The sequence below is a fragment of the Erythrolamprus reginae genome, chromosome 2 (genome assembly GCF_031021105.1).
Source record: "Erythrolamprus reginae isolate rEryReg1 chromosome 2, rEryReg1.hap1, whole genome shotgun sequence".
NCBI lineage: Eukaryota > Metazoa > Chordata > Lepidosauria > Squamata > Dipsadidae > Erythrolamprus > Erythrolamprus reginae.
The window spans coordinates 12,187,478-12,328,862 of record NC_091951.1 but is presented as its reverse complement, the minus strand read 5'-3'; the positions used below and the strand labels follow the sequence as shown (position 1 = coordinate 12,328,862).

The window sequence follows — 141,385 nt, the reverse complement described above, 5'->3', positions numbered from 1 at the left end:
GGGAGGTTAGTGATGGGGGCTTTCTTTCCCTTGAATTCTAGGGAGGAAAAGGGAGTATCATTGCCTCTTTCAAAGTCCCTGCAGGAAGGGGGCAGCTCTGTCTATCGTTAGGACTCCTGAAACCATCTTCCTGTCTGTTTTTAGGCCTTCACACACGGCAACTGCTGTGTGGCTGTGAGCTCCGGAGAGATGGGAGCAAAGGAGGGTTTCGGCAGTATGGCTACGAAGGGAGGACCTTCATCACCTTTGACAAAGAGACCCTCACTTGGGTGGCTCCTGAACCCCAGGCCTAGATCAGTCAAAGGAAATGGGATGCTATTCCAGGATTGAATCAAAGATATAAGGCCTACCTGGAGGAAACCTGCATTGAGTGGCTGGAGAAGTACCTGTCCTATGGGAAGGAGACACTGCTGAGGACAGGTGATAATCTGAATGCAGACTGGACTTTCCTCCTTTAAGGCCAGATCTCTTGTACACATTCAACCCCTTTGAGTCCCTGGTCTACAGACGGTTTGCCCTGGTGGGAATCCTCGACACCACCACCACCACCCCGCTTTCAGCCTCTCTCTAGGACATGGGAAGCCCTGATTGGTTCTCACTACCAGGCAGCCATTCAGTAGACCAGGAAATGCATCCTCTGCCTGGCAGATGACTGGGTGGGTCAGGCAGGAAAAGCACTTAAGGGCGTCCTGTTCACTACCAACAATGAGCCAATCATTTGGGGCTATTCAATGAAACCCCCATTAGCCAAATTGCAGTAGAGAGTAGTGGTCACTCTTAATTTCCCCCATTAACCCTGCTTCTCCCCACATCCCATGGCATAGGGGGCTCCCTCCCTGCCTTGCACCTAATGGTGCACCTCCCACTCCCATCACTAGAGGGCTCTACTTCTACCATTAAAAAGACACTATAATCTAGAACAGTGTTTCCCAACCGGTGTGCCGCGGCACACTGGTGTGCCGCGAGACATGGTCAAGTGTGCCGCGAGGCGGAGGCCAGCAAAGGTTGTTTTAAAAGTCGGCCCCCTCGCGCGCATGGCTTCTCCTCGCTAATAGCGGCGGGCAATAGCCAGGGGAGGGGCGGCTTCTGCAAGTGGGAGCTCCAAGGCTGAGGCTTCCACTTGTGGCTGTCCCCGCCCGATCCGTCCTTCTCTCCGGCTTTCTTGGGGCGCGGCTCCTCCCACAGCTGTGGCTGCAGCGGCACTGGCGATCCGTCCGCTAGCCGCTCCGAGCGCTGTGGGAACGCCCACCCCTCTCACAGTCCCGCTCGGTCTTCTCGGCCACCTACATGCTGCGGGAAGCCCGGGAAAACCAAGCAGAGCCCCAGGCCAGGCAGAAGAATGCCGCTGCCTTGCTATCCCGCTTCTCTCTGGCCATGCGGTTGCAGAAGCAAGCTCTCCCCCCTCACACGCACACTTTCGGCTGGGCAGGGGGCGAAGCCGACCCCCTGGCTGCTGGCGAAGGAGGTTCGCTCGAGCCTCAGAAAGGAGGTGGATTCAGGCAAAGAGCCTGGCGCAACGGGCACAGCGTTGGAAAGCGAGCGGGCGGTGGGGGCGCTTCGCTTCTGCCTTCCTGAGGCGCTTTTTTTGGGCTCCGCGTCCGGCGAGTTTCTGCCTTGCCTTGCCTACTTAACGCGGCGGGAGAGATGCTAATTCCCATCCCAAACAGTCCGTCTTTTCCCTCAGGAGTGGGTGGGCGTTTTGTCCCTGGCAGCATCAGAAGGACAACAGATGACTAATCCCGCCAGAGAACAAGAGAGAGAAAGCATGAGAGAGAAAGAAAATAAGAGAGAGAACGAGAGAGAGCAAAAGAGAGAGAGAGAGGTGCTTCTTGAAGCATATGGTAAAAAGCACCCAAATAATAAGAACCCCCCCCAGCCCACACCTGTTTTTGAAAAGAATAAAAGAGGAAAAAAACCCAGCCCTCAACTGGTTTTGGAAATGGTTCGAGTGTGTATACACACACACGCATAAAGAGGGGAGAGAGACAGGGATGGAAAAAGAGGAGAAGTGAGAGGGAGAAGGAATGAGGGGAAAAGGGAGGAAGAGAGAGAAATGAGAAACATGAGAGAGAAAAGGGGGAAAGACAGGAGAAGTACCCAGAAATGAGAGAGCGGTATAAATTTGAGGAGGGATGATTGATGATTGACTGTATTTATAAGAGGATGTTACATGGGATTGTATATATGAGGGGGTTATGTATGTATGTATGTATGTATGTATGTATGTATGTATGTATTTATTTATTTATTTATTTATTTATTTATTTATTTATTTATTAGATTTGTGTCATTTTGGTTGGTGGTGTGCCCCAGGATTTTGTAAATGTAAAAAATGTGCCGCGGCTCAAAAAAGGTTGAAAATCACTGATCTAGAACACCCCTCTCCCCTGGGGGTCCTTGAACTCTCCACAATTACCTGCATGAGATTAGGATCAATGGGGCAATCCCCTCCCCCACTAAATATTGCCAACAACTATTCCCTGTCTGGGGAGGATCCTCTCTCTCTTCCATTGGCATCAATCTCTCTCTGTCTTCCCCCCTTTTGAGAGACAAAATCTCTTTTCCAAATTCATCAGTATGAGATTCCCCTTGATCTCTCTTCACCTTAAAATTGGAGTTGTGTCCCTTGGAAAAAGGCCTGGAGCAGCCTCAGATTCAGGAGAGCAGGATGCATGAAGTAGGGAGATTACACATCTCAATCAGGGCAAATCAATAGATGCAATCTGACTTCTGTAAAGCCTTCGACTCAATGGTTCATGACAAATTACTTCTAAAACTCAAATCCTATAGCATCTTAGGATCCCTCCATATTTGGATAACTGCATTCCTATCAAACAGACAACAAGTTGTCAAAATAGAAAGTGCCATATCTAATACTGTTCCAGTTAAGAACGGCGTACCCCAAGGCATCATACTTGGACCAACACTCTATATAAATGACCTTTATGATCACATTACAAACAACTTGGTTTTCTTTGCTGATAATATAAAACTTTTCAACACCACCGATAATACAGCTACTCTCCAGAAAGACCTTGACTTTGTGTCTGAATGGTCAAACATCTGGCAACTCCAAATCTGAACCTACACATTGGCAAAAAGAATCAGAACACCAAATACAAGCTGATTAAACAAGACCTTACAGACAACCCTCACTATGTAAATGATCTTGGAAAACTCAAATCAAATGACCTAAGTGCCAAAGCCCACTGCAACAAAATCAAAAAGGCGTCAAGAGTTGTTAACTTAATCCTATGTACCTTCTGCTCCAGTAATTTCACACTAATTTCAATTACAATCAGAGCATACAAAACTTTCGCCAGACCAATCCTTGAATACAGTTCATCTGTCTGGAACCAACATCGCATTTTGGACATAAACACTCTAGAAAATGCCAGAGATACTTTATCAGAAGAGACCTCCACTCCTCTACTCGCAACAGAATACCTTACGAAACTAGACTTACAATCCTAGCTTTAGAAAGCTTAGAACTACATCGCCTTAAACATGATCTAATCATAGCCCATAAAATCATCTGCTACAACATCCTTCCTGTCAATGACTACTTCAGCTTCAACCACAACAACACACGAGCACACAACAGATGCAAACTTAAAGTAAATCGCTCTCTAACTCGACTGCAGGAAATACGACTTTAGTAACTGAGTAGTTGATGCATGAAAGTCACTACCAGACTCTGTAGTATCATCACTTAACCCCCAAAGCTTTACCCTTAGACTGTACACTGTTGACCTCTCCCGATTCATAAGAGGTCAGTAAGGGGTGTGCATAAATGGAGGAGGCAATAATAAATCTTGAGTTGCAAAGGTCCGCTTTCTTACTAAGTTTCCAAAACGTTACTGAAACAAATGATGAAGACCTACCACAAATTATGGTGGAGATCCTGGCTACCATTACCAATAAGACAACACATGAAATGATCCAACAGATAGATGAGATCAACAGTTACGCAAGGAGGAACCGACTTCCCAGAGAAGTACACATTAGGTTTATCAGGGATGTGTATAAGTGCACCAGCGCGCCTTCCATCCCGTCCTAATGTTTCTTTTTTTACTAGTATCATGTATATAAATATTATTATATATTTGTATACCAGCAATATGTACTTGACAAAACAAACAAACAAATAAAATAGAATCTTCTATGTTGTACCATCTCCACTCTCCCTCCCCTGAAGGGAGCAGCCCAACATCAGTCAGAGTTCAAAGCAGTCAGAGAGGAATTTCCTTGGACCCTCAATTTGCTGCCAGATGTTTTTCAGGCTGAGTCCCTGGGAAGGACTCAAAATCAGGAGTTCTTGTGGCTGAGCGTTTTCCAGATTTGGAGCATTTCCCAAAACCCCTTGAGATGCTTCAGGTGTGGAAAAAAGAAACTTTGATCCATCTGTATCCTCATGCTGACTCTGCCTTCTGGCTTTGTGTGATATACATACAAATTTTAAAAAATTATTTCCGATGCCTTTTAGCCAAAGTAGTTTGGTCCAAACACTCTCCATGTATTTGTCAGTCTTTGATTGTGTGCACGAGAGAAAGGGAGGGAGGGGACTGGAGTCAGAAAGAGCTGAGCTTCTCCACCTATAAGCCAAGAGAGAGACTTTCTCACCCTCTTTTTCTTTCCTTCTTTTCCAGCAAGTGACAAAGGATCCAGCAGTTCAGACCAGGGTAAGTGGGAGGGAGCAGCAGCTGCTGCTGCATGAGCTATTTGCTCTGCAGAGGAGAAGGAAACTCTCCCTGTTGGTTTCAAGCAGGGGAGGCAACCCAGAGTCTGAACGGTGGAGCTTTGGCCCCCATTGGAGAAAAGGGGCCCCAATTCACGGAGGGGAAATTAGAACTTTGCCATCTTCGGTCTAACCTAAGGATAGTACATAAAACCATCTGCTTCAATCTCCTTCCTGACAATGAATACTTCAGCTTCAACCAAAGCACATAATAGATACAAAATATGGTATACTGCTCCAAACTTTATTGCAGAAAATACGACTTCAGTCACAGAATTCTCAGTGCCTGGAAAGAACTACTGTGGTTTCTTCCCCAAAACTTTAACTGTCTACTGTCGACCTCACCCCATTCCTGAGAGGTCTTTACCAACGTGCCTACCATCTCTGTCCTAATATTCCATTTTATTTGTATACATTTTGTTCTGCCTGACTGGGCTCAGGCAATGCATAACAGTCCAAGGAAAAGAAATCAAACACACATGTGCTCTGCTAATCAGCAAACATGTATTAGATAAAGAAAAAAGGGTTACTGAAAAACAGTTCTTAGTGTCCGAAAACAATGATAGTGCAAGGCTTACTTCAGCCGCATACAAAAACACAGGAAAAAACAAACAAAGACAACCTGGAATGAGCCAAGACGCTTCAGGAGTCCTTTTGAATCTTTGGAGCAAACAGCAAGTCCCAGAGTTTTCACCTCCCACTTGTCTGAAAAAGCTGGGTTGAAAACTCCAACGGCACGGAACAGAAACTTCAGAGCAGGAACCACAAAATAAAACAGATAAGCAGCCACAGTTTGCCTTGGCCTTTGTTCCCTTTTATCCCTTTAGCCCTCATTAAGGGAACCACACCCAGCCCTCAGTATAAGAACCACACCCAGCCCAGGTGCTACTATGATGACTTGTAATACTCCTTAAAGCGATCCCTTCTTTGCATAGCTCTTCGGCTATGCAGATCAATATATTGATCTGCAGAAGAACCCAGAGATGAAAGATTGTCTGAGGGACTGCATGCCAAATCTCCTGGGCTGTCTGCTGAATCCTGCGTACCAGTGGCCTCGTCCTCCTGGCTGTCTGCCACATCTTCCTGGCTGTCTGCCACATCTTCCTGGCTGTCAGCCAGGCTTTCGCATTCACTTTGTGCCGCGTCTCTCCCATCTGTGGGAGCAACGGCTGGCCCAGACCCAAAAGCAACACATTTTATGTATTTATGTAAAATTATGTTTATAATTTTATCTGTTTTCCAATATATGCTTGATGAAAATATATTTTTTTTAAAAAAAGGAAAGAGGGAAACCAGTAGCAATGCCATGACCCCTGATGATTAGAGACGTTTCTGGTGGCATAGCTGAGACCTGCCTGACTCTGGAAGTGGTTGTGTTGGGGAGATTCCCTCAGAGATGTGCTCAGCTAGGTTTAGGGTTTGACCCCAGTCAATAGGCCAGGCAGAATTGGTGGGGTTATAGCAGTCCCTTGAGAATCTCTTCTGGCACTCAGGATGCTCCCACTCCACATTTCTGGCTGTGAATCCCTGATTCTGACTCTGGTCTGACATGATGGGCTTGGTGCTACTGTACCAGCCTCTCTGCTGCATGGCCACCTCCCTGCCTCAGCTGCTGGCGGTCATCTCTGGGTTGGCATGGAGTTGCCCAGGATGATGGTCCTGGGAGACTTCAACCGGCCATCCCTGGGTTTGGCCTCAGAAGCAACCCAGGAGTTCATGGCCTCCATGGTGTCTGTGGGTCTCTCTCAAATCATCTTGAGTCCGACTCGAGACCGCAGTCACCTGCTGGACATGATCTTATTGTCGGAGCAATGGCAGCATGATCTGATGGGGGAATCTGGTTTTTATTTATTGATTTAAATGTTCTACATGGCAGTTTATTGAATTTTACTGTGAGCTGCCGAGAGTCACCTTAATGAGATATTTGGGTTGGAAGCTTAATAAATAAATAAATAAATAGAAAGCTTTATGTCCTCTGAGAACTTTGTGAAGATGAAGAGGATTTATATATATATATATGTGTGTGTGTGTGTGTGTGTGTGTGTGTGTTTATTTATTTATTTATTATTAGATTTGTATGCCGCTCTTCTCCACAGACTCGGGGCAGCTCACAACAACAATAAAACAGTATACAATAAACAAACTTAATATTTAAAAAATATCTAGAAACCCATTATTTGAAAAAACATACAACATAAGCCTACCATACATAACACTATATAAGCCTGGGGGATATGTCTCAATTTCCCCATGCCTGACGGGAGAGGTGGGTTTTAAGAAGTGAATGGTGAAAACAGAGATTTGTCCTCCTCGCAGGACAAGACATTGATTCATTCTGTGTCTTTCTCTCTAATCCAGGGATCAGCCAGTCCATTTAGCAGCCTCCTTGCAGGTTAGTTGACTGGTGGGGGCCGTGGGGGGATGAGAGGGAGGAAGGGAGGGGAGGGCTTTGGAGTCCAAGGACCAAGTGAGGATGAAGATACTTTGGAAATCCCTCTTCTCTCTCCTATTCATCTCAAACACTGGAAGGTAAGGAATATGAGGGAGAGGGGAGAGGTCTCCTGGCAAACTACTTTGGACAGAACCGGTGCATAATGTGTTTGTAATATGTTCTGAAGCGTTTGCCAGGGAATTGTTTCCACCGCCATTGGCTCAGCTAGTGATTCAGCTGTGTGGACGACTTTGTGGCCTCAATAGCTAAGGAACAAGGGTTGCTTACTGTTGTTGGTTACACCCTATAAGTCATTCGCCCCTAGGAAGCATCTGAAATGAGTCATGTAGGACCCCCAGTTCTCTTTTGCTGGGTTGAATGGAGTTGGTGGGTGGAAGGCTGACATGGCTTGCTTGGCAATTTGAATTTGCTGTGTAGAAATGGCCATCATCATGTTTCTCGCTGGGCTGGATCTTCGGTGCTGAATGGAGGTCTCTTCAGTATCCCACCTTCGTCACCAATGTTAAGTTCTAGTACTGAAGAGACTTGGAGACAGTAGTAACTAACAGCTCTTTATTGTAGAAGTCATAGATCCAGCAAAGGAACCAGCTGGGACGTTCTCTCTTTAAATAGAGGGCTGCCGGCTGGTTCAACCAATCAAACCTCAATACATAACCCCCCTTGACCCAACTAACCCTTGGATACTTTCTCCCTCCTCTTTGCAGTGGACACACCCAGCATAAAGACAGATGAAGCAACAAAGAGTTAAAATCAATAGATTAGGGAAGATTATCACTGAGTTCAATAGTAGAAGACATTTAAAATTAGGGATAATATATAGATTAGGGAAATATATAGATTAGGGAAGATTATGACACTGCATTTATTATTATTATTATTTATTAGATTTGTATGCTGCCCCTCTCTGAAGCAGTGGAAGCAGTGAAAACAATTAGAATAGGGAAGATTATTGCACTGATATGACAGTGACACATAGATTAGGGAGGATTATTACGCTGGGTTTGGCAGAGGGGCCTATAGATTAGGGAAGATTAACACACTAAGAACGGCAGGGGGAAATATCTCGATTAGGGAAGAATATTAATATTTTGTTAGGAAGTTAGGAATGGAGGAGAATTATGTGTTTATAAGCGTGGGATCGAAAGGATTCAACTTGTGTTTAGTAGATATTTCTTATTTATTTGCATCCTGACGAAGATATTGAACATGTCCAACGCACCTTCCTCCTCCTATTTTCACAGCAACAGCAACAACCCTGTGAGGTGAGCTCGGCTGAGAGAGAGTGACTAGGCCCAGCTGTCTTTCATGGCTGATGCGGGATGTGAACTCACAGTCGCTTTTTAAGTTGGTGCCTTAACTACTAGATCAAAGTGCCTTGTATAGCTTGTAATATACTGTATATTAGCTATTTTTATAAAAAGAAACTGGACTAATCAATAAAACTCAAAGACAAAAGTTTTCATTTTTTTTCTGTCTCAACAACAATATGCAGAAATAGTTTCCAAGTAGAAATAAAGTTGGATGTATGCTTTGTATTATTGTTGTTGTTGTTCTTATCAAACAACACAGAAAGCCAGATCACTATGCTGGATTTCGTATTTCATCACCAGTTGGATCAGTCTGGCCTTGTAGGAGAAGAGTTTGGGGGCAGGCAGACCCTCCCCCCCCCACAGAGCCCCACTGCCTCTCCCCCAAATTCCTTCCCTTGCAGTGCCTTGCCTTGCAGGGAAACTCACCTGGGAGGGGGCTGCTCAATGGCCTGGTTGCTTCCTGCATTGGGGAGAAAGACACAGAGTGAGTCTCTGCTTTGTCTGGATCCTCTGAGGAGAAGAAATCTCTCCCTTCGCCCTTCGACCTCTGCAGCTTCACAAACTTCTCACAGACTTTTTATTCATTCATTATTCAACTCCTATGCCACCCCTCTCACCCAGGACTGGGTGAGGACTGGGTGAGCACCGAGGACTGCGTGATGTAGCGGTGAAGTATACCGATCCCAGTAAAGCAGCCTTTTGCAATTGATGGAGATTTTGTCAATTCTGATGGTTTTCAAATGCCCGCTGAGATCCATTGGCACTGTGCCCAGCATGCCAATGGCCACTGGGACCACTTTCACTGGCTTATACCAGAGTGGTTGCAGCTCGATTTTCAGATCTTCGTATTTCACCAATTTCTCTAGCTGATTCTCCACAATTCTGCTGTCTCCTGGGATTGCAATTTCGATGATCCATACTTTCTTTTTCTCCATAATCAGGATGTATAGTGTATTATGTTTCAAAATTCGGTCAGTCTGAAGTCAGACATCCCACAGTAGTTTTGCTTACTCATTTTCAACCACTTTTTCGGGCTTATGGTCCCACCAGTTATTTGCCTCTGATAGATGGTAGTTCTGGCACAAGTTCCAATGGATCATCTCTGCCACAGCATCATCCACTGGAATTTGTGCTAGAACTACCATTATTATTATTATTATTATTATTATTATTATTATTATTATTATTATTATTAATTGTTTGTGGGCAGGCTGTGATTTCTGCACTGCACCCTTGATACAAGTGCAGGAAAAATGATTCTTTTTTCAATAAGCATCATTTTTTAAAAAAATAAAGAACACATTATATTATAAGACTGTGTTCAAGAAAACTAAAAAACAAGAATGTTTGTTAGGAAATGGAAGGGTGAGGCCAGGTTTCGTAACGTTTGAAGAAATCTTCAGCCAGTTAGGTTGGCCGACCTTCTTCTGACTGTTGCTGGGGGTTTTGACTTTTAAGCCATGCCCGGTGACAGGATCGTCAAGCCACTCCTATACAGTCAAATGATCATAAAGCCACACCCACACAATAAGCCACTCCCACAGCGTGGTAGTCAAATTTTTTGCAGCCCTTCCCTGCAGGAGATGTGAGATACATTTGGCCTTGTTCCTCCTGAGAGAAGGGATGGATGGGGCCCTTTGCGGGAGAGGCTCTGCCAAATATTCTCTGCATTTCCTGCCCTTACTGGCTGCTGAAAACCTCTGCCGTTGACAGGAAACTAGGCAACAACAAATGGTTCCTTGCTTCCTTTCACACACACACACACACACACACACACACACACACACACACCTCTATCTTCCTTCCCCTCACTGCAAGGATTTGAATGTATGGCTCTGAATAGCCCCACAGTTTGTTTGTTTGTTTGTTTGTTTGTTTGTTTGTTCGTTCAATTTTTATGCGGCTTACAACATGTTAGCAATAGCACTTTTTAAACAGAGCCAGCCTATTGCCCCCACAATCCGGGTCCTCATTTTACCCACCTCGGAAGGATGGAAGGCTGAGTTAACCTTGAGCTGGTGATGAGATTTGAACCGCTGACCTTCAGATCTACAAGTCAGCTTCAGTGGCCTGCAGTACAGCACTCTACCTGCTGCGCCACCCCGGCTCAGTGTTCACCAACCCATTTCCTTGCAGGTAAGGCAAAGATCTCTCTTTGCTCCATGGACACAACCAAGAAGCTTTCTTGACCATGAGGCAGGAATGGCCAATTGCACCTTCTTTCAGGCTGGTTTTGTAGGGCCACCCTGGAGAAATAATAAACGGCCTGACCCAGTTTGTATTTTTGGATTTTAAAAGTCTTGAAGGGAACGTGCTAATTCAGGTTGTAGCCAGGGAGAGTCTTGACCACCTGAAGCAAATGAGTTGAGGGTTCTTTCGCATTTAGCTCCCATTAAAAACACCTTTCTATCTAGATATACAGAGCTACGCAGTAGGACTTGTCAAGATACCAGAATTTATAGTGTGGCAATTTAGGAACCAGTGCAGAGAAATTTTTATTTATTTATTTAATTTGTCCAATACACAATACACATTGAAGATAAGAGACAAGTAGTAATATATATAAAGAAAAGGATAGAAGAAAAGATATAAAAATAGAGGAGAAGATATATGAAAGGAAGAAAAGATAAAGGAGAGACAATTGGACAGGGGACGGAAGGCACACTAGTGCACTTATGCACGCCCCTTACTGACCTCTTAGGAACCTGGAGAGGTCAATCGTGGATAGTCTAAGGGAAAAATGTTGGGGGTTAGGGGTTGACACTACTGAGTCAGGTAATGAGTTCCACGCTTCGATAACTTGATTGCTGAAGTCATATTTTTTACAGTCAGGTTTGGAGCGGTTAATATTAAGTTTGAATCTGTTGCGTGCTCTTGTATTGTTGCGATTGAAGCTGAAGTAGTCGTTGACAGGTAGAACGTTGCAGCATACGATCTTGTGGGCAATACTTAGATCGTGTTTTAGGCAACGTAGTTCTAAGCTTTCTAGACCTAGGATTGATAGTCTGCTTTCGTAGGGTATTCTGTTTCGAGTGGAGGAGTGAAGGGCTCTTCTGGTGAAGTATCTTTGGACATTTTCGAGGGTGTTGATGTCTGAGATGTGGTATGGGTTCCAGACAGATGAACTGTATTCAAGGATGGGTCTGGCAAAAGGTTTGTAGGCTCTGGTGAGTAGTGTGTGTACTTCAGACAAATGGGTATCTGACAGCTTAAAAACCTCTAGTGTTGGAGCATTCACAACCTCCAGAGGCAAGCTGTTCCACTGATTAATTGTTCTAATTGTCAGGAAATTTCTCCTTAGTTCTAAGTTGCTTCTCTCCTTGATTAATTTCCACCCATTGCTTCTTGTTTTACTCTCAGGTGCTTTGGAGAACAGTTTGACTCCCTCTTCTTTGTGGCAACCCTTGAGATATTGGAACACTACTATCATGTCTCCCCTAGTCCTTCTTTTCATTAAACTACTCATTATTATTATTATTTATTATTTATTGGATTTGTATGCCGCCCCTCTCCGCAGACTCGGGGCGGCTAACAACAGAATAAAAACAGCATGTAAATCCAATACATATTGGGGAAAAATTGAAACTATACTAGAACAAATTACTTCTCAGACTATCCATGCGAAACCCGAACTATTTCTACTAGGAATCACAAGACAAAATTTTAGTAAAGAAAACAGATATATTATAATCCATATTATTACAGCCGCACGGATCTTATATGCACAATTTTGGAAGCAAGAAAAAAACCCAACTACCCTATCACTCTTGATTAAAATAATGGAATGCACAGAAATGTCCAAACTAACAATGGAACTGCAAAACAAGGATGAGACAGATTTCTACAAAGCTTGGGATAAATGGTACCTCTGGTTAAAAAAAAGGAATTATCTAAAAATTATCCATCAAGAAAAATATCCAACAAAAACAACTTGAAAAAATAGCAATTTACATCACAAATCATAATATCAAATTGAAACAACAAACTGTAAACATCGATCGACACGAACTCAAACTATACAAAGAAAATAAACCCCTAAATCAATTATACATATTGGCACTAAAAACTACATACAAAACATATCGATAAAGCCTTAGGGTAAAACACACCAACTACGAGCTCAAACTACAGGCCGCAAATCATGAAAGACCCAGCTCTAACGCTGGTTTTCGCTTCTCTATCCCCCCCTCCTTCTTCTCCCTATCCCCCTTCCTTCTATATCTACTTCCCCCCCTTCACAACCCCCTTCTCCCACTCCCCAATTACTACATAAGTAGAGTGTAAATGCTAAAATGTACAATATGTATATCTCTTTTGTCTTTCTGTATTTGGTTTTTATTGTATATATTTAATAAATTTATTTTCTGTAAATCCAATACAAAACAGCTAAAAAACCCTTAATTCTAAAACCAAACATACATACAAACAAACATACCATGCATAAATTGTAAAGGCCTAGGGGGAAAGAATATCTCAGTTCCCCCATGCCTGACGGCAGAGTTGGGTTTTTAGGAGCTTGCGAAAGGCTAGGAGGGTGGGGGCAGTTCTAATCTCCGGGGGGAGTTGGTTCCAGAGGGTCGGGGCCGCCACAGAGAAGGCTCTTCCCCTGTGCCCCGCCAAACGACATTGTTTTGTTGACGGGACCCGGAGAAGGCCCACTCTGTGGGACCTAACAAGTCGCTGGGATTCGTGCGGCAGAAGGCTGTCTCGTAGATACCCTGGTCCGGTGCCATGAAGGGCTTTATAGGTGATAACCAACACTTTGAGTTGTGACCGGAAATTGATCGGCAACCAATGCGGACTGCGGAGTGTTGGTGTGACATGGGCATATTTGGGAAAGCCCATGATTGCTCTCACAGCTGCATTCTGCACGATCTGAAGTTTCCGAACACTTTTCAGAGGTAGCCCCATGTAGAGAGCGTTACAGTAGTCGAGCCTCGAGGTGAATAACTCATACCCAGTTCCTGCAACTGTTCTTCATATGTTTTAGCTTCCAGTCCCCTAATCATCTTTGTTGCTCTTCTCTGCACTTTCGCTAGAGTCTCAACCTCCTTTTTGCATTGTGGCGACCAAAACTGGATGCAGGATTCCAAGTGTTACCAAGGCCTTATAAAGTGGTATTAACCCTTCACATTGTAAAGGAAGGGAAGTTCAGGCAAGGCTCAATTTAGGGTCACTTGTTTGGCAACTGCTCCAAATTATGGCTGCACTGAAAACACTGACTGGTCCTTGCGCCTACAACCATTACAAAGTCCCCACTGTCATATCATTGTGATTCAGGTGCTTGGCAACTGTCACACACTTGTAATGGTTTTCCCGCTGTCACATGAGTGCCCTTTGTATTGTTATTGCTTTTGATTCCGTACTTGCTATTTTATTATGACTGTATGTCACCCAGAGTCCGGAGGGAGTTGGGCAACTTAAAAATTTAATAAATTAAATTAAATTAAACTTGTGGTTTTCCCTTCCAGCTTTTGTATAATTTTGTTCATAAAAAGAATGGAAGGGTAGTAGTAAAAGCTTTGAGTAAATAATATGGAATAAGGAAAAATGAATATAATAATTAAGAATGTGTTTATTTGTATTGAATTGTATGATACTCCAATACCATTCACATGATGATATGTATAAACTATTACAAAATTTAAAAACTTGATTTTTAAAAAAATATGTTTTGGTCATTGCCTAGCAACAGAGTAAATGTTCTAATGAGTGACAATTGGCTGCAGCCTACATAAGAGTTTCAAGTTTCAAGTTTTATTGGATTTATATGCCGCCCCTCTCCGAAAACGCGGGGCGGCTAACAACAATCATACACAGTATACAATAATAATCCAATACAAAAAGCGAATTAAAAACCCCTTAATATAAAAAACCAAACATACATACATACAAACATACCATACATACAATTGTAACAGCCTAGGGGGAGAAGAAATCTTAATTCCCCCATGCCTGGCGGCAGAGGTGGGTTTTAAGTAGCTTACGAAAGGCAAGGAGGGTGGGGGCAATTCTAATCTCTGGGGGGAGTTGGTTCCAGAGGGCCGTGGCCGCCACAGAGAAGGCTCTTCCCCTAGGTCCCGCCAAGCGGCATTGTTTAGTTGACGGGACCCGGAGAAGACCCACTCTGTGGGACCTAACTGGTCGCTGGGATTCGTGTGGCAGAAGGCGGTCCCTGAGATAATCTCGTCCGGTGCCATGAAGGGCTTTATAGGTCATAACCAACATTTTGAATTGTGACCGGAAACTGATCGGCAACCAATGCAGACTGCGGAGTGTTGGTGCGACATGGGCATATTTAGGGAAGCCCATGACTGCTCTCGCAGCTGCATTCTGCACAATATGAAGTTTCCGAACACTTTTCAAAGGTAGCCCCATGTAGAGAACGTTACAGTAGTCGAGCCTCGAGGTGATGAGGGCACGAGTGACTGTGAGCAGTGACTCACAGAGGTTGGGTTGGCTCTGTTTTTTTCTGCTGGAAGCAAAATTTATGCTCAGGTGTGTATATAATTTACTCCTGAACCATAGACCCTTGGACTTGATAACAACAACTGGCCCTTGGACCTAATTTGAATGATTCTTGTAAGCTTCTCTCTGAAAAACAGGTTTTGCAGGCAAAGCTTTGCTACGTTTCTATTCCCTAAAAATAAAACTAACATAATGTGTGGTCCTCTGTGGAACTACATTGACACGGAGGGAAGTAAGCTGTGGGATGCCCCATGTTTTAGGTCCAGTATTCTTCGGTATCTTCATAAATGACTTAGATAAGGGAATAGAAGGAGAATGAAACCCCTCTTAGCAGCAGCGACTGCGAAAGAGACCTCGGAGTCTTGGTGGACAATCAACTAAACATGAGCCAACAATGTGCAGCAGCAGCTAAAAAAGCCAACACAATCCTAAGCTGCATCAACAGGGGAATACACTCCAAGACCAGGGAAGTCTTAATACCACTCTACTACGCCCTGGTCCGACCACACCTGGAGTACTGTATTCAGTTCTGGTCACCACACTTCAAAAGAGACATTGAAACTCTGGAGAAGGTGCAAAAAAGAGCAACCAAGATGATTAAGGGATTGGAAACCAAGACTTACGAAGAGAGACTGAGGGAACTGGGCATGGGTAGCCTAGAGAAAAGGAGGGCCAGAGCGGACATGATAGCAGTCTACAAGTATACAAGGGGTTGCCACAGAGAGGAGGGGATCACTTTATTCTTCAGGGCACCAGAGGACGAGGGCACCAGAGGACGAGGAACAATGGCTGGAAGCTGACCAAGGAGAGATTCAACATGGAGATAAGGAGTCTTCGGAGAGGGGCGGCATACAAATCCAAATAATAAATAAATAAATAAATAAATAAATAAATAAATAAATAAATAAATAAATAAATAAATAAACTTCCTGACGGTCAGAGCGATCAACCAATGGAGCAACCTACCAGTGGACGTTGTGAACTCCAACACTCTGGACATTTTTAAGAGAAGATTGAACTGCCACTTGACTGATGTACTATAGGGTTCCTGCTTGGGCAGGGGGTTGAACTCGATGGCCTTCATGGTCCCTTTCAACTCTAACAATCAATCAATCAATCAATTTTGCAGATGACACTCAGCTGGTAGGAGTAGCCAACATCCCAGGAGAGAAGCTCAGGAGCAAAAGGATCTTGAGAGTCACGAACTTTCATCCTTATCTAACAAAATGAAATTCAAGGTAGATAAAAATAAGGTTTTATACTTAGGCAATTAAAACCGAGAGCATAGGTACAGACTAGGTGAAACTTGATTTAATGCCAGTAACTGTGATAGGGATCTTGGAGTTCCAGTGGACAAGCACTTAAATATGAACCAAAAGGCCAATGCACTAATAGAGGAGTAGAATAAAATTGTGTGAACTTCTAGTATCGCTTTATAAAGATTTAGTGAGACCACAGTTGGAAAGAAAACAGTTCTCTCAAAGGAGAGAAGCCACCTAGAACTAAGTAGAAATTGACTAACTATGAAAGCAACCAGCCAATGGAACAGCTTGCCAAAAATGCCAACATAGTTCTAGAGAGCAGCTGCCAAAAAAGCCACAGTTCTAGACTACATTAACAGAGGGATAGAATCAAGACCATGTGAAGTGTTAATATCACTTTATAATGCATTGGTAAGGCCACACTTGGAATCCTACATTCAGTTTTGGTCAGCACAATGTTAAAAGGATGTTAAGATTCTAGAAAGAGTGCAGAGAAGAACAACAAAGATGATTAGGGGACTGGAGGCTAAAACATGTGAAGAATGACTGCAGGAACTGGATAATGGCTAGTTTAATGAAAAGAGGGACCAGGGGTGAGATGATAGCAGTGTTCCAATATCCCAGGGGTTGCCACAAAGAAGAGGGAGTCAACCTATTCTCCAAAACACCTGAGGGTAGAACAAGAAGCAATGGGTGGAAATCAAAAAAGGAAAGAAGCAATTTAGGAAAAGTTTCTTGACAGTGAGAACAATTAATCAGTGGAACAATTTGCCACCTGAATTTGTGAATGCTTAAAGAATATGTTGGATAACCATTTGTCTGAAGTAATGTAGGACTTTCTGCCCAAACAGGGGGTTGGACTAGAAGACCTCTAAGGTTTTTCCAACTCTGTTATTGTTGTAGAATAACAGGAAGTGGGTAATTAATTTGGTAAGATGACACCCCATACACCTTCATTTTGAAGATTACACAGGAGCCTTTTCATCCAGAGGGAAGATCTGACCTGGAACATAGAATTCTTGGGCTGGAAGGGACCTCGGAGGTTTTCTAGTCTAACTCTCGGCTCAAGGAAGGGGAGACCTTATACCACCCCAATCAAATGGTTGTCTAGTCCAGTTTTGAACATCTCCAGTGATGGAGCACCAACCAACTCCAGGAAGGAAGCTATTCCGTGCATATTGTATATAGTTATATTTTTAACAGTTTTTAGTGTTTTTAAATTGTTATTAACTGTCATTTTATACTATTATTAATTTAATTGATTTTTAACGTTATTAGGGTTCTAAGTAATGGATGATTGGGATAAATTTGCTTGTGGTTACGAATCGAATGACTGGTACGATTGGATGGGCGAGGGCGGGGGCGGGGGGGGATATGGTATGGATGAGTGTATCGATAGTAGTGTGAATGATATGTCTGGCCCACCTGACGCCCGGGAGACAGGAGAGGGAGGGGCACCGATCTCTGGGGTGGCAGGGGGTCGGAATATCCCTGTGTTGTTGGGGAGAGGCAGATATGGCGGGGGCCACAGAGTTAGCCGTTCCAGGGGAACGAGGGACCGTTGCTTAATAACGGTCCCCTGTTCTGGCTCTGTGAGCCCAATCTTGGGTACTGGTGATGAGTGTAACTCTGGCCCTGGGCTCAGGTTGCTGCTGTTGAATGCCAGGTCGGTGGTTAATAAAGCTCTCCTCATCCGGGATCTGATCCTGGATGAGGAGGCCGACCTGGCATGTATTACTGAAACCTGGCTGGGCCCGGAGGGAGGTGTTCCTCTCTCTGAAATTTGCCCAGCCGGGTTTCAGATATGGCATCAACCGCGACCCCAGGGGAGGGGGGGAGGAGTGGCTATTGTAGCCAGGGAGAGCCTTTGCCTGCGTAGACTCATTGCTCCGGAAATAGCGGGTTGCGAGTCTCTCTTGATGAAGTTGGACTTAGGAGTTCAGGTGGGCTTATTTCTCACGTACCTGCCTCCCAGCTGCGTGTCAAAAGCCCTGCCTGTGCTACTCGAGGAGGTAGCCGGGTTGGCGGTAGAGTTCCCCAGACTTATTGTCTTGGGGGACTTCAATCTGCCGTCACTCGGCGAAACCTCTGGGTTGGCACAGGAGTTCATGGCCACCATGACAGCCGTGGACCTGACTCAAGTAGTTCAGGGTCCGACTCACGAGGGAGGGCACGCACCTGACATGGTATTCCTCTCCGAGCAATTGAGTAATGGTCTGAGACTAAGGGGCTTAGAAGTGTTGCCTTTGTCATGGTCAGACCATTTTCTACTACGGCTTGACTTCCTGGCTCCAATCCTCCCCCGCAGGGAGGCGGAACCAATGAAGATGTTCCGCCCCAGGCGCCTGATGGACCCAGAGGGCTTTCAGACGGCGCTTGGGGTTATTCCAGAGGCACTCGTCCACAGTTCGGCGGAGTCTCTCGCGGAGGCCTGGAACAGGGCTGCAGCGGGGGCTCTTGACCGGATTGCGCCTTTGCGACCTCTCCATGGCGCTAGACCCCGTAGAGCCCCATGGTTCAACGAGGAGCTCCGGGAGTTGAAACGCCAAAAGAGACGTCTAGAGAAGCGATGGAGGAAGAGTAGGTCTGAATCCGATCGAACACTTGTAAGAGCTTTTATTAAGACTTACAAAGTGGCGCTCAAGGCGGCAAGATGCGCGTACCATGCCGCCTTGATTGCATCAGCGGAATCCCGCCCGGCCGCTCTGTTTAGGGTGACCCGCTCCCTTCTCAACCATGGGGGAGTTGGGGAGCCCTTACAGAGTAGTGCCGAGGATTTTAACACGTTTTTCGCTGATAAAGTCGCTCGGATCCGGGCCGATCTCGACTCCAATTGTGTAACAGAGTCGACTGACAACGAGTCAGTCGAGGTGACTGGGGCACGTACTTGTCCACCTGTCTGGGAAGAGTTTGATCTGGTGACACCTGATGAAGTGGACAAGGCCATCGGAGCTGTGAGTTCCGCCACCTGTTTACTGGATCCGTGTCCCTCCTGGTTGGTTTCGGCCAGCAGGGAGGTGACACGGAGCTGGGCCCAGGAGATTACCAACGCTTCCTTGGGGAGGGGAGTTTTTCCATCACTCTATAAAGAAGCGCTTGTGCGCCCCCTCCTCAAGAAGCCCTCTCTGGACCCAGCCGTACTTAACAACTATCGTCCAGTCTCCAACCTTCCCTTTATGGGGAAGGTTGTCGAGAAGGTGGTGGCACTCCAGCTCCAGCGGTCCTTGGAAGAAGCCGATTATCTAGGTCCCCAACAGTCGGGTTTCAGGGCCGGTTACAGCACGGAAACCGCTTTGGTCGCGTTGATGGATGATCTCTGGCGGGCCCGGGACAGGGGTTTATCCTCTGTCCTGGTGCTCCTTGACCTCTCAGCGGCTTTCGATACCATCGACCATGGTATCCTTCTGCACCGGCTGGAGGGGTTGGGAGTGGGAGGCACTGTCCTTCAGTGGTTCTCCTCCTACCTCTCTGGCCGGTCGCAGTCGGTGTTAGTGGGGGGCCAGAGGTCGACTCCTAGGTTTCTCCCTTGTGGGGTGCCTCAGGGGTCGGTCCTCTCCCCCCTGCTATTCAACATCTACATGAAACCGCTGGGCGAGATCATCCAAGGACATGGGGTGAGGTATCATCAATATGCGGATGATACCCAGCTTTACATCTCCACCCCATGCCCAGTCAACGAAGCGGTGGAAGTGATGTGCCGGTGCCTGGAGGCTGTTGGGGCCTGGATGGGTGTCAACAGACTCAAGCTCAACCCGGATAAGACGGAGTGGCTGTGGGTTCTGCCTCCCAAGGACAATTCCATCTGTCCGTCCATCACCCTGGGGGGGGAATTATTGACCCCCTCAGAGAGGGTCCGCAACTTGGGCGTCCTCCTCGATCCACAGCTCACATTAGAACAACATCTTTCAGCTGTGGCGAGGGGGGCGTTTGCCCAGGTTCGCCTGGTGCACCAGTTGCGGCCCTATCTGGACCGGGACTCATTGCTCACAGTCACTCATGCCCTCATCACCTCGAGATTCGACTACTGTAATGCTCTCTACATGGGGCTACCTTTGAAAAGTGTTCGGAAACTTCAGATCGTGCAAAATGCAGCTGCGAGAGCAGTCATGGGCCTACCTAGGTATGCCCATGTTTCACCATCACTCCGCAGTCTGCATTGGTTGCCGATCAATTTCCGGTCACAATTCAAAGTGTTGGTTATGACCTTTAAAGCCCTTCATGGCATCGGACCAGAATATCTCCGAGACCGCCTCCTGCCGCACGAATCCCAGCGACCGATTAGGTCCCACAGAGTGGGCCTTCTCCGGGTCCCGTCAACTAAACAATGTCGGTTGGCGGGCCCCAGGGGAAGAGCCTTCTCTGTGGCGGCCCCGGCCCTCTGGAACCAACTCCCCCCGGAGATTAGAATTGCCCCTACTCTTCCTGCCTTCCGTAAACTCCTTAAAACCCACCTTTGCCGGCAGGCATGGGGGAACTGAAACATCTCCCCCGGGCACGTTTAATTTATGCATGGTATGTCTGTGTGTGTGACTGTTAGCATATGGGGTTTTTTAAATATTTAAATATTTTAAATCTGTCGGATTGCTTATGATTTGTTTTTTACATGTTGTGAGCCGCCCCGAGTCTTCGGAGAGGGGCGGCATACAAATCTAAGTAATAAATAAATAAATAAAATTAATGGTTTTCAGAGTCGCTTCACTGCGCCTCTCCCTCCCCTCCCAGCGCCAAATAATCCTGCCGCTTTTCTCAGCCCCGCAGTTCTGCCCCCTCAGCCCCCCCCCCCCATAAGCGTAATCCCTGGAAGATTTCCTGATTGAACTTTCGCTTTCCCCCCACCTCCCCCCACCTGTGCGCCCCATGACATTTGCCAAGGAAATACTGTATAACGAGACGGGAATACTTTTTTTCTATTGGTTAAGCTTGGGCCAATCGCCAGCCGGCTCTGGATTGTTGAACTGCGGATCAACAGGAGCGCCCTTTTGTTTTTCTGTGCCACTTCCGCAAATCTGGGCGCAGGTTGTGAATCGCCGTCAGGATGGCTCTGCGCTCTGCGCCCGTCTTACTCCTGGTGTGGGTGGCAGTGGCTTTCCGGGGGAGCAGCTTCGGTGAGTCCCTTTGAGGGCGTCGGGGATTCCGCCCCCTTTTTCTTCCCCTCCCGGAAGGGTTAAAGGGAATCTTGATTCGGTCCTCTTTCTAGTCCGTTCCCCTTTCCCATCTGGATCCTTTCGGAACGGCCCTTAAAGGCTGATTGGACTCTGTTGCCTCCCATCCCATCCCAGCGGCTTTGGGAGCGGGACAACGGTCGCCCCTCCAGGGGCCAGGCAAGTCTACCTGGGCGACCCCAAGCGCAGTGGAGGTTGCCGGAAAGCAGCGTTTGCAGGAGATCCCTGGCTGCCTTCACCCAGCCCCTCCGCCTGGGTCGCCTTTCCTGCCTTTGGGCCGGTGGGGGTGGAAGGGCTTTTTGTTTTTTTCCCCCCGGCTTCTGGCGCTGGGAGGACCCGGGTATTTGCAGGCTTGGAGGTGGGTGCAATGGAGCGGCTGGGTGAAGGTTGCAGTGTGAATGCTGCAGGGTCAGAGTCTAGAGAGAAACGGACCTTGGAATAAAAGGAGTGCCACCGGCTCATAAAAGGATAAATTCAGCATGTTGAGTTTCGTTGTGTTCCCACTGTTCTCTATTTATGTTGCCTCCAAAGTGAAAACTCAGAAAAAGAGGGGAAACACTTATCTTAAATTAAGTCTTTGGAAGGTGGGAGGTGTCTTCTTAGCTGAAATGATAAACATGGGGTGGGAGATAATTATTATTATTATTGTTATTGATTGGATTTGTATGCCGCCCCTCTCCGGAGACTCGGGGCAGCTAACAGCAATAATAAGACAGCGTATAACAATAATCCAATACTAAAAACAATTAAAACCCATTATAATAAAAAACCAAACATACATACAGACATACCATGCATAAAATTGTAAAGGCCTAGGGGGAAAGAGGATCTCAATTCCCCCATGCCTGGCGGCAGAGGTGGGTTTTAAGTAGCTTACGAAAGGCAAGGAGGGTGGGGGCAATTCTAATCTCTGGGGGGAGTTGGTTCCAGAGGGCCGGGGCCGCCACAGAGAAGGCTCTTCCCCTGGGTCCCGCCAAGCAGCATTGTTTAGTTGACGGGACCCGGAGAAGACCCACTCTGTGGGACCTAACTGGTCGCTGGGATTCGTGCAGCAGAAGGGAATAATATTCCCTCTTGGCTATGAAAGCAATGCCAAGCTTTCTGAGACAACCCAAGACAGGGATCTTGGGGTTTTGGTGGACAGCTCGATGAAGATGTCAACCCAATGGACAGCAGCAGTATTTTAAAAAAAAGAAGAAGCAAATTCCATGCTTGGCATGATTAGGAAGGGAATAGAAAATAGGTCAGCAAGTTTTATGCCTCTGTATAAATTGATAGTGAGACCACACTTGGAGTACTGTGTACAGTTCTGGTCACTTCATCTCAAGAAGGATATAATGGAACTGGAAAAGGTGCAAAAAGGGCTGATAAATAAAATTAAAAGGGCAACAAGAATGATCAAGGAAATGGAGCACCTCCCTCAAGAAACCAGGTTTGCAACACCTTGATCTCTTCAGCCTTGAAAGAGGACATTTAAGAGGTGACTAGATCGAAGTGTATAAAATCATGCATGGGATAGAAAATAGATACTAGGACGAGGGAGCACTCCCTAGAACTCATAGGTAAGAAAGTGAGGACAAATAGAGGGAAATATTTCTTCACCCAGAGGGTCCTTGGTTTATGGAATTCACTTCCAGAAGAGGTCGTGACAGCTGTCAGCCTGGATAGTTTCAAGGCAGGATTAGACAAATTCATGGATGCCAAGTGTATCGGTGGTTATTGAAATGGATGTCCAAGTGCCGCCTTTATGTTGGTTGAGGCAGGCAGGATTCCCTTGAGTACCACTTGTTGGGGTCAAGGGAAAGGGAGGGTTTTGCCTTCTCTTTCTGCTCAAGATCCCCATGGACAATTGGTGGGCCACTGTGTGACACAGAATGCTGGACTCGATGGGCTTTGGCCTGATTCAGCATGGCTCCTCTTATGTTCTTATACCAGGTCTTTTTTATCACCTCCCAAATAATAACACTGTGTGTTCTTTTCAGCACAGTTGAACAAAAATAATAACGATACAGCTTCAACATTTCACTTTTGCAAACTTAATAGGTATTAACCATTTTTATAACAAGTAACTTTTTGTAACCAACAAAATCTAGTCAATGTAGCAAATTTTACTACCCCAACCACAAAATCCAGAAGTGGTTTCCAAGTAGGAAGGAAACTGAATGTATTCTTGCCTTTGATTTAAGCACTTAATCTGGACATTCTTGCTACTGTAGACATGGATAGCAATGAAGTTATCTTTCTTTTAGAAGGTTATCATAGTTAAAATAAAGCAATTTTTTCTTGTTCTTTGTCCACTACTCCTAAAAGAAATGTCTCTAGTTTAATTTTTATATTTATTTTGAGAATCTTCTTTATTAAATTATGAATTTTACCCCATTAGTTCAAAAACATTGTGCAATTTTTATTGAATCATTTTATTATTAATCAGCTATTCATTTTGCAAATTAATATGTATTGGCCAAAGGCTGTCCTGAGCTGCTTCCACCTCTCTCGCATTTATCTCCTTTCCAAAATCCTGGCCCACATCTCATTTGCCAGAGATTCTCCTGACCCACAAAGGCCAGATTCACACACCTTTGCCAGGACTTGCCTGTCACAAGTCTGTAATTGGTCTGTCTTTGTCTTCCTCACAAGGAAGCCAGCAAACAGAGGGAGAGCATAGGCAATCCAGTAGGTCATTTGTTCAGTTCCAGCTGTTCTGGCAAAACACTCACAGCATGGGTCGAGGAGGCAGTGGACAAAGCCCCACCCGTGTCTATCTGGGCCAGTGACTACATCGATAACTCCACTGCTTGCGCTTCAGCTACCACCACCAAGTCGGCTATCTCGCACGCCAAAAACTAGGCGGTCCAGGAAGTAATCTTCCAAATTCTGGAATTCAGAGTGCAAAGCTGCTTTCTGCAACGCATCTATATACAGTGATACCTCATCTTACAAACGCCTCGTCATACAAACTTTTCGAGATACAAACCCGGGGTTTAAGATTTTTTTGCCTCTTCTTACAAACTATTTTCACCTTACAAACCCACTGCCGCTGCTGGAATTCCTCTGAGGCTTCCCTCCATGGAAAACCCCACCTCCGGACTTCCGTGCTTTTGTGATGCTGCGGGGGAATCCCAGCAGCCCCAAAACGGGCACCTAGCTGGCAACGGAAGTCTGGAGGTGGGGTTTCCCAGCGAGGGGAGCCTCAGCGAAATCGCAGCATCACAAAAATACAGAGGTCCGGAGGTGGGGTTTCGAGGACTTCGGTGTTTTTGCGATGCTGTGATTTCACTGATGCTCCTTTCACTGGGAAACCCCACCTCCGGACTTCCGTTGCCAGCGAAGCGCTCATTTTTGCGATGCTGGGATTCCCCTGCAGCATCGAAAAAACACAGAAGTCCGGAGGTGGGGTTTCCCATGGAGGGGAGCCTCAGGGGAATCCCAGCAGCGCAAAAACGGGCGCTTCGGCTGACAAAAGGGGTGAGTTTTGGGCTTGCACGCATTAATCACTTTTCCGTTGATTCCTATGGGAAACATTGTTTCGTCTTACAAACATTTCACCTTAAGAACCTCGCCCCGGAACCAATTAAGTTTGTAAGACAAGGTATCACTATATATTCATTAATTGTCTCCCTCTCCCCTGGGTTCCGATGGTAAAATAAATAGCGACGAGTGCAGCGGGATGGTGGTGGTGAGCAAACTGGTCCTGTAATTTTGCAAGAAGGTCTTCCCATTTTACTGAGTGGATGAAGGTGGGGACGCACAAAGCATGGGCTGTTTCTAAAACTTCAGTCCCACAAAATGTGAGAAAAGAGGCCCTCTTCCTGTCTCCTGAAATCTCTGTATAATCGTGGGCAATTTAAAAACAGTCAAACTTGGCTATATAGGTAGTCCCTGACTTACGACGTCGTTCCGTTCCTACGGAGCGTCGTAAGCCAAATTTCCATGTAAGTCGGAGTACTGTACTGTACAGTATTCCGACTTACACGAACGGAGGCGGAGGCGGCTTCAAGGGACCAACAGCCGGTCCTTCTTGGTGCTGCTTTGCTGCAGCCTCCGAGGCTGCCTCCGTTCAGGCAGGGGATCTCCGCAGTGGGCGGCCTCGGAGGCTGCAGCAACACAGCGCCGAGGAGGACCGGCTGTTGGTCCCTTGAAGCTGCCGCCTCCTCTGTTCTGGTGAGGGGGTCTCTGCAGGGTCCCCTAAGCTGCCACTGCCGCCACCGCCCACCGTCGCCCACTGTGGAGATCCCCTCGCCCAGACAGAGTTTAAGTTTAAGTTTAAGTTTAAGTTTAATCAGATTTGTATGCCGCCCCTCTCCGCAGACTCGGGGCGGTTCACAGCAACAGCAATACAAGACAAATCCAATATTAAATTAATTTTAAGAACACCACAAGTTAAAAACCAATCATACACACTAGCATACCATACACAAATTTTATAAGCCTAGGGGGAAGGAACATGTCAATTCCCCCATGCCTGACGACAGAGGTGGGTTTTAAGGAGCTTACGAAAGGCTAGGAGGGTGGGGGCAACTCTGATATCTGGGGGGAGTTGATTCCAAAGGGTCGGGGCCGCCAAAGAGAAGGCTCTTCCCCTGGGTCCCGCCAAACGACATTGTTTAGTTGACGGGACCTGGAGAAGGCCAACTCTGTGGGACCTAATTGGTCGCTGGGATTCGTGCGGCAGAAGGCGGTCCCGGAGATATTCTGGTCCGGTGCCATGAAGGGCTTTATAGGTCATAACCAACACTTTGAATTGTGACCGGAAACTGATCGGCAACCAATGCAGACTGCGGAGTGTTGGTGTGACATGGGCAAATTTAGGAAAGCCCATGATAGCTCTCGCAGCTGCATTCTGCACGATCTGAAATTTCCGAACACTTTTCAAAGGTAGCCCCATGTAGAGAGCGTTACAGTAGTCGAGCCTCGAGGTGATGAGGGCATGAGTGACTGTGAGCAGTGACTCCCGGTCCAAATAGGGCCGCAACTGGTGCACCAGACGAATCTGGGCAAACGCCCCCCTCGCCACAGCTGAAAGATGTTTCTCTAATGTGAGCTGTGGATCGAGGAGGACGCCCAAGTTGCGGACCCTCTCTGTGGGGGTTAGTGACTCCCCCCCCCAGGGTGATGGATGGACAGATGGAATTGTCCTTGGGAGGCAAAACCCACAGCCACTCCGTCTTATCCGGGTTGAGTTTGAGTCCGGTAATGAGTTCCACGCTTCGACAACTCAGTTACTGAAGTCATATTTTTTACAGTCAAGTTTGGAGCAGTTAATATTAAGTTTAAATCTGTTGTGTGCTCTTGTGTTGTTGTGGTTGAAGCTGAAGTAGTCGCTGACAGACAGGACATTGCAGCATATGATCTTGTGGGCAATACTTAGATCTTGTTTAAGGCGTCTTAGTTCTAGGCTTTCTCGGTCCAGGATTGAAAGTCTAGTCTTGTAGGATATTCTGTTTCGAGTGGAGGAGTGAAGGGCTCTTCTGGTGAAGTATCTTTGGACATTTTCAAGGGTGTTAATGTCTGAGATGCGACATAGGTTCCAAACGGATGAGCTGTATTTGAGGATGGGTCTGGCAAATGTGTTGTAAGCTCTGGTAAGTAGTGTGAGATTGCCAGAGCAGAAGCTACGGAGGATTAGGTTTACAACTCTTGAAGCCTTCTTGGCTATATTGTTGCAGTGGGCTTTGGCACTTAAATCTTTTGTTATTAGTATACCAAGGTCTTTAACCGAGTGGGGATTATCTGTGATAATTTGATTATTCAGTTCGTATTTGGAGTTCAGATTCTTCTTCCCAATGTGTAGGACAGAGCATTTTGCTAGTTGAGATTTGGAGTTGCCATGTGTTAGACCACTCAGAAACAGCGTCAAGGTCTTTTTGGAGAGTAGTTGTGTTATCGGTGGTGTTGAAGAGTTTTACATCGTCGGCGAAGAGGACACAGTTGCTTGTGATGTAATCGCAAAGGTCATTGATGTAGAGAATGAAGAGCGTTGGTCCCAGTACACTACCTTGGGGAACACTGCTTTTAACTGGGACGGGGGTGGATATGGTGCTTCCTATTTTGACCACTTGTTGTCTGTTTGACAGGAATACTGTAATCCAGCTATGGAGGGATCCTGAGATGCCATAGGATTTGAGTTTTAGGAGTAGTTTGTCATGGACCACTAAATCAAAGGCTTTGCAGAAGTCAATATACTTTGCATCTGTAGATTTCCATTGATATAGATGAGTTGTCCATATATTTTTGCAGTGGAGGAGCTGCAGGTTTCAGGATAGTTTTTTTCTGAAACCAAATTGTTTGTTAGAGAGCAAATTATTAGTTTTTAGATGGAGAGTAATTGATTTGTTTATAATCTGATCCATTTGGATTCTGAAATGTCCCCAGAGCAGGAAGTGGATCTGGGGATCCTCAAAAGCTCTGAGCATCCCCTGGAATTGTGGGGAGGGAGCAGGAAGGAGGAGGCCCAGGCTTTTGCCTTGAACTGGGAAGGATTGGGAGACCATACTGGAAGGAATGGGCAGCACCTGGGAATTATGCTTTCAGACCCTAATTGGTTAGCTGAAATTATTCATTTATTCTCTCTTGGGATGGATAGTGTTGTGGTTAGCTCTGGCCCAGCTCCTGCCCCAAGGACTGTGGATGTGGGGGAGACATCAACATGCTGCAGGCCTGTTTTGCCCCTGGTGGAATCTGATGATGAAGGCTCCTCTGACCAAGAAGACATGAGTGACAGGGAGGAGGAGAGTGTGGCAGACAGCTCAGAAGGAGATAAATTATCTAGCTCCTCCTTGGATTCAGAACAAGAGTTAATGATACAGCCATGCATGCGGAGAGGGATGCATAAGCAACAACAACTGAGAGATTATTATCAAAGAAAATGAGGCCACCTGTGGTTGGGTGGGGCTGTGGTAATTAATGAGGCTGCTATAAATAGCAGCCTGTGGGTTTGGCCATTGTGGAGGATTATCTGATCGTTGTGTTTCGTGCCTGCTTTACTGACTTTGACCTTTTGTGTGCTGATTTTTCCCCACTTTGAAACTAAACCAGAGCAAAGTGTGTTTCACTTTGTGAAAGCAGAAGGACTGTGAATTGCCTCACAGCTGCAAGCTAAGAGCCAGGGTGGCGCAGCAGGTAGAGTGCTGTACTGCAGGCCACTAAAGCTGACTGTAGATCTGAAGGTCAGCGGTTTAAATCTCATTACCGGCTCAAGGTTGACTCAGCCTTCCATCCCTCCGCGGTGGGTAAAATGAGGACCCGGATTGTGGGGGCAATAGCCTAGCTCTGTTAAAAAGTGCTATTGTTAACATGTTGTAAGCCGCCCAGAGTCTAAGGAGAAGACTCTCTCTTTTTCTCTTGTTATGTCTCTCTTTCTTTCTCTCTCTCTCTGCCTCTCTTGCTATGTCTCTCTTTTTCTCTTGCTATGTCTCTCTTTCTTTTTCTCTCTCTCTGCCTCTCTTGCTGTCTCTCTTTTCCTCTTGCTATGTCTCTCTTTCTTTTTCTCTCTCTCTGCCTCTCTTGCTATGTCTCTCTTTTCCTCTTGCTATGTCTCTCTTTCTTTTTCTCTCTCTCTACCTCTCTTGCTATGTCTCTCTTTTTCTCTTGCTATGTCTCTTTCTTTCTCTCTCTGCCTCTCTTGCTATGTCTCTCTTTTTCTCTTGCTATGTCTCTCTTTCTTTTTCTCTCTCTCTGCATCTCTTCCTATGTCTCTTTTTCTCTTGCTATGTCTCTCTTTCTCTCTCTCTCTCTGCCTCTCTTGCTATGTCTCTCTTTTTCTCTTGCTATGTCTCTCTTTCTTTTTCTCTCTCTCTGCATCTCTTGCTATGTCTCTTTTTCTCTTGCTATGTCTCTCTTTCTCTCTCTCTCTCTGCCTCTCTTGCTATGTCTCTCTTTTTCTCTTGCTATGCCTCTCTTTCTTTTTCTCTCTCTCTGCATCTCTTGCTATGACTCTCTTTTTCTCTTGCTATGTCTCTTTCTTTCTTTCTCTCTCTCTCTGCCTCTCTTGCTAAGTCTCTCTTTTTCTCTTGCAATGTCTCCCTTTCTTTTTCTCTCTCTCTGCCTCTCTTGCTATGTCTCTCTTTCTCTCTCTCTTTCTCGATCTCTCTTTCTCTGCCTCTCTTGCTGTCTTTCTTTCTTGCTCTGTCTCTCTTTCTCTGCCTCTCTTGCTATGTCTCTCTTTCTCTCTCTCTCTGCCTCTCTTATATGTCTCTCTTTCTTTCTCTCTCTCTCTCAGCTGACTGCAAGCGGGAGCCCTGACGGCGGCAGCTGGACGTGCTGCTGGACACCGTATATGCCAGGCCCATATCGCCAGCAGGGCCGCCGTTAGACGGGTACTACTGAAAGTCCCGTACCGGGCCCGGTGATTAGAGGGGCCCCGCAGTGAGTTAACGCCGTCAATCAGAGCTTCCCTTCGGTAAAAGAAAAATAACCCGGATGAATGGATGTGAGGGAAACTCGAGGCGCCTTCCCAAAGCAAAAGAAGGGAGGTTTGTTGTCGTGTGGGGCTGGTCTTCAGAACCCGGTTGTAACTTATACCAGCGTTTCCCAACCGGTGCGCTCCTGTTCGATGCCGTGGTTTTTGGCGCTCTCCTGCTGGGCCCCAAAGAAGGAAGGCAGGAAGAAGGAGAGCTTCATTCTTAGCGCCTTTTTCCCGCCTTCCTTCTTTGGGGCCCAGCAGGAGAGCGCCGAAAACCGCGGCATCGAGCAGAAGCCGGGGGACAGCTGCGAGCGGGAGCCCCAGGACGGAAGTACCGGCAGCGCCCCGCCCAGCTGGAGCTTTCCTGGCGTCAGCGGCAAGTGTCCTTTGTGGCCCGGTGGGAGGGCACTGGCGGTAGGAGGGGGGGTGGCTGCAGCGGCCGCAGGCAGTTGCGGGGAGATGGCGGCGGCGAGAGGGAGCGCGCTCTCCCTCTCTCTCTCTCTCAGCTGACTGCAAGCGGGAGCCCTGACGTGGCGGTTGGACGTGCTGCTGGACGTCGCACATGCTAGCGCTACGGGCCTGGCATATAAGGTGTCCAGCAGCACGTCCAGCTGCCGCCGTCAGGGTTCCCGCTTGCAGTCAGCTGAGAGGGAGAGAGAGTAAGAAAGAGAGACATAGCAAGAGAAAAAGAGAGACATAGCAAGAGAGGCAGAGAGAGAGAGAAAGAGAGACATTGCAAGAGAAAAAGAGAGACTTAGCAATAGAGGCAGAGAGAGAGAAAAAGAGAGACATAGCAAGAGAGGCAGAGAGAGAGAGAAAAAGAAAGAGAGACATAGCAAGAGAAAAAGAGAGACATAGCAAGAGAGGCAGAGAGAGAGAAAAAGAAAGAGAGACATAGCAAGAGAAAAAGAGAGACATAGCAAGAGAGGCAGAGAGAGAGAAAAAGAAAGAGAGACATAGCAAGAGAAAAAGAGAGACTTAGCAAGAGAGGCAGAGAGAGAGAAAAAGAAAGAGAGACATAGCAAGAGAAAAAGAGAGACATAGCAAGAGAGGCAGAGAGAGAAAAAAGAAAGAGAGACATAGCAAGAGAGGCAGAGAAAGAGAGACAGAGCAAGAAAGAAAGACAGCAAGAGAGGCAGAGAAAGAGAGATCGAGAAAGAGAGAGAGAAAGAGAGACATAGCAAGAGAAAAAGAGAGACATAGCAAGAGAGGCAGAGAAAGAGAGATCGAGAAAGAGAGATCGAGAAAGAGAGAGAGAAAGAGAGACATAGCAAGAGAGGCACAGAGAGAGAAAAAGAAAGAGAGACATAGCAAGAGAAAAAGAGAGACATAGCAAGAGAGGCAGAGAGAGAGAGAAAGAAAGAAAGAGAGACATAGCAAGAGAAAAAGAGAGACATAGCAAGAGAGGCAGAGAGAGAGAAAAAGAAAGGGAGACATAGCAAGAGAAAAAGAGAGACATAGCAAGAGAGGCAGAGAGAGAGAGAAAGAAAGAGAGACATAGCAAGAGAAAAAGAGAGACATAGCAAGAGAGGCAGAGAGAGAAAGAAAGAGAGACATTGCAAGAGAAAAAGAGAGACATAGCAAGAGAGGCAGAGAGAGAGAAAAAGAAAGAGAGACATATCAAGAGAAAAAGAGAGACATAGCAAGAGAAAAAGAGGGACATAGCAAGAGAGGCAGAGAGAGAGAGAAAGAAAGAGAGACATAGCAAGAGAAAAAGAGAGTCATAGCAAGAGAGGCAGAGAGAGAGAAAAAGAAAGAGAGACATAGCAAGAGAAAAAGAGAGACATAGCAAGAGAGGCAGAGAGAGAGAAAAAGAAAGAGAGACATAGCAAGAGAAAAAGAGAGACAGCAAGAGAGGCAGAGAGAGAGAAAAAGAAAGAGAGACATAGCAAGAGAAAAAGAGAGACATAGCAAGAGAGGCAGAGAGAGAGAAAAAGAAAGAGAGACATAGCAAGAGAAAAAGAGAGACATAGCAAGAGAGGCAGAGAGAAAGAGAAAGAAAGAGAGACATAGCAAGAGAGGCAGAGAGACATAGCAAGAGAGGCAGAGAGACATAGCAAGAGAGGCAGAGAGAGAGAGAAAGAAAGAGAGACATAGCAAGAGAAAAAGAGAGACATAGCAAGAGAGGCAGAGAGAGAGAGAAGAGAGACATTGCAAGAGAAAAAGAGAGACTTAGCAATAGAGGCAGAGAGAGAGAAAAAGAAAGAGAGACATAGCAAGAGAAAAAGAGAGACATAGCAAAAGAGGCAGAGAGAGAGAGAAAGAAAGAAATAGAGACATAGCAAGAGAAAAAGAGACATAGCAAGAGAGGCAGAGAGAGAGAGAAAGAAAGAGAGACATAGCAAGAGAAAAAGGGAGACTTAGCAAGAGAGGCAGAGAGAGAGAGAAAGAAAGAGAGACATAGCAAGAGAGGCAGAGAGAGAGAAAAAGAAAGAGAGACATAGCAAGAGAAAAAGAGAGACATAGCAAGAGAGGCAGAGAGAGAGAAAAAGAAAGAAAGACATAGCAAGAGAAAAAGAGAGACATAGCAAGAGAGGCAGAGAGAGAGAAAAAGAAAGAGAGACATAGCAAGAGAAAAAGAGAGACATAGCAAGAGAGGCAGAGAGAGAGAAAAAGAAAGAGAGACATAGCAAGAGAAAAAGAGAGACTTAGCAAGAGAGGCAGAGAGAGAGAGAAAGAAAGAGAGACATAGCAAGAGAAAGAGAGAGACATAGCAAGAGAGGCAGAGAGAGGGAAAAAGAAAGAGAGACATAGCAAGAGAAAAAGAGAGTCATAGCAAGAGAGGCAGAGAGAGAGAAAAAGAAAGAGAGACATAGCAAGAGAGGCAGAGAGAGAGAGAAAGAAAGAGAGACATAGCAAGAGAAAAAGAGAGTCATAGCAAGAGAGGCAGAGAGAAAAAGAAAGAGAGACATAGCAAGAGAAAAAGAGAGACATAGCAAGAGAGGCAGAGAGAGAGAGAGAAAGAAAGAGAGACATAGCAAGAGAAAAAGAGAGTCATATCAAGAGAGGCAGAGAGAGAGAAAAAGAAAGAGAGACATAGCAAGACAAAAAGAGAGACATAGCAAGAGAGGCAGAGAGAGAGAAAAAGAAAGAGAGACATAGCAAGAGAAAAAGAGAGTCATAGCAAGAGAGGCAGAGAGAGAGAAAAGGAAAGAGAGACATAGCAAGAGAAAAAGAGAGACATAGCAAGAGAGGCAGAGAGAGAGAGAAAGAAAGAGAGACATAGCAAGAGAAAAAGAGACATAGAAAGAGAGGCAGAGAGAGAGAAAAAGAAAGAGACATAGCAAGAGAAAAAGAGAGACATAGAAAGAGAGGTAGAGAGAGAGAAAAAGAAAGAGAGACATAGCAAGAGAAAAAGAGAGACATAGCAAGAGAGGCAGAGAGAGAGAAAAAGAAAGAGAGACATAGCAAGAGAAAAAGAGAGTCATAGCAAGAGAGGCAGAGAGAGAAAGAAAGAAAGAGAGACATAGCAAGAGAAAAAGAGAGTCATAGCAAGAGAGGCAAAGAGAAAAAGAAAGAGAGACATAGCAAGAGAAAAAGAGAGACATAGCAAGAGAGGCAGAGAGAGAGAAAAAGAAAGAGAGACATAGCAAGAGAAAAAGAGAGACATAGCAAGAGAGGCAGAGAGAGAGAAAAAGAAAGAGAGACATAGCAAGAGAAAAAGAGAGTCATAACAAGAGAGGCAGAGAGAGAGAAAAAGAAAGAGAGACATAGCAAGAGAAAAAGAGAGTCATAGCAAGAGAGGCAGAGAGAGAGAAAAAGAAAGAGAGACATAGCAAGACAAAAAGAGAGACATAGCAAGAGAGGCAGAGAGAGAGAAAAAGAAAGAGAGACATAGCAAGAGAAAAAGAGAGTCATAGCAAGAGAGGCAGAGAGAGAGAAAAGGAAAGAGAGACATAGCAAGAGAAAAAGAGAGACATAGCAAGAGAGGCAGAGAGAGAGAGAAAGAAAGAGAGACATAGCAAGAGAAAAAGAGACATAGAAAGAGAGGCAGAGAGAGAGAAAAAGAAAGAGACATAGCAAGAGAAAAAGAGAGACATAGAAAGAGAGGTAGAGAGAGAGAAAAAGAAAGAGAGACATAGCAAGAGAAAAAGAGAGACATAGCAAGAGAGGCAGAGAGAGAGAAAAAGAAAGAGAGACATAGCAAGAGAAAAAGAGAGTCATAGCAAGAGAGGCAGAGAGAGAAAGAAAGAAAGAGAGACATAGCAAGAGAAAAAGAGAGTCATAGCAAGAGAGGCAAAGAGAAAAAGAAAGAGAGACATAGCAAGAGAAAAAGAGAGACATAGCAAGAGAGGCAGAGAGAGAGAAAAAGAAAGAGAGACATAGCAAGAGAAAAAGAGAGACATAGCAAGAGAGGCAGAGAGAGAGAAAAAGAAAGAGAGACATAGCAAGAGAAAAAGAGAGTCATAACAAGAGAGGCAGAGAGAGAGAAAAAGAAAGAGAGACATAGCAAGAGAAAAAGAGAGTCATAGCAAGAGAGGCAGAGAGAGAGAAAAAGAAAGAGAGACATAGCAAGAGAAAAAGAGAGTCATAGCAAGAGAGGCAGAGAGAAAAAGAAAGAGAGACATAGCAAGAGAAAAAGAGAGTCATAGCAAGAGAGGCAGAGAGAGAGAAAAAGAAAGAGAGACATAGCAAGAGAAAAAGAGAGTCATAGCAAGAGAGGCAGAGAGAGAGAAAAAGAAAGAGAGACATAGCAAGAGAGGCAGAGAGAGAGAGAAAGAAAGAGAGACATAGCAAGAGAAAAAGAGAGTCATAGCAAGAGAGGCAGAGAGAAAAAGAAAGAGAGACATAGCAAGAGAAAAAGAGAGACATAGCAAGAGAGGCAGAGAGAGAGAGAGAAAGAAAGAGAGACATAGCAAGAGAAAAAGAGAGTCATATCAAGAGAGGCAGAGAGAGAGAAAAAGAAAGAGAGACATAGCAAGACAAAAAGAGAGACATAGCAAGAGAGGCAGAGAGAGAGAAAAAGAAAGAGAGACATAGCAAGAGAAAAAGAGAGTCATAGCAAGAGAGGCAGAGAGAGAGAAAAGGAAAGAGAGACATAGCAAGAGAAAAAGAGAGACATAGCAAGAGAGGCAGAGAGAGAGAGAAAGAAAGAGAGACATAGCAAGAGAAAAAGAGACATAGAAAGAGAGGCAGAGAGAGAGAAAAAGAAAGAGACATAGCAAGAGAAAAAGAGAGACATAGAAAGAGAGGTAGAGAGAGAGAAAAAGAAAGAGAGACATAGCAAGAGAAAAAGAGAGACATAGCAAGAGAGGCAGAGAGAGAGAAAAAGAAAGAGAGACATAGCAAGAGAAAAAGAGAGTCATAGCAAGAGAGGCAGAGAGAGAAAGAAAGAAAGAGAGACATAGCAAGAGAAAAAGAGAGTCATAGCAAGAGAGGCAAAGAGAAAAAGAAAGAGAGACATAGCAAGAGAAAAAGAGAGACATAGCAAGAGAGGCAGAGAGAGAGAAAAAGAAAGAGAGACATAGCAAGAGAAAAAGAGAGTCATAACAAGAGAGGCAGAGAGAGAGAAAAAGAAATAGAGACATAGCAAGAGAAAAAGAGAGTCATAGCAAGAGAGGCAGAGAGAGAGAAAAAGAAAGAGAGACATAGCAAGAGAAAAAGAGAGACATAGCAAGAGAGGCAGAGAGAGAGAAAAAGAAAGAGAGACATAGCAAGAGAAAAAGAGAGTCATAGCAAGAGAGGCAGAGAGAGAGAAAAAGAAAGAGAGACATAGCAAGAGAAAAAGAGAGTCATAGCAAGAGAGGCAGAGAGAGAGAAAAAGAAAGAGAGACATAGCAAAAGAAAAAGAGAGTCATAGCAAGAGAGGCAGAAAGAAAGAGAAAGGAAGAGAGACATAGCAAGAGAAAAAGAGAGACATAGCAAGAGAGGCAGAGAGAGAGAAAAAGAAAGAGAGACATAGCAAGAGAAAAAGAGAGACATAGCAAGAGAGGCAGAGAGAGAGAGAAAGAAAGAGAGACATAGCAAGAGAAAAAGAGAGACTTAGCAAGAGAGGCAGAGAGAGAGAAAAAGAAAGAGAGACATAGCAAGAGAAAAAGAGAGACATAGCAAGAGAGGCAGAGAGAGAGAGAAAGAGAAAGAAAGAGAGACATAGCAAGAGAAAAAGAGAGTCATAGCAAGAGAGGCAGAGAGAAAAAGAAAGAGAGACATAGCAAGAGAAAAAGAGAGTCATAGCAAGAGAGGCAGAGAGAGAGAAAAAGAAAGAGAGACATAGCAAGAGAAAAAGAGAGACTTAGCAAGAGAGGCAGAGAGAGAGAGAAAGAAAGAGAGACATAGCAAGAGAAAAAGAGAGACATAGCAAGAGAGGCAGAGAGAGAGAAAAAGAAAGAGAGACATAGCAAGAGAAAAAGAGAGACATAGCAAGAGAGGCAGAGAGAGAAAGAGAAAGAGAGACATAGCAAGAGAAAAAGAGAGACTTAGCAAGAGAGGCAGAGAGAGAGAAAAAGAAAGAGAGACATAGCAAGAGAAAAAGAGAGACATAGCAAGAGAGGCAGAGAGAGAGAGAAAGAAAGAGAGACATAGCAAGAGAAAAAGAGAGACATAGCAAGAGAGGCAGAGAGAGAGAAAAAGAAAGAGAGACATAGCAAAAGAAAAAGAGAGACATAGCAAGAGAGGCAGAGAGAGAGAGAAAGAAAGAAAGAGAGACATAGCAAGAGAAAAAGAGAGACTTAGCAAGAGAGGCAGAGAGAGAGAAAAAGAGAGACATAGCAAGAGAAAAAGAGAGACATAGCAAGAGAGGCAGAGAGAGAGAAAAAGAAAGAGAGACATAGCAAGAGAAAAAGATAGATATAGCAAGAGAGGCAGAGAGAGAGAGAGAAAGAAAGAGAGACATAGCAAGAGAAAAAGAGAGACTTAGCAAGAGAGGCAGAGAGAGAGAGAAAGAAAGAATGAAAGAGAGACATAGCAAGAGAAAAAGAGAGACTTAGCAAGAGAGGCAGAGAGAGAGAGAGAAGGAAAGAGAGACATAGCAAGAGAGGCAGAGAGAGAGAAAAAGAAAGAGAGACAGAGCAAGAGAAAAAGAGAGACATAGCAAGAGAGGCAGAGAGAGAGAGAAAGAAAGAGAGACATAGCAAGAGAAAAAGAGAGACTTAGCAAGAGAGGCAGAGAGAGAGAAAAAGAAAGAGAGACATAGCAAGAGAAAAAGAGAGACTTAGCAAGAGAGGCAGAGAGAGAGAGAAAGAAAGAAAGAGAGACATAGCAAGAGAAAAAAAGAGACTTAGCAAGAGAGGCAGAGAGAGAGAGAGAGAAAGAAAGAAAGAAAGAAAGACATAGCAAGAGAAAAAGAGAGACTTAGCAAGAGAGGCAGAGAGAGAGAGAAAGAAAGAAAGAGAGACATAGCAAGAGAAAAAGAGACATATAGAAAGACAGTGAAAGAGAGAGAAAAAAGCAAGAAAGAGATAGCAAGGGAGAGAGAGAGAGAGAGAAAGGGAGAGAGAAAGACAGTGGAAGAGAAGGAGGGAGAGAGAAAGAGAGCAAAAAAGAGAGGAAGAAAAAAAGAAAGAGGGATGGAGAGAGAGAAAGAAGGGAAGGAAGGAAAAGAGAGAAAGAGGGAGAAATAGAGCGAAAGGGAGGCAGAGAGGGGTTTTTTGTCCAAACTTTTCTTTAGCCCCCCCCCGCCCCCCCCTTTAAATGTTCCCCAGGATTTTGAAAATATGAATAATGTGCCGCGGCTCAAAAAAGGTTGGGAAACACTGACTTATACAATGATAGAATCCCTGTATTATCAGAGGGTCTCCAACCTTGGCGACTTTAAGACTTGCGGACTTCAACTCCCAGAGTTCCCCAGGCAGCTTCGCTGGCTGAGGAACTCTAGGAGTTGAAGTCCGCAAGTCTGAAAGTCGCCAAGATTGGAGACCTCCTGCTCTATCTACACTGCTCAAAAAAATAAAGGAAACACTTAAACAACACAATATAACTCCAAGTAAATCAAACTTCTGTGAAATCAAACTGTCCACTTAGGAAGCAACGCTGATTGACAACTTGGAGTTTATATTGTGTTGTTTAAGTGTTCCCTTCACTTTTTTTTGAGCAGTGTACTTTGAAATTAACTTGGATACCACGGGCTCGTTCAGACCTGCGTTCACCGATGGGCGTAAAAACTAGATCGAAAAGGATATTGAGATGTGAAGCAATATGAAATTGTATTTGGTTTTTTTTTAACAGCTCCTATTTTAATACCACTGATAACTACACAACCCCCTGGATAATTAGAATAGAATAACAGTGGGAAGGCACCTTGGAGGTCTTCTAGTCCAACCCCCTGCTTAGACAGGAATCCTACACTACTTCAGACAGATGATTTTTTTTTAAAAAAGTAGTTATTATGTAAACATTAAAAAAATAAGATAGTACATAATCTATCATTTTACAATATACTTATTTGTTTGTTTAAATTTTGTATTTGCATTTTATAAGACAAGCAACAAAACAACACAACATAACAAACACCACCCCTGTCCCTTTTGAACTGTTATCCTCAGTTCCTTCTTTATATAGTTATACGGCCTGTAACATCAGCGGTTATTATATGATTATTCTATAGTTCCAGTAAAACTAAGGTCAAGTTGTTGCTATCATAATGTTATGAATAAAGTTAATTCTGGGAACATCGGGTTTTATTTACAGCTATTTTCAGATGATTATCTAACATCTTCTTAAAAACTTAAAAAAAGTAGTTTTAAAATGGCGGGGGGGGGGCCCAGACACTTAGGCTGTATGGGGCCCCAAAATTCCTGATGGTGGCCCTGAGCGCCAGCATGTACGACGTCCAGCAGCACGTCCAACCGCCACGTCAGGGCTCCCGCTTGCAGTCAGCTGAGAGAGAGAGAGAGCGCTCCCTCTCGCCGCCGCCATCTCCCCGCGACTGCCTGCGGCCGCTGAAGCCACCCCCCCTCCTACCACCAGTGCCCTCCCACCGGGCCACAAAGGACACTTGCCGCCGACGCCAGGAAAGGTCCAGCTGGGCGGGGCGCTGCCGGTACTTCCGTCCTGGGGCTCCCGCTCGCAGCTGTCCCCCGGCTTCTGCTCGATGCCGCGGTTTTCGGCGCTCTCCTGCTGGGCCCCAAAGAAGGAAGGCGGGAAAAAGGCGCGAAGAATGAAGCTCTCCTTCTTCCTGCCTTCCTTCTTTGGGGCCCAGCAGGAGAGCGCCGAAAACCGCGGCATCGAGCAGGAGCACACCGGTTGGGAAACGCTGGTATAAGTTACACCCGGGTTCTGAAGACCAGCCCCACACGACAACAAACCTCCCTTCTTTTGCTTTGGGAAGGCGCCTCAAGTTTCCCTCACGTCCATTCATCCGGGTTATTTTTCTTTTACCGAAGTGAAGCTCTGATTGACGGCGTTAACTCACTGCGGGGCCCCTCTAATCACCGGGCCCGGTACGGGACTTTCAGTAGTACCCGTCTATCGGCGGCCCTGGACAGAACAGATAGTCACAGATTTTCTGCGGCATAGCAATAGCACCAGCGCTTAGACTTATATAGCTAGTCCTTGACTTGCGACCACAATTGAACTCAGAATTTATGGGTGACAAATGTGTGAGTTTTGCCTCAATTTGCCACTTTCCTTGCCACATTTGTTAAGCAAATCACTTGCACTTGTTAACTAGTGACATGGTTTTTAAGTGAATCTGCTTCCCCATTGAGTTTGGTTGTCAGAGGTTTGCAAACCGAGATCAAATGACCCCGGGACACTGCAGTCGTCGTAAGTGTTTGAATTTTGATCACGTGAAAAACATGGGGATGCTACAATGGTCGTAAGTGTGAAAAAGGAGCATATGTTACTTTTTTCAGTGATGATGTAACTTCGAACAGTCACTAAATGAACTCTTGCAAGTGGAGGACTACCTGTATACCACTTCACAATGCTTTCAAGCCCACTCGAAGCACTTGAAAATCTCAGCCTAACAATCTGGGTCCTCATTTTATCGAACTAGGAAGGAATCGACCTTGAGCAGCTCAGGATTGAACTCCTGGCTGTGGGCAGAATTAGCCTGCAATGCTGCATTCTAACCCCTGGGCCTCCATGGCTCAAGGTAATAGTAATAATAATAATAATAATAATAATAATAATAATAATAATAATAATAATAATAATAATAATAATAATAATATAATTAATTAGATTTGTATGCCGCCCCTCTCTGAAAACTCAGGGCAGCTCACAACAACAATAACAAGAACAGTGTGACAATGTAAACAAATCTAATATTAAAAAAGCATGTAAAAAACCCATCATTTAAAAACCATGCAACACACGCATACTATACATAAAACTATAAAATCCTGGGGGAGATGTCTCAATTCCCTCATGTCTGGCGATACAGGTGGGTCTTAAGTAATTTGCGAAAGATACGGAGGGTGGGGGCAGTTCTGATCTCTGGGGGGAGTTGATTCCAGAGGGTCGGGGCCGCCACAGAGAAGGCTCTTCCCCTGGAGCCCACCAGATGACATTGTTTAGTCGACGGGACCCAGAGAAGGCCAACTCTGTGGGACCTTATCGGCCGCTGGGATTCGTGCGGCAGAAGACGGTTCCGAAGGTATGGGGTTGAGCCCCAGTGAGTTCAAAGCCAATTCCTGTTCGGATGCCTGAATTCTGGGATGAGAGGGGGAATTTCCCAGTCGGGGTGGGTGGGTCAGGACGAAGATCTAGGGGGGCTACATGGCATCAATATTGATCCTTCCACTCCCCCCTTCGCCTCCCCATAAATCCCAGGGAAGCAGTTTCGGTTTCCTGTAAGGATCCTGCGGCCTCTGGTCTCACCTGAATTCCCCCCTCCCCTTCCCTATTTTATAACCCCCCCTCAAATCTGCACATATTCACAACCCATGTTGGGCCTCAGTGAAATCAATGTTTTTTTCTCTCTTGGGGGGACCAGATGGGGTTTCCTGTTGCGTTTTGAGCTTCTGGGGATGGAGTCCCCCTCTTCCTGTGGGGCCCCTGCAGCCTCCTTGGGGCAGAGACTGAGCAATGCAGAAGGGGGAGGGGGTGGAGGGAGGCCTTGCTGGAAGGGGGGGAAACAATTGAAGGAGAGCAGAAAAAGTTTGGGGGTCCTGCTTTCCTTTCCTTTCCCCTCTCTCTCTCCCAACCCTCCAGAAGATGCTCCTTTGCCTCTCGGTTGTTCCCTCTTTCCACCCTCTGTTTTATTTCTCTCTCCCATCACCTCCCCCTTCATTTTCTCTTCTTCTTCTTCCTTCTTTCCAGACCTGGGAATGGGGCCTTCTGTGCCCCATAGAGCATCAGGGTCCTTGACTGAAGCCCCCTAACTCTGCCCCTCTGGGTCCCTTCCAGGCGCCTCCTCCCACTCCCTGAAGTATTTCTACACCGCCATCTCAGAGCCCACTCAAGGGCAGCCCCACTTTGTCAGTGTGGGTTATGTGGATCATCAACTCTTCAGCTACTACGACAGCAACAGCCGGAAGAGGCAGCCTCGAGTCTCCTGGATGGAGAAGGCGGGGAAGGAGGATCCCCAGTACTGGGACAGAAACACCCGGATGGCTCGTGCCTCTGAGGAGATATTCAGAGAAGGCCTGGAGACTCTGAGGAATCGCTACAATCAGAGTGAAGGTGAGTGATGGGATGGGTGGCTCCTCCAGCCCCATATTCCCCTCTTCAGGAACCAGAGGGGGGAGAAAGGGGGGAGGAGTCCCTTCAAAGGGAGAGGCTGCTTCCACACCTTTAAAATAGTCTTTTTAAATATATTTATTCTTTTTAAAAAATCCATATAAATTGTGTTTGTCCTTTTCTGCCAATTGCAGTTAATGAAAACTTGTTTAAATTTATCCATCTGTCTTTCTGAATTTTGATATTGATATGAACTGAGGTAAAAAGAGACCGAAATCTCCCTCCCCCCCCATGAAAGTTGGAGGGTCTGACCTTGGTGGATCTCCTGCTGTGGGGGAGGAAGGGAATCACAGGTCTCCCCCGCCCAAAAAAGGCAGTGGATCCTAATTAAATTCTGGGGCAAGCAGGTCCTCATCCTTCTCTGTTTCCACCCTAGAGAAATAAGGGATCAAGTGCAGATCCACCTGGGATGACCAGATCCCTCTTTCCTTCACCCCCTATTTGGAGGGACGAGTGGGGCCCCCAAATGCCGGGAGCTTCTGCTCATCCTCCAGTTGGAAGGAGGGGCCAGGAAGACCCAAATGGGGTGGGGGCTCTTGAGGGGGGGGCACAGGGCCAGGATCCTCCCAATCCTGAGAGGGAGAGACAGAGAAGAAAGGATCCTCCATTTGGGGCTCTTCCAGAGTCACTCAGAGCCTTTGTGGCTTCCCATCCTTGGTCCCTCAGGCTGAACCCCTGCCCTGCCCTCTTGGTGGGGCTGCCCTGGAGGGGGGGAGGCCTTCTTCAGCAGCCCCCCCTTCTGCCATCTTTGGGGGACAAGATTCACCTTCAAGGAACCTTGTTTGGGGGCAGGGGCTGAAAGCACCTGTGTGTCTAGTGGGAGCCTCCTTTCCAGGCTAAAGAGCCCCAAATGTCCCAACCTTTCCTCAAAGGGAGGCTGCTTCCCCCCTCCCCTCGCCTGAGTCGCCTCCTCTGGACCTTCTCCAGCTCCCTCCTCTCCTTTTGGGGGTCTTTGGGCCACAACTGCTCCCAGTATTCCAGATGTGGTTGCTCTGCCTTGATTCATGTAAAGGCTTTGGGACATCAGCCTCTCTTGGGTTCTCAATACAATTTTAATGATACCTTGTTTGCCTTTTGAACTTTTAAATATAATTTGCATTAAACCTTTTGAACAAAAGATAAAAACTAGTAGAAGGTAACATAAAGTAAAGGAGCAAAAGGAAACTAATCAAAGAAAAATAAATAAAAGTCCATTTTTCCCATGGGGAGATCAGGGAATCTCCTCTCGAGGGAAGGATCAGGCTGGAGCTCACGAGGATCTTCCTCTTCCTCCAAAGGGAAGATCTCTGGCTGAGCAGAAGATGCAGAGAAAGGATCCCCTCACCCTACATTCCTGGGTGGGGAAAGGGAGGGAAAACGCTGGTCAGTTTAGTTCAACTGTCCTTCCAGGTGGTTTTTCCCTTAGATTTGAGAGTTCCTGGCGTCCTTCCTCCCTCTCAAGCCCAAACGGGAGGAGAAACATTTCAGGATTTCCTTTTGGTTTTTCCAAAGATTCAGTTTTCTTTTAAATCCACGAATCTGGTCACTTGCAGTCTAAATATCTTCTCCAGGGCCTTGCAAAGACTGTGGACTTCAAGCTCATTTCAAAGGCCAAAAACCCTTCAGGTGTCCAGATCAGACTGGGCCACTTGTTGCTGTTGCTGAGGAAAATATTCCTTTTTGGCCCTTCAAGGCTTCATCCCCACATTGCACTAAACCATGGTTTGTTTCTGGTTAGACCAAAGTGGGAACCAGCCCTTGTGACTTGCTGCTATTTGTGAACATGGACCAAGATTTATGGTCACAGGGATCCCTACAAGCTTTTTTTTTTTTTAAATAAATCTTTTTATTAATTTTCATAAAAGGACGCACAAACTTACAAACATTAAACATATAGTTTGGGGAGGTATCCTCCCCACTTATCTCAAAAGTGTAAATGCAGATATAGAAAAAAGAATACAAAATTGAATACATAGTTGAATACTAATACATTAAAAAATAGCTAATAATAGACAAAAAAAACTAGTAACAAGTAATTTAAACTAAGATAAAATCAAACATTCTTCTCATCTTATTACTATTGTATATATAAACTAATTCTAGTACCATTCTTTAAAAAAACAAAAACAAATCTCAACCATTACATATATATTTACTTCTTACATATTTTGACTTTAATTTTCTTTAATTTTTTTCTTGTCTATCCATATATAGACTTTGTTCCATGTTTCATAAAATTTTGATTCTTCTTGGTCATTTAATCGTCTTGTCATCATATCCATTTCCGCGCAGTCTAATATTTTTATAATAACTTCGTTTTCTTTAGGGATATTTTCCCCTTTCCAATTTTGCGCGTATATAATTCTTGCCACGGTTAAAATATGTACAATTAAATATAAAATTCCTTGCTTATAAACCTGGTTAGTAATTCCTAACAAACAAAACTCCGGGGTGATTTCTATATTTTGCATAACTATTTCTTTTATCATTCTCTCTATCATTTTCCAATACGTTTTAGCTTTACCACATGTCCACCATTGGTGGTAGTAGGTCCCTATTTCTTTCTTGCATTTCCAACATAACGGGGAGGTCTTGGGAAACATTTTTGCTATTCTGTATGGTGGGAGATGCCATCTATAAAACATTTTAATTTGGTTTTCTTTCATAGACACTGATTTTGTCATTTTCCAATTATTTATCCAAACTTTCTCCCATGTGTCTATATCTATATCTTTCCCTATATTCTTACACCAAACTATCATGTTATCTTTTAAAGTTAATTCAATGTTCTTATGGGCAATCAAATATTTGTATATTTTCCCAATTGTTCTATTTGGATTGATGGTAATTAAATTACTCAATAAATTTTTATTTTTATTAAAAATATAAAGCGTGGTATCCTTCTGGTATCTAGATCTAATCTGTGCATAATGCCACCAATCAATTATTGTTCCTTGTTCTTGTAATTTAATTCTAGATTTTAACTTCATTTGATCATCTAACAAATCTTTATATCTTATTGTTTTTGTATCCTTAATAGAATTTGAATGTATAATTGCTTCTAGGGGGGCCACCCAATCAGGGATAGTTAAAAAATGGTTTTTCCTTATATGTTTCCATACCTCCAGTAGGTATTTTCTTAATGTATGTCTTTTGAAATATGAATGATTTTTATCTTTATCATACCAAACAAAGGCATGCCAGCCAAGCATAAGGTCATGACCTTCTAATTTTAATGTTCTTTTATCTTCCAAAGTTATCCCGTCTTTAATCCATGTTAGGGCGGCTGCCTGATAATATAGTTTCTTTTATATTCTCTTTTATATTCTCTAGCATATTTATTTTTATTCTTGCCTTTTTACCTTGCCATAAGAATTTTTTAACCATATTTGTTAAATCTTTGAAAAAATTCCCTCCTGGATTTATTGGGATTACCTGAAACAAGAACAAGATTTTGGGTAGAATATTCATCTTGATTGTGGCAATTCTACCCAGAAAAGATATTTTTAAATTATTCCATATTTCTAAATCTTTTTTAATTTCCTTAATTAATTTTATATAATTATCGTTTTTTAATGTTATTGTTTTGGAAGTTAGCCAGATTCCCAAGTACTTAACTTTTTTAACTATCTTAATTTCAGAAATGCATTCCAAGTTACTTTCTTGAGTTTTATTCATATTTTTTGTTATAAATTGTGTTTTATTTTTATTTATTTTTAGACCTGCTACCTTACGATATTGTTCTATTGTCCAGATTAATCTTGGGGCTGTTACAATCGGATCTTCAATGACAAAAGTCAAGTCATCTGCAAAGGCTTGAACTTTGTATATCTCTTTTCCGACAGTTAAGCCTTTTATCCTTGAATCTGCTCTAATCTTTATTAGTAGGGTTTCTAAAGACATAATAAAGAGTAAGGGTGAAATGGGACATCCTTGTCGAACTCCTTTATTTATTGTAAAAGCTTCTAATTGGTTGTTATTTAATATAATTTTAGTTGTTTGCTCTGAGTAAATAGCATCTATTAAATTAACAAATTTGGGACCGAATCTCATTTTATTTAATTGCATTTTTATAAATATCCAATTAACGTTGTCAAAGGCTTTTTGGGCATCTAAAAACATTAATGCTAAAGTTTTTTCTGGGTGTTGTTCGTAATATTCTAATACATTAATAATTGTTCTAAGGTTATTTCTGATCTGTCTACCTGGCAAAAAACCATTTTGGTCTTGATGAATTTTACTATTTATAATTGTTTTTAACCTATCTGCATATATTGCAGTAAATATTTTATAATCGACGTTTAATAACGATATTGGTCTATAGTTTTTAATTTTTTCCGGTGCTGTACCTGGTTTATGAATTAGGGTTGTCAAAGATTCAGACCATGTTTTAGGAATTTTACCGTCTTGCCTGCATTCATTAAAAATTTGTAATATATTCTTTCTTATTATCTCATTTTCTATTTTATACCACTCTGCTGGAATGGCATCTGGCCCAGTAGCCTTATTATTTTTCTGCCTTTTAATAATTGTAAGGAGTTCTTCCATTGTTATAGGACTTTCCATCCTCTCCTGTTGTTCTTCTGTTAGTTGAGGTAACTCCGAGCTTTCTAAATATTTAAATACTTCATCTTCCTCAATATTATCATTTTTATATAATTCTTTAAAAAAGTTTTGTACTATATTTGCTTTCCCTTCTGAATCGTATTTTATTGTTCCATCTTTGTCTTCTAATTTTTTAATTAATTTAGATTGTCTCTGTTTCCTTAATTTATATGCTAACCACCTACCTGGTTTATTGGCATGTTCAAAATAGTATTGTTTGGTTCTTTTTATTTTTTCTACCATTTGATTCTGGTCCTACAATCTAATTTTATGTTTAATAATATTTATTTTTTTCCCTAAATCTTTGTCTTTTATATTTTGTTGTGATATTAATTCTAACTGTTTTAATTCTTTTATTAATTGTTCGTATTTACTTTTCTTTCCCTTATTATATTTTGCTGTATAGGATATTGTTAATCCTCTTATGTATGCTTTAGTTGCATCCCATAAATTTTGGGGAGTAGTGTCTGTGGTTTTATTAATTTCAAAAAAATATTTTTAATTCTTTCTCAATCCATTCTTTATACTCTTTCTCTTTCAGAATATTTCTATTCATTTGCCAGTTATAACGCTTTTTACTATTTCTCATATAAACTATTACTGGATTATGATCCGCCCATGTATTAACATCTATCTCAACCTCTTTTATATATTCTGCTGTTATTTTCGGGGCCCATACCATATCTATTCTCATCCAGATTTTATGGGGATTTGAATAAAAAGTATACTGCCTTTTTTGGGGAAATCTTTCCCTCCAAATATCATTCAATAATAATTCTGTTTTCATTTTTTGGAAAGTGGAGGGTAATAAATTCTTTCCCCCCCCCCTTTTTATTGTTTTTCCCCCCTCCCGAGTGATCCAATTGTCTATTTGAAATAGCATTAAAATCTCCAATAATTAACATATTTTCCACATTTAATTCAATAATTTTTTGATGCAATTTTTTATACAATGTCATTTGATCTTCATTTGGGGCATATATAGAAACAATAGTAAGAGGTCTAGGTTCAATACTAACTTGGACGATCAAAATTCTACCTTCATCATCACTAAATAATTGTTTGGAATTTATAGAGTTCTCCACATACATCGCTACTCCTCTTTTTCTTTGGTCCGCTAATGCAGCATACATGTTTCCAATTTTGGTATTTAATAATAAATTCCAATTACTTTTTTTTATATGTACTTCTTGTAATATCACAATTTGAGCCTTTTGGTTCTTAATTTTAGAAAACATTTGCTTCCCTTTTTTTGGTTCATTTAGTCCATTAACATTTACAGAGAAGATTTTTAAGTCACTCAATGTAGTCATTTATTGTATTTTTTGGTTTCTCGCTGCGGTTGCTTTCTTCTCGCGCCTTGGTCCTGTTCTTGCTCTTGTGATAGAACCCCCATAGCTTCCGCCTGGAGTGCTGTCAGTTCTTTTGTTATTAGCTCCATTTGGCTTATTCCACTGTTTTTGTAAAAGTCTCTTGCTTGATCTAAATTTTCCAGTTTGTATCTTGTAGATTTCCATGTCAATGACAGTCCTTGTGGAATAAGCCAACGAAAAGTTATGTTCTCTTTAATCAAAATTTTGGTCAAGAAGTGGTAGTCTCTTCTGTTCTCTCTGACGCTTCTTGGAACCTGTTTCAATATTTTTATATCTTTACCCTTGAATTGCGGTTGTCCAGATCTTGCCCAATGTAGAATGTCATCTCTCAGCGTTCTTCTTACAAATTTGATATGAATCTCTCTTGGAAGATTATGGCGACGAATGTAGCTATTAGAAATTCTGTAAACTTCATCGATTTCTTTTATTATTTCTGCGGGATCCATTTGTAGGATTCCTCCAATAATTTCGGCCATAATGGCCTTTAAGTCTTCATCCTTCTCTTCTATAATATTTTGAAACCATAGCCCATACGAAGCACGTTGCATTTCCAAGTGTGTAATCGATTCGTCATATCTTCTATAACGCAGGTGCGCGCTGTCATCAAGATGGTCCATTCTTTTCTCAATTTTCTCTGTTTTTTCTTCAACTGCTTTCATTCGATCTTCACTCTCCTTCAAAGTTTGTTTAATCTCCTTCATCTGGTCCTTCATCTCTGCTGTATCTGCCTTCATCTCAGCCATTTCTGCTTTTATGGCTTCTCTCTGCTGGGATGCATCATTTTGTGATTGGAGCATAAAGGCTTGCAATGCATTCAATGTTTCTTGTATTGTAGTAAGTGAGGATTGTTGTGGCTTTTCTTTCTCCTTCTCCTTGGTAGACATAGTTACAGACAAAACCTGGTGTGCCGGGGAAGAATGGGGTGATCCTTGGGGCGATGATGCCGCAGACATTTGTTTGTAGGATCCCTACAAGCTTTTATGTAGATGATCAATCAGATCCTCTTTGAGACCACCAGATTCTCAGTCCCTCTTTGCAGCCGCAGATCCAGGCTCCTGTTCCCTCTCTGGGATCCCTTCCTTTCCCCCCAGAGGAACAGCAGAGAGAAAGATGGAAGGATCTCCGTCCCTCTGTTTCTTTTCCCCCTCCTCCTTCTCTCCGTCTCCCTTGGGATCCTCTGCTGCCTTTTCCAGATTCCCTTTTCCTGGGAAGGTTCAGGGACTCCGTCCTGGGGGGAGGGGAATGCAGGGAGGGAGGGGAAGGGAGGGGGGAAGGGAGGTTAGTGATGGGGGCTTTCTTTCCCTTGAACTCTGGGGAGGAAATGGGGGTGTCAGTGCCTCTGTCAAAGTCCCTGCAGGAAGGGGGGCAGCTCTGTCTATCTTCAGAACTACAGAAACCATCCTCCTCTCTTGTCTTTCAGGCCTGCACACATTGCAGTGGATGTTTGGCTGTGAGCTCCGGAGAGATGGGACCAAAGGAGGGTTTGAGCAGTTTGGCTATGAAGGGATGACCTATATCACCTTCGACAAGGAGACCCTCACTTGGGTGGCTCTCAACCCCCAGGCCCAGATCACCCAGAGGAAATGGGATGGTTTACCAGGATATAATGAGCATTTGAAGGCCTACCTGGAGGAGGAATGCATTGACTGGATGAAGAAGTACCTGTCCTATGGGAATGAGACGCTGCTGAGGACAGGTGAGCATCTGAATGGAGACTGGACTTTCCTCCTTTATGGCCGGATCTCTTGGACACATTCAGCCCCTTTGAGTCCCTGGTCTGCAGCCTGTTTTCTCCCTGGTGGGAATCCCCCTCCCCCTTCCAGCCTCTCTCCAGGACACGGGAAGCCCTGATTGGTTCTCACTATCAGGCAGCCATTCAGTGGACCAGGAAATGCAGCCTCTGCCTGGCAGATGTCTGGGTGGGTCAGGCAGGAAAAGCCCTTGAGGGTGTCCAGTTCACTGCCCACAAGGAGGGAACCATTTGGGGCCATTAAAACCCCCATTAGCCAAACTGTAGTCGAGAGTGGTGGGCAGCCTTCATTTCTCCCCCAATTAACTCTGCTTCTCCCCACATCCCATAGGGGGCTCCCTCCCTGCCTTGCACCTGATGGTCCACCTCCCATCCCCACCACTAGGGGGCTCCACTTCTACCATTAAGAAGGCATTATCCGTGTCCCAGCTGGGGTAAAAGGGCCAGGGATGGGGGGTTCTTTTGTTTCCAGGGGGTTCAGTGGGGAACAAAGTTTCTGTTTTTCTTTTAAGCCTCAAACAGGTTCCCACAATTCTCAGTCAGCCTTTCTCAAAACAACCCTCTCCCCACTTTAGGAAGTACCCCTCACCCCACAGGGGAGGTCACATTATATTTTTTTCCTACAATTTTAAAATTAATTTACTATCTAGAACACCCCTCCCCCCTCGGTCTCTCCCTTCCCTGCTGGGGTCCTTGATCCCTCCAGGATCAGCTGCATGAGATTAGGATCAATGGGGGAATCCCCCCCACTGATGATTGCCAACAGCCCCTCCCTGCCTGGGGAAGAGGACCCCCTCTCTCTTCCCATTGACATCATTCTCTTCCTGCCCCCCCCCCCCCCTTTTCAGAGACAAAATCTCTTTTCCAAATTGATGAGTGTGAGATTCCCTTTGATCTCTCTTCCCCTCAAAATTGGGGTTGTGTCCCTTGGAAAGAGGCCTGGAGCAGCCTCAGATTCAGGGGAGCAGAAGAGAATGCAGAAAGTAGAGAGAATCTTCTGTGTTGTTCCTGTTTTGAGAGGGACCTTAAGAGACCATCTCCACTCTCTCTCCCCTGAAGGGAGCAGCCCAAGATCAGCCAGAGGTCAAAGCAGACAGAGAGGAATTTCCTTGGACCCTCAATTTGCTGCCGGAGGTTTTTCAGGCTGAGTCCCTGGGAAGGACTCAAAATCAGGAGTTCTTGTGGTTGAGCGTTTTCCAGATTCGGAGCATTTCCCAAAACCCCTTGAGATGCTTCAGGTGTGGAGGGGGAAATAGGGGGAGAGTTTCCTGCCCCTGATTTTCTCACCCACCTTTCAGTCTCTGGAGGGGCTCAGAGTCAATTCCGGTGTTTCCGCAGAGCCTCCAGTGGTGACGATGAGCAGCAGGACGGAGGTGGAGGATGGGATGGAGACGCACATCTGCCGGGTCCACGGCTTCTACCCCAGGGAGATCGATGCCTCCTGGACGAGGGACAGGGAGGTCTGGCTGCAGGACACCTTCCATGGGTTTCTGACCCCCAATGCAGATGGGACCTACCATTACTGGCTCAGCATCCAGATCGATCCCAAAGAGAGGGGCCGCTATCGGTGCCACGTGGAGCACGACGGCCTGCAGGATCCTCTGGACTTGGAGCTGAAGGGTGAGAGGCTGCAGGGAGGGAAAGGCCAGGCTCTTGAGCAGCCTGGAGGGGGGTGGGAGAGAAATCTGACCCCAGGTGTGTCCAGATGTGAACATACCTGAGCGTTTATCCATTGGTTTTTCCGTTGTTTGAGGTTGGTGAAGCTGCAGGGACCAGACCCTAGAACTGACTTCAGGGGATAGAAAGGAAACTACAGAATCCTATCACAATACTTGGCCGATCCTGATGAAATGTCCTTAGATCCTCTCTTAGGCCTCCCCTGGTTCTTCCTCCCAGCAGAAAAGCAGCAGTTACGTTGAGCACCAGAAATAGATTTGCTTTTGTTTACAATTCCTAAAGTAGAAGAATCAGGAGGAGTCTGGTAGCCCCTTTTCTGAAGGCAGATTTTGGCTGGACTGATGGACATCAGGAGTCAGAAAAGAGGCTCCCAAGTCTGAGCTTTCTCCCATCAGAGACAAACAGGGTTTCCTGCTTTAAAGGTCAAAAGGTCACTCTCTGTTGCTTCTCTAAGAAAGAAGTTGCACATTATTTTATGATACGATATGTGAATTCCTGAGGCTCAGCATAAAACCCAAGGAAAAAATCCCCCTGACAAAGAACTCTGCATATGCTCAGAAGTTTCCCTATCGTACATTGGATTCCCAAAGTTCCAAAACTCAAATTGAAATCCAATTTTTATTGATGATTGTCACCATGATATAGGAAATAATTAAATTTAATTGCTCTTTCTCCCAATTCAGAACCCACTGATTCAAAATCCAACCTTGGGCTCGTCATTATCGGCTGTGTTGTCGCTGCCCTAGTTGTGGTGGGTGTGTTTGCTGGAATTGCTGGGATCGTGGTATTCATCAGTAAGTATTTTGGGTGGGGGAGGGGTGATGGAAGGAAGATGGGGAGATTCCCCGCAAGTCTTTCCCTTTGGGGAGCTCCTTCTGGGCTCCCTTCTGTCCTGTTGTCCCATCCCTCTTGGGGAGCCTTTGAGATCTCAGCCTCTTGCAGGGACTCCACTCTCGGTTCAGCTGAGTCTGAGATTCAGGCAGTCTGAGGTTCTTCTCAGTTGGGAAGAGGCCTCCCAGTTCCTCTGTCCCCCTCAAAGGCTTTGACCAAAGAGCAGCAGAGAAGGATTTCCATGGGAACCTCCCTCCCCTCCCAGCTGCTTCCCCCAATTCCCCTCCATCCATCTCAGAGGCAGCAGGTCTCTCTTGGGGCAAATCAGGAGACACATTTGTATTTTGAAGATCTTTCTGTCTTCATTGATGGGACAAGGCGACTGTGAAATATCTCCTATGGAGACAGAGTTTGGATGCTCTCTGCGTAGAAGATCCAAGGTGTCACAGTGGGTAGAGTGCAGTCCTGCAGGCCACTAAAGCTGCTAGATCTCATCACCGGCTGAAGGTTGACTCAGCCTTCCATGCAGGGGTGGGCTACTGCCCAGATGGGGGGGAGCGCAGTGGGGTAGCAAAATTGAAGCTCCTCCCCATAGCACCCAATTTGCAATCAAAGATGCAGAAAGAAAATGCCGGGTGTCCTGCATAAGCCACGCCCACAGTGTGGTAGTAAAAATGCTGGTAGCCCTTCACTGCTTCCATCCTTCCCAGGTGGGGAAAATGAGGACCCGGATTGTGGGGGCAATGTGGTGGCTCTGTCAAAAAGTGCTTTTGCTCACATGTTGTTTTTATAATTATAATAATATATATTATGTACATATCTGGTTTATTCCTTCGAGCTCTCACTGATTTTTGTCCTTGCAGAGAGACGTCAGGATGGCTACAGAGCAGCATCAAGTGAGTGATTTGTCCTCTTTCCGTGTAGTCTCCAACTTAGAGCAGGGACCAGAGGCTCCATCACTTGAGGGGTCTGTGTCTGTATGTGTGTGTGTGTGTGTGTATGCTTGTATATGCTATCTTCCTCTTCCTCCTAAGAACCAGGCTGGGGAAGATGGGCCCCCCTTTCCTTACAGCCAGGCTGTTCTTGGGAGTGGAGTCCTCAAGGAGAAACATCTGGGAGAAGGAACCTTCAAGAGGATGAGAAGATCCAGCTGTTGGAAGGTCCCTCTGACTGAGAACATGCTGTTTCCCAAGTAGGCAGAAAGAAAAGGCTTGGCCAAATGAGAGTCAAAAGCTCCATAAAATTAGGCCTCAAATGTTTAGGGAAAAGGAGCTTGGGGGCATGCCAGCTGGATCTCCTCTTGGTCTCCCATCACAAGGGTTCTCTAAGTAATAACTGATTACACAAGGAAACTTTGGATCCATCTGTATCTTTTTAGGTCAGTTCTGCCTTCTGGTTTAGTGTGATATACATATAAATTTTAAGAATTATTTCCAATGCCTTTTAGCCAAAGCAATTTGGTCCAAACTCTCTCCCTGTATTTGTGAGTCTCTGATTGTGTGTGAGAGAGAGAAAGGGAGGAGGAGGGAAAAGGAGGGAGGGGGAGGGAAAAGGAGGGAGGGAGCTGGGGTCAGAAAGAGCTGAGCTTCTCCACCTCTAAGCCAAGAGAGAGACTTTCTCACCCTCTTTTTCTTTCCTTCTCTTCCAGCAAATGACAAAGGATCCAGCAGTTCAGACCAGGGTAAGTGGGAGGGAGCGACTCCTGCTGCTGCATCAGCCATTCTGTCTCTTTGCAAGACTTTGGGTGGGTGGGGGGATGGAAAGAGGGAAAGGCCCCCACTTTTTTAAGGCCCCCCCCCCCATTCATCCTCCCTGGGGGCCCTCTGAGTCTCCTTCTGGTGGAATAATAAGAATAATTGGAGCCACTGGCTTAGTGGTGAGGGCACCAGATCAGGGCATGAGTTCTAGTCCTGCCTTAGTCATGAAAGCCGGCTGGGTGTCACAAAATCCTCTCTCCTTGCACTGGTTCATTCTGCAGAGGAGAAGGGGAACTCTCCCTGTTGGATTCAGGCAGGGGAATTCAGGCAGCCCGGAGTCTGCATGGTGGAGCCTTGACCCCCATTGGAGGAAAAAGCCCTCAAGTCCAGGGCAGAGGAAGTGGGGTTCAGTGGTCATCTGAGAATCTCTTTTGGCCCTAGGGTTTTTGAAAAATAGAAATATAGAAGATTGACAGCAGAAAAAGACCTCATGGTCCATCTAGTCTGCCCTTATACTATTTCCTGTATTTTGTCTGGATGGATATATGTTTATCCCAGGCATGTTTAAATTCAGTTACTATGGATTTACCATGTCTGCTGGAAGATTGTTCCAAGCATCTACTACTCTTTCAGTAAAATAATATTTTCTCACATTGCTTCTGATCTTTCCCCCAACTAACCTCAGATTGTGCCCCCTTGTTTTTGTGTCCACTTTCCTATTAAAAACACTTCTCACCTGAACCTTATTTAACCCTTTCACATAAATGTTTCGATCATGTCCCCCCTTTCCCTTCTGTCCTCCAGACTCTACTTTTGCTTCCCAGGTTTCTGGTTGTGACTCTTTGTTTCTGACTTTGGGCTCAGAGGACCAGTTGGGCCTGTTGCTACTGTACCAGCCTCTCTGATGCATGGCCACCTCCCTGCCTCAGCTGCTGGGGACCATCTCAGGGTTGGCATGGAGTTGCCCAGGATTATGAGTCTCCTGGGAGACTTCAACCGGCCATCCCTGGGTTTGGCCTCGGAAGCAGTCCAGGAGTTCATGGCCTCCCTGGTGTCTGTGGGTCTCTCCCATATCGTCCTGGGTCTGATTCGAGACCACAATCACACACGGGACATGTGTGATTGTCAGACCAAAGGGAACATTGATCTGATGGGGGAATCTGGTTTTTATTTATTGATTTAAATGTTCTACATGGCAGTTTATTGAATTTTACTGTGAGCTGCCTAGAGTCACCTTAATGGGATATTTGGGGTGGAAGCTCAATTAATGAATAAAAAGTTTTACATCCTCTGAGAAATTTGTGAAGCTGAAGAAGTTTAATGGTGAAGAGAGAGATTTGTCCTCCTCACAGGACAAGACTTTGGTTCATTCTGTGTCTTTCTCTCCCATCCAGGAAGCAACCAGGCCATTTAGCAGCCCCCCCCTTGCAGGTGAGTGGAGTGGTGGGGGCAGTGTGGGGGGAGAGGGAGGGAGGGAGGGGAGGGCTTTGGAGTCCAAGGACCACGTGGGGGTGAAGATACTTTGGAAGTCCCTCTTCTCTCTCCTATTCACAAACACTGGAAGGGAAGGGATTTGGGGGAGGGGGCTCGGGGGAGGGGTCTTCCTGCCCCCAAACTCTGATCCTCTGGCAGCTCTCAGGCTCTGTGACTGTCTGGATCCAACTGACCCTTGGATACTTTCTCCTTCCTCTTTGTAGTGGACAGCATAAAGAGAGAGGAAGGAAGATGGATCTGCCTTCTCCTGAATTGGGCCGGACTCTTAGGTGACCCTTCCTGCATGCTGGAACCAGGACAGATTTTGGGGTCTTTCATCATTCAATCAGTGACCTTTTAAAATGATGATTGAGGAGCAGTTACTAATTGTCGGATCAAAATATTTCAAATTGTTTTTTATAAATAATAGTTTATAATAGGTACTGTAGGTTGCGTAACCCCCTTAATGGGCTTCTGCTGATTATTCTTAGTGGAGAAAGATTAGAGGTTAAAGATGAGATTTTAGAGATGCGTTTATAGAGAATGGGGTGAGGAATAAGATGGAGAGTTTCTTGGTTTTACTTTAAGAGAGATTTATAAGTTGTTAATTTCATGATGCTTGTGGGGGATAAAGGTGGAGGTTTCTATCTTTTTTCCTTGTGTGTGTTTTATGTGTTTAACGCAGGGGTCCTCAAACTTGGCAACTTTAAGACTCATGGACTTCAACTCCCAGAATTCTCCAGCCAGCTATGCTGCCTGTTGAATTCTGGGAGTTGAAGTCCACAAGTCTTAAAGTTCGGAGAAGGGTGGCATACAAATCTAATAAATTGAAGTGAATTGAATTTGAAAGAATTCAGTGCATATTTTTGCCTCTTCTACTGATTCACAAGTTTTAGAAATTTATGTCTTAAGTAGAATATATGACTGCCCAGCTCACATAAGAGGCTCTGGTCAGCCAACGCAATAAAAATATAAATACAAGAACCAAAATCCTCAGAGAGGGGGGGCATCAGGGATGGGCCACACCCCAGAATGCAGGAACCACCGTTCCAGTGGCAGAAATGGAGCGTGTAGCCTCCCTCCATTGCCACCAGGCATCCATGCACCATGCACATGCAACCAGTGTGATTCTGGCGATTCTGGCGTGGTTTTTCTGTGTGGCCTGCCTACTGCTTTCCCGCGCCACTGTGGGAGAATAAAACAGGCCATGCAGCTGGAGCTCGGACCCTGCATGGTGGCCCATCTTCTCAGCAGGAGAGCAGTGCACTCAAGGTAAGGCCGGCGGCCGGGCAGCGGCACAATGGAGCTGATGGGAGCCAAGCGGACTACCCGATGGGATGAGCAGTGAGGTGAAGCAGGCGAGCAGATGGGATGAGTGGCGGCTGTCTACTTACCTGCCGGTTTCTGTGGGTTTTTGTGCTTCTGCGTGAGATTGAGCTTCTGCGCATGCGTTCTGGTAGCACCGGGAATGGTGGCTGGGTAACATATAAATCCAAAATAAAATAATAAATAAAATACAATAAATAAAATGCATGAAAGAAAAATGAGCACCAAGGATAAACCAGTCAGCCACAAATTCATTCAGTTTAGTCTACAGGGAGTCCTTGAATTACAACGGTTCATTTAGTGACGGTTCGAAGCTACAACAGGATTGAAAAAAATGGTCTGACAGTTTTTCACCCTTAGGCCCCTTGCAGCCTTTCTGTGGTCATGTGATCAAATTTTGGATGCTGGGCAACTGGTTCATATTTATGACGGTTGCAGTGTCCTAGTGTCACGTGACCCTCTCCTGTGTCCTTTTGACGAGCAAAGTCCATGAAGGAGCCAGCTTCACTTAACAACCCTGTTACTAACTTAACAATCTCAGTGATTCACTTAAAAGCTGTGACAAGAAAAGTCGTAAAATGGGGCAAAAGTCACTGAACAAAAAATTCACTTAAGAGAAATGTTGTGCTTAATTCGGATCGTAAATTGGGTCGTAAATCGAGGATTATCTGTACTAAGCTTGAAATCAGGAGTGAGTTCGAATCACATGCTACCTGAGGGAGGAGCTGGAAAGTCCCTTCATTTGAGTCCAAGAGTCCTGGAGCCGTCATGGGTGAAACTGTGTCTTTTGAAGAAAGAAAAGGGAGGGGCGCCCCCCTTGCCTTTCTTCCTTCCCACTCACCCTTTAGCCTAGCCTTGCTTCTTCCACCCGCCCCCTTTAGCTGCTCCTCCCTGCCCTCTGTTCGCCTCCCTTCTAAACTTTGGGATTTTCCTGAAGGATTTGCACGTATTATTTGCTTTTACATTGATTCCTATGGGAAACATTGTTTCATCTTACAAACTTTTCACCTTACGAACCTCCTCCTGGAACCAATTAAGTTCGTATCATGAGGTACCACTGTAGAAATAAAGTTGGATGTATGCTTTGTATTATTGTTGTTGTTGTTCTTATCAAACAACACAGAAAGCCAGATCACTATGCTGGATTTCGTATTTCATCACCAGTCGGATCAGTCTGGCCTTGCAGGAGAAGAGTTTGGGGGCAGGCAGACCCCCCCCCACAGAGCCCCACTGCCTCTCCCCCAAATCCCTTCCCTTGCAGAGTTTGAGATGAACAGGAGAGAGGAGGGGGATTTCCCAAACTATGTCTCCCACTCCCCTCCCTCCCTCTGCCCCCACGCAGCCCCCACAGGGGGAAACTCACCTGGGAGGGGGCTGCTCAATGGCCTGGTTGCTTCCTGCATTGGAGAGAAAGACACAGAGTGAGTCTCTGCCTTGTCTGGATCCTCCGAGGAGAAGAAATCTCTCCCTTCACCCTTCGACCTCTGCAGCTTCACAAACTTCTCACAGACTTTTTATTCATTCATTATTCAACTCCTATGCCCAGTGAGGACTGGGTGAGCACCGAGGACTGTGTGACGTAGCGGCAAAGTATGCCGATCCCAGTAAAGCAGCCTTTTGCAATTGACAGAGATTTTGTCAATTCTGATGGTTTTCAAATGTCCGCTGAGATCCTTTGGCACTGTGCCCAGCATGCCAAGGGCCACTGGGACCACTTTCACTGGCTTATGCCAGAGTTGTTGCAGCTCGATTTTCAGATCTTCGTATTTCACCAATTTCTCTGATTCTCCTCAATTCTGCTGTCTCTTGGGATTGCAATGTCGATGATCCATACTTTCTTTTTCTCCACAATCAGGATGTATAGTGTATTATGTTTCAAAATTCGGTCAGTCTGAAGTCAGACGTCCCACAGTAGTTTTGCTTGCTCATTTTCAACCACTTTTTCGGGCTTATGGTCCCACCAGTTATTTGCCTCTGATAGATGGTAGTTCTGGCACAAGTTCCAATGAATCATCTCTGCCACAGCATCATCCACTGGAATTTGTGCTAGAACTACTACTACTACTACTACTACTACTACTACTATTATTATTATTATTATTATTTATTTATTTTATTTATTTAATTAATTGGATTTGTATGCCGCCCCTCTCCAAGGACTCGGGACAGCTCACAACATATACAAAAATATAAAACAACAATATGAATCCAATTAATTAATTAATTAATTAATTAATTAATTAATACTACATTAAAACAACCAATTTAATTTAAACAAGGAAAACCAATCAAACCAATCATTCAGCACTTGTACTTAAAACAATCATTGGTCAGGGGAAGATTTAAAAGTCCCAAGCCTGGTAGCAAAGGTGAGTTTTTAAGCTCTTTCAGAAGGCAAGGAGGGTGGGGGCAGTGCGGATCTCTTTTTTTAATTAATATTTTTATTGATTTTTATATTATAAAACACACACACAACATATAACATATACATGTGCTCAGTGATCCCACCACCAGACAATCAATCATACCCCACCACCAGTTGGGGGTATTTCTTGTATAAATCATTTAAACCCAAGAGTGAAATATTTCTTTACATATTATAGAGTGATGCCAACTTGTTTCTTATAGCTTGGTCTCAGATCCTACTCGCCATGGGACAAGGTAAGACGATATATGGCGAGTATGGGCAGTGCAAATCTCTGGGGGGAGCTGATTCCAGATGGTCGGGACTCCCACAGAGAAGGCTCTTCCCCTAGGTCCCACCAGCCGACATTGTTTGGTCAACGGAACCCTAAGGAGGCCAACTCTGTGGGACCTCACCGGTCACTGGGATTCTGAGATAATCTGGTCCTATGCCATGACGGACTTTATAGGTCATAACCAACACTTTGAATTGTGCCCGGAAATGGATCGGTATAGCCAATGCATTCCGTGGAGTGATGGCGAGATGTGGGCATTTCTTGGAAGGCCCAAGACTGCTCGTACGGCTGCATTTTGGACGAGTTGAAGTTTCCGAACACTCTTTAGAGGTAGCCCCATGTAGAGAGCATTACAATAGTCGAACCTCGAGGTGATGAGGACATGAGTGACCGTGAGCAAAGGCTCCCTGTCCAAATAGGGCCGCAACTGGTGCACCAGGCGGACTTGGGCAAACACCCCCCTCACCACAGCCGAAAGATTATGTTCTAAGGTTAGCTGTGGATCAAGGAGGATGCCCAAGTTGCGAACCCTCTCTGAGAGGGTCAATAGTTCCCCCCTGTTGTGGTTAGCTCTGGCCCAGCTCCTGCCCCAAGGGCTGTGGATGTGGGGGAGACATCCACATGCTGCAGGCCTGTTTTGCCCCGGTGGAATCTGCTGATGAAGGCTCCTCTGACCAAGAAGACATGAGGAGGAGAGTGTGGCAGACAGCTCAGAAGGAGATCAATTATCTAGCTCCTCCTTGGATTCAGAACAAGAGTTAATGATACAGCCACGCATGCGGAGAGCGATACATAGGCAACAACAGCTGAGAGATTATTATCAAAGAAAATGAGGCCACCTGTGGTTGGGTGGGGCTGTGGTAATTAGTGAGGCTGCTATAAATAGCAGCCTGTGGATTTGGCCATTGTGGAGGATTATCTGATCGTTGGGTTTCGTGCCTGCTTTACTGACTTTGACCTTTTGTGTGCTGATTTTTCCCCGCTTTGAAACTAAACCAGAGCAAAGTATGTTTCACTTTGTGAAAGAAGAAGGACTGTGAATTGCCTCACAGCTGCAAGCTAAGTATCACAGAACTGATAAGGGACTTGTACAAATTACCAGTTTGTTTGGAGACGAGTGCTCTTTGCTATACCAAAAGAGGGCTTAGTTTAAGTGAATTTTCATTATAAAGAACATTGTTTTGAATTTTAAAACGTGTGTGTGTCTGAAATTTGTACCTGTGAATTTTCGGGAGGAGTCTACCAGAGAGCCCGACAGAACACCCCCCAGGTATTATTATTATTATTATTATTATTATTATTATTATTATTATTATTATTACACTTAATTTGACCATTCTTGCTGCTGTCAACATGGATAACAAAGTTCCTTTTTCCCCCCAAGTTCCTTATCCATTCAGCCTAAAAGAAATGTGTTCGGTTTAATTTTTAGGTAACAAAAATTAAATTGACATTTAATTAAATTAAAAATTAACCAAAAAAATTCTAGGGCAACACTATTGGTGGGCTGGGCCAGGCAGAGGTTCCAATCAGCTTCAAAGAGTTCAAAAGGGAAGCTGCCATTAACAGTCGTCGATGGCCACCAACCAACTCTGCTGGGAGTGGAACAGCTCAAGCCTCTCAGCATCGGCAGGACCACTCTGCCACCACAAAGCTCTCCAGATATGAACTGATTGGAAAAAGAGACTTTGGACCCCTCTGTACGCTGTGCTCCTTCCGTGTCTGGTTCTGTTGAAACCCGAATTTATTTGGTTAGTTTGGGACAATTTTGTTAGGGAACGCGAGGAGCAAATAATTCAGAGAGAGAGAAGAGTGAAGAGACCTGGGGAAGTCAGGAGAGGATGACTGAGATTTTGTCTTTTCAGGAGATCAGTGATGGGCTGCTGCCCCCATCGGGGGTGGGGGAGCTGGCGTGGGGATAATAAGTGTATGCACTATTGAATATTTAATAGTTTTTTAAATTGTTCTTCCTCCTCTAGTGCCTTAGTATGATCCTTAATTTCTTTTAAAACAGGAAATAATTAAATAGTATGTTTTACCCATAAATGCTTTAGAGTCGTTTCATGTCAAGTGGACCAGTGGTCCCCACCTTACCATCTCAGATTTTGATGAAATTTGGCATATAGTTTCTTTATGATATAAAACTATGCTGTGCAAAATTTTAGTTCAAAAGACTAAAAATTGGGAGTTCTAGGAGACCTCAAGTAAAGGGTTGCAAAATGCGGAGTCAGCAAAAATGACATTTTGGGCCAACTTCCAGAAGCTGTAAACTTGGCAGTTTCAGTAGTATGTTGGAGATATTTGGAGAAACTGCACACCTTGTAAGGCTTTATAAACTGGCATACCCCCACGTACCTAGTCATCTTACTTTTTACATGGTTCAGGCTCAAACTTTGCAAAAGAAACCTCAAAAATGAATTTACAGCAATCTTCAGATTGTTGTAGTTTCAAAATTGCTTGGCCTTTCAGGTTGATTTTTGGCAGGTGTACTCAGTACACAGCTGCAATGAGGACTTCCAATTTGCAGAACTTTCCTTCAAGTTGTTGAAAAAATATAAGAGTTCAAAGTTGGTATTTAACAGGTTTTTGCCAAATTTTGGCTATCTTTGATGCCCTGCTTGATCCTGTGGGACAGCTTCAATCCTCTTCCATTTAGCACCATTAAAAGAGCAGATTCTCCTCTTTAAGAACATATTGTTTTAATTTTGGTGTCTCTTCATATAATTGAAAAAATGCCCTCAACTGTTTGATACAAGTGAGGGAAAAATGATTCTTTTTTCAATAAGCATCATTTTTAAAAAAATAAAGAACACATTATATTATAAGACTGTGTTCAAGAAAACTAAAAAAACATGAATGTTTGTTAGGAAATGGAAGGGTGAGGCCAGGTTTCATAACGTTTGAAGAAATCCTCAATCTGAGTATTGCATTGGCAATTCTGTGTTAGCAAAAACTTCAGAAGAGAAGGATTTAGGGGTAGTTATTTCTGACAGTTTCAAAATGGGTGAGCAGTGTGGTCGGGCAGTAGGAAAAGCAAGTAGGATGCTTGGCTGCATAGCTAGAGGTATAACAAGCAGGAAGAGGGAGATTGTGATCCCGCTATATAGAGCGCTGGTGAGACCACATTTGGAATACTGTGTTCAGTTCTGGAGACCTCACCTACAAAAAGATATTGACAAAATTGAACGGGTCCAAAGACGGGCTACAAGAATGGTGGAAGGTCTTAAGCATAAAACCTATCAGGAAAGACTTCATGAACTCAATCTGTATAGTCTGGAGGACAGAAGGAAAAGGGGGAACATGATCGAAACATTTAAAGATGTCAAAGGGTTAAATAAGGTTCAGGAGGGAAGTGTTTTTAATAGGAAAGTGAACACAAGAACAAGGGGACACAATCTGAAATTAGTTGGGGGAAAGATCAAAAGCAACGTGAGAAAATATTATTTTACTGAAAGAGTAGTAGATCCTTGGAACAAACTTCCAGCAGACGTGGTTGGTAAATCCACAGTAACTGAATTTAAACATGCCTGGGATAAACATATATCCATTGTAAGATAAAATACAGGAAATAGTATAAGGGCAGACTAGATGGACCATGAGGTCTTTTTCTGCCGTCAGTCTTCTATGTTTCTAAATCTTCAGCCAGCTAGGTTGGCCGACCTTCTTATTCGTGGACCATGTTGTTGCAAGGCAGAATTGACTGTTGCTGGGGGGTTTTGACTTTTAAGCCACGCCCAGTGACAGGATCGTCAAGCCACTCCTATACAGTCAAATGATCATAAAGCCATACCCACACAATAAGCCACTCCCACAGCGTGGTAGTAAAACTTTTTGCAGCCATTCACTGCAGGAGATGTGAGATACGTTTGGCCTTGTACCTCCTAAGAGAATGGATGGATGGGGCCCTTTGCGGGAGAGGCTCTGCCAAATATTCTCTGCATTTCCTGCCCTTACTGGCTGGTGAAAACCTCTGCCGTTGACAGGAAACAAGGCAACAACAAATGGTTCCTTGCTTCCTTTCACACACACACACACACACACACACACAACTCTATCTTCCTTTCCCTCACTGCAAGGATTTGAATATATGGCTCTGAATAGCCCCACAGTTTGTTTGTTTGTTTGTTTGTTTGTCTGTCTCTATCTGTCTATCTGTCTGTCTGTCTGTCTGTCTGACTGTCTGTCTGTCTGTCTGTCTGTCTGTCTGTCATCTATCTATCTATTCAATTTTTATGCCGCCCTTCTCCTTAGACTCAGGGCGCCTTACAACATGTTAGCAATAGCACTTTTTAAACAGAGCCAGCCTATTGCCCCCACAATCCGGGTCCTCATTTTACCCACCTCGGAAGGATGGAAGGCTGAGTCAACCTTGAGCCGGTGATGAGATTTGAACCGCTGACCTTCAGATCTACAAGTCAGCTTCAGTGGCCTGCAGTACAGCACTCTACCTGCTGCGCCACCCCGGCTCAGTGTTCACCAACCCATTTCCTTCCAGGTAAAGGTAAAGATCTCTCTTTGCTCCATGGACACAACCAAGAAGCTTTCTTGACCATGAGGCAGGAATGGCCAATTGCACCTTCTTTCAGGCTGGTTTTGTAGGGCCACCCTGGAGAAATAATAAACGGCCTGACCCAGTTTGTATTTTTGGATTTTAAAAGTCTTGAAGGGAACGTGCTAATTCAGGTTGTAGCCAGGGAGAGTCTTGACCACCTGAAGCAAATGAGTTGAGGGTTCTTTCGCATTTAGCTCCCATTAAAAACACCTTTCTATCTAGATATACAGAGCTACGCAGTAGGACTTGTCAAGATACCAGAATTTATAGTGTGGCAATTTAGGAACCAGTGCAGAGAAATTTTTATTTATTTATTTAATTTGTCCAATACACAATACACATTGAAGATAATAGACAAGTAGTAATATATATAAAGAAAAGGATAGAAGAAAAGATATAAAAATAGAGGAGAAGATATATGAAAGGAAGAAAAGATAAAGGAGAGACAATTGGACAGGGGACGGAAGGCACACTAGTGCACTTATGCACGCCCCTTACTGACCTCTTAGGAACCTGGAGAGGTCAATCGTGGATAGTCTAAGGGAAAAATGTTGGGGGTTAGGGGTTGACACTACTGAGTCAGGTAATGAGTTCCACGCTTCGATAACTTGATTGCTGAAGTCATATTTTTTACAGTCAGGTTTGGAGCGATTAATATTAAGTTTGAATCTGTTGCGTGCTCTTGTATTGTTGCGATTGAAGCTGAAGTAGTCGTTGACAGGTAGAACGTTGCAGCATACGATCTTGTGGGCAATACTTAGATCGTGTTTTAGGCAACGTAGTTCTAAGCTTTCTAGACCTAGGATTGATAGTCTGCTTTCGTAGGGTATTCTGTTTCGAGTGGAGGAGTGAAGGGCTCTTCTGGTGAAGTATCTTTGGACATTTTCGAGGGTGTTGATGTCCGAGATGTGGTATGGGTTCCAGACAGATGAACTCTATTCAAGGATGGGTCTGGCAAAAGGTTTGTAGGCTCTGGTGAGTAGTGTGTGTACTTCAGACAAATGGGTATCTGACATCTTAAAAACCTCTAGTGTTGGAGCATTCACAACCTCCAGAGGCAAGCTGTTCCACTGATTAATTGTTCTAATTGTCAGGAAATTTCTCCTTAGTTCTAAATTGCTTCTCTCCTTGATTGATTTCCACCCATTGCTTCTTGTTTTACCCTCAGGTGCTTTGGAGAACAGTTTGACTCCCTCTTCCTTGTGGCAACCCTTGAGATATTGGAACACTACTATCATGTCTCCCCTAGTCCTTCTTTTCATTAAACTACTCATTATTTATTTATTTATTTATTTATTTATTTATTTATTTATTTATTTATTTATTTATTTATTTATTTATTTATTTATTTATTTATTTATTTATTTATTTATTTATTTATTTATTTATTTATTTATTTATTTATTTGTTTGTTTATTTATTTGTTTGTTTATTTGTTTATTTATTTATTTATTGGATTTGTATGCCGCCCCTCTCTGCAGTCTCGGGGCGGCTAACAACAGAATAAAAACAGCATGTATATCCAATACTAAAACAGCTAAAAAACCCTTAATTCTAAAACCAAACATACATACAAACAAACAAACATACCATGCATAAATTGTAAAGGCCTAGGGGGAAAGAGTATCTCAGTTCCCCCATGCCTGATGGCAGAGTTGGGTTTTTAGGAACTTGCGAAAGGCAAGGAGGGTGGGGGCAGTTCTAATCTCCGGGGGAGTTGGTTCCAGAGGGTTGGGCCGCCACAGAGAAGGCTCTTCCCCTGTGCCCCGCCAAACGACATTGTTTTGTTGACGGGACCCGGAGAAGGCCCACTCTGTGGGACCTAACCAGTCGCTGGGATTCATGCGGCAGAAGGCGGTCTCGTAGATACCCTGGTCCGGTGCCATGAAGGACTTTATAGGTGATAACCAACACTTTGAATTGTGACCGGAAATTGATCGCCAACCAATGCGGACTGCGGAGTGTTGGTGTAACATGGGCATACATGGGGAAGCCCATGATTGCTCTCAGAGCTGCATTCTGCACGATCTGAAGTTTCCGAACACTTTTCAGAGGTAGCCCCATGTAGAGAGCGTTACAGTAGTCGAGCCTCGAGGTGAATAACTCATACCCAGTTCCTGCAACTGTTCTTCATATGTTTTAGCTTCCAGTCCCCTAATCATCTTTGTTGCTCTTCTCTGCACTCTTTCTAGAGTCTCAACATCCTTTTTGCATTGTGGTGACCAAAACTGGATGCAGGATTCCAAGTGTTACCAAGGCCTTATAAAGTGGTATTAACACTTCCCATTGTAAAGGAAGGGAAGTTCAGGCAAGGCTCAATTTAGGGTCACTTGTTCGGCAACTGCTCCAAATTATGGCAGCACTGAAAACATTGGCTGGTCCTTGCACCTACAACCATTACAAAGTCCCCACTGTCATATCATTGTGATTCAGGCGCTTGGCAACTGTCACACACTTATAATGGTTTTCCCACTGTCACATGACTGCCCTTTGTATTGTTATTGCTTTTGATTCCGTACTTGCTATTTTATTATGACTGTATGCCACCCAGAGTCCGGAGAGAGTTGGGCAGCTTAAAAGTTTAATAAATTAAATTAAATTAAATTTGTGATTTTCCCTTCCAGCTTTTGTATAATTTTGTTCATAAAAAGAATGGAAGGGTAGTAGTAAAAGCTATGAGTAAATAATATGGAATAAGGAAAACGGAATGTAATAATTATGAATGTGTTTATTTGTATTGAATTGTATGATACTCCAATACCATACCATTCACATAATGATATGTATAAACTATTACAAAATTTAAAAACTTGATTTTTTAAAAAGATGCTTTTGGTCATCGCCTACCAACAGAGTAAATGTTCTGATGAGTGACAATTGGCTGCAGCCTACATAAGAGTTTCAAGTTTTATTGGATTTATATGCCACCCCTCTCTGAAAACTCCGGGCGGCTAACAACAATCATACACAGTATACAATAATAATCCAATACTAAAAGCAAATTAAAAACCCCTTAATATACAAAACCAAACATACATACAAACATACCATGCATACAATTGTAAAGGCCTAGGGGGAGAAGAAATCTTAATTCCCCCATGCCTGACGACAGAGGTGGGTTTTAAGGAGCTTACGAAAGGCAAGGAGGGTGGGGGCAATTCTAATCTCTGGGGGGAGTTGGTTCCAGAGGGCCGGGACACCACAGAGAAGGCTCTTCCCCTGGGTCCTGCCAAGCGGCATTGTTTAGTTGACGGGACCCGGAGAAGGCCCACTCTGTGGGACCTAACTGGTTTCTGGGATTCGTGTGGCAGAAGGCGGTCCCTGAGATAATCTGGTCCGGTGCCATGAAGGGCTTTATAGGTCATAACCAACACTTTGAATTGTGACCGAAAACTGATCGGCAACCAATGCAGACTGCGGAGTGTTGGTGTGACATGGGCATTTTTAGGAAAGCCCATGACTGCTCTCGCAACTGCATTCTGCACGATCTGAAGTTTCCGAACACTTTTCAAAGGTAGCCCCATGTAGAGAGCATTACAGTAGTCGAGCCTCGAGGTGATGAGGGCATCAGTGACTGTGAGCAGTGACTCACAGAGGTTGGGCTGGCTCTGTTTTTTTCTGCTGGAAGCAAAATTTATGCTCAGGTGTGTATATAATTTACTCCTGAACCTTAGACCCTTGGACCTGATAACAACAACTGGCCCTTGGACCTAATTTGAATGATTCTTGTAAACTTCTCTTTGAAAAATAGGTTTTGCAGGCAAAGCTTTGCTACGTTTCTATTACCTAAAAATAAAACTAACATAATGTGTGGTCCTCTGTGGAACTACATTGTCATGGAGGGAAGTAAGCTGTGGGATGCCCCATGTTTTAGGTCCAGTATTCTTCGGTATCTTCATAAATGACTTAGATAAGGGAATAGAAGGGGAACGAAACCCCTCTTAGCAGCAGCGACTGCGAAAGAGACCTCGGAGTCTTGGTGGACAATCAACTAAACATGAGCCACCAATGTGCAGCAGCAGCTAAAAAAGCCAACACAATCCTAAGCTGCATCAACAGGGAAATACACTCCAAGACCAGGGAAGTCTTAATACCACTCTACTACGCCCTGGTCTGACCACACCTGGAGTACTGTATTCAGTTCTGGTCACCACACTTCAAAAGAGACATTGAAACTCTGGAGAAGGTGCAAAAAAGAGCAACCAAGATGATTAAGGGATTGGAAACCAAGACTTACGAAGAGAGACTGAGGGAACTGGGCATGGGTAGCCTAGAGAAAAGGAGGGCCAGAGCGGACATGATAGCAGTCTACAAGTATACAAGGGGTTGCCACAGAGAGGAGGGGATCACTTTATTCTTCAGGGCACCAGAGGACGAGGGCACCAGAGGACGAGGAACAATGGCTGGAAGCTGACCAAGGAGAGATTCAACATGGAGATAAGGAGGAACTTCCTGACGGTCAGAGCGATCAACCAATGGAGCAACCTACCAGTGGACGTTGTGAACTCCAACACTCTGGACATTTTTAAGAGAAGATTGAACTGCCACTTGACTGATGTACTATAGGGTTCCTGCTTGGGCAGGGGGTTGAACTCGATGGCCTTCATGGTCCCTTTCAACTCTAACAATCAATCAATCAATCAAATTTGCAGATGGCACTCAGCTGGTAGGAGTAGCCAACATCCCAGGAGAGAAGCTCAGGAGCAAAAGGATCTTGAGAGTCATGAACTTTCATCCTTATCTAACAAAATGAAATTCAAGGTAGATAAAAATAAGGTTTTATACTTAGGCAATTAAAACCGAGAGCATAGGTACAGACTAGGTGAAACTTGATTTAATGCCAGTAACTGTGATAGGGATCTTGGAGTTCCAGTGGACAAGCACTTAAATATGAACCAAAAGGCCAATGCAATCCTAGGCTGCACTAACAGAGGAGTAGAATAAAATTGTGTGAACTTCTAGTATCGCTTTATAAAGGTTTAGTGAGACCACAGTTGGAAAGAAAACAGTTCTCTCAAAGAAGCCACCTAGAACTAAGTAGAAATTGACTAACTATGAAAGCAACCAGCCAATGGAACAGCTTGCCAAAAACACCAACATAGTTCTAGAGAGCAGCTGCCAAAAAAGCCACAGTTCTAGACTACATTAACAGAGGGATGGAATCAAGATCATGTGAAGTGTTAATATCACTTTATAATGCATTGGTAAGGCCACACTTGGAATCCTACATTCAGTTTTGGTCAGCACAATGTTAAAAGGATGTTAAGATTCTAGAAAGAGTGCAGAGAAGAACAACAAAGATGATTAGGGCAGTAATTTTCAACCTTTTTTCAGCCATGGCACATTTTTTACATTTACAAAACCCTGGGGCACATTGAGTGGGGGGGGGGGGGCAGCTAAAAAAAGTTTGGACATTTTTTTCTCTCTCCTCCTCCCTTTTGCTCTATTTCTCTCTCCCTCTTTCTCTCCCTTCTTCTTTTTTCTCTCTCTCTTCATCCCTCTTTCTTTCTCCCTTCCTTCCTCTCTTTTTTGCTCTCTTTCTCCCTCCCTCCCTCTGTCTTTCTCTCTCCCACCTTCCCTCCCTCTCTTTCTCTCTCTCTCTTTCTTTCTTTCTCTTTTTCTTTCTCTCTCTCTCTCTTGCTCTCACTTTCTTTCTTTCTCTCTCTTGTTCTTTCTCTTTCTTTCTCTCTCTCTTTCTTTCTCTCTCTCTCGCTTTCTCTCTCTCTCGCTTTCTCTCTCTCTTTCTTTCTTTCTCTCTCTCTTGTTTTCTTTTTCTCTCTCTCTCTCTTTCTTTCTCTCTTTCTCTCTCTTTCTTTCTTTCTTTCTCTCTCTCTTTCTTTCTTTCTCTCTCTCTCTTGTTTTCTTTTTCTTTCTTTCTCTCTCTCTTTCTTTCTCTCTCTCTCTCTCTTTCTTTCTCTCTCTGAGCTTCGCGGCACACCTGACCATGTCTCACGGCACACTAGTGTGCCGCAGCACACTGGTTGAAAAACACTGGATTAGGGGACTGGAGGCTAAAACATGTGAAGAATGATTGCAGGAACTGGATAATGGCTAGTTTAATGAAAAGAGGGACCAGGGGTGAGATGATAGCAGTGTTCCAATATCCCAGGGATTGCCACAAAGAAGAGGGAGTCAACCTTTTCTCCAAAACACCTGAGGGTAAAACAAGAAGCAATGGGTGGAAATCAAAAAAGTAAAGAAGCAATTTAGGAAAAGTTTCTTGACGGTGAGAACAATTAATCAGTGGAACAATTTGCCACCTGAATTTGTGAATGCTTAAAGAAGATGTTGGATAACCATTTGTCTGAAGTAATGTAGGACTTTCTGCCCAAACAGGGGGTTGGACTAGAAGACGGAGAGGGGCGGCATACAAACCCAATAAATAATAATAATAATAATAATAAATAATAATAATAAAGACCTCTAATGTTTTTCCAACTCTGTTGTTGTTGTAGAATAACAGGAAGTAGGGAATTAATTTGGTAAGATGACAACACCCCCACCCCCCAAAAAGGATACACTTTCATTTTGAAGATTACACAGGAGCCTTTTTATCCTGAGCGAAGATCTGACCTGGAACATAGAGTTCTTGGGCTGGAAGGGAACTCGGAGGTTATCTAGTCTAACTCTCGGCTCAAGGAAGGGGAGACCTTATACCAGTGTTTTTCAACCAGTGTGCCGTGGCACACTAGTGTGCCGCGAGATATGGTCAGGTGTGCCACGAAGCTCAGAGAGAAAGAAAGAAAGAAAGAGAAAGACAGGGAGAGAAGGAGAGAGAGAGAAAGACATAGAGGGAGGGAGGGAGGGAGAGAGAAAGAGAGCAAAAAAGAGAGGAAGGAAGGAAGAGAAAGAAAGAGGGATGGAGAGAGAGAGAGAAAGAGAACAAGGGAGAAAGAAAGAGAGAGAGAGAGAGAGAAAACAAGAGAGAGAAAGAGAGAGCAAGAGAGAGAAAGAAAGCAAGAGAGAGAGAGAAAGAGAGGGAGGGAAGGAGAGAGAGAGAAAGACATAGAGGTAGGGAGGGAGAGAGAAAGAGAGCAAAAAAGAGAGGAAGGAAGGAAGAGAAAGAAAGAGGGATGGAGAGAGAGAGAGAAAGAAAGAGGAAGGAAGGGAGAGAAAGAGGGAGGGAGAAAGAAATAGAGTGAAGGGGAGGAAGAGATAATTTTTTGTCCAAACTTTTTTTAGCCGCCCTCCCCCACTCAATGTGCCCCAGGGTTTCGCAAATGTAAAAAATGTGCAGCGGCTCAAAAAAGGTTGAAAATCACTGCCTTATACCACCCCAATCAAATGGTTGTCTAGTCCATTTTTTAACATCTCCAGTGATGGAGCACCAACCAACTCCAGGAAGGAAGCTATTCCGTGCATTAATGGTTTTCAGAGTCGCTTCACTCCGCCTCTCCCCCCCCCCCCAGCGCCAAATAATCCTGCCGCTTTTCTCAGCCCCGCTGTTCTGCCCCCTCAGCCCCCCCATAAGCGTAATCCCTGGAAGATTTCCTGATTGAACTTTCGCTTTCCCCCCACCTCCCCACACCTGTGCGCCCCGTGACATTTGCCAAGGAAATACTGTATAACGAGACGGGGACACTTTTTTTCTATTGGTTGAGCTTGGGCCAATCGCCAGCCGGCTCTGGATTGTTGAACTGTGGATCAACGGGAGCGCCCTTTTGTTTTTTTTTCTGTGCCCCTTCAGCAAATCTGGGCGCAGGTTGTGGATCGCCGTCAGGATGGCTCTGCGCTCTGCGCCCGTCTTACTCCTGGTGTGGGTGGCAGTGGCTTTCCGGGGTAGCAGCTTCGGTGAGTCCCTTTGAGGGCGTCGGGGGTTCCGCCCCCTTTTTCTCCCCCTCCCGGAAGGGTTAAAGGGAATCTTGATTCGGTCCTCTTTCTAGTCCGTTCCCCTTTCCCATCTGGATCCTTTCGGAACGGCCCTTAAAGGCTAATTGGACTCTGTTGCCTCCCATCCCAGCACAGCGGCTTTGGGAGCGGGACAACGGTCGCCCCTCCAGGGGCCAGGCAAGTCTACCTGGGCGACCCCAAGGTCGAGGTTGCCGGGAAGCAGCGTTTGCAGGACATAGGTCGATTCACACACCCCTGGCTGCCTTCACCCAGCCCCTCCGCCTGGGTCGGCTTTCCTGTCTTTGGGCGGGTGGGGGTGGAGGGGCTTTTTGTCCCCCCCCCCCCCCGGCTTCTGGCGCTGGGAGGACCCGGGCCGTGCCCCGGAACACTCGCGTGTTATTTCCAGGCTTGGAAGTGGGTGCAATGGAGCGACTGGGTGAAGGTTGCAGTGTGAATGCTGCAGGGTCAGAGTCTAGAGAGAAACGGACCTTGGAATAAAAGGAGGGCCATAAAGATGTACGTGCATTTGCAGCTCCTCGGCTCAAAAAAGGAGAAATTCAACATGTTGAATCCCAATGTGCTCTCCTTGTTCTCTATTTATGTTGCCTCCAAAGTGAAAACTCAGAAAAAGAGGGAAAACACTTATCTTAAATTAAGTCTTTGGAAGGTGGGAGGTGTCTGCTTAGCTGAAATGATAAACATGGGGTGGGAGATAATATTCCCTCTTGGCTATGGAAGCAATGCCAAGCTTTCTGAGACAACCCAAGACAGAGATCTTGGGGTTTTGGTGGACAGCTCAATGAAGATGTCAACCCAGTGCACAGCAGCAGTTAAAAAAGCAAATTCCATTCTTGGCATGATTAGGAAGGGAATAGCAAATAGGTCAGCAAGTGTTGTGTTGCCTCTGTACAAATCAATGGTTAGACCACAATTGGAGTACTGTGTACAGTTCTGGTCACCTCAACTCAAGAAGGATATAATGGAACTGGAAAAGGTACAAAAAAGGGCAACAAGAATGATCAAGGAAATGGAGCACCTCCCTTATGAAACCAGGTTGCAATGCCTTGATCTCTTCAGCCTTGAAAGATGAATGTTTTTTTGTTTCTCCTGGAGGGACCAGATGGGGGTTCCTGCTGTGTTTTGAGCTTCTGAGGAGGGAGCCCCCCTTCTCCCTGTGGGGCCCCTGCAGCCTCCTTGGGGCAGAGACTGAGCAATGCAGAAGGGGGTGAGGGAGGCCTTGCTGGAAGGGGGGGAACAATTGGAGGGAAGCACACTCCATAAAAGCCACCTCTGCCGTCAGGCATGGGGAAATTGATTCCCCTGGGCCGTTCCCGCTTTATATATGGTTTGTATGAGACGTATGATTGTTTTTTATATTAAGGGTTTTTAATTGTTTTTAACTGTTGGATTTGTATTGTTCTGTTGCTGTGAGCCGCCCCGAGTCTTAGGAGAGGGGCATCAAATCAAATCAAATCAAATCCCCCCCGATTAAGAAGGGAGCGGGTCACCCTAAACAGAGCGGCCGGGCGGGATTCCGCTGATGCAATCAAGGCGGCATGGTACGCGCATCTTGCCGCCTTGAGCGCCACTTTGTAAGTCTTAATAAACGCTCTTACAAGTGTTCGATCGGATTCAGACTTACTCTTCCTCCATCGCTTCTCTAGACGTCTCTTCTGGCGTTTCAAGTCCCGGAGCTCCTCGTTGAACCATGGAGCTCTACGGGGTCTAGCGCCATGGAGAGGTCGCAAAGGCGCAATCCGATCAAGAGCCTCCGCTGCAGCCTTGTTCCAGGCTTCCGCAAGAGACTCCACCGAACTGTGGATGAGTGCATCTGGAATAACCCCAAGCGCCGTCTGAAAGCCCTCTGGGTCCATCAGGCGTCTGGGGCGGAACATCTTGATTGGTTCCGCCTCCCTGCGGGGAAGGATTGGAGCCAGGAAGTCAAGCCGTAGTAGAAAATGGTCTGACCATGACAAAGGCAACACTTCTAAGCCCCTTAGTCTCAGATCATTGCTCAATTGCTCAGAGAGGAATACCATGTCGGGTGCGTGTCCTCCCTCGTGAGTCGGACCCTGTATTACTTGAGTCAGGTCCATGGTTGCCATGGTGGCCATGAACTCCTGTGCCAGTCCAGAGGCTTCGCCGAGTGACGGCAGATTGAAGTCCCCCAAGACAATAAGTCTGGGGAACTCCACCGCCAACCCGGCTACCTCCTCGAGCAGCACAGGCAGGGCTTTTGACACGCAGCTGGGAGGCAGGTACGTGAGAAACAAGCCCACCTGAACCCCTAAGTCCAACTTCATCAAGAGAGACTCACAACCCGCAATCTCTGGAGCAATGAGTCCACGTAGGCAAAGGCACTCCCTGGCTATAATAGCCACTCCTCCCCCCCTTCCCTGGGGTCGAGGTTGATGCCATATCTGAAATCCAGCTGGGCAAATTTCAGAGAGAGGAACTCCTCCCTCTGGGCCCAGCCAGGTTTCAGTAACACATGCCAGGTCGGCCTCCTCATCCAGGATTAAGTCCCGGATGAGGAGAGCTTTATTTACCACCGACCTGGCATTAAGCAGCAGCAACCTGAGCCCAGGGCCAGAATTACACTCATCACCAGTACCCAAGATTGAGCTCACAGAGCCAGAACAAGGGACCGTTATTAAGCAACGGTCCCTCGTTCCCCTGGAACGGCTAACTCTGTGGCCCCCGCCATATCTGCCTCTCCCCAGCAACACCAGAATATTCTGACCCTCTGTCACCCCAGAGATTAGTGCCCCCTCCCCTCCTGCCTCTCCGGCGTCAGGTGGGCCAAGTCTATCATTCATACTGTTTCCATTTGTCACATTCATACCATAATCCCACCCGCCCCAACCATTACATTCATACCAATCATTCGTCCCATATCTACCCCAATCATCCATTAATTACGAAACCACCTAGCAATATTAAAATGAATTAAATTAATAATAATTAAAATACTAATAATATATATCACAATATAAAATAGAGAATAAAAAAGTTCATAGATTAATAGTTAATAGTATAAAATCAAGGCTTAGCTATGAATTAAAGTTGGTAAAGTGCAAGGTTCTAAAGTGCTAAAAAATACTGTATAGGAAATAATTGAAAATCAACTATCCATCAAGCCAGCAATACTGACACCAGTTCTTAAAGGTGAGTTCTGGGGGGGGGAAGAATTGATCAGGGGAAAAATGTTGTTGAGGGAGAAATCTTGGCATACTGTTGTTAAGTTTTTGGTGCCAGCCACTGCCACTGGCTGGCACTCTCAGGTCTTTCTCTGGGTTCTCAGTCACTCCCACTCCTCTGCTCTTACAATGCTTCCAGGTCTCCAGACCCTCTGCAGTCTTATAAGGTCTTAATAGAAACTCCATGTGGGCTCAGTAGGGCGAGCTTCAGGCACTGCCTCAGACTCAGTTCCTCTTTCCTCCTTCCTCTTTCTTTCCTCTCCTTCCTCCCACTAGTTCATTCCTCCATAGTCCCTCCAGCGCCGGGTGCTCCCACCATGCAGCTCCTTGGCGTCTCGGGTCCATGCAGTGGGGGGAGGGCAATTTCAGACGTCGCCCCTCTTTCTCCCCTCTCTCCTTTCCTCTCGGTGCACGCTCTCTCCTCCCGTCAGCTGTCCTTCCTTGCACACACGAGACCCCTCCAGGGGACTGTCAGCTTCAGGAGACCTCCTCCAAAAAAGGCTTCCCCCAGAGTCTGGGTCGTCCAAGCCAGTTGTTTCTTGGTTGGCTCCCTCTCCCTCTCCCTCTCCCTGGCCGTCACGGTCCTCCGCTCTTCCCTTCTCCGACTCACCCGACTCACTCCCGGCAGCGCAGCTCAGTTGTAAATAGCAGCCGCCATTCCTCCGTGTCTCCGCCAACCCGACTCCAGGCGTGTTCGTGGCCAAACAGCTCGCCACCGTCACGAACACCGCCGAATCTAGGATTTCTGGAAACGGGGACACTTCGCCTCCCCAGAACTTCAAAGCAGTTGCTGACTCAACGGGGGGTTCCTATATTTTTTCTTTGATATTTAGCCGTAGTCCGGTGGAGCTATATTCCACCCCCTCCTCCCACCGAACCCTTGCAGAGTAGTGCCGAGGATTTTAACACGTTTTTCGCTGATAAAATCGCTCAGATCCGGGCGGACCTCTACTCCAATTGGAAAACAGAGTCGGCTGACAACGAGTCAGTTGAGGTGACTGGGGCCCGTACTTGTCCACCTGTCTGGGAAGAGTTTGATCTGGTGACACCTGATGAAGTGGACAAGGCCATTGGAGCTGTGAGTTCCGCCACCTGTCTACTGGATCCGTGTCCCTCCTGACTGGTTTCGGCCAGCAGAGAGGTGACACGGAGCTGGGTCCAGGAGAATATCAACGCTTCCTTGGGGAGGGGATCTTTTCCATCATCCTATAAAGAGGTGCTCATGCGCCCCCTCCTCAAGAAGCCTTCCCTGGACCCAGCCGTACTTAATAACTCCCGGCCAGTCTCCAACCTTCCCTTTATGGGGAAGGTTGTCGAGAAGGTGGTGGCACTCCAGCTCCAGCGATCCTTGGAAGAAGCCGATTATCTAGGTTCCCAGCAGTCGGGTTTCAGGCCCGGTTACAGCACGGAAACTGCTTTGGTCGCGTTGATGGATGATCTCTGGCGGGCCCGGGACAGGGGTTTATCCTCTGTCCTGGTGCTTCTTGACCTCTCAGCGGCTTTCGATACCATCGACCATGGTATCCTTCTGCACCGGCTGGAGGGGTTGGGGGTGGGAGGCACTATTCTTCAGTGGTTCTCCTCCTACCTCTCCGGTCGGTCGCAGTCGGTGTTAGTGGGGGGTCAGAGGTCGACTCCGAGGTCTCTCCCTTGTGGGGTGCCTCAGGGGTTGGTCCTCTCCCCCCTGCTATTCAATATCTACATGAAACCGCTGGGTGAGATCATCCAAGGGCATGGGGTGAGGTATCATCAGTACGCTGATGATACCCAGCTTTACATCTCCACCCCATGTCCAGTCAACGAAGCAGTGGAAGTGATGTGCCGGTGTCTGGAGGCTGTTGGGGCCTGGATGGGTGCCAACAGACTCAAACTCAACCCGGATAAGACAGAGTGGCTGTGGGTTTTGCCTCCCAAGGACAATTCCATCTGTCCTTCCATTACCCTGGGGGGGGGAATTATTGACCCCCTCGGAGAGGGTCCGCAACTTGAGCGTCCTCCTCGATCCACAGCTCACATTAGAGAACCATCTTTCAGCTGTGGTGAGGGGGGCGTTTGCCCAGGTTCGCCTGGTGCACCAGTTGCGACCCTATCTGGACCGGGACTCACTGCTCACAGTCACTCATGCCCTCATTACCTCGAGGTTCGACTACTGTAATGCTCTCTACATGGGGCTACCTTTGAAAAGTGTTCAGAAACTTCAGATCGTGCAGAATACAGCTGCGAGAGCAGTCATGGGCCTACCTAGGTATGCCCATGTTTCACCAACACTCCGCAGTCTGCATTGGTTGCCGATCAGTTTCCGGTCACAATTCAAAGTGTTGGTTATGACCTTTAAAGCCCTTCATGGCACTGGACCAGAATATCTCCGAGACCGCCTGCTGCCGCACGAATCCCAGCGACCAATTAGGTCCCACAGAATGGGCCTTCTCCGGGTCCCGTCAACTAAACAATGTCAGTTGGCGGGCTCCAGGGGAAGAGCCTTCTCTGTGGGGCCCCGACCCTCTGGAACCAACTCCCCCCGGAGATAAGAACTGCCCCTACTCTCCTTGCCTTTCGTAAGCTCCTTAAGACCCACCGGTGCCGTCAGGCATGGGGGAACTGAGACATCTCCCCCGGGCATATACAATTTATGAATGGTATGTGTGTATGTATGTGTGTTTAGAAAATGGGGTTTTTAAAATGTTTTTAGTAGAAATTTAGATTTGTTATAAATTGTTTTTCACTTTGTTGTGAGCCGCCCCGAGTCTGCGGAGAGGGGCGGCATACAAATCTAAATAAATCAAATCAAATCAAATCAAATCAAAAGTAAGTTAGTTTTGGGAGCCTGCTCTCTCTCTCTGCTTTCCTTTTCTTCCCCTCTCCCCAATCTCTCTGCCTCCCCCCAACCCTTCAGGCCCTCCAGAAAATGCTCCTTTGTCTCTCGGTCGCTCCCTCTATAACCTTCTGGTTTTTCTTTCTCTTCCATCATCTCCCTCTTCATTTTCTTATTGTCCTCCTCCGCCCTCAGTTTTCTTCTTCTTTTTCCTTCTTTCCAGACCTCACAATGGGGCCTTCCATGCCCCACATAGCCTCAGGGTCCATGACTGAAGCCCTCTAATTCTTCCCCTCTGGGTCCTTTCCAGGCGCCTCCTCCCACTTCATGAAGTATTTCTACACTGCTGTCTTGGAGCCCAGGCAGGGGCAGCCCCACTTTGTCGTTGTGGGGTTTGTGGACGGTCAGGTCTTTCTTCACTATGACAGCCGCAGCCGGAAGTTGCAGCCTCGAGTCTCCTGGATAGAGAAGTTGAGGAAGAAGGATCCCCAACACTGGGACAGAGAGATCCGGAAAATTCGTGGCCAAGACGAGATGTTCCGAGCAGACCTGGAGAACCTGAGAAGTCGCTACAATGACAGCAAAGGTGAGTGATGGGTCGGGTGGCTCCTCCGGCCCCATATTCCCCTCCCCAGGAACCAGAGAGGGCAGAAAGGGGGGGTCCCTTCAAGGGGAAAGACTGCTTCCACAGCTTTTAAATTGTCTTTTTAAAACATGTTTAAATTTATCCATCTTCCTTTCTGAATGTTGATATTAATATAAACTGAGGTAAAAAGAGACCGAAATCTCCCCCTCCCTCCCTCTGACCTTGGTGGATCTCCTGCTGTGAGGGAGGAAGGGGATCACAGGTGTCTCCCACCCCCAAAGAAAGGCAGTGGATCCTAATTAGATCCTGAGGGAAGCAGGTGATCGTCATTCTATCTGTTTCCACACCAGAGAAATAAGGGATCAAATGCAGATCCACCTGGGAAGACTAGATCCATTCACCCCCTATTTGGAGGGACAAGGGGCCCCCAAATGCCGGGAGCTTCTGCTCATCCTCCAGTTGGAAGGAGGGGCCAGGAAGACCCAAATGGGGTGGGGGCTCTTGGGGGGGGCACAGGGCCAGGATCCTCCCAATCCTGAGAGGGAAAGACAGAGAAGAAAGGATCCTCCATTTGGGGCCCTTGCAGAGTCTCTCAGAGCCTTCGTGGCTTCCCATCCTTGGCCCCTCAGGCTGAACTCCTGCCCTGCCCTCTTGGTGGGGCTGCCCTGGAGGGGGGGGGAGGCCTTCTTCAGCAGCCCCTCCCCCCTTCTGCCATTTTTGGGGGACAAGTTTCATCTTCAAGCAAATGTGAAAGCAAATGTGTGTCTAAAAATAGGCTGCTTTGGGCTGAGGTAAACCTTCTCGACAAACATCAGCCATTTCCCCTCCTTTCATCCCAAGGAGCTGCAGCCCCTAAGAGCCGGGAGGCAGCAAGGGAGAAAGTAGAATCTCTAGTTTACTCCGGCGCAAAACACCCACTCCACGCAGACACCAGAGCTCTGCCAGTCTTGCCCTCTATCCACTCCAGGATCTCTGCAGATCCTTCCAGGCACCCTGCTGGCCTCTCAGGGGATCAGAACTGGACCCAGAGGGCTCCCCCTGGTGGAAAAAGACCAGCCAGAATGGAGGGGAGCCTCCTTTCCAGGCTAACCAGCAACAAATGAAGTTCTCTGGCTGAGCAGAAGATGCAGAGAAAGGATCCCCTCACCCAACATTCCTGGGTGGGGGAAGGGAGGGAAAACACTGGTCAGTTTAGTTCAACTGTCCTTCCAGGTGGTTTTTCCCTTAGATTTGAGAGTTCCTGGCGTCCTTCCTCCCTCTCAAGCCCAAACAGGAGTGGAAACATTTCAGGATTTCCTTTTGGTTTTTTCAAAGATTCAGTTTTCTTTTAAATCCAACAATCTGGTCACTTCATTGTCTAAATATCTTCTCCAGGGCCTTGCAAAGACTGTGGACTTCAAGCTCATTTCAAAGGCCAATAACCCTTCGGGTGTCCAGATCAGACTGGGTCACTTGCTGCTGTTGCTGAGGAAAATATTCCTTTGTGGCCCTTCAAGGCTTCATTCCCACATACACTAAACCATGGTTTGTTTCTGGTTAACCCAAAATTGGAACCAGCCCTTATGACTTGGTGCTGTTGGTGAACACAGAGATTTATGGTCACAGTGATCCCTGCAAGCTTTTATGTAGATCAACAGATCCTCTTTGAGACCACCAGATTCTCATTCCCTCTTTGCAGCCGCAGATCCAGGCTCCTGTTCCCTCTCTGGGATCCCTTCCTTTCCCCCCAGAGGAACAGCAGAGAGAAAGATGGAAGGATCTCTGTCCCTCTGTTTCTTTTTCCACTCCTCCTTCTCTCCGTCTCCCTTGGGATCCTCTGCTGCTTTTTCCAGATTCCCTTTTCCTGGGAAGGTTCAGGGACTCCGTCCTGGGGGGAGGGGAATGCAGGGAGGGAGGGGGAGGGAGGGGGGAAGGGAGGTTAGTGATGGGGGCTTCCTTTCCCTTGGACTCTGGGGAGGAAATGGGGGTGTCAGTGTCAAAGTCCCTGCAGGAAGGGGGGCAGCTCTGTCTATCTTCAGGACTACGGAAACCATCCTCCTCCTCTTGTCTTTCAGGCCTTCACACATGGCAGATGATATGTGGCTGTGCGCTCCAGAGAGATGGGAGCAAAGGAGGGTTTCGGCAGTATGGCTATGATGGTAGAACCTTCATCACCTTCGACAAAAAGACCCTCACTTGGGTGGCTCCTGACCCCCAGGCCCAGCTCACTCAGAGGAAATTGAACGCTGATCCAGGAAAGAATCAAAGATATAAGGCCTACCTGGAGGAAATCTGCATTGAGTGGCTGGAGAAGTACCTGTTCTATGGGAAGGAGACGCTGCTGAGGACAGGTGAGCATCTGAATGCAGACTGGACTTTCCTCCTTTATGGCCGGATCTCTTGGACACATTCTACATCTACATTGATAGGAATAAGGAGATTGTTGACCATTTGAATAGCTACTTCTGTTCAGTTTTCTCAGAAGGCACCTTACAATATAATACTCTGGATGAATACAGCATTGCTTCTACCTGTAGGGATTCAGCTCCAGTGATCTCAGAGGCCGATGTCTTAGAAGAAATTGGATGATTAAAGATAAATAAGGCAACACGTCCAGATGGCATCCACCCTAGAGTTCTTAAAGAACTCAGATCTGTCATTGCTACCCTGTTTAACCAATCCCTTTTAACAGGAGATATTCCTGATGATTGGAGAATGGCCAGTGTTGTGCCTATCCACAAGAAAGGTAGTAGAGAAGAAGCTGGTAACTACAGGCCAGTTAACTTGACATCAGTTATAGTTAAAATGATGGAGACTCTACTCAAAAAGAGGATAAATCAGCACCTAAAAACCAATAACTTATTGGACCCAAACTAACATGGCTTTACTGAGGACAAATTATGTCAGACTAACCTCATTGAGTTCTTTGACTAAGGTGTTGGATGCAGGTGGTGCCGTAGATATTGCCTATTTGGACGTTGATACGGTTCCACATAAAGAGCTGACAGATAAATTAATCCCTGGATAGTTCAGTGGATTTGCAGCTGGCTGAAGCTTAGATATCAGAGGGTTGTTATTAATGGCGAGTATTCTGAGCAGAGACAGGTTACAAGCGGTGTGCCACAAGGGTCTGTTCTGGGTCCCATTCTTTTTAATATGTTTGTGAGTGACATAGGGGAAGGTTTGGAAGGGAAGTTTTGCCTATTTGCCGATGACTCTAAAGTGTGCAATAGGGTTGATATTCCTGGAGGCACCTGTAATATGGTAAATGATTTAGCTTTACTAGATAAATGGTCAAAGCAATGGAAACTGCAGTTTAATGTTTCCAAATGTAAAATAATGCACTTGGGGAAAAGGAATCCTCAATCTGAGTATTGCATTGGCACTTTTGTGTTAGCAAAGACTTCAGAAGAGAAGGATTTAGGGGTAGTGATTTCTGACAGTCTCAAAATGGGTGAGCAGTGTGGTTGGGCGATAGGAAAAGCAAGTACGATGCTTGGCTGCATAGCTAGAGGTATAACAAGCAGGAAGAGGGAGATTGTGATCCCCTTATACAGAGCGTGGTGAGACCACATTTGGAATACTGTGTTCAGTTCTGGAGACCTCACCTACAAAAAGATATTGACAAAATTGAACGGGTCCAAAGATGGGCTACAAGAATGGTGGAAGGTCTTAAGCATAAAACGTATCAGGAAAGACTTAATGAACTCAATCTGTATAGTCTGGAGGACAGAAGGGAAAGGGGGGACATGATCGAAACATTTAAATATGTCAAAGTGTTAAATAAGGTTCAGGAGGAAAGTGTTTTTAAGAGGAAAGTGAACACAAGAACAAAGGGACACAATCTGAAGTTAGTTGGGGGAAAGATCAAAAGCAACATGAGAAAATATTATTTTACTGAAAGAGTAGTAGATTCTTGGAACAAACTTCCAGCAGACGTGGTTGGTAAATCCACAGTAACTGAATTTAAACATGCCTAGTATAAACATATATCCATCCTAAGATAAAAATACAGAAAATAGTATAAGGGCAGACTAGATGGACCATGAGGTCTTTTTCTGCCATCAGTCTTCTATGTTTCTATGTTTCTATCAATGTGAGATTCCCTTTGATCTCTCCTCCCCTTAAAATTGGGGTTGTGTCCCTTGGAAAGAGGCCTGGAGCAGCCTCAGATTCAGGGGAGCAGAAGAGGATGCAGAAAGTAGAGAGAATCTTCTGTGTTGTGGCTGTTTTGAGAGGGACCTTAAGAGACCATCTCCACTCTCCCTCCCCTGAAGGGAGCAGCCCAAGATCAGCCAGAGGTCAAAGCAGACAGAGAGGAATTTCCTTGGACCCTCAATTTGCTGCCGGAGGTTTTTCAGGCTGAGTCCCTGGGAAGGACTCAAAATCAGGAGTTCTTGTGGTTGAGCGTTTTCCAGATTCGGAGCATTTCCCAAAACCCCTTGAGATGCTTCAGGTGTGGAGGGGGAAATAGGGGGAGAGTTTCCTGCCCCTGATTTTCTCACCCACCTTTCAGTCTCTGGAGGGGCTCAGAGTCAATTCCGGTGTTTCCGCAGAGCCTCCAGTGGTGACGATGAGCAGCAGGACGGAGGTGGAGGATGGGATCGAGACGCACGTCTGCCGGGTCCACGGCTTCTACCCCAGGGAGATCGATGCCTCCTGGATGAGGGACGGGGAGGTCTGGTTGCAGGACACCTTCCATACATCTGTGGCCCCCAATGCGGATGGAACCTACCACTACTGGATCAGCATCCAGATCGACCCCAAAGAGAGGGGCCGCTATCGGTGCCACGTGGAGCACGACGGCCTGCAGGATCCTCTGGACTTGGAGCTGAAGGGTGAGAGGCTGCAGGGAGGGAAAGGCCGGGCTCTTTGGCAGCCTGGAGGGGGGTGGGAGAGAAATCTGACCCCAGATGTGTCCAGATGTGAACATACCTGAGCTTTAATCCATTGGTTTTTCCATTGTTTGAGGTTGGTAAAGCTGCAGGGACCAGACCCTAGAACTGACTTCAGGGGATAGAAAGGAAACTACAGAATCCTATCACAATACTTGGCTGATCCTGATGAAATGCCCTTAGATCCTCTCTTAGGCCTCCCCTGGTTCTTCCTCCCGGCAGAAAGGCAGCAGTTACACTGAGCACCAGAAATAGATTTGCTTTTGTTTACAATTCCTAAAGTGGAAGAATCAGGAGGAGTCTGGTAGCCCCTTTTCTGAAGGCAAATTTTGATTAAAAATTGAGAAACTGCAGCTCATTTCAGGCAATGCAGAGAGTGGCTGGGCTGATGCAGGAGTTAGAAAAGAGGCTTCCAGTTCTGAGTTATTTCCCCATCAGAGACTAACAGGCTTTCCTGCTTTAAAGGTTAAAAGGTCACTGTTGCTGCACTGTTGTTTGCACATCATTGTATGATGTGTGAATTTCTGAGGCTCAGCATAAAACCCAAGGAAAAAAGCCCCCTCTCAAAGAACTCTGCATATGCTCAGAAGTGTCCCTAATCTACATTGGACTCCCAAAGTTCAACAATTCAAATTGATATTCTGGTTTTTTATTGATGATTGTCACCACGATACAGGAAATATTCATATTTAATTGCTCTTTCTCTCAATTCAGAACCCACCGATTCAAAATCCAACCTTTGGCTCATCATTGGTTGCATTGTGGCTGCTCTGGTTGTGGTGGGTTTGATTGCTGGGTTCCTGGTGTTCTTCAGTAAGTATCCTTTTTTGGGGGAGTGATGGAGGGAAGATGGGGAGATTCCCCCCCAAGTCTTTCCCTTTGGGGAGCTCCTTCTGGCCCTCCTTCTGTCCTGTTGTCCCAGGCCTCTTGGGGAGCATCTGAGATCTCAGCCTCTTGCTGGGACTTCAGTCTCGGTTCAGCTGAGTCTGAGATTCAGGCAGTCTGAGGTTCTTCTGAGTGGGGAAGAGGCCTCCCAGTTCCTCTGTCCCCCTCAAAGGCTTTGATCAAAGAGCAGCAGAGAAGGATTTCCATGGGAACCTCCCTCCCCTCCCAGCTGCTTCCCCCAATTCCCCTCCATCCATCTCAGAGGCAGCAGGTCTCTCTTGGGGCAAATCAGGAGATACATTTGCATTTTGAAGATCTTTCTGTCTTTATTGATGGTACAAAGCGACTGTGAAATATCTCCTGGGGTTCTTCCACTTACGGAGGGAGAGTTTGGATGATCTCTGGTGGATTCTTTTGAGCTTTCACTGATTTTTGTCCTTGCAGAGAGACGTCAGGATGGCTACAGAGCAGCATTAAGTGAGTGATTTGTCCTCTTTCCAAGTAATCTCCAACTTAGAGCAGGGACCAAAGGCTCCATCAGTTGAAGGGTCTGTGTGTATGTGTGTGTGCTTGCATGTGCCATCTTCTTCTTCCTCTTAAGAACCTAGTTGGGGAAGATGGGCCCCCTTTTCCTTACAGCCAGGCTGTTGTTGGAATTGCAATCCTCAAGGAGAAGCATCTGTGAGAAGGAAACTTCAAGGTGAGAAGATCCAGCTAATAAAAGGTCCCTCTGACTGAGAACATGCTCTGTTTCCCAAGTAGGCAGAAGGGAAAGGCTTTGCCAAATGAGAGTCAAAAGTGGTCATTTTGAGGAAAAGGGAACTTGGGGGATGCCAGCTGGATCTCCTCTTGGTCTCCCATCACAAAGGCTCCCTAAGTAATAACTGGTTACAAGAAACTTTGGATCCATCTCTAATTTTTTAGGTCAGCTCTGCCTTCTGGCTTAGTGTGATATACATATAAATTTTAAGACTTATTTCCGATGCCTTTTAGCCAAAACAATTTGGTCCAAACTCTCTCCATGTTTTTGTGAGTCTTTGATTGTGTGTGAGAGAGAGAAAGGGAGGGGGAGGGAGAAAGGGAGGGAGAAAAGGAGGGAGGGAGGGAGAAAGGGAGGGGGAGGGAAAAGGAGGGAGGGAGCTGGGGTCAGAAAGAGCTGAGCTTCTCCACCTCTAAGCCAAGAGAGAGACTTTCTCACCCTCTTTTTCTTTCCTTCTTTTCCAGGAAATGACAAAGGATCCAGCAGTTCAGACCTGGGTAAGTGGGAGGGAGCGACTCCTGCTGCTGCATCAGCCATTCTGTCTCTTTGCAAGACTTTGGGGGGATGGAAAGAGGGAAAGGCCCCCACTTTATAAAGCCCCCTCCATTCATCCTGCCTGGGTTCCATCTGAGTCTGGTTCTGATGGAATAATAAGAATAATTGGAGCCACTTTGGCTTAGTGGTGAGGGCAGTATTCTGCCTGACTGGTTCAGGCAATGCGTAACAGTCCAAGGAAAATAAATCAAACACACACGTGCTCTGCTAATCAGCAAACTTGTATTAAATAAACAAAAAAGGGTTACTCAAAACAGTTCGTAGTGTCCGAAAACAATGCAAGGCTTACTTCAGCCGCATACAAAAACACAGGAAAAAACAAACAAAGATAGTCTGGAATGAGCAAAGACGCTTCAGGAGTCCTTTTGAATCTTTGGAGCAAACAGCAAGTCCCAGAGTTTTCACCTCCCACTTGTCTGAAAAAACTGGGTTGAAAACTCCAACGGCACGGAACAGAAACTTCAGAGCAGGAACCACAAAATAACACAGATAAAAAGCCACAGTTTGCCTTGGCCTTTGTTCCCTTTTATCCATTTAGCCCTCATTAAGGGAACCACACCCAGCCCAGGTGCTCCTATAATGACTTGTAATACTTCTTAAAGCGATCCCTTCTTTGCATAGCTCTTCGGCTACGCAGATCAATATATTGATCTGCAGAAGAACTCAGAGACGAAAGACTGTCTGAGGGATTGCAGGCCAAATCCCCTGGGCTGTCTGCTGAATCCTGCGTCCCAGTGGCCTCGTCCTCTTGGCTGTCTGCCACATCCTCCTGGCTGTCTGCCACATCTTCCTGGCTGTCTGCCATGTCTTCCTGGCTGTCAGCCAGGCTTTCGCATTCACTTTGTGCCGCGTCTCTCCCATCTGTGGGAGCAACGGCTGGCCCAGGCCCAAACACAACAGGCACAAGATTAGGCCGAATTCTAGTCCTGCCTTAGGCGTGAAAGCCAGCTGGGTGTCACAAAATCCTCTCTCCTCTCACTGCTTCATTCTGTGGAGGAGAAGGGAAACTTTCTCTGTTGAATTCAGGCAGGGGAGGCAGCCCAGAGTCTGCATGGTGAAGCCTTGGCCCCCATTGGAGGAAAAAGGCTTCCATTCTTTGAGGGGAAATAGGGAAACCACTGGCAATGCCATGATCCCTAGTGGCATAGCTGAGACCTGGCTGACTCTGAAACAGAGGGGTGTCCCTCTTTCAGAGATGGGTTTAGGATTTGGCCCCAACTGAGAGCCGAGGGCAAGGGAAGTGGGGTGCAGTGGTCATCTGAGAATCTCTTCTGTCACTCAGGATGCTCCCACTCCTCATTTCTGATTGTGACTCCCTGATTCTGAAGCTGAGCTGACATGATGGACTTGTTTCTACTGTACCAGCCTCCCTAATACACGTCCACCTCCCTGCCTCAGTTGCTGGTGGCCCTCTCAGGGTTGGCATGGAGTGCCAAGGATTTTGGGCAGACTTCAATATGCCATCCCTATCTTTGGTCTCGGAAGGAACCCAGGAATTTATGGCCTCCATGGTTTCTGTGGATCTCTCTCAGATCGTCCTGAGTTCCAGTGGTCACACACGGGACATGATCTTGTTGTTGGAGCAAAGGCTCTGATGGGGGAATCTTGTTTTTATTCATTGTTTTAAATATTTTACATGGCAGTTTATTGAATTTTACTGTAAGCTGCCTAGAGTCACTTTACTGAGGTATGTGGGATGGAAGTTGTCCTCCTCACAGGACAAGACATTGATTCATTCTGTGTCTTTCTCTCCAATCTAGGGAGCAACCTGTCCATTTAGCAGCCCCCTTGCAGGTGAGTGGAGTGTTGGGGGCTGTGGGGGGGGAGAGGGAGGGGGGCTTTGGAGTCCAAGGACCAAGTGAGGGTGAAGATACTTTGGAAGTCCCTCTTCTCTCTCCTATTCACCTCAAACATTGGAAAGGAAGGGATCTGGGGGAGGGGGCTTGAGGGAAGGGTCTTCCTGCCCCCAAACGCTGATCCTCTGGCTGCTCTCAGGCTCTTGATCCAACTAAACCTTAGATACTTTCTCCCTCCTCTTTGCAGTGGACACTCCCAGGATAAAGAGAGAGGAATGAAGATGGATCTGCCTCCCCCTGAATTGGGCCAGACTCTTAGGAGACTCTTTCTGCATGCGGGAACCAGGATAGATTTTTGGATCTTTTATCACTGAAAGATTATCACTGAATCAGTAACCTTTTTTATTATGATTGAGGAGCAGAGGAGAAAAGAATATATTATATGTTACTAATTGTTGAATCAAAAGATTTCTAATTGGATTTTGTAGATAATACAGTGGTACCTCGTCTTACGAATGCCTCTTCTAACGAATTTTTCAAGATATGAGCCCAATGTTTAAGATTTTTTTACCTCTTCTTCCAAACTATTTTCACCTTACTAACATAAGCTGCAGCTGCTGGGATGAAGGGGTTTCTTTTTTTTTCATTTTTGAAGAAAGAAAAGGGAGGGGCGGCTTGGAGAGAGCGAAAGAGTTTGCACTAAGAAAGCAAGGAGAACTGGAGTGCTTACAGAGGTAATGAAAGGGTGTATTTTGAAGAAAGAAAAGGGAGGGGCGGCTTGGAGAGAGCGAAAGAGTTTGCATTAGGAAAGCAAGAAGAACTGGAGTGCTTGCAGAGGCAATGAAAGGGTGTATTTTGAAGAAAGAAAAGGGAGGGGCGGCTTGGAGAGAGCGAAAGAATTTGCATTAAGGAAGCAAGGAGAACTGGAGTGCTTGCAGAGGCAATGAAAGGGTGTATTTTGAAGAAAGAAAAGGGAGGGGCAGCTTGGACAGAGCGAAAGAGTTTGCATTAGGAAAGCAAGAAGAACTGGAGTGCTTGCAGAGGCAATGAAAGGGTGTATTTTGAAGAAAGAAAAGGGAGGGGCGGCTTGGAGAGAGCGAAAGAATTTGCATTAAGGAAGCAAGGAGAACTGGAGTGCTTGCAGAGGTATTGAAAGGGTGTATTTTGAAGAAGGAAAAGGACCCCCCTTGCCTTCCTTCCTTCCCACTCACCCTTTCCCCTAACCTTGCTTCTTCCATCCCCCCCCTTTCGCTGCTCCTCCCTGCCCTCCATTCGCCTCCCTTCTAAAGTTTGGGATTTTCCTGAAGGATTTGCACACTTTTACATTGATTCCTATGGGAAACATTGTTTCGTCTTATGAACTTTTCACCTTAGGAACCTAGTCCTGGAACCCATTAAGTTGGTAAGACAAGTATGACAGTAGTTTAAAATAGGTACTGTAGAGTGCATAACCCCTTTAATGGGCTTTTTTCTTAGTGGATAGAGATTAGAGGTTAAAGATGAGGTTTTAGACATGGGTTTATAGACAATGGGGTGAGGAATAGAATCAAGAGAGATTTATAAGTTGTTAATATTCATTATGCTTTTGGGGGATAAAGGTGGGAGGTTTTTTTTTCTTTTTTCCATGTTGGTTTTGTTTAATGTAATATTCGATGAAACTAGAAGGGTGCATTTAGAAGTGAGTCTTCAGAGAGGGGTGGAATAGGAATCCAATGAATAAATAAATTTAGAGATTTTTGTCACTAAAATAGTTTATGTACAGTGACACCTTGTCTTACAAACTTAATTGGTTCCGGGACAAGGTTCTTAAGGTGAAAAGTTTCTAAGACGAAACAATATTTCCCATAGGAATCAATAGATAAGCGATTAATGCGTGCAAGCCCAAAATTCACCCCTTTTGCCAGCAAAGCGCCTGTTTTGTGCTGCTGGGATTCCCCTGCTGGGATTCCCCTGCAGCATCACAAAAACACGGAAGTCCGGAGGTGGGTTTTCCCATGGAGGGGAGCCTCAGGGGAATCCCAGCAGTGCAAAAACGGGTGCTTCACTGGCAACGGAAGTCTGGAGGCGGGGCATCCAAGCGGCGGCGGTGGGTTTGTAAGGTGAAAATAGTTTGCAAGAAGAGGCAAAAAAATCTTAAACCCCGGGTTTGTATCTCGAAAAGTTTTTATGACGAGGCGTTTGTAAGATGAGGTATCACTGTATTTTTAACTGATTTTTGCACAGTTAATATATCATTATGTGGTAACACAAATTTTGACAAATAATCAATATAGCGAGTGTAGCATTGGACACTGATTTTTTTATAGATTGCTGTTTATGGATTTGCATGATTTAGAAAAACGGAACATGAGATCAATTCCACTGTCAGGCTGCTACCTCCACATATATTGTAATTTTGCCAAAATTGTTTTCTGAAAATAAGTGATTTCTTTTTCTCTTACCTAAGTTGCATGTCTGAGGTGGTTGAAATTAGGAGGGATTTTACCCTCCTTATTAATCAGAGACCCCGATTCCAATTTCACTTTGAGTGGTAGGAAGGAAAGGAACTAAGGCAAAACTTGGAAGGAGCGAGAACTCGGAGGGGGGGGAGGGGCTCCTCTGTGCTCCTTTGGGGAGAAGGGACCCATTTTGTTCCTGTGTCCAGATGTTTCTCTACCATCACCAAGGTTATATGTCCTAAGAAGTTGGGATGTTTTCACTCCAGTCTGACCAGGAACTATGCTATGAGCAATAAAGAACTGAAGTCACTAAACCATCTCCTGCCTCTTCAGTAGAGGGACTTAATATCTGGAGATGAGAATGGGATGCTGAAAGGAATTTTGAACAAAGGCCATCCAGCCTGGCCAGAAGGAAGCGATGAACCACGGGACCCCAAATTCAAAGGCTGAACAAAGGAAACGAGTCACCGCCTTACCATCCGATCCCAGTTTTCCAGATTGTCATTTATGGATTTTCATGCTATACAAAAATGAAGCTGCTACCTCCTTAACTATTGTATATATATTTGTAAAGTTTGCCAAAACTGTTTGCTTGAAAATAAATGCTTTGTTTGGTTCTTGGTTGAGTTGTTGGCTGTTTTGGGAGGTTGAAGATAGAAGGGATTCTACCCCCCCCCCCCTTGTTGATCAGAGACGCCAATTTCCCTTTGAGTGGTAAGAGGAGCAACCAAGGCAAAACCTGGAAGGAGCAAGAACTGGGGAGGGTTCCCGTGAGCTCCTTTGGGAAGGAGGCAGCCATTTTGTTCCTGTGTCCAGATGTTTAGCATCACCAGCTGATCTTTGGTAAAGTGTCTATTCGGTCTTGGCTTGGTGGTGGCAGCAATAGAGGCTGCTTTCCCCACAAATCCATCTTTGCCTCAGGCTATTGGCCAAGTGGCCGGTCTTTGAGCCTCGTCTGGGGGCTCTTGGGAGACATGAGTTCAGTGACTGGCCAGAGCCGTCCTGGTCCCCTCGCAGAAGGACAGCTTCTCCTGCTTGTGGAAGATCCTCTATGGGCTTTTCAGGTGCCCAACGTGGCCCAAGAGTGAGGAGACCCTTGATTGATGGGAAAGATGTTCCCATATTATAGAGGTTCTTTCTATGTAAGTGAAAAGCATTGAGACGTTCCCCACACCCTCAGTTGCTTCACATCACAGCTTTTACTGGCAATTTTGTTGTAATGTCCCCTAGGAGAGGCCTTGAACAGACAGGACAAAAACAACACACGTGGTAGCAACTTTCTGGATAGACCTCTCTCTCTCACTGCCTTCTTTGCTTTGCCTGAATTTCTTGGAGTCCCCTATTTTCAGGTGGGCAAAGAAGCCCCTTTGCAAAGGGAAGGCTTCTCTCAAATTCAGGTCCCAATTTCTTATCTGCTCCAGGCCAAAGTTGGGGCCTGAGTTTGGAGGCAACAGCAGAATCTCTCTTTCATGGACAATTCAGAGTTACAAATGCTGCCTGCAGTCCCTAAAATGGTGGAATGCTCCCTACAGTCAACTTCAAATGGCTGATGGCTGACTGCCAATGGGATCCAATGCAACATGGCACATGGTTCTCTCCCCCCATTTAAAGCTGACAGAGGGCCAGTCCCTCACCATTCACATTTTAAAATATTATAATGCCGTCACCCATAATATATAAATTTAAACCCTTTCCCCTTTTGTTTTGCTCTTAGTTTACTTATTTTCCCCTTCCTCCCCCTACTCACCCCCTCCAAAGTGCCTCCCCATGCTCCCCCCATTGGAGAAGTGGAGGACAAAAGTACCCCTTGTCCTTCCTTGAAGACACCCATCCTGATTACGTTCCCACATCTCTGAACTCCTCTTACAACCACTTTTTTTTAAAGAAAAGTCTCCCCCATCTTCCTTTATTTTACTATTGAGAAATACCTCCCCTTGCTTTATACTCATCCCTTCCCCCATAAAAGAGAGTAGAATAAAAAAACCAATAGATAAAAATTTTCAAAAACATTTCCAAAGAAAAGAGACAGAGTCAGTTTCAGGTCTTCACTTTCTCGCTTTCCTCTCAGGCTGCAGTCTTTGTTTTCTCCTCTGCTCCTTTCTCAAGGCCTCAACCTGTTCAACCAATACTCTCAGTTGCTCCTCTTTTTGCCTTTCCTTTGGTTCGAGCTACCATGGCCACTTGAATCGGAGGCTGCTTCTGCTCCTCCTCCTCCTGCTCCTGCTCCTTGTAACTCTCCAAACTCTCCGAACTCAATACCCAACTGCTGCAATAATGCTTTTCCCTCCTCCAATGTAAGTGCTTTAAACATCTCATTTCCTTGAAACACCAAAACAGCTGCAGGAAAAGCCCAAGTGAATTGCTGTGGTTAGCTCTGCCCCAGCTCCTGCCCCAAGGACTGTGGCTGTGGGGGAGACATCCACATGCTGCAGGCCTGTTTCCCCCCCCCCCCCGTGGAATCTGCTGATAAAGGCTCCTCTGACCAAGAAGACATGAGTGACAGGGAGGAGGAGAGTGTGACAGACAGCTCAGAAGGAGATCAATTCTCTAGCTCCTCCTTGGATTCAGAACAAGAGTTAATGATACAGCCACGCACGAGGAGAGCGATGCATAGGCAACAACAACTGAGAGATTATTATCAACAAAAATGAGTTTTTCCCCTCGCCTAATAGCAATTTGTCCAATATTGAGAAATTTTCTTGGATTTCACTATATTTTTTTATCTTTTTGCCACCTCACCTGGATTTGGGCATACGGCCACCACTCTTCAAAGGTAGCCCCATGTAGAGAGCATTACAGTAGTCAAGCCTTGAGGTGATGAGGGCATGCGTGACTGTGAGCAGTGACTCCCGGTCCAATAGGTTGCTCCTCTCTGTACCTGTTCCAGGGTTCTCAGCATCTTTTTTGGATCATGGAGACCAGAATTGGACCAGCATCCCAAGGGGAGTCTCACTAGTGCAGGATAAACCAGGATTATCCTTTCTCTGCTTCTTTTGATGTTGTCGCTTCTCTGTTGACACTAGGGCTGTGTTGCTTTTTGTCAACTCCACCTGATCCCCCACTTCGACAGGCTGTGCGGGGTCTCCCCTCTTCCTCGCCTGCGCCCCTCCCTCCCCCCAGGCTTAGAGCATCCGCTTGCTTTTCTCAGCCCCCCCATCTGCCCCTCCCCCAGGGACGGAATGCCTGGAAGGGGATTTCCCGATAGAACTTTCGCTTTCCTTTTCTCTCCCTCTAGCCAGTTGCGCCTGGGCGTCTGCCTAGCAACGATGACGACATGGAGATACATTTTTTCTACTGGCTGAGCTTGCCCAATCACCGCCTTTTCCTGGATTGTGGCGTTGCTGGTCACACGGGGCGAGTCTTTGTTTGCCTGCGTCTCCAGAAGGGAGTGGGGTTGAGGATCGGAGCAGGATGGCTCTGCGTAATGCGCCCTTCTGGCTTCTGGTGCTGCTGGCGGTCGCCCTCCGGGACAGCTGCGATGGTGAGTCCCTTTGGGGTCTTCGGGGGTTCCGACCCCTTTTTCTCTTCCCCGCCCCAAAAGAGTTGATTCCCAGAAATAGAATCCTGATTCGGTCCTCCTTCTAGTCTGGGAGTTGAAGTCCAAGTGCCTGAGTTAGAGAAGCTCTGAGAGGCACAAAGTGCCGGATCAGCTTCAAAAGAGGAAAAGTGTCAGAGAAATTGAGATTCAGAATAAATCTGTTGCCTTTCTAGCACCTGGGAATTATGGTTTCGGACCCTAATTGGGTGGCTGGAATTCTTTATTTATTCTCTCTTGGGATAATCACAGGTTTTCTGCGGCACAGCAATAGCACCAGCGCTTAGACTTATATATGTAGTCCTCCATTTGCGACAACAATTGAGCCTAGAATTTATGTTGGTCAGCGAAAAATTTGTTAGTTTTGCCTAAATTTATGACTTTTCTTGCCACATTTGTTAAGCAAATCACTGCAGTTGTTAACTAGTAACATGGTTTTTTAAGTGAATCTGCTTCCCCATTGAGTTTGATTGTCAGAAGGTTGCAAAAGGGGAGCACACGATCCCGGGACCCTGCGACTGTCATAAGTGTTTGAATTTTGATCATCTGAAGAATGTGGGGATGCTACAATGGTCGTAAGTGTAAAAATGTAAAAATGATTATAGTGTTGTTGTAACTTTAAACGGTCACTAAATGAACCATTGGAAGTGGAGGGCTACCTGTATACCACTTCACAGTGCTTTCAAGCCCACTTGGAGCAGTTGAAAATGTCAGCCTAACAATCTTGTCACTTGGCGGGGCCTAAGGGAAGAGCCTTCCCTGTGGGGGCTCCGGCCCTCTGGAATCAGCTCCCTCTTGGAGATCCATACTGCCCCCACCCTCTCTGCCTTTCACAAGAATCTAAAGGCTCATTTATGCCGCCAGGCTTGGGGCCACTAGACTCTAGCCCCCTGGCCAACAAATGTAATGTATGTTTGTTGTGTGAATGGGAATGATTGATTTTCAATGCTATTGGGTTTTAGATTAATTAGTTAAATTAATTGGATTGGATGTTTACATTGTTTTTATATATGTTATAAGCCGCCCCGAGTCCCCGGAGAGGGGTGGTGTATAAATCTAATAAATGAATGAATTAATGAATTAATGAATGTCCTCATTTTACCAACCTCAGAAGTATGCTTTGTCTTCGGAGAGGGGCGGCACTCAAATCTAATAAACTATAAGTATAAACTATAGCTATTGACTTTTAGCAGGTCAGGATTGAACTCCTGGCTGTGGGCAGCATTAGCCTGCAATGCTGCATTCTAACCACTAGGCCTCCATGGCTCAAGGTTGAGCCCCATTGAGTCCTGGGTTCTAAGACAATTCCTGTTCGGATGCCTGAATTCTGGGACGGGAGGGGGAATTTCCCAGTAGGGGGGGGGGAGGTCCAGCGGGGTACATGGTGTCATTATTCTCCCCTTTGCCTCCCCATAATTCCCAGGCAAGCAGTTTGGGTTTCCTATAAAGATCCCAAGGCTTCTGGTCTCAACCAAATTTCTCCCTCCCCTTCCCCAAATTATAAAATCCCCCCTCAATTCTGCACCTATTAACAATCCATGTTGGGCCTCAGAATGTTTTTTTCTCTCTTGGGGGGACCATATGGGCTTTCCTGCTGTGTTTTGAGCTTCCGAGGATGGAGCCCCCCTTCTTTTTGTGGGGCCTCTGTGTTGGGTTTAACTGTCTTGTAAACACATCTGTCTTGTAAACACATCTCTATGGTCAGGTCGCAATTAACTGACCAGTGTGTCACCTTTTAATGACCAAAAGGGGCAGATACCCTGCAGGCTATATAAACCTCTGCAGAGTAGATGCTCCCTTCCTTCTCTTCTACCTTCTTCTTCTGAACTCCTGTGTGATCCATTGTCCTCGACTGAGGACACATGTGTGAGATGAAATCCAAAGTCATCCTCACACATGGGACCATCCAGAAGTTATTAACATGGACTGGAATATAAACCTATCTGCCTGCAATCTATCAATTGCATGAATCAACATCATTGGAAGTAAAGATTGTATTTTTCATCTTTATGAAGGAGGGATCATTCATTGCTAACAAATGGGATTCTGAACGTGTTATTTCTTGCCATGCTAACTCCCCTGCAAATTAAGCCACCTGAACTCTGCTAATACAAATAATATTAATAATAATCAAAATACCCAACACTCTGCAGCCTCCTTGGGGCAGAGACTGAGCAATGCAGAAGTGGGGGTGGAGGGAGGCCTTGCCGGATGTGGGGAACAATTGGAGAGGAGCACATAAAGTTTGGGGATCCCGCTCTCTCTTTCTCTCTGCTTTTCTTTCCTTTCCTCCCTGTCCCCTTTCTGCCCCCCAACCCTTCAGGTCCTCCAGAAGATGCTCCATTGTCTCTCGGTCGCTCCCTCTTTCTATCCTCTGTTTTTTTTTCTCTCCCATCATCTCCCCCTTCATTTTCTCTAATTCCTCCTCCACCCCTCAGTTCTCTCCTTTTTCTTCTTCTTTCTTTCCTAATGTGACTTAATCCTGTGTAATTAAACTTTTTCTTCCTATTTGTCATACACAAGAGGATTTGTTAATGTGAGTCCTGCTGACTTGTTTAAAAGAATACAAACAATCTGCATTGGTTGCCGATCAATTTCCGGTCACAATTCAAAGTGTTGGTTATGACCTATAAAACCCTTCATGGCACTGGGCCAGAATATCTCCGGGACCACCTTCTGCCGCAGGAATCCCAATGACCGATTAGGTCCCACAGAGTTGGCCTTCTCCAGGTCCCATCGACCAAACAATGTCGGTTGGCGGGTCCCAGGGGAAGAGCCTTCTCTGTGGCGGCCCTGACTCTCTGGAACCAGCTCCCCCTGGAGATTAGAACTGCCCCCATCCTCCTTGCCTTCCGTAAACTCTTTAAAACCCACCTTTGCCACCAGGCATAGGGGAATTGAGATATCTCCTCTGGGCCTATACAATTTATGTATGGTATGTTTGTATGTATGTTTGATTAATAATGGGGTTTTTTAAAATGTTTTTTAAATTATTAGATTTGTTATGAATTGTTCTATTGCTGTTGTGAGCAGCCCCGAGTCTATGGAGAGGGGTGGCATACAAATGTAATAAATAAATAAATAAATAAACGTTGGGATAATATTATAATAGTATGAATTTTGGCATTAATCATTTGTTCTACATAATTAATATGAATATATTTACCTTTTTTTGAGAGTGTGGCTTCTCCTTACACAGGTTAAATATAATCTTGTAGAAGAAAGATCTTACAATTAATGATTGAGTAACCTTGAATTGTTATTTACTGATCTATTGAGATAGTAATGATTTTAACTTATGAAATATGTTTTAAATGGAAAATCTGAATATTTATCATATGGAAGTTTGATTTAAGCAATTGTTTTGAAATAATATATGAAATCCCAATTATTAAGAAAATTATATGATATTGTAATGAAGATGAAGATAACAGGTTTGATTACCTTCCTAAATATATTTTTAGAGGTTTTTGGTTATGATAAAAGAAGGAATTTTTAAAAAAGACATTGAGGAAGAGATTTAGGAGGGAGACGAAGTAGTAGGCCCAAAAATGGAAAGGTGTAACAAATAAAAACCATTTTGGAAGGAAAAGTTACATAATAATAATAACAACAGAGTTGGAAGGGATTTTGGAGGTTTTCTAGTCTAACCCCCTGCTTGGGCAGGAAACCCTATACAGTGGTACTTCGAGATACGAACCCCTTGTGATACGAACACTTCGAGATACGAACCCGGGGTTCAGAAAATTTTTTCCTCTTCTTACGAACTTTTTTCGCCTCACGAACCCACCGCAGATCGCAAAATGGTGCCTGGCTGTCACCTTTTAAAACAGCCGGGGGGCTTCTCAGCGTTCTCCCAAACTCAAACCCAAACCCAAACTTTTCGGGTTTGGGTTCGGGAGGCCGCCGAGAAGCGCTGCCGCCCGCCTATCACCTTCTTAAACAGCAGGGGGGCTTCTCGGCGTTCTCCTGAACTCGAACCCAGAAGTTCAGCAAAAGTTCGGTTTCGGTTTCAGAACGTTACAGCCGGGTGGCGCCGCTCGGCGGAGCGCCGTTTTTGCGATCGGCGGTGGCATTTTCGGCAGATCTGGAGGCTGGAAAGGAGGTGGGGAATCCCAATAGGGAATTCCATGGGCGGAGCTTTGACGTCACGAAGACGTCCTTCCTGGAGGCCACCAGGTGGCCGCCCAGCTGTAACCTTCTGAAACAGCCGAGTGCTTTTCGGTGGCCTCCGAAACCCGAACCCGAACTTTTGCCGAACTTCTGGGTTCGGGAGAATGCCAAGAAGACCCCTGCTGTTTAAGAAGGTGACAGGTGGGCGGCGACGCTTCTCGGCGGCCTCCCAAACCTGAAAAGTTCGGGTTTGGGTTTGGGTTCGGGAGAACCCTTCCTCATTAATTGCTTTTACATTGTTTCCAATGGGAAACATTGTTTCGTGTTACAAACCTCCTTCCGGAACCAATTAGGTTCGTAAAACGAGGTATTACTGTACTACTTCAGACAAAGGGATATCCAACATCTTCTTAAAAACTGCCAGCGTTGGAGCATTCACAACTTCTGGTGGCAGGCTATTCCAGGGATTCATTCATTGTTCTGTCAGGAATTTTCTCCTTATCCTAAGTTGCTTCTCTCCTTGTTTAGTTTCTACACATCAGATAATTTAGGTAACTAATTTATTTATTTATTTCATAGACCAAATTTTTAATCAAGGAACCCTACAACCCAGCCCTCCTTCAATGGTGTCCCGCTTTACCAATGTGAAAATCTGGTCACCTTATTCTTTCCAGACCTGGAAATGGGACCTTCCGTGCCCCATATAGCATCAGGGTCCTTGACTAAAGCCCCCTAATTTTGCCCCTCTGGGTCCCTTCCAGGCGCCTCCTCCCATTCCATGAAGATTTTCTACACCTTCATCTCAGAGCCGAGTCAGGGGCTGCCCCAGTTTGTCCTTGTGGGTTATGTGGATGATCAACTCTTCAGTTACTACGACAACAACAGCCAGAAGGTGCAGCCAAAAGTCTCCTGGATGGAGAAGGTGGAGAAGGAGGATCCCCAATACTGGGACAGAAACACCCAGAGTGTTCGGGGCAATGAGGAGACATTCAGAGATAACCTGGAGACTCTGAGGAGTCGCTACAATCAGAGCGAAGGTGAGTGATGGGTCAGGTGACTCCTCCATCTGTGTTTCTGAATGTTGATATTGATACAAATTGAGGTAAAAAGAGACCGAAATCTTCCCCCTCCCCCATGAAATTTGGAGGGTCTGACCTTGGTGGGTCTCCTGCTGTGGGGGAGGAAGGGAATCACAGGTCTCCCCCCCACAAAACTGACAGTGGATCCTTATTAGATCCTGGGAGGAGCAGCTCCTTGTCCTTCTCTCTCTTTCTTTCTTTTATGTAGATCAATCAGATCCTCTTTGAGACCACCAGATTCTCAGTCCCTCTTTGCAGTCGCAGATCCAGGCTCCTGTTCCCTCTCTGGGATCCCTTCCTTTCCCCCCAGAGGAACAGCAGAGAGAAAGATGGAAGGATCTCCGTCCCTCTGTTTCTTTTTCCACTCCTCCTTCTCTCCGTCTCCCTTGGGATCCTCTGCTGCCTTTTCCAGATTCCCTTTTCCTGGGAAGGTTCAAGGACTCCGTCCTGGGGGGAGGGGAATGCAGGGAGGGAGGGGGAGGGAGGGGAGAAGGGAGGTTAATGATGGGGGCTTTCTTTCCCTTGAAATCTAGGGAGGAAATGGGGGTATCAGTGCCTCTGTCAAAGTCCCTGCAAGAAAGGGGGCAGCTCTGTGTATCTTCAGGACTCCGGAAACCATCCTCCTGTCTCTCTTTTAGGCCTGCACACATTGCAGTGGATGTTTGGCTGTGAGCTCCGGAGAGACGGGAGCAAAGGAGGGTTTCATCAGTATGGCTATGACGGGAGGACCTTCCTCACCTTCGACAAGGAGACCCTCACTTGGGTGGCTCCCGACGCCCAGGCCCAGATCACCCAGAGGAAATGGGACACTATTCCAGGAAAGAATCAGGGACATAAGGCCTACCTGGAGGAAATTTGCATTCAGTGGCTGGAGAAGTACCTGTCCTATGGGAAGGAGACACTGCTGAGGAGAGGTGAGCATCAATGCAAACTGGAGTTTCTTGGACACATTCAGCCCCTTCGAGTCCCTAGTCTACAGCCTGTTTGCCCTGGTGGGAATCCCCCCAACCAGGGCAAACGGGGGGCTTAGCAAAAAAAATTGCAAAAAAAATCTTTTTCTTTTCTCTCTCTCTCTCTTCCTCCCTTTCTCTCTCTTCATTCCTCTTTCTTTGTCTCTCTCTCTCTACCATCCCTCTTACTTTCTTTCTTAATTCCTTCCTCTCCTTTTTCTCTTCCTTCCTCCCTCTCTCTTTTTCTCTCCCTCCTTCTCTCCCCCTCACTCTTTTTCTCTTCCTCCCTCCTTTCTATTTATCTTTCTCCCTCTCTCCCTTTCCTTCTTCCTTCCTTCCTTCCTTCCTTCCTCTTTTCTCTTTCTTTTTCTTCCTCCCTCCCTTTTTCTCTATTTCCCTCCCTCTATCTTTCTTTCTCTCCCTCTATTTTTTCTCTTTCTCCCTCTCTTTCTCTCTCTCCCTCTCGCTCTTTCTTCCTCACTCTTCATTCCTCTTCTCCCCTCCCTCCTCTTTCTCCATAGGGGCCTCCCCCCCCTGTGAACCCAGTCCTGTCCCTGGGGCTCAGTAGGCGCTCCGGCCCCTGGAAGAGAGACGCAAAGGCAGCCTGGTCCAGCCTCCCCTCCCACTTTCCCCCCCTTCGGACCAGGCCCTTTCAGCAGGAGGCTCCTTCCTCCCAGGCACCTGCTCCTTCGGCCAAACAGGGGCTCCGAGGGTGGGGGGTAAACAGGGGGGTGAGGGGAGGATCCCACCTCAGGATGCCCCCAAGTGCACTCAGGTGAGCTCCGACAGCTCCAAGGTGCTGCACTTCCCCTTCGGCGGATCCTGAGGCACCCGGACGGACTGCGCACAGCCTGGAGAGAAGTGTCTGGACATCGCCCTCGGGCTGGCCAGAGCCTCCAGAAGCGCCGAGGAAATCGAAATTTTGAGCAAGCCCACCTCCACCGTCTCCCCTCAGCAAGTGCACCCCTCGCCTGCCCCCACTGTGGCGCCCCTTTATCTCAGTGGGTCCTTTCACTTTTTCTTCCTCGCACGCAGAGATCTCTTCCTCCCTGCAGAGACCTCCACTCAAGCTGGGTTAGGAGCGGGGAGGTGAGGCAGCAGCGGAGAGCCAAGAATCCCTTTCCCTCCAGCCTCTTCCCAAGGGGGCTGGTTGGGAGAAAAATGGAACAGGACGCAAGACAAATGATCAAAAAGATTGACTGTCCCGGTGAAAGCAGGACATTTGGTCACTTTATCCTATCACCACCACTAGAGGGCTCCACTTCTACCATTAGGAAGACATTATCAGTGACCCCAAATGAAGGGTTCATTTCTTTGGGGGGAGGGGAGTGGGGAAGAAAGTTTCTGTCAAACGTTCTCTTAAGCCTCAATTCTCAGTGATCTTTTCCCAAAATTCTCAGTGACCTTTTCTCAGAACAAGCCCCTCCCCACCTTCAGGGACACCTTCTCACCCCACAGGAGGGCTCACATTATAACTTTTTTCCTATTTTTAAAAATTAATTTACCATCTGGAACACCCCTCCCCCCTTGGTCTACCCCTTTCACCCTGGTGTCCCTGATGCCTCCAGGATCAGATGCATTAGATTAGGATCAATGGTGGAATCCCCCCACTGATGATTACCAACAACTCCTCCCTGCCTGGGGAAGAGGACCTTCTCTCTCTTCCATTGGCATCAATCCACCTCCACTCTGCTTTGAGAGACAAAATCTCTTTTCCAAATTGATCAGTGTGAGATTCCCTTTGATCTCTCTTCCCCTTAAAATTGGGGTTGTGTCCCTTGGAAAGAGGCCTGGAGCAGCCTCAGATTCAGGGGAGCAGAAGAGGATGCAGAAAGTAGAGAGAATCTTCTGTGTTGTGGCTGTTTTGAGAGGGACCTTAAGAGACCATCTCCACTCTCCCTCCCCTGAAGGGAGCAGCCCAAGATCAGCCAGAGTTCAAAGCAGACAGAGAGGAATTTCCTTGGATCCTCAATTTGCTGCTGGAGGTTTTTCAGGCTGAGTCCCTGGGAAGGACTCAAAATCAGGAGTTCTTGTGGTTGAGCGTTTTCCAGATTCGGAGCATTTCCCCAAACCCCTTGAGATGCTTCAGGTGTGGAGGGGGAAATAGGGGGAGAGTTTCCTGCCCCTGATTTTCTCACCCACCTTTCAGTCTCTGGAGGGGCTCAGAGTCAATTCCGGTGTTTCCGCAGAGCCTCCAGTGGTGACGATGAGCAGCAGGACGGAGGTGGAGGATGGGATGGAGACGCACGTCTGCCAGGTCCACGGCTTCTACCCCAGGGAGATCGATGCCTCCTGGACGAGGGATGGGGAGGTCTGGCTGCAGGACACTTTCCATGGGTTTCTGGCCCCCAATGCGGATGGGACCTACCACTACTGGATCAGCATCCAGATCGACCCCAAAGAGAGGGGCCGCTATCGGTGCCACGTGGAGCACGACGGCCTGCAGGATCCTCTGGACTTGGAGCTGAAGGGTGAGAGGCTGCAGGGAGGGAAAGGCCGGGCTCTTTGGCAGCCTGGAGGGGGTGGGAGAGAAATCTGACGCCAGGTGTGTCCAGATGTGAACATATAGTACCTGCACTTTAAATCCATTAGTTTTTCCAGTGTTTTAGGTTGGTGAACTGCAGGGACCAGACAGTAGAACTGACTTCAGGTGATGGAAACGACAGAATCCCATCATAATACTTCGCTGATCCTGATGAAATGCCCTTAGATCCTCTCTTAGGCCTCCCCTGGTTCTTCCTCCCAGCAAAATGCATCAGTTAAATTCAGCACCAGAAATAGATTTGCTTTTGTTTAGAATTCCTAAAGTAGAAGAATCAGGAGGAGTCTGCTAGCCACTTTTTCTGAAGGCAAATTTTGATTAAAAATGATGAACTGCAGCTGAATTCAGGAAATGCAGAGAGTGGCTGGACTGATGCATCAGGAGTCAGAAAAGAGGCTCCCAAGTCTGAGTTTTTTTCCCATCAGAGACTAACAGTATTTCTTGCTTTAAAGATCAAAATGTCACTGCTGCAATAAGAAAGAAGTTGCACATTGTTTTATTATATGATACGTCAATTTCTGAGGCTCAGTTAAAACCCAGGGGAAAAGGCCCCTTCTCAAAGAGTTCTGTATATGTGATTAAGTGTCCTTAACATATATTGGATATCCAAAGTTTCAAAATTCATATCCAAATTTTTTTTTATTGATTATTGTCACCATGATACAAGAAATATTAAAATTTAATTGCTCTTTTTCCCAATTCAGGACCCACCGATTCAAAATCCAACCTTGGGCTCATCATCGGCTGCATTGTGGCTGTTGTGGTCTTGGGGATTGCTGGGATCTGTCTTTACAGTAATTTTATTTATTTATTTATTAGTTGGACTTGTATGCCGCCCGTCTCCGAAGACTCGGGGCGGCTCACAACAAGTAAAAACAGTCACAACAATCCAATTAATTAAAATATTTAACGATTTAAGAAAAACCCCATGTAATAGCAAACACACATACAAGCATACCATGTATAAATTAACATGCCCAGGGGAGATGTTTAGTTTCCCCATGCCTGACGGCAAAGGTGAGTCTTAAGGAGTTTTCGGAAGGCAGGAAGAGTAGGGGCAGTTCTAATCTCCGGGGGGAGTTGGTTCCAGAGAGCCGGCGCCGCCACAGAGAAGGCTCTTCCCCTGGGACCCGCCAACCGGCATTGTTTAGTTGACGGGACCCGGAGAAGGCCCACTCTGTGGGACCTAATCGGTCGCTGGGATTCGTGCGGCAGGAGGCGGTCTCGGAGATATTCTGGTCCGATGCCATGAAGGGCTTTAAAGGTCATAACCAACACTTTGAATTGTGACCGGAAATTGATCGGCAGCCAATGCAGACTGCGGAGTGATGGTGAAACATGGGCGTACCTAGGTAAGCCCATGACTGCTCTCGCAGCTGCATTCTGCACGATCTGAAGTTTCCGAACACTTTTCAAAGGTAGCCCCATGTAGAGAGCATTACAGTAGTCGAACCTCGAGGTGATGAGGGCATGAGTGACTGTGAGCAATGAGTCCCGGTCCAGATAGGGCCGCAACTGGTGCACCAGGCGAACCTGGGCAAACGCCCCCCTCGCCACAGCTGAGAGATGGTTTTCTAATGTGAGCTGTGGATCGAGGAGGACGCCCAAGTTGCGGACCCTCTCTGAGGGGGTCAATAATTCCCCCCCCCCAGGGTAATGGACGGACAGATGGAATTGTCCTTGGGAGGCAAAACCCACAGCCACTCCGTCTTATCCGGGTTGAGTTTGAGTCTGTTGACACCCATCCAGGCCCCAACAGCCTCCAGGCACCGGCACATCACTTCCACTGCTTCGTTGACTGGGCATGGGGTGGAGATGTAAAGCTGGGTATCATCGGCATATTGATGATACCTCACCCCATGTCCTTGGATGATCTCACCCAGCGGTTTCATGTAGATGTTAAATAGCAAGGGGGAGAGGACCGACCCCTGAGGCACCCCACAAGGGAGAGACCTCGGAGCCGACCTCTGACCCCCCACTAACACCGACTGCGACCGGCCAGAGAGGTAGGAGGAGAACCACTGAAGAACAGTGCCTCCCACCCCCAGCCCCTTCCAACCGGCGCAGAAGGATACCATGGTCGATGGTATCGAAAGCCGCTGAGAGATCGAGGAGCACCAGGACAGAGGATAAACCCCTGTCCCGGGCCCGCCAGAGATCATCCATCAACGCGACCAAAGCGATTTCCGTGCTGTAACCGGGCCTGAAACCCGACTGCTGGAGACCTAGATAAGATGGGGAGATTCCCCCTAAAATGCATCCTTTGGGGAGCTCCTTCTGGGCTCCCTTCTGTCCTTTTGTCCCAGCCCTCTTGGGGAGCATCAGAGATCTCAGCCTCTTGCTGGGACTCCAGTCTCGGTTCAGCTGAGTCTGAGATTCAGGCAGTCTGAGGTTCTTCTGAGTTGGGAAGAGGCATCCTGGTTCCTCTGTCCCCCTCAAAGGCTTTGATCAAAGAGCAGCAGAGAAGAATTTCCATGGGAACCTCCCTTCCCTCCCAGCTGCTTCCCCCAATTCCCCTCCACCCATCTCGGAGGCAGTAGGTCTCTCTTGGGGCAAATCAGGAGATACATCTGTATTTTGAAGATATTTCTGTCTTTATTGATGGGACAAACAGCCTGTGAAATATCTCCTGGGGTTCTTCCTCTTACTGAGGGTAGATTTCTTTGAGCTTTCATTGATTTTTCTCCTTGCAGACAGACATCAGGAAGACTACAATGCAGCCCCAAGTGAGTGATTTGTCCTCCTTCCATGTAATCTCCAACTTAGAACAGGCCTCATAGGCCCCTTCACTTGAGGATTGTGTGTGTGTGTGTGTTTAAGCACAAAAGCAACTCATGAAGCTTCATAGTTGTGCTATTTCCTCCTAAGAACTAAGCTGGGGAAGGAGGCCCCCTTTCCATAAGAGCCAGGCTGATATTGGGAGTGAAGATCTAGGACAAGAAACCCCCCAGAGGATGAGAAGATCCACCTGGGTGAAAGGTTTGCTCTGAGTGAGAAGCTGCTCTGGTCTCCAAGTAGGAGGAACTTGCAGAATCCACTTTCCTTGCACTGGTTTGTTCCTGCGGAGGAGAAGGGGAACTCTCCCTGTTGGATTTCCAGGCACTTTCATCCAGGCAGGGAAGGCAGCCCACAGTCTGCATGGTGGAGCCTGGGCCCCTTTGAGGGAAAGAGCCCTTCATTCCTTGGTGGGAAATAGGAAAACCACTGGCAATGCCGTGATCCCCAATGGTTAGAGACTCTTCAGGTGGCATAGCTGAGACATGGCTGATTCTGGAAGTGGGGAGCGTCTCCTTTCAGAGATGCGTCCAGCTGGGTTGAGGGTTTGGCACCAGCCGGTCTCCAGGGCGCAGGGCAGGTGGGATGGCAGTGGTCCTCTGAGAGTCTCTTTTGGCCTTTAAGGGCCTTGGTCCCCAGGTTTCTGGTTGTGATTCCATTTCTGAATCTAAGCTCAAGAGATAAGTTGGGCTTCTTAATACTGTACTAGCCTCCTTGATGCATGGCCACCTCCCTGCCTGAGTGCTAGAGACCATCTCAGCGTTGGCATGGAGTTGCCCCAGGATTCTGGTCCTGGGAGTCTTCAATCTGCCATCCCTGGATTTGGTCTCGGAAGTGGCCCAGAAGTTCATGTTCACCATGGTGGACATGGGCCTTTTCCAGATCATCTTGGGCCCAACTCGGGACAGTGGTCGCACACCAGATATGATCTTATTTTCAGAGCAATGGCAATGTGATCTGGTGGGGCAATCTAGGCCGTAATGTAATGTTTAAAATATTTTATATGACATTTGTTGAATTTTATTGCAAGCTTCCTGGAGTCACCTTGGAGAGATGGATGTCATAGAAGTTAAATCATGAAATAAATGAACAGCCTGGTCTCCTCTGAGAGATTCATGAGGCTGCAGAGGTTTAATGGTGAAGAGAGAGAAGAGGATCAGGACAAAGGATTCCTGTTCCTGTGTCCATTCCCTTTCTGTCCTCTCACTCTGTGTCTCTCTCTCCAATGCAGGGAGGAACCAGGCCATTTAGCAGCCCCCTCGCAGGTGAGTGACCCCAATGGGGGCAGTATGGAGTTGGGGAAGGAATGGAGATTGAGGACTTTGAGGTCCCAGGAACAACCAAGGGTGAAGATACTTTGGGAAACCCCTGTTCTCTCCTAATCTACTCAGACGTTAGAAAGTGAGGAATTTGAGGGAGAGTCAGAGGGCACTGGGGAGAGGCTGCCTGCCCCCAAATTCTTATTCTGCAAGGCCAGACTGGGGCCCCTCTCAGGCTCAGACTGTCTGGGATCAGGAGTCTCAGAGACCTGCAAAGAGGAGATTTGAGTGTCCTCAGGGCGTTGGGAGAAATATCCATCTGGTTCGGTTCACAAATGACAGAGAGGAAGAGAGACAAACAAACAAACAAACAAAACCCCCAACATTCCTATTTATATATATTTCCCTTTTCTTTTAAATACCTTTATTTAGCCTAGTTGGTTTTCCAGCTTCGTTCTTCAGCACAGTCCACTCTTCATGCACTCTTCATGCCCACCTGGACAGGCAGTCTCCTTCCGTCCCAGGCATCCAGCAAGTCTTCCACAGAGCAGCCCATCCTGACCCTCCAGCTACAGCATCCCAGGTTTCCCCATTTCCCATGCAGAAATTCAATTCGGCTCTGCTGGATCCTGGTGTAAAACGAGTCTCCTAGCAAGACTCCCACCCCACCTGGCTGTTTTCAGACCAGAAAGGGTTTAGGGGGACTCCACTGCTCCCCTCAGTGAGTAAGGGCACCTCCTTCCACTGGCTTTACTCCTGCCTGGCAGTTTTCAGATGCTGGGAGGACCTCTGCTTGCTTCCAGAGTTATGGGCCAGGGGTGAAATTCAGCAACTTCTGACAGGTTCTGGAGAACCAGTAGCAGAAATTTTGAGTAGTCCAGTGTTCCCTCAATTTTCACAGGTTCAAACTTCGCAAAAAGTCTATACCACGGTTTTTCAAAAATATTAATTAAAAAAATACTTCGTGGTTTTTTTCCTTTATACCACTTTTTTTTCCGCCCCATGACATCATGTCATCCCCAAACTTTCATCCACCTTTAATAAATATCTTTGTAAAATAAAATTTAATAAATAAACCTGGTGAGTAATAATCTAAATGGTTGCTAAAGGAATGGGAAATTGTAATTTAGGGGTTTAAAGTGTTAAGGGAAGGCTTGTGCTACTGTTCATAGCCAAAATAGTGTATCTACTTCCGCATCTTTACTTCACGGAAATTTAACTTTTGCGGGCAGTCTCGGAACGCATCCCCCACGAAAATTGACGGGACACTGTATAGAGAACAGGCAAATACCATCCCTGGCTGGTCTCATAGTCAGGTGAGAATCGAGATTTTGCAGTATCCTTCCCATTCTACGCCCACCAAGCCACGGCCACAGAAGGTCCTGAGTTCTGGCCTGACCTCCTAGAGTGGCCCAAACTGCTTTGTAAGGCTCGTAGTAGCATTTTTAATATAGCTTCTAGACTTGTGTTGCAATTTCTGATCAGTAATGGGCTTCTGCTGATTGACAGGTTTTAGAGAAGGTTCATAGTGAATTGGGGTGAGGAACAGGATAAAGAGTAGCTGGTTTTACTTTAAGGGAGAGTGATGAGATGTTAACCTTCATCAGAGTTGCTTGGATTGAAAGGGGGGGGGTTGTCCTTTATTTTTGTGTGTGTAAGTGCCATTTATGTATTTTCAGAGTTTAGAAAAATGGAAGAGGAACCTTCCTCCATCATCAAGTGCTGAACAGAGATCGTTTTTTCCTGCTGCCGACAAACAGCTGATTTTGCCACCAAAGCTGGTTATTTGGTGGTTTTGCTCCTTGTTTTTTAAAGGGGAGACTAGAAATGACCCAAGATGATCTTCGGACAATCAAGCACAGACAGAGAAGAGAGGAGGCTGGATGCTGCAATTTTTATTAAGGAGTGATCAGAAGGTCTAATGTCTCACCATCTTTTGCCTTCAGCTGCTCAGCTTTCTTAAGCACATCTGGGTTTTAACTGCACTTCTTGAACCTTTTCAATCACCTGATTCATAATTATTTGACTTTTGACCTATTTTACAATGCCTTTATTTGACTTTTTGAACATTTTTTTTGCTCATTAAATTCAAAATTATTCTTTTTAACTGTAAGGAATTTGTGGTGGATGTTACGTTTACCTATATACGGTATTATATTATAATCTGGCTCTTTCTAACTTTTTTTTTAAGACCCTCAATATTTCTCCCTTAATTTTTTTATGGGAAATTTCCACCACCACCCCCTTATTTAATTCTACCACAAGAGTAAAAAGAAAATTTCCCTGTGGAAGCTGTTGCTTATCTGCTTCTCTTACCTTTGAAGAGAAAACTAAGAGTGTTTTTCATGTCTTTGAAAGAACATAAATTATTTTGGGAGATCATTGAAAGAAGAATGCCCAATGTCTGGATTGCGAAAAACAAAATAAAATAAAATAAAAATGTGAATAACGATAAAATTATTTAAAATATTAAATTTAGAGAGAAAAATCAAATTGTTATTAAGAGGAAATATTACTACCATAAGGCACTATTATACTATTGAGAAAATTAAACATAAAAATGAATATATTAACAGAAAAATTAACAAGGTGTATGTATGTGTAATAACCAATAAAGGGAAATATTATTATAAATGAATGAGCTGCAAACCAATTATACTGCCATTTAGCAGGTGTAAATACTAAGCTATGATATCAAATAATCCATGTATAAAGCATGATGCTTTATTTTTGTTGTATGTTATATGTATATACCAAATGTTGTATTGTTTTGTTTTTTCTTAGTTTTCTTTCTTTTTTAAAGTAAATATTTAATAAAGTATTTTTTTTTAAAAAGAAAGAAGAATGCCCACTTATGGGGGAAAAAAGGATAGAAAACACACACAATTTCAATCACATGCTAAAGAGCAACAATATTATACATATGAAGAAAAATAAGGAGTAAACATTATGTACAGATACCCAGGTGGCTTTCAACAATTGAGACGCTGACATCCCAACACAGTAGATATAACAAAAAAAGATAACATATGATGATTTGTTAGACTCAACTGGACGCTTAAAGATCAGTCAAAAATTAGAAGAGGAAGGGAAAAGTATGAATTGGATAACATATTATAAAATACAAAGTAGATATAAAGCAGGCCTGGTAAAATTTGGTATAGCTAAGAAATATAATTTAATAGATAAAATATTGATTGGACCAGATATTACATTTATAACAAAAATGTATAATTATCTTTTATATTCTGATAACATTGAGGAAACAGTGAAAGAGAATATGTTAGCCTGGATGAAAAAATTTGGCTGCATGATCCAATTAGAAGATTGGGAAAAATATGAAAGGAACATTATAAATTCACTTTATTAGTGCCGTATAAAGAAAATGTTCTACCAGTGGCATTAGGCCCCGGCATGATTAGCCAAAATCTATCCAAATGTAAATCTATCCAAATGTAAATCCAAAGTGTAAAACAGATCATGGAACATCTTGCCACTTATGGTGGCCAGATTAGCACTTGCACAAACATGGAAGGATGAAACGCCCCCCTCCCCCCCTTACAGAGATAATAGTAATAAAGAAAATGTTGGACTGTGCAGAAATGAGCAGGCTTACTATAGAATTGTAGAATTATCAAAGGAAAAAATTCTATACGTGTGGGAAAAATTGCATATATGGCTTGAAAAAAATTATATACAGTATATATAAATGACCAGTATTTAATAATCAGTACTTGTAAATACTAATACAAAATAAATAACTAATATAAAAGGTAAATATTAAATGGAAAAGATTATTGATAAGATAGTTTGTAGTGAAATTGATACGCTGATGCTACAGAAATGTAAATGAAGTTATTTGAATGATTTGTTAATGTCTTATATGTTTGTATGGTTTTTAAAAATCTAATAAAATTAGTTTTTTTTTAAAAAGAAAGAAGAATGCTCTCCAATGTACGGTTTTATGTGACAATAAAAAGAAAAAAATTGATAGGTGAAGAAAGGGTTTGCAAAATCAATGTGGTATCCAAAAGCAGGAAATAAGTTGTACCTGATTTCCAGTGTGAGGAATTGGAATTCCATCTGTCACTCTCAGATGTGGACAAGTATTTGGTTTTTCAGAAAAAATTGACAAGAACTCTGAGATTATTCAACATGAATAAGATATTTAGAACAGAGACTTCTGAACTTTGGAAATGAGATATAATTGTTGATAAAGTTCTTAATTGAAAACCTAAGGGAAGGTTTTACTATTTAAAATTAGACACAGATTATTTGACCTGCATTCAGATATAATGATGAAAGTGATTGTGGCCAATAAGAAATTGTGTAGACTTTCTATGAATAAATTATAATAACAGACTATTAGCAGAGTGCTTTAAATTTTAACTTTGCTCTTTTTCAATCTATTAACTATTTTTTCTTTCACATATGTAATCAATGCTAGGTCAGGTTGCAAATAGATGTACAAGATTATAAATTCTGGGCCTCTTTTGCAAAGGAGGAAGCTATTATTGTTGCAATAGATTACTCAGGGTTCAACTGGGAGGCATAATATGTCATTTTCTCTCTTTAAAATTGCTTTTTCAATTTTTTTGTTTAGTTTTGTTCTGTCTCTGTTTAATCTTTTTATTTTTTATTTGGGATTTTAATCTTTGAAATAAATTTAAAAGGTTAATTCTAAGAAAAAATGGACCAGGAGATCCAGAGTTGGGCCTGGCTGCTTCCCCAATAACCATTTCACACACACTGTAAGAAGACCAAAATTGTTTGCTGAAAATAAATGGTGGTTTTTTTTCATTTCTACTCACCTGAGTTGCTGCTTCTACTCACCTGAGCTGCTGAGTCTTATTGGAAGTTGGGAATAACAAGGATTTCCCCCTCTGTTGCTCAGAGACTTTTATTTCACTCTGAGGGGGGAGAAGAGTTGGAACCAAGGCAACAACTGGGTGGGGGAGGGGAACTCCTCTCTGCTCCTTTGGGGAGGAGGCGGCCATTTTGTTTCTGTGCCTGTTTCTCCAGCATCACCAGCTGATCATCTGTAAAATGGCTGCTTTTGGTCTTGGTTTATTGATGGCAGGGACAGAGGCTGCTTTTCCCTCCAATCCTCCGGGTCTCTGAGCCTCATCCAGGGGCCCTTCGGGAGGCAGGAGTTCAAGGCCCGGCCAGAGCCGTCCTGGTCCCCTTGCAGAAGGGCAGCTTCTCCTGCTTCTGAGAGATCCTCTCTGGGCTCCTCAGCTGCCCCATCTGATGCAGTGGCCCAAGAGTGGGGAGACCCCTGATTGATGGGAAAGATGTCCCCCATATTACAGATAGTCCTCAACTTACGACCACAATTTTAGGTTGCTAAATGAAAAATGTGTTAAGTGAGTTTTGCCCCATTTTACGAGCATTCATGCCACAGTTGTTAAGTGGTTCACTGCAGTTGTTAAATCAGTAACACAGTTGTGAAGTGAATCTGGTTTTCCCCTTGACTTTGCTGGTCAGAAGGTTGCAAAAGAGGCCCCTTGACCGCTGGACTCTGCAAAGGTCATAAGTATGAGTCAGTTGCCAAGCACCCAAATGTAAATCACCTGAGCATGAGGAAGCTGAAAGGGTCATAATTGTGAAAAATTGTCATGTGTCTTTTTTTTCAGTGCTGTTGTAGCTTTTCATGGTCACTAAATGAACTGTTGTAAATCGAGGACTACCTGAAAAGTGAACGCTTTCTGTTCAAGGATGGGTGAAAAGGGGGTGGGAGGGTCTTTTACCCCAATTCCTTTTGGGCTTCCCAGATGCCCTCAAGAGTTCCCATCTTTCACAGCATAAAAAGTAGGAAATTTAAAGTGGACGCCTCCAACCTGCAACACGAGAACCACATTCAGCTTTGGCCAGCTAATAATGCAGTCCCACAAAACTTTTAATCTTATAATAAATAATATAAAAAATAAAATTGTACATTAACTATACAGTATATGATTCATAGGCAGCCCAAGACGATTCCTTTTCATTCAATGCTGCCCAAGGAAGCCAAAAGGTTGGAGAGGCTTTAAAGCATTTGCTGAGAATTCAATCTGTATTTGAGCCCCTTCTTCTGAATCAAACAATGAGAAATGTTCTATTTCTTAGATACCCCTCTGACTGGCCACAAGAGCTTTTGAGCCTTTTCATCCCGAGGGTGGTCACTCGGAGCTGCAACAGAATCATAGGGCTGGGAGGACCTCAGAGGTCTTCTAGTCCAACTTCCAGGTTAAGTTGGGAGAGCTTATATCCCATCCTGTTTTGTTTTTTAAATCCTCCAGTGATGGAGCAGCCACAACTCCAGGAGAATAATTGTTCTATTGCTTAATTTTATTTATTTATTTGTCAATCAACTACAGTATAGAATAGTAGTTTATATAAACATAACATAGAAAGTAATGATAAAGTCTGCAGAGAGGGGCGACATACAAATCTAATAAATTCTTATTCTTATTATTATAAAAAGAGACAATAGGACAGTAGGACAGGGGCAGTAGGCACAATGGTGTGGTTATGCACGCTTCTTACAGACGTCTTAGAAAAGGGGAGAGGTCAACTGTACACAGTGATGGGCTCCTACAGGTACAGTCAGGTATGCAGAACTGGTAGAAAAATTTTGAATTTTTTTCTTTTTTTCCCCTCTGGCTTCTGTGTGTTTTTCCTCTTGCAGTAAATGAGGTTGAATGTGCATAATTTTAGAAGAGCTGTGTGTGCGTTTGTGTGTGTACATACACACACAGTTTATATAATAGATAATGTATATTTTTGTGTGCCTGTGTATAATTTGCATGGAAACATATGGCATATATACATAGAAATTAATTGTATATTTTGGATGTTCAGTAATAGTAAAAATATAGGGAAATTGTATCTCTTTGAGGTGAGGAGAAGCCAGGCAGGCATCCTAACCCAAACTCCTGATGTGAGTGAGGTCAGGTTGGCCACCTTTAAGCCAGTCAAGTGACCTTTAAGCCACCACCCCTGTCACATGACCGTCAAGCCACTCCCACCTGGTTACATGGCTGGCAAGCCCCACCCACAAAATAAACCATGCCCAGTGTGGTAGTAAAAAATTTTGTAGCCCTTCCTGTACACAATCTAAGTAGACACAACAGTTTATACTCAATTTACGACTACAAATAAAAGAACCCTTTTCTAACAGTGACCATAGCATGATTGCTAAATTGTCGTCCTTACTTCTACCTCGAGTCTTTCTTTACCAAGCTTCCTCTTTTCCTGTCCTCTGAGGCTTGGGATAAGAAGTCAATCTCCGCCCCCCACAAAACTCCTCAAGTATCGGAAAACAGTTTTCATATGCCCCCCACCAATCCTTCTCTGCCAGAGGCTGGAAATGCCCCCTCCCTCAGTCTCTTCGCCATTATAGGATTTGGCCTCCAGAACAGATGCTTTCTCCTCTTTCTTGCTCTTCTCTGCAGACTTTCTAGGGTCTCAGCCTCTTTTTCGTATCGTGGTCACCAGAGTTGCACCCAGCATTCCAAGTGTGGCTTCACCAAATGCAACAGAAACCGACATTATGGCTTCTCGTGATCTGGATGTTCTCCCTCGCTTGATGCAGCCCAAGACTGCCTGGGCTTTTGGGGCAGCTCCCCCTGATGGGAGGGGCTGTGCGGGGATGGGAGGGGCTGTGCGGGGTCTCCCCTCCCCCGGCTCAGATCCCCCTCCCGCTTTTTCCCCGCCCCGCAGCCCCTCCCCTTCCCCAAGAGGCAGACTTCCAGGAAGGGGATTTCCCGACGGAACTTCCGTTTTTCTCTCCCCGCCCTCCTCACCGTTTGCGCCTGGAGATTTGCCTAGCAACAATGACGAACAAGGGGTGGCTTTTTTTCTATTGGTTACGTTCGCCCAATCGCCAGCGGGCTCCGGATTGTTGCGCTGTTGACCCCCTTGGAGCCCCCTTTGGGATCCTGGAGACTTGAGGAGAGCGGGGCGCAGGTTGAGGATCGAGGCCAGGATGGCTCTGCGCTCGGCGCCCTTGTTGCTCCTGGTGTTGGTGGCGGTCGCCCTCCGAGAGAACTGCTTCGGTGAGTCCCTTTGGGGGGGGGGTGTCGCCTTTTTTATCTGCCAGGGAATCTCTCTCTCCTCCCCCCCCCCAAAGTATCTTCCCAAAAGGAGAATCCTGCTTCGGTCCTCTTTCTAGTCCGCTCCTTCTCGCCCTCTGGGATTAGGCCCCAAAGTTCCCTCCCTCCAGGAAAGCCCCTCTGGGAACAGGACGTGAATGGACCCTCCAGATGTCAATCAAGTCTACCTGGGCGTCACCAAGCGCAGTTCTTTCCCTCCCCCAAAGTGGAGATTGTTGGAAAGCGGCGTTTGCAGGCGAGTTGACAAACTTCCTGGCTGCCTTCGCCCGACCCCTCCGCCTGGACCCTCTTTCCTGCCTTGGCGGTGATCTGTGGCCCTTTCTGGCTTCTGGTGCTGGGAGGACCCGGCTTGTTTCTGGTTCCCTGCATTGGCAGAGGCGGAGGCTGGTGCAAAGGAGCGATGGGGAGAAGGCTGCCTGTGAACGCAGCAGGATAAGAGCCTCTCTTCCTTTTCGCTTTCTCCTGGATCCTCACCCTCCCACCGCATCCTAAATCCCAAGATCCCCCAAATTTTCTTTTCTGGGACAGGCAGGGATTTGCCTCCTCAGGTGTTTCTTCCTCAATTCCAGATTTTATTTAATATTTTTAAAATTTAAAATATTTAAAATTTAATTTTATTATGTTATCCCTGACGCCTCTTGGGATCAAAAACGGGCCATGGAGGGGTCACCACAATCCCCACTCCTGCCAGTGCACATGCAACAGCCCCCGCCTCTCTCACGTGGGTGCATGATCCTGCTACTGCCCACCCACATGTGCACGCTTTTCCCACATGCGTGACAGGGACCCGAAAATCGGCTGGTTGTCGGGAGGCATTCCTGCATGCACGGTGGATCTGAGCTGTGCTATGGTTCGCATGACTGCAAAGAATGCTCCACGTGCGACCTGTGGCACGCCATCCATAGGTTCGTCATCACGCACCTATAAAAAGACTTGACCTCACCATCACTTTATTCAAATTATTCAATTTGAATAAACAATAAAATTGTTATTTAATTTGAATAACAATTTAAATTATTCAAGACACAACAACACAGGTCCCTAGACAGTGAGGGGCTAGCAAAATTTTCACTACCACACTGTGGGCGTGGCTTATGCCTTTTGTTTCAATATCTTTCAGTGCAAATTGGGTGTTCTGGGGTGGAGCTCCATTTTCGCTTCTCTACTGCGTTCCGCCCTGTTCTGATTATCTACTATATAAAGTGTATGTAGACACACACACACACACGAACAGCTCTTCTAAAATTATACACATTCAACCTCATTTACTGCAATAGGAAGAACATACTTTACATGTTTTTCGTAAACTACTCAAGACCCACCTATGTTATGTTTGATATGTATGTGTTGTTTGGTTTTTAAATATGATAGGGTTTTATATGCTGCTTTTTTAATATTAGATTTGTTTCGCTATAATATTGTTTTTTACTATTGTTGTGAGCTGCCCCGAGTCTTTGGAGAGGGGCGGCATACAAATCTAATAAATTATTATTATTATTATTATTATTATTATTATTATTATTATTATACCCAGAGCCCAGAAGAGAAAAAAAGAAAGAAATATCAAAATTTTGCTACTGGTACTGCGTACCTGACCGTACCTGTAGGAGCTCACCACTGTCCCTAGACAATACACATTGTTTCTTGGAAACAATAAAGCAGAAAACTACAAGGAAGTGGTTGAAGAACTCATCCGGGCCTACAAAATTCTTGGTTCTAACATGTCCTTAAAAATTCATTTTCTACACTCTCATCTGAATTTCTTTCCATTCATTTGTGGAGCAGTGAGTGACAAGCATGGGGAGTGCTTCCATCAAGACGGTGCAGCTATGGGGAAAAGGTATCAAAGTAAATGGAGCCCATCAATGCTTGCAGATTAATGTTGGACAATTGTAGGAGACAATCTTTTCCTTGAATGCAAAAGAACAGTCAAGAGAAGCAAAAGGGACACAAACTGAAGTCAAGATTAATGAGAAATTTAAACTTTTGAACATTTTAAATAATACGTATATATATATATATAAACCCATATATTTTTATTAAAATTAAGTGAATCATATTCGCAACAGTGAATACGTGAAATAATCTATTGTATATGTTTATCAAGAAAAACTAAAGTAGTAAACAATTTTAGTTTTAGTTACAATAGATTATTTCACGTATTCACTGTTGTGAATATAATTCGCATAATTTTAATAAAAATATACGGGTTTATATATATATATACGTATTATGTTTTGGTGCATTATTTGTCCATTTACCTGTAGCTGGAAAATGTAAAATGTCCGTTGCATGAAAACTATAACCAACTAACGAATTTCATTATTATATTTGAATTCAGCATGTGAAATTCATTGAGAAATGGCACGTTTCATTTCTAAAACTAAAAAAATATATGAAAATTTGTAGAACGGTGAATCGGAAGAGGAGGTTTCATTCTATGAAGGGATTCAAAGGTCAAAAACATCACCTTGAACTGGACCCAGAAGCAAACTGGCCATCAAGGCATCTTGTGGAGGTGTCAGGAGTGCCGTTCTTGGGGTGCACATAACTGCCCAGAACATCCCATTTTGTCATATCTGAAACCTTCCGGACGCTCTTCTAGGGCAGCCCCGTTAGAGCAGGGCGCCTGGGATGGCTGTATACATCTGACTAGTGTATCAATAAACTCTGGGCAAGGGGGCTACGTATCTGGGTGGACCAGGAGCCTCCCAAGATGAGGCACTTGGGGGAGGGGCTGGAGAAAGAGGCCCCATAAAGCTTGGTCAGGGCAGCTCTCTCTCCTTCCTCTGATGTTCATAGAAACATAGAAGATTGACGGCAGAAAAAGACGTCACGGTCCATCTAGTCTGCCCATATACTACTCCTTGTATTTTATCTTAGGATGGATATATGTTTATCCCAGGCATGTTTAAATTCAGTTACTGTGGATTTACCGACTATGTCTGCTGGAAGTTTGTTCCAAGGATCTACTACTCTTTCAGTAAAATAATATTTTCTCACATGACGAGACGTGATCCCCGCTGGACGGGGGTCTCGACAACCCTGTGATGGTTCACTTTACGAGGCCCGATCCTGAAACCATTACTAGTGCTTATCAATGAAACACGGAGTCAATGGTCTGGGTAAAGTGACAAAGCTTTATTGTTATAAGTATGCTTCTTTTATACCCTTCATATGCAAATGAAGGGGTTTCAACTAGTAATTTTCTATTGGCTAAATACAAGTCTAATTTTTCCTAATATACGTTTCTTATAGGCTACAAATATAAGGTTTTTCAAATCTATAGGCTAATAATAAAACTTTTGAATACGCAAGTTTTCATAGGCTATATCTATATGCAAAAATAAGGCTTCTGAGTACCAAACTGTTCATAGGCTATTTCTATTAAGCTTCTAATTGGTTATAAAAGGTATCATCTACAGCTTATGATAGGCTACTAATTTCTCACTTTATGCACCTATCGGTAGCTGAGTTGCCAGCCAATCACACCGTTAGTGTCTTATCTCGTGCCAGGAGCGCTGTTGAGGGATGTTTCTTACTCTGTCCAAAGTTCATGGCTATTCTATGAGTCACTGTCTCTGGGCAAATTTTCACCATGCTATTTCAGATAACTGTTTCTGTGTATATCCTAGAGCATAGCTAATATTTGGCTTACACAATCCCTACATCTCCCCCTTTCTTTTTAAGTATAGAGGGGACTGGTAACGTGGGCAGTGACTTTGGCAGGTGGTTCATCATAGGACATCCCGGGATGAAAAGGTCTTCTTCTGGACACTTAACAACACTCATGATGGAATGTTTTTGAACAACAGACTCAGCTACCGACTGCATAATAGTTTTCAATATAGGTATTAAACAGGGTAACATAATAATAGCAAGTAAAATCATTCCTGCAAAAAATATAGCTTGCTTCCAGTTACGGAGTATTCCACCTAAAAATCCTCCATCATCCAAGATTCCTGTCCATTTCTGAGGAGGTACGTGGATGATCCTTCGCATTTCTGCCGTTAAATCAGCGACAACCTTGCCTACGGGATTTATCTGTAGACAGCAATTGCTTAGGTTAAATTTCCCACAAACACCTCCCTCTGCGGCTAAAAGATAATCTAAAGCCAATCTATTCTGGTAAACAGCTGTCCTGAGTTTGTCTTGTTCCGTTGCAATTTTATTTAACGCAAAGTCAATATTCCTTCCTGCTATTTCTAAAATAGCTTGCAAACGTATAATTCTGTTAAGCATATATATTGGGGTTCTATATCCCCAAGACCCATCCTCTGCCCATGTAGCAGGATCATAATAAGCAATGATTCTCTCAGGTGTCCAAATTTCATCAGTTTTTCCCATTACCTGCAGACCTCCTATTCCTGTGTTTAAGTCTCTTTTATTTTTATTGTGTTTCCATGCATCATAAACTGGGGCTCCCAGATTTTGGGCGTTATTTAAAGGAATGAGGAAAAAGGAAGGTCTTATCCATGCCAAAATACACGACCCCGACCAATCGCTATCTAGTTGGGAATAAGCTCTGTTCCCACATACCCAATACATACCCCTTGGGGTAGTCCATGGTTTACCTGATGTTACATTGGCTATGTTGTTAAAATTGTGTTTTTCTGGTTTTGACAAGTTTGAAGGAGAAGTCCAATTATCATTTTCCCAATATCCTAAACACATTAAATCTCCCACATAATTTCCATTGGTTAAATTTCTCTTGTAACATTCTACCCCTACTATGTTAGTGGTAAGAGCCCATGTCACAATTTGTTCATCTGTTAACAATTGACCTTTAGTAATATTTCCCGATTCTTTCATGCTGTTAAACACATGGCCGTGGGCTTCTGTAGCTTCCCATGGCCATTGATTACCCATATTTGTTCCCCCACACACAAAACAATTTTTTATCCCTAGAGTGGTGGCTACATCACTTGCAAATTCTACGAACAAATTTCTGGCTTTATCGGTAACTATTTGTTGCTTTCCTGCTTTTTGCAGCGTCTGATATACTGACCATTTTATTTCAGAATTATTTCGTAAAATCGTTTGTTTAATGGTGATATATGTTAGGGGGTCTGAGCCTGCTCCATCTGTGCCCAAACCATAGGTGCGGGTGAGTGAGTTCTTACTAGAAACTTTCCGTTGGATGTTGACCCAGTTAGAAGCGGAAAGCCGTGTGAATTCTGAAATGTCTGGGCAATCCTTACCAGAGTAGCCTCCTCCCGTGTGATGGCATATACATCCCCAGCCTTGACAGTGCCGTCCATGACATGGGCTAGGTGCGAGGGAGAAAAAATCATCCCGACGGTCTCCTGATGAGACCACTCGCTTTTTTCGCATGATGTTGGCTGCTTGTTGGCCGGTATCTGCCTTACACAAATATTTATGATTAAATTGATATGAGGATTTCCAGCTGTCCGATCCGCATTTAATAGTTCCGGGAGATACGGATCTGGACATGGCATTACATGCATCAATGATGAGGGAAACGATAGTGGGTTTTATAAAAATGATACTTGTTGAATTAAGAAACGACAGCCATGTAAAATGTGAATTACGTACACCTACATCCCCTGCGTAAATAGTGATATTAATGGCTACTGGTGCAGACGGTTTAGAGCACCATAGCTTGTCCATTGTATGATATATATCGTATTGAATTCCCTCATGAATACACACACCGTCTTTTTTACCTCCTACTGGGGGGATGTTGGTATGTAATAAAGTGTATTGAATGCGTGTTCCCAATACGGTCTTTACAATGCATTGAGCACAAGTCTGTTCTATAGCGTCATTGGCTCTTTTCTTGCGAGTAAATTGCTGTTGTCTAAAAGCCTTTAACCAAGGATCATTAATAGGGAAGTTAAAACTATATTGGGAATGCACCTGAGCCAGGATATAATAAGTTTGCCATTTTTGGGATTGAATACAAACATAAGTTCCCGTGGTTTCATTGCTAATTATAAATTGTATAACATTGAGACATCCTTCGTTTTTGCCAAATTGGGTACCTTTTAAAAATTGTACGGGTTGACTGCTGTTAATAGGATAAAACATCCAGTTAACGTGACAGGGGAGCGAAGTCTGGTAAGGGATTTCAGTTGCTTCCCATAGACCACATCTAATAGTAGTATATTGCCCTTCTTCTTTAAATTGTTTGGGGGGGCCGATCCATTGAAGAAAAGGCGTATCAGATTTCCCATCTAATGACACCGATCTAGTGTGTCGTGAATTGGTAGGGGCATATATCATAGCCAGGTGCATTCCCCCTCCTACAACCAACAAACATATAATGAAAGGCAAAAGGTGATATATGAAGTGTTTAAGGGACATCAGGTGCATCCAAAGATCCCAAAAGGTGAGGCGATGTCCTGGTGCAGGTCCCCTGAATATTGGACACCGAGGAGGAGAAGTGGGACGGGGTTCGCAAATGTGGCAGCCCATAGGGCAAACGTTTGTATGAGTCGAAAAAATCTTCATTCTGTGTGGTAAGGATTATTAAAGGGGTGAAACAAAGAGTACAATACCGTGGGTGTGAGAGTCAAAGTTGTATAGCGTTCGTGTGGTGTCAGAGAAATATATTCTTCCAAGAATTGATCAATCACGACGACGTCACAAGGCACTGGACAATTAGTACATAAAACACAAGCCGGACAGTGTGAACAGCAGCAAGCTGCGCATGGGCAAAAACAGAACCAACACATCTACCGGAACAAAAAATGAATATCCTCTTCGGGAGGTGTGGCAGGTGTCTTCTTGGTCACCTGATATGGGCGAACACAGCGGCCCGGCACCCACAGAACTCGATCAGTGTCCTGGAGTTGTACAGCAGCGTAGCCGCGTCCCCACGTAATTAGCTGGGCAGGTCCTTTCCACTCCGGGTCGGGGAGTTCTCTGTAATAAACAGGGGGGCGGGGAGAAACTACACTAGGCTGAAACAGCCGTTGGGCATCTGTTGTTGGGTTATGGGTGCCTGTAAGATTTAAAAAATTTAAAGTATACAGAGCTTTTGCAATTGCATTTTGAACAGCGCGCAGCGATGTTAACATCGGTTCCTTTTGTTTATCCAGCATATTTTTTAATGTTAAATGCGATCTTTCAACCACAGATTGACCCCCTGGATTATGAGGGATGCCAAACTTATGAACAATTCCCCATTTATTGCAAAACTCCGAAAATTGTTTACTAACATATGCTGGACCGTTATCTGTTTTTAATTCAGCGGGTTTCTGTAATACCGAAAAAGAGCGTATACAGTGATTAATAACATGTTTTGCTGTTTCTCCCCGCTGGGGGGGTTACAAAAAGAAAGCTAGAAAAAGTATCTATAGATACATGTAAATATTTCCATGGGGCAAAGGGGGGGTATTGGGTAACATCCATCTGCCAAATTTGTGCAGGACTAAGTCCCCGAGGATTAGGGAGGGCGTGTGCTTGTTTGCTACAAGTGGGACATTGTTGAATAATAGCGGAAGCCTCTGTTTTTGTAATCTTAAACTGTTTACTAAGGCTAGACGCATTCTGGTGAAAAAAGGAATGGCTCTCCCACAGTGTTTCAAGAGAAAAAATTGCTCGGGATGCCTCATCTGCTTTATTATTCCCTTCCGTTAACATTCCTGGAAAGGGTTGATGGCTCCTTATATGAGCAACAAAATAGGGGAAAGCTCTTTTTTCTATTTCATCTTGTAGTGTATTAAACAGAACCGATAAATTTTTGTCCACCGAGGGAGATATATAACTCCCAAAAATATTCTGAATGGTGTGATAGACATACAAAGAGTCAACTATTAAGTTAAAGGGCTCTTCTGGCTTTTTCTGAAATGCTAGTGTCGCTGCAGCTAGCTCAGCTCTTTGAGCAGAAGTCTGAGGGTGAGGGTGATGTACAACCCAGTCATCTTTCTCCTTATATACACATGCTCCCATGGTTTTTGATCCATCTGCAAAAACAGTCAAGGCTCCCTTTATGGGCATGGTTTGCTGCTGGGACTGTATAGTTATAGGTAAAGTAGTGACAAGGGCAAATCGGGGATCAACAGGCAAATGATATTTTACAGGGGAAACAAAATCTGCAAGTGCCAATTGAAGATCATCTGACACTTTAAAATGTTGCTCCCAAACAGGTAAGGGGAATGGGACATATAGGGTGGAGGCGACAGCGTAAGCGTAATTTAAAGATTAGTTGAGAAACTAAAAAAGGGCGAGTAGATATAGTTTTCTTTGGGGTATTTGCTAAATGGATCCATTCAATAATGTACACTTTACTCTCATGACATTGTAATAGACAACCAGTAGGAAGGCGTGAGGTATTAAGTACTGCTGCTGCTATAGGCACCTTATCTATCTTTCTATCCACCCATTTATTAGAAACTGCCTGTTGAATAGTACGAAGACATTGTTCCTGAGCAGGGCCCATGTGAATAATTGTGGAGGGTTGTTTGGAGCCTCCCAATAAAGCAAACAATGGTTGTAATTGTTCTGTTGTTAAGCCCATATAGGGGCGTGCCCAATTTAATATGCCTAAATATTGTTGTAACTGTACTAGGGTGCAATTCTCAAAAAGGTCAATATGTGGCAGCACAGGAACAGATCTATCAAAAAACATTTTGTGTCCGAGATACGAATAGAGGGGTAAGAGCTGAATTTTTTCTTGGGCTATCGTAAAGCCTTGGTTATGAAATAACTGTATTAGTTCTTCAAAAATAGTCTTATAAAATCTAGATTGTTCTACGGCCAAGAGGATGTCATCCATATAGTGATAGAGAATAACAAAGGGATATTTGTTACGAAAGGGTTCTAAAATTTTTGAAATATAATACTGACATATGGTTGGACTATTTAACATCCCTTGGGGTAAAACTTTCCATTGATACCGTTTAGTGGGCTTATCATGGTTTTCTACTGGCACCGTGAATGCAAAAAGTTTTCTGTCTTGTGGATAAAGAGGGATTGAGAAAAAGGCATCTTTTAAGTCTATTACTACTAATTTATATTTTTGGGGGATCACATTGGGGTTCGGTAGCCCACACTGTAATGCTCCCACGGGTTCTAAAACACTATTAATCTTTCTTAAATCTTGTAACATTCTCCATTTCCCTGATTTCTTTTTTATTACAAATACAGGGGTGTTATATAGGCTATTAGAGGGTTCAATTTTGTCTTCTTCTATCAAATTAAAAATTATATCCTGGAGTGCCAAATATTTATCGTATGGGAGGGGCCATTGGTCAATCCAGACCGGAGTGGTATGTTTTAAAGTTAATTTCATTAAGGGGTCCATTGCGCTCAGTCCAGCGTGAGGGTGGTTCGAAATTGGGATAATAAGTCCCTTCCCCACAAATTTACATGCAAGGGTAAAACAACGGGGTGAATACGTGCCGTTTGTGATGAGCCCGGGATAGAAGCGTCCAACCACTGGGCACTGGACTGAGCCAATTGAACTCCTCCTACTCCTTTAACGGCTGGGGACGATTGAAGCGGCCAGTCACGGGGCCATTGCTGAAGGCTTATTACAGATACATCTGCTCCTGTGTCTAGAATTCCTGAAAGGGGTACATTATTAATAACTATGGTCAAATAGGGTTTAGAATTTGATACATTAGTGGTAAACCAGGCACTTACATCTTCCTCAATAAAGTCCTTAAAGGGGGCAATACAACAGTGGCGGTCACCATTGCGTTCATAGGGATCGGATGTCAGGTCTACTGATATTATTATAGCAACATCCTCCCCCTTTTGAATTGTCATGGGGCTATCAGGTATGCAACCTAAAGCTAGGGAAGCTAAGTCTTCTTCTTGCAGAATATAGGGTGAGGCCAAAATGCCTTTGGATAAAAGATTACGATTAGGGTACATAATAAGGGGCTGGCCTGGGGGGAGGTGAAGTTCTTCTATATTTACAGGGAGGAAATACACAAGTCCCGGGGTTAGCATGTCTATAGTCTCTGAAGCCTGCACAATAATAGACTGCACATAAGAAAGTTCTTTTTCATCATAAGAATTTAAAACTGCCATGGGTTGGGGTTTTTCTGGGGGTACAAGCATATTAGATTCATATCTTTGGGGTTTATATGGGGGAATATTAACCAAATTTTCATCCTTAAAGTCCAAAAAATGTTTTACAAATGTTGTGGCTTCCTTTTGTTCGGGGCTGGAGCCATGCCCCGCATCTAGTTTCCCTGAGGCTAAGGAGACCATTTAACTTCTGGGGTGTCTCGGGCGTCCTTGATCCGATAGTGGCTTCTACATTCTCTAGCCCAGTGACCATTTCTTTTGCAAACTGGACAAGGGCTAGTAGGACGCTGCCCACCTCTTGCGGGACCTGCCCCTCCCCCCGGGGCCCTACATTGGCTCTTGTAATGACCATAGCGGCCGCAATTATAGCAGGTGCCCGTTCGTGGGCCCCTTACACGGCTATTCTGATGGTTATCCCCTGATTGTACTATTGCTATAGCTTGTGCCATTTGTTCTGCTTGATATATTACTGAGCCAACTGTAGCAGCAGCCTTCACATAATCAATCAATGTTTTAGAGGGGTCTGTATGCAAAGGACCCAATACACGTTGACAATCCGCATTGGCATTTTCAAAGGCTAGTTTAAGCGTGAGTTGTTTTCTTGCTTCCACATTATTAATTTCCCTGTTGATAGATTGTTGCAATCTCTCAACAAAATCCCCAAAACTTTCCCCATTATTTTGCACAATTTTTAGAAATGAGGAGGAGGTTTGATCTCCAAAGTTGCCTATTTTTGAAAATGCAGTTAAGGCGGCTTGGGCAGTGTAATCTAGGGTGGCTCGAGGAATAGCCATTTGTTGCTGCTGGGTTTGAAAATTCCCCCCACCCCTCACATGGGCCTCGGGAACCCCATGTGTATTAGCCATTTTTGCGGCTTCTTCTTTAAAAACTGCTTTCCACATCATGAATTGGGTCAGATTTAGCAGCGATTTTGCCAGGGTGACCCATTCCACCAGCAAGAGTGAGTAACTTGTTCTTAAATTTCCCAATAAACCACATACATACTGGGACCCCAGCCCATAATTTTGTACAGCATATTTTAGGTCCTTAATTAAAGAGAATGGTAGCGGGGTATATACCGGCGCTGCCCCGGCAAAATCCACGGGAAACGCTGACATGGTTTCTAAATCATCAATTGAAGTTGATGGATCTTTTCTGGCTAGTTCTATTCCCGTCATTAACACTCCCTTCTCTGTTTTAAGTGTGGTTACAGGGTATATGGTTTCTACCACCTCATTAGATCTATTCATCTTTTTAGCTTCTACTTCCTCATATTCAGGAAGTGCGCTAGGTTCCTTAAAGGCTTCTTTATGGCTATCAGTTGTTATAGTCTCCTCATCGTAATGAAGCCTTGGGCTGTTAAAACAACTTTCCATGTTAATAAAATAGGTGGAGGCGCCCTTGGTTCTTTATGTAAATATTCACCTATTTTTGTCCATGCCTCAGTTTGTAATGTTCCTTTATGAGGATAACTTGGACATTCTTGCCAGATATATAATAATAATTTGGCCAATCCCTTCTTTGTGGGATATTGCCCTTTCTTTTTAAAATTAGTTTTATTAGCTTCAACTATCTGTCCTAATTCCTGAGCATGATTCTCCTGTTCGAACGACAGTCTGGCCCCCATACTTACGTATTTATGCACTTGGTAAGAGATGGGAGGTTGAGTGCGCTGAGATGCGTGATCCAAGCGTTGCTCCGTCAGCGATGTCCTTAAGGCCAATCGGTCACCGTCTGGGGTCACCACTTGACGAGACGCAATCCCCGCTGGACGGGGGTCTCGACAACCCTGTGATGGTTCACTTTACGAGGCCTGATCCTGAAACCATTACTAGTGCTTATCAATGAAACACGGAGTCAATGGTCTGGGTAAAGTGACAAAGCTTTATTGTTACAAGTATGCTTCTTTTATACCCTTCATATGCAAATGAAGGGTTTCAACTAGTAATTTTCTATTGGCTAAATACAAGTCTAATTTTTCCTAATATATGTTTCTTATAGGCTACAAATATAAGGTTTTTCAAATCTATAGGCTAATAATAAAACTTTTGAATACGCAAGTTTTCATAGGCTATATCTATATGCAAAAATAAGGCTTCTGAGTACCAAACTGTTCATAGGCTATTTCCATTAAGCTTCTAATTGGTTATAAAAGGTATCATCTACAGCTTATGATAGGCTACTAATTTCTCACTTTATGCACCTATCGGTAGCTGAGTTGCCAGCCAATCACACCGTTAGTGTCTTATCTCGTGCCAGGAGCGCTGTTGAGGGATGTTTCTTACTCTGTCCAAAGTTCATGGCTATTCTATGAGTCACTGTCTCTGGGCAAATTTTCACCATGCTATTTCAGATAACTGTTTCTGTGTATATCCTAGAGCATAGCTAATATTTGGCTTACACAATCCCTACACTCACATTACTACTAATCTTTCCCCCAACTAACCTCAGATTGTGTCCCCTTGTTCTTGTGTTCACTTTCCTATTAAAAACACTTCCCTCCTGGACCTTCATTTTCTCCTCTTCTTCTTCCTTCTTTCCAGACCTGGGAATGGGGCCTTCTGTGCCCCATAGAGCATCAGGGTCCTTGACTGAAGCCCCCTAACTCTGCCCCTCTGGGTCCCTTCCAGGTGCCTCCTCCCACTCCCTGCAGTATTTCTACACCTCCATCTCAGAGCCCAGTCAGGGGCAGCCCCACTTTGCCATTGTGGGGTTTGTGGATGGTCAGGCCTTTGTTCACTATGACAGCAACAGCCGGAGGATGAAGCCCCGAGTCTCATGGATGGAGAAGATGGGGAAGGAGGATCCCCAGTACTGGGACAGTCAAACCCAGAAACAATTTGGCGTCGAAGAGACATTCAGAGCAGGCCTGGAGACTCTGAGGAGTCGCTACAATCAGAGCGAAGGTGAGTGATGGGTTGGGTGGCTCCTCCGGCATACAAATCCAATAAATTATTATTATTATTATTATTATTATTATTATTATTATTATTATTTTATTATTATTTATTTATTTATTTATTTATTACTTAGATTTGTATGCCGCCCCTCTCCGAAGACTCGGGGCGGCTCACAACATGTAGAAACAAATCATAAGCAATCAGACAAATTTAAAATATTTAAATATTTAAAAACCCCATATGCTAACAGACACACACACAGACATACCATGCATAAATTAAACGTGCCCAGGGGGACATGTTTCAGTTCCCCCATGCCTGACGGCAAAGGTGGGTTTTAAGGAGTTTACGGAAGGCAGGAAGAGTAGGGGCAGTTCTAATCTCCGGGGGGAGTTGGTTCCAGAGGGCCGGTGCCGCCACAGAGAAGGCTCTTCCCCTGGGGCCCGCCAACTGACATTGTTTAGTTGACGGGACCCGGAGAAGGCCCACTCTGTGGGACCTAATCGGTCGCTGGGATTCGTGCGGCAGGAGGCGGTCTCGGAGATATTCTGGTCCGATGCCATGAAGGGCTTTAAAGGTCATAACCAACACTTTGAATTGTGACCGGAAATTGATCGGCAGCCAATGCAGACTGCGGAGTGATGGTGAAACATGGGCATACCTAGGCAGGCCCATGACTGCTGTCGCAGCTGCATTTTGCACGATCTGAAGTTTCCGAACACTTTTCAAAGGTAGCCCCATGTAGAGAGCATTACAGTAGTCGAACCTCGAGGTGATGAGGGCATGAGTGACTGTGAGCAATGAGTCCCGGTCCAGATAGGGCCGCAACTGGTGCACCAGGCGAACCTGGGCAAACGCCCCCCTCGCCACAGCTGAAAGATGTTGTTCTAATGTGAGCTGTGGATCGAGGAGGACGCCCAAGTTGCGGCGTTATTATTATTATTATTATTATTATTATTATTATTATTATTATTATTATTATTATTATTATATTCCCCTCCCCAGGAACCAGAGGGGGAAAAGGCTGCTTCTACACCTTTTAAAAAGTCTTTTTTATATGTTTATTCTTTTTAAAATCCATATAAGATTGTCCTTGCCTCCATAGCTGACATGTTCTGCCAATTGCAGTTAATGAAAACTTATTTAAATTTATCCCTCTGTCTTTCTGAATGTTGATATTGATGTAAACTGAGCTAAAAAGAGACCAAAATCTACCTCCTTCCCCCATGAAAGTTGGAGGGTCTGACCTTGGTGGGTCTCCTGCTGTGGGGGAGGAAGGGAATCACAGATCTCCCCCCTCAAAAGGCAGTGGATCCTAATTAAATTCTGGGGCAAGCAGTGCCTGTTTCCACCTGAGAAATAAGGGATCAAGTGCAGATCCACCTGGGATGACCAGATCCCTCTTTGCTTCACCCCCGTTTTGGAGGGACAAGGGCCCCCTAAATGCGGGGAGCTTCTGCTCATCCTCCAGTTGGAAGGAGGGGCCAGGAAGACCCAAATGGGGTGGGGGCTCTTGAGCGGGGGGCACAGGGCCAGGATCCTCCCAATCCTGAGAGGGAAAGACAGAGAAGAAAGGATCCTCCATTTGGGGCCCTTCCAGAGTCTCTCAGAGCCTTCGTGGCTTCCCATCCTTGGTCCCTCAGGCTGAACTCCTGCCCTGCCCTCTTGGTGGGGCTGCCCTGGAGGGGGGAGGCCTTTTTCAGCAGCCCCCCCTTCTACCATCTTTGGGGAACAAGATTCACCTTCAAGGAACCTTATTTGGGGGGAGGGGCTGAAAGCACCTGTGTGTCTCATGGGAGCCTCCTTTCCAGGCTAAAGAGCCCCAAATGTCCCAACCTTCCCTCAAAGGGGGGCTGCTTCCCCCCTCCCCTCGCCTGAGTCGCCTCCTCTGGACCTTCTCCAGCTCCCTCCTCTCCTTTTGGGGGTCTTTGGGCCACAACTGCTCCCAGTATTCCAGATGTGGTTGCTCTGCCTTGATTCATGTAAAGGCTTTGGGACATCAGCCTCTCTTGGGTTCTCCATACAATTTTAATGATACCTTCTTTGCCTTTAAAACATTTTAATAAACTTTGCATTAAACCTTTTGAACAAAAGATAAAAACTAGTAGAAGGTAACATAGTAAAGGACTGAAGGAGCAAAAGGAAACTATTCAAAGAAAAAATAAATAAAAGTCCATTTTTGCCCTGGGGAGATCAGGGAATCTCCTCTCGGGGGAAGGATCAGGCTGGAGCTCACGAGGATCTTCCTCTTCCTCCAAAGGGAAGATCTCTGGCTGAGCAGAAGATGCAGAGAAAGGATCCCCTCACCCAACATTCCTGGGTGGGGAAAGGGAGGGAAAACACTGGTCAGTTTATTTCAACTGTCCTTCCAGGTGGTTTTTGCCTTAGAGTTGAGAGTTCCTGGCGTCCTTCCTCCCTCTCAAGCCCAAACAGGACTAGAAACATTTCACGATTTCCTTTGGGTTTTTTCAAACATTCAGTTTTCTTTTAAATCCACGAATCTGGTCACTTGAAGTCTAAATATCTTCTCCAGGGCCTTGCAAAGACTGTGGACTTCAAGCTCATTTCAAAGGCCAATAACCCTTCAGGTGTCCAGATCAGACTGGGCCACTTGCTGCTGTTGCTGAGGAAAATATTCCTTTGTGGCCCTTCGAGGCTTCATTCCCACATTGCACTAAACCAGTGATGGGCAACTTTTTGAGCTTGGTGTGTCAAAATTCACCAAAAAACCGAGCATAACTCGGGTGTTGTGTCACCTTGAGAAAAAAAACATACTTTTGTGATATTTATAGTTTAAATAACAAATATGTATAATTATTTAACTTACCTGCTTAGTGACTTCATTGTTAATCTGTCAGTTGGTTTCTTTTGTTGGTCTTGCTGTTATTTAACTTGTGTGGGGTGCCATGAACTAAGATAAGTGAGGGGGAGGGGGAATTCTTCCAGTGATGGCGAACCTGTGGCAGTCCAGCTGGACTGCCACAGGTTTGCCATCATTGATTTAGTGACTTTTTTGTTGCTGAATTTCATTGGCTAAATCTTCAATTGAAGGTTGGTATTTTGTACACTTCAAGCCCAAGCAAGCACTACTAAGTTCATCTGTCAATCTGTTTCTTTTGTTGGTTTTGATATTATTTAATACTGAGAATAAGGTCTCACAAAAGTACGTAGAGGGAAAAATAGTAAGTAAAGCCATTGCTATCTTTTTCAGGGTGCTAAAAGTGTCTGGTAACCGATTCCAGGCACTCCAAATTTCCTGTTCATAGTGGCACTCCTCTTGATTCTCCAAGCGGCACCTTTCTAGATTCTCAAGCTTTGACCTCAAGTCAACAAACAAGCTTCGCAGAGTCTTACTTTCACTTTGCGGAATAGTCCCCGGACTCTTTTTTTAAGAAAAACTCCTGCAGGAGAGGGAGGGGCGCCCTTGCCCCAAAGACTCACTGAAACGGCGAATTCTCATGTGAATTGCAGGTTATTTCCAGAAGACTGGGACAGATATCCTTGCAAAGGTTTCACAGAAAAAGCAAGCAGGGAGCAAACTTCAAAAAAAGGGAAAAGACGGGAGGGAAGGAGGAGGTGAAAGGAGGAAGGGAGGAAGCCGACGGGAGAAGGAAGGAAGGAAGGAAGGAGAGAGAAATGAAATAATGGTAAGAAGGAAGGAAGACAGAAAGAGAGAGAGAGAAGGAAGGAGAGGGAGAGAGAGAAAGAAAGAGAAAAAGAGAATGAAAGAAAGAAAGAAAAAAGAAGAAAGAGAAAGAAAGATCCCGTGGGCTTTGAAAGGGGGGGGCACGTCGAAGGGCAGCCCAGCCTCTCTCTTTCCGGAAAGAAGCGGGAATAGCCCAAGGAGCAAGGCCCTCTCCAGCCCGCGGCCAGCTGAAGCTGCAGGAAGAAAGCAAAGGCCACTCCGCCAGTTGCCTCCGTTGTCCGATTCCTGGCATAGAAAATCGAACGGAGGGAGGGGGAGCTTCATCCGGAAGAGCGAATGGAAGAGCTACGGGAACAACCCCCCCCACACGCGGGCGTCCCAAATTCCTCCATCGTTCTTCCCATTGTTTGAAATCTCTGAACCGCAGTTGGTTCGAAGATTTGAAATCCGGTCGAGGTCGACCTGGATCTGGAGAAGTCCCACGTTTTGTGCAGCATCTGACGGCCCTCTTTCACCCACCCACCCCCAAACATTGGGAAGCCGCGCGTTCCCCGTAATGTCCGATGGTGGAGACTTAACGATTCCCGAGAGACAGTAAGACAAAAGGCTGCGACTTCGTGCTTAGAAGACCTATTTTCTGCGTTGAGTGATGAATGGGACCGTAGTGCCATCTGCTGGACAAACCGCGGTATTGCTCCCTTGGAACTGAGTAGAAAAAGCCCTTCGGCCCAGCTCCGTTCCCGGAAGGGGCTCTTTGGAAGGAACAGGTTTCGTTCTAATGGAAAGAATCGGCTCACCCAATGAAAGGGAACGCGAAGCGACGATATTTCTTCATCTGGAAAAATGGACACCTGACTTCCTTAGCGGCCGCGTGTCACTGAAAATGGCTACGCGTGTCAGTGCTGACACGCGTGTCATAGGTTCGCCATCACTAACCTAGACCAAGATTTATTGTCACAGGGATCCCTGAAATCTTTTGTGTAGATCAATCCAATCCTCTTTGAGACCACCAGATTCTCAGTCCCTCTTTGCAGCCGCAGATCCAGGCTCCTGTTCCCTCTCTGGGATCCCTTCCTTTCCCCCCAGAGGAACAGCAAAAAGAAAGATGGAAGGATCTCCATCCCTCTGTTTCTTTTCCCCCTCCTCCTTCTCTCCGTCTCCCTTGGGATCCTCTGCTGCCTTTTCCAGATTCCTTTTTCCTGGGAAGGTTCAGGGACTCCGTCCTGGGGGAAGGGGAATGCAGGGAGGGAGGGGAGAAGGGAGGTTAGTGATGGGGGCTTTCTTTCCCTTGAACTCTAGAGGGGAAATGGGGGTGTCAGTGCCTTCATCAAAGTCCCTGCAGGAAGTGGGGCAGCTCTGTCTGTCTTCAGGACTCCCAAAATCATCCTCCTTTCTGTCTTTCAGGCCTTCACACATGGCAGCTGATGTATGGCTGTGAGCTCCGGAGGGACGGGAGCAAAGGAGGGTTTCGGCAGTATGGCTATGAAGGGAGAACCTACATCACCTTCGACAAGGAGACCCTCACTTGGGTGGCTCCCGACCCCCAGGCCCAGATCACCCAAAGGAAATGGGATAGTTTACCAGGATGGAATCAGTATTTGAAGGTCTACCTGGAGGAAGAATGTTTTGACTGGATAAAGAAGTACCTGTCCTATGGGAATGAGACGCTGCTGAGAACAGGTGAGCACCTGAATGGAGACTGCCCCCAAGGAGAGAACCATTTGGGGCCATTTCAATGAAACCCCCATCAACCAAACTGTAGTCGAGAGAGGTGGGCACCCTAATTCCCCCCCCATTAACTGCTTCTCCCCACATGCCATAGGGGGCTCCCTCCCTGCCTTAAACCTGAGTGTACCTCCTACCCCCACCACTAGGGGGCTCCACTTCTACCATTAAGAAGACATTATCAGTGATCCCACCTGGGCAAAAGGGCCATGGATGAGGGGGTTTTCTTTCCAGGGGGGTTCAGGGGGGAGTGAAATGTCTGTTAATCTTTCTTTAAAGCCCCAAAGAGGTTCCCACAATTCTCAGTCAGCCTTTCTCAAAACAACCCCCTCCCCCCACATTATGGGACTCACATTATAATCTTTTCCTAGGACTTTTTATTAATTTATCATCTAGAACACCCCTCCCCCCTCGGTCTCTCCTTTTCCCCCTGGGGTCCTTGATCCCTCCAGGATTACCTGCATGAGGTTAGTAGCAATGGGGGAATCCCCCCCCCCACTGATTATTACCAACAGCCCCTCCCTGCCTGGGGAAGAGCCTCTCTCTCTTCCCTTTGATATCATTCTCTCTCTGCCCCCCCCCCTTTTCAGAGACAAAATCTCTTTTCCAAATTGATCAGTGGGAGATTCCCTTTGATCTTTCTTCCCCTTAAAATTGGGGTTGTGTCCCTTGGAAAGAGGCCTGGAGCAGCCTCAGATTCAGTGGAGCAGAAGAGGATGCAAAACGTAGAGAGAATCTTCTGTGTTGTTCCTGTTTTGAGAGGGACCTTAAGAGACCATCTCCACTCTCCCTCCCCTGAAGGGAGCAGCCCAAGATCACCCAGAGTTCAAAGCAGACAGAGAGGAATTTCCTTGGACCCTCAATTTGCTGCCGGAGGTTTTTCAGGCCGAGTCCCTGGGAAGGACTCAAAATCAGGAGTTCTTGTGGTTGAGCGATTTCCAGATTCGGAGCATTTCCCAAAACCCCTTGAGATGCTTCAGGTGTGGAGGGGGAAATAGGGGGAGAGTTTCCTGCCCCTGATTTTCTCATCCACCTTTCAGTCTCTGGAGGGGCTCAGAGTCAATTCCGGTGTTTCCGCAGAGCCTCCAGTGGTGACGATGAGCAGCAGGACGGAGGTGGAAGATGGGATGGAGACGCACGTCTGCCGGGTCCACGGCTTCTACCCCAGGGAGATCGATGCCTCCTGGACGAGGGATGGGGAGGTCTGGCTGCAGGACACCTTCCATGGGCTTCTGGCCCCCAACGCGGATGGGACCTACCACTACTGGATCAGCATCCAGATCGACCCCAAAGAGAGGGGCCGCTATCGGTGCCACGTGGAGCACGACGGCCTGCAGGATCCTCTGGACTTGGAGCTGAAGGGTGAGAGGCTGTAGGGAGGGAAAGGCCGGGCTCTTTGGCAGCCTGGAGGGGGGTGGGAGAGAAATCTGACCCCAGGTGTGTCCAGATGTGAACATTTATTTATTTATTTATTAGATTTGTATGCCACCCCTCTCCAGAGACTTGGAGTGGCATACAAAGCTTTAATCCATTGGGTTTTCCAGTGTTTGACATTGGTGAAGCTGCAGGGACCAGATCATAGAAATGACTTCAGGTGATGGAAACTACAGAATCCCATCACAATACTTGGCAGATCCTGATGAAATGCTCCCAGATCCTCTCTTAGGTCTTCCCTGTATCTTATCACCTGCAGAAAAGCAGTGGTTATGTTGAGCACCAGAAATAGATTTGCTTTTTTTTACAATTCCTAAAGTAGAAGAATCAGGAGGAATCTGGTAGTCATTTTTCTGAAGGCAAATTTTAATTAAAATTAATAAATCACAGCTGACTTCAGGCAATGCAGAGTGGCTGGACTGATGGACATCAGGAGTCAGAAAAGAGGCTACCAAGTCTGAGCTTTTTCCCATCAGAGTCCAACAGGGTTTCCTGCTTTAAAGGTCAAAAGGTCACTCTCTGTTGCTTCTCTAAGAAAGAAGTTGCATATTCTTTTCTGATACGATATGTGAATTCCTGAGGCTCAGCATAAAACCCAAGGATAAAAGGCCTCTCTCAAAGAACTCTGCATATGCTCAGAAGTGTCCCCATCGTACATTGGTACCAAAATTCAATTTGATATCTTTTTATTGATGATTTAATGGCTCTTTCTCCCAATTCAGAACCCACCAATTCAAAATCCAACCTTTGGCTCATCATCAGCTTTGTTGTGGCTGCTCTGGTTGTGGTGGGTGTGATTGCTGGGATTCTGGTATTCATCAGTAAGTATTTTTTGGTGAGGGGTGGTTAATAGAAGGAAGACGGGGAGATTCCTCCCTTTCCCTCTGGGGAGCTCCTTCTGGGCTTCCTTCTGTCCTGTTGTCCCAGCCCTCTTGGGGAGCATCTGAGATCTCAGCCTCTTGCTGGGACTCCAGTCTCGGTTCAGCTGACTCTGAGATTCAGGCAGTCTGAGGTTCTTCTGAGTTGGGAAGAGGCATCCCAGTTCCTCTGTCCCCTTCAAAGGCTTTGATCAAAGAACAGCAGAGAAGGATTTCCATGGGAACCTCCCAGCTGCTCCCCCCAATTCCCCTCCACCCATCTCGGAGACAGCAGGTCTCTCTTGGGGCAAATCAGAAGATACATTTGTATTTTGAAGATCTTTCTGTCTTTATTGATGGGACAAAATGACTGTGAAATATCTCCTGGGGTTCCTCCTCTTAGTGAGGGAGAGATTGAACGATTTCTGGTGGATTTTTTTGTCCTTTAATTGATTTTTCTCCTTACAGACAGACATCAAGAAGACTACAATGCAGTCCCAAGTGAGTGATTTGTCCTCCTTCCATGTAATCTCCTACTTAGTTGTGCTATTTCCTCCTAAGAACTAAGCTGGGGAAGGAGGCCCCCTTTCCATAGAGGCCAGACTGATATTGGGAGTGAAGATCCAGGACAAGAAACCCCCCAGAGGATGAGAAGATCCACCTGGGTGAAAAGTTTGCTCTGAGTGAGAAGCTGCTCTGGTTTCCAAGTAGGAGGAACTTGCAGAATCCACTTTCCTTGCACTGGTTTGATCCTGCGGAGGAGAAGGGGAACTCTCCCTGTTGGATTTCCAGGCACTTTCATCCAGGCAGGGAAGGCAGCCCACAGTCTGCATGGTGGAGCCTGGGCCCCTTTGAGGGAAAGAGCCCTTCATTCCTTGGTGGGAAATAGGAAAACCACTGGCAATGCCGTGATCCCCAATGGTTAGAGACTCTTCAGGTGGCATAGCTGAGACCTGGCTGATTCTGCAAGCAGGGAGATTCTCCTCTCAGAGAAGCGTCCAGCTGGGTTGAGGGTTTGGCACCAACCAGTCTCCAGGGCCCAGGGCAGGTGGGATGGCAGTGGTCCTCTGAGAGTCTCTTTTGGCCTTTAAGGGCCTTGGTCCCCAGGTTTCTGGTTGTGATTCCCTGTTTCTGAATCTGGGCTCAAGAGATCAGTTGGGCTTGTTAATACTATACCAGCCTCCTTGATGCATGGCCACTTCCCTGCCTGAGTGCTGGAGACCATCTCAGGGTTGGCATGGAGTTGCCCCAGGACTCTGGTCCTGGGGGTCTTCAATCTGCCATCTCTGGGTTTGGTGGACATGGGCCTTTTCCAGATCATCTTGGGCGCAACTCGGGACAGTGGTCACACACCAGATATGATCTTGTTTTAGGAGCAATGGCAATGTGATCTGGTCGGGGAATCTAGGTTGTAATGTAATGTTTAAAATATTTTATATGACATTTGTTGAATTTTATTGCAAGCTTCCTGGAGTCACCTTGGAGAGATGGATGTCATAGAAGTTAAATCATGAAATAAATGAATAGGCTGGTCTCCTCTGAGAGATTCATGAGGCTGCAGAGGTTTCATGGTGAAGAGAGAGAAGAGGATCAGGACAAAGCATTCCTGTTCCTGTGTCCATTCCCTTTCTGTCCTCTCACTCTGTGTCTCTCTCTCCAATGCAGGGAGGAACCAGGCCATTTAGCAGCCCCCTCGCAGGTGAGTGACCCCAATGGGGGCTGTATGGAGTTGGGGAAGGAATGGAGGTTCAGGGCTTTGAGGTTTGAAGAACAACTAATGGTGAAGATACTTTGGGAAATCTACTCAAACGTTACAAAGTGAGGAATTTGAGGGAGATTCAAATGGGCTTTGGGGAGAGGCCTGTCTGCCCCCAAATTCTTATTCTGCAAGGCCAGACTGGGCCCCCTCTCAGGCTCAGACTGTCTGGGATCAGGAGTCTCAGAGACCTGCAAAGAGGAGATCTGAGTGTCCTCAGGGTGTTGGGAGAAGTATCCATCTGGTTCGGTTCACAAGTGACAGAGAGGAAGAGAGACAAACAAACAAACAAAAACCCCAACGTTCCTATTTATATTTATATTTCCCTTTTCTTTTAAATACCTTTATTTAGCCTAGTTGGTTTTCCAGCTTCTTTCCTGAGCACTGTCCACTCTTCATGCAATCTTCATGCCCACCTGGACAGGCAGCCTCCTTCCGTCCCAGGCATCCAGCAAGTCTTCCACAGAGCAGCCCATCCTGACCCTCCAGCTACAGCATCCCAGGTTTCCCCATTTCCCATGCAGAAATTCAATTCAGCTCTCCTGGGTCCTGGCGTAAAATGAGCCTCCTAGCAAGACTCCCGCCCCACCTGGCTGTTTTCGGACCAGAAAGGGTTTGGGGGGACTCCACTGCTCCCCCCAGTGAGTAAGGGCACCTCCTTCCACTGGCTTTACTCCCACCTGGCAGTTTTCAGACTCTGGGAGGACCTCTGCTTGCTTCCAGAGTTATGGGCCAGGGGTGAAATTCAGCAGCTTCTGACAGGTTCTGGAGAACCGGTAGCAGAAATTCTGAGTAGTTTGGAGAACCGTCAAATACCATCCCTGGCTGGTCTCATAGTCAGGTGGGAATGGAGATTTTGCAGTATCCTTCCCTTTCTACGCCCACCAAGCCACGGCCACAGAAGGTCCTGAATTCTGGCCTGACCTCCTAGAGTGGCCCAAACTGCTTTGTAGGGATCGTAGTAGCATTTTTAATATAGCTTCTAGACTTGTGTTGTTATTTCTGATCAGTAATGGGCTTCTGCTGATTGACAGGTTTTAGAGAAGGGTTCATAGTGAATTGGAGTGAGGAACAGGATGAAGAGTAGCTGGTTTTACTTTAAGGGAGAGTGATGAGATGTTAATCTTCATCAGAGTTGCTTGGATTGAAAGGGGAGGGGTTTTTTTTCTGTCCCTTATTTTTGTGTGTGTAAGTGCCATTTATGTATTTTCAGAGTTTAGAAAAATGGAACACGAACCTTCCTCCATCATCAAGTGCTGAACAGATTGTTTTTTCTGCTGCCAACAAACAGCTGATTTTGCCACCAAAGCTGGTTATTTGGTGGCTTTGCTCCCTGTTTTTTAATGGGGAGACTAGAAATGACCCAAGATTATCTTCGGACAATCATGCACAGACAGAGAAGAGAGGGGGATGGATGCCTGCAATTTTTATTATTGAGTGATCAGAAGGTCTAATCTCTCACCATTCTTTGCCTTCAGCTGCTCAACTTTCTTAAGCACATCTGGGTTTTAACAGCACTTCTTGAACCTTTTCAATCACCTGATTCATGACTAGTTGTCTTTTGAACTATTTTATAATGCCTAATTTGACTTTTATAAAAAAAAATTCTGCTCTGTTGTTCTTTACCATTAAATTCAAAATTATTCTTACCCCTTAGGAATTTGTGGTGGATGTTACATTTATATTTACACAATACAGTAAATCTGGCCCTTTCTAATTTTTTAAAAAAGACTGTCAATATTTCTCCCTTATTTTTTTAATGGGAAAATCCCGCTCTTATTTTTTTTCTACCCAGGAGTAAAAAGATAATTTCCCTGTGGAAGCTGTTGCTTATCTTCTTCTGTTGCCTGTGAAGAGAAAACTAAAAGTGTTCTTCATCTCTTTGAAAGAAGAAATTATTAAGGGAGATAATTGAAAGAAGAATGCCCACTTACGAGAAAAAAGGATACAAAACACAATTTTAATCACACGCTCTAAGAGCAGCAATATTATACATATGGAGAAAAATAAGGAGTAACCATTATGTAGAAATACCCAGGTGGCTTTCAACAATTGAGGCATTGAGACATCCCAACACAGTAGATATGACAAAGAAGATAAGATGATTTATTAGACTCAGAAGGACCCTTGAAGATAAGACAAAAAGTAGAAGAGGAAGGGAAAAGTATGGATTGGCTAACATATTATAAAATATAAAATAGATATAAATCAGACCTGGTAAAATTTGGTATAGCTAAGAAATATAATTTAATAGATAAAATATTGATTGGACCAGATATTAAATTTATAACAAAAATATATAATTATCTTTTATATTATGATAACATTGAGGAAACAGTAAAAAAGAATATCTTAGCCCGGATGAAAAATTTTGGCTACACAATCCAATTAGAAGATTGGGAAAAAATATGGAAGGAACATTATAAATTGACTTTATCAGTGGCATATAAAGAAAATTTATGTAAATGTTCTACCAGTGACATTATGCCTCAATGAGATTAGCCAAAATTTGTCCGAACATAGATCCAAAACGCTGAAAGTGTAAAACCAATCATGGAACATTTTACCATTTATGGTGGACATGTCCAGCAATTAGGATATTTTGGAATATGATCAGTAATTGGATATTGCTGTTGTGAGCCGCGCCGAGTCTTTGGAGAGGGGCGGCGTACAAATCTAAATGTTATGATTATTGTTATTAATAATAATAATAATAATAATAATAATAATGGAAATGACAAAATATGAATTAGAATTAAAGCCAGAAACCTACCTTCTGGGGTTCATGAGAGGGCAAAATACAAAAATGAATTATTATTTTGTAATACATGTATTAACAGCTGCCAGATTAGCACTTGCACAAACGTGGAAGGATGAAACATGCTCCCCTCCCCGTTACAGAGATAATGGTAATAAAGAAAGTGTTGGACTGTGAAGAAATGAGCAGGCTTGCTATAGAATTGCAGAACTATCAAAGGAAAGAATTCTATCCCATGTGGAAAACATTGTATATATGGCTTGAAAAGAATAATAATAATAAATATATAAATAGCCAGTAATTAATAGGTAATTGTAAATACTAATACAAAATAAATAATGGATATAAAAGTTAAATATTAATATAGTTGGATAATGTATTGAAATTGATATGCTGATGCTACAGAAATGTAAATTAATACTGTATTTGAATGATTTGTTAATGTCATTTTATGTGTTTGTATTGTTTTTTAAAATCTAATATAAATATTTTTTTTAAAAAAGAAAGAATAATGCTCTCCAATTTAGTTTTATGTGACAATAAAAAAGAAAAAATTTGATAGATCAAGAAAAGTTCTGCAAAATAAATATGAATCCAAAAGCTGGAAATAAGTTGTACCTGATTTCCAGTGTGAGGAATTGGGATTCCATTTGTCACTCTCAGATGTGAACAAGTATTTGGTATTTCAGAAAAGATTGGAAAGAATATGAATCTAAGAAACTCTGAGATTATTCAACATGAATAAGATATTTAGAACAGAGACTTGTGAACTTTGGAAATGACATACAATTGTTGATAAAGTTCCTAACTGAAAACCTAAGGTTTTACTATTTAAAATTAAACACAGATTATATGACATGGATTCAGGTCTAATGATCAAAGAGATTTGTGGCCAATAAGAAATTGTATAGACTTTCTATGAATAAATTATAATAACAGACTATTAGCAGAGTGCTTTAAATTTTAACTTTGCTGTTTTTCAACCTATAACTATTTTTTCTTTGACATATGTAATCTATGGCAGGTCAGGTTGTAAATAGATGTACAAGTTTATAAATTCTGGGCCACTTTTGCAAAGAGGAAAGCTATTATAGTTGCAATCAATTACTCAGGGTTCAACTGGGGGGCATAATATGTCATTTTCTCTTTTTTAAAATTTCTTTTCAATGTTTTTTTTTAGTTTTGCTCTGTCTCTGTTTAATTTTTTTAATTTTTATTTGGGATTTTAATTTTTGAAATAAAGTAAAAAGTTTAATTCTAAGAAAAATGGATCAGGAGATCCAGAGTTGGGCCTGGCTGCTTCCCCAATAACCATTTCACACACACTGTAATACCAAAATTGTTTGCTGAAATAAATGGTGTTATTTTTTATTTCTACTCACCTGAGTTGCTGCTTCTACTCACCTGAGCTGCTGAGTCTTATTGGAAATTGGTAATAACAAGGATTTTCGCCTCTGTTGCTCAGAGACTTTGATTTCACTCTGAGGGGGGAGAAGAGTTGGAACCAAGGCAAAAACTGGGTGGGGGAGGGGAACTCCTCTCTGCTCCTTTGGGGAGGAGGCGGCCATTTTGTTTCTGTGTCTGTTTCTCCAGCATCACCAGCTGATCTTATGTAAAATGGCTGCTTTTGGTCTTGGCTTATTGATGGCAGGAACAGAGGCTGCTTTTCCCTCAAAACCTCCTGGTCTCTGAGCCTCATCCAAAGGTTGTAAAGTAAAAAGGTTAATTCTAAGAAAAATGGAGCAGGAGATCCAGAGTTGGGCCTGGCTGCTTCCCCAACAACCATTTCACACACACTGTAAGAATACCAAAATTGTTTGCTGAAAATAAATGGGTTTTTTCATTTCTTCTTACCTGAGTTGCTGCCTTTATTGGAAGTTGGGAATGACAAGGATTTTCTCCTCTGTTGTTCAGAAACCCCCATTTTACTCTGAGTGGTAAGAAGAGGAGGAACTAAGACAAAAACTACTCCTTTGGGGAGGAGGCAGCCATTTTGTTTCTGTGTGGTGATGTTTCTCTAGCATAGCTGATCTGTAAAATGGCCACTTTTAGTCTTGGCTTGGTGGTGGCAGCAACAAAGGATGATTTTCCCTCCAACCCTTCTGGTCTCTGAGTCTCATCCAGGGGCCCTTTGGGAGACAGGAGTTCAATGCCTGGCCAGAGCTGTCCTGGTCCTTCCTTCTAGGCTGGGTCTCTCTTTTACAAGCTTCCATCTTTCGCTTCCTGTCCTGCTGCCTTGTGCTTTGAAGAAGAGGTCGATCCCTTCTTCTCTGAGAAAGACCCTCAAGTGCTGGGAGACAGTTATTATGACACATACAACCCCCTCCCCAATTCTCTGAGCCTCATACAGGGACCCTTCGGGAGGCAGGAGTTCAAGGCCCGGCCAGAGCCGTCCTGGTCCCCTGGCAGAAGGGCAGCTTCTCCTGCTTCTGAGAGATCCTCTCTGGGCTCCTCAGCTGCCCCATCTGATGCAGTGGCCCAAGAGTGGGGAGACCCCTGATTGATGGGAAAGATGTCCCCCATATTACAGATAGTCCTCAACATATGACCACAATTGAACCCACCATTTTATGATGCTAAGTGAAAAATGTGTTAAGTGAGTTTTGCCCCATTTTACGAGCATTCATGCTGTTGTTAAGTGATTCACTGCAGTTGTGAAATCAGTAACACGGTTAAGTGAATCTGGTTTCCCCATTGACTTTGAGAAAGTTGCAAAAGAGGCCATGTGACCACAGGATTCTGCAAACGTCATAAATATGAGTCAGTTGCCAAGCACCCAAATGGAAATCACCTGAGCATAAGGATGCTACATGGGGCTACCTTTGAAAAGTGTTCGGAAACT

At 45.0% G+C, this 141,385-nt stretch overlaps 5 protein-coding genes across 11 annotated transcripts in view; 4 read left to right on the top strand and 1 right to left on the bottom strand.

The window, feature by feature from the left end:
- The window catches only part of LOC139159143 (HLA class I histocompatibility antigen, alpha chain E-like), a gene marked incomplete at its 3' end in the record, with an annotated part of 39,279 nt that extends 29,844 nt beyond the window's left edge, over positions 1–9,435 (bottom strand). The window contains exon 1 of the mRNA XM_070736497.1: positions 9,118–9,435. Coding sequence (XP_070592598.1) covers positions 9,118–9,435 — 318 coding nt within the window. The remainder of the gene's footprint in view (positions 1–9,117) is intronic.
- Positions 9,436–21,168: 11,733 nt separating this feature from the next.
- LOC139159732 (major histocompatibility complex class I-related gene protein-like) lies at positions 21,169–86,951 on the top strand. Of its 3 annotated transcripts, none has more exons than XM_070737090.1 (9): positions 21,169–21,335; positions 41,083–41,358; positions 48,793–49,068; positions 50,461–50,742; positions 51,483–51,593; positions 52,494–52,526; positions 53,279–53,311; positions 54,722–54,758; positions 55,025–55,642. In XM_070737090.1, exons 1-8 carry the CDS (start codon positions 21,266–21,268, stop codon positions 54,739–54,741), a joined length of 1,101 nt encoding a protein of 366 aa, XP_070593191.1. In that variant the 5' UTR covers positions 21,169–21,265; the 3' UTR covers positions 54,742–54,758; positions 55,025–55,642. The 3 variants fall into 3 exon arrangements, with proteins under 3 accessions (XP_070593191.1, XP_070593193.1, XP_070593192.1); XM_070737092.1 differs by lacking the exons at positions 54,722–54,758; positions 55,025–55,642 and adding exons at positions 86,640–86,673; positions 86,923–86,951 and having other exon boundaries at positions 21,199–21,335; XM_070737091.1 differs by lacking the exon at positions 55,025–55,642 and adding an exon at positions 86,917–86,951 and having other exon boundaries at positions 21,199–21,335; positions 54,722–54,751.
- LOC139163195 (major histocompatibility complex class I-related gene protein-like) lies at positions 71,032–84,919 on the top strand. The gene is made up of 7 exons (XM_070744155.1): positions 71,032–71,168; positions 77,530–77,805; positions 79,860–80,135; positions 82,341–82,622; positions 83,394–83,492; positions 84,009–84,041; positions 84,789–84,919. The coding sequence occupies exons 1-7, from the start codon at positions 71,099–71,101 to the stop codon at positions 84,917–84,919; spliced, it is 1,167 nt and encodes a 388-aa protein (XP_070600256.1). The 5' UTR covers positions 71,032–71,098.
- A 5,545-nt stretch (positions 86,952–92,496) lies between the features above and the next one.
- On the top strand, positions 92,497–107,806 carry LOC139159745 (major histocompatibility complex class I-related gene protein-like). Its single transcript, XM_070737118.1, has 8 exons — positions 92,497–92,594; positions 97,523–97,798; positions 98,479–98,754; positions 100,980–101,261; positions 102,037–102,126; positions 104,026–104,058; positions 105,339–105,372; positions 107,046–107,806. The coding sequence occupies exons 1-7, from the start codon at positions 92,525–92,527 to the stop codon at positions 105,356–105,358; spliced, it is 1,047 nt and encodes a 348-aa protein (XP_070593219.1). The 5' UTR covers positions 92,497–92,524; the 3' UTR covers positions 105,359–105,372; positions 107,046–107,806.
- A 5,382-nt stretch (positions 107,807–113,188) lies between these two features.
- On the top strand, positions 113,189–137,930 carry LOC139159741 (major histocompatibility complex class I-related gene protein-like). 5 transcript variants are annotated; one of them, XM_070737107.1, is made up of 8 exons: positions 113,189–113,405; positions 126,098–126,373; positions 131,418–131,693; positions 132,819–133,100; positions 133,895–133,993; positions 134,498–134,530; positions 135,695–135,728; positions 136,999–137,930. In XM_070737107.1, exons 1-7 carry the CDS (start codon positions 113,336–113,338, stop codon positions 135,712–135,714), a joined length of 1,056 nt encoding a protein of 351 aa, XP_070593208.1. In that variant the 5' UTR covers positions 113,189–113,335; the 3' UTR covers positions 135,715–135,728; positions 136,999–137,930. The 5 variants fall into 5 exon arrangements, with proteins under 5 accessions (XP_070593208.1, XP_070593212.1, XP_070593211.1 ...); XM_070737108.1 differs by having other exon boundaries at positions 113,228–113,405; positions 137,581–137,930; XM_070737109.1 differs by having other exon boundaries at positions 113,231–113,405; positions 126,011–126,373.
- The last annotated feature ends 3,455 nt before the right edge of the window (positions 137,931–141,385 follow it).

Excerpts from the sequence above, each read along its gene's own strand:
- LOC139159732 (XM_070737092.1), top strand. The coding sequence starts at position 21,266 with ATGGCTCTGCGCTCTGCGCCCGTCTTACTCCTGGTGTGGGTGGCAGTG. Across the intron at positions 49,069-50,460 it reads TGAGACGCTGCTGAGGACAG|AGCCTCCAGTGGTGACGATG; the intron begins GTGAGCATCTGA and ends GTGTTTCCGCAG. Across the intron at positions 52,527-53,278 it reads TGGCTACAGAGCAGCATCAA|CAAATGACAAAGGATCCAGC; the intron begins GTGAGTGATTTG and ends CTTCTCTTCCAG.
- LOC139163195 (XM_070744155.1), top strand. The coding sequence starts at position 71,099 with ATGGCTCTGCGCTCTGCGCCCGTCTTACTCCTGGTGTGGGTGGCAGTG. Across the intron at positions 71,169-77,529 it reads TTTCCGGGGTAGCAGCTTCG|GCGCCTCCTCCCACTTCATG; the intron begins GTGAGTCCCTTT and ends GGTCCTTTCCAG. Across the intron at positions 83,493-84,008 it reads TGGGTTCCTGGTGTTCTTCA|AGAGACGTCAGGATGGCTAC; the intron begins GTAAGTATCCTT and ends TTGTCCTTGCAG.
- LOC139159745 (XM_070737118.1), top strand. The coding sequence starts at position 92,525 with ATGGCTCTGCGTAATGCGCCCTTCTGGCTTCTGGTGCTGCTGGCGGTC. Across the intron at positions 101,262-102,036 it reads TCTGGACTTGGAGCTGAAGG|GACCCACCGATTCAAAATCC; the intron begins GTGAGAGGCTGC and ends TTCCCAATTCAG. Across the intron at positions 102,127-104,025 it reads TGCTGGGATCTGTCTTTACA|ACAGACATCAGGAAGACTAC; the intron begins GTAATTTTATTT and ends TTCTCCTTGCAG.
- LOC139159741 (XM_070737107.1), top strand. The coding sequence starts at position 113,336 with ATGGCTCTGCGCTCGGCGCCCTTGTTGCTCCTGGTGTTGGTGGCGGTC. Across the intron at positions 133,994-134,497 it reads TGGGATTCTGGTATTCATCA|ACAGACATCAAGAAGACTAC; the intron begins GTAAGTATTTTT and ends TTCTCCTTACAG. Across the intron at positions 134,531-135,694 it reads AGACTACAATGCAGTCCCAA|GGAGGAACCAGGCCATTTAG; the intron begins GTGAGTGATTTG and ends TCTCCAATGCAG.